At 41.1% G+C, this 142590-nt stretch overlaps 9 protein-coding genes across 14 annotated transcripts; 5 read left to right on the forward strand and 4 right to left on the reverse strand.

The window, feature by feature from the left end:
• Positions 1-4057: 4057 nt before the first annotated feature.
• Positions 4058-24608, reverse strand: LOC129706762 (UPF0764 protein C16orf89 homolog). The gene is made up of 6 exons (XM_055651226.1): positions 24436-24608; positions 16936-17086; positions 14575-14692; positions 12622-12775; positions 8442-8543; positions 4058-4802 (listed from the first exon to the last, which is right to left on the reverse strand). Exons 1-6 carry the CDS (start codon positions 24473-24475, stop codon positions 4720-4722), a joined length of 648 nt encoding a protein of 215 aa, XP_055507201.1. The 5' UTR covers positions 24476-24608; the 3' UTR covers positions 4058-4719.
• Positions 24609-27421: 2813 nt separating this feature from the next.
• Positions 27422-41885, forward strand: alg1 (ALG1 chitobiosyldiphosphodolichol beta-mannosyltransferase). Its single transcript, XM_055651228.1, has 13 exons — positions 27422-27777; positions 29677-29757; positions 32190-32293; positions 32391-32539; positions 33828-33917; positions 35648-35758; positions 35987-36108; positions 37238-37276; positions 37426-37485; positions 37704-37814; positions 38204-38318; positions 38716-38791; positions 40650-41885. The coding sequence occupies exons 1-13, from the start codon at positions 27423-27425 to the stop codon at positions 40782-40784; spliced, it is 1548 nt and encodes a 515-aa protein (XP_055507203.1). The 5' UTR covers position 27422; the 3' UTR covers positions 40785-41885.
• On the reverse strand, positions 38932-50222 carry eef2kmt (eukaryotic elongation factor 2 lysine methyltransferase). Of its 2 annotated transcripts, none has more exons than XM_055651229.1 (8): positions 49686-50222; positions 49464-49526; positions 49113-49193; positions 48490-48591; positions 45768-45916; positions 43998-44308; positions 42055-42213; positions 38932-41281 (listed from the first exon to the last, which is right to left on the reverse strand). In XM_055651229.1, the coding sequence occupies exons 1-8, from the start codon at positions 49929-49931 to the stop codon at positions 41175-41177; spliced, it is 1218 nt and encodes a 405-aa protein (XP_055507204.1). In that variant the 5' UTR covers positions 49932-50222; the 3' UTR covers positions 38932-41174. The 2 variants fall into 2 exon arrangements, with proteins under 2 accessions (XP_055507204.1, XP_055507205.1); XM_055651230.1 differs by having other exon boundaries at positions 45768-45901; positions 49686-50216.
• LOC129706765 (uncharacterized) lies at positions 49202-54352 on the forward strand. Its single transcript, XM_055651231.1, has 2 exons — positions 49202-49737; positions 51071-54352. Exons 1-2 carry the CDS (start codon positions 49714-49716, stop codon positions 51662-51664), a joined length of 618 nt encoding a protein of 205 aa, XP_055507206.1. The 5' UTR covers positions 49202-49713; the 3' UTR covers positions 51665-54352.
• Positions 54353-54412: 60 nt separating this feature from the next.
• On the reverse strand, positions 54413-70774 carry zgc:153896 (uncharacterized protein LOC569930 homolog). The gene is made up of 6 exons (XM_055651232.1): positions 70388-70774; positions 68635-68780; positions 67178-67801; positions 65457-65703; positions 64392-64518; positions 54413-57132 (listed from the first exon to the last, which is right to left on the reverse strand). The coding sequence occupies exons 1-6, from the start codon at positions 70653-70655 to the stop codon at positions 57072-57074; spliced, it is 1473 nt and encodes a 490-aa protein (XP_055507207.1). The 5' UTR covers positions 70656-70774; the 3' UTR covers positions 54413-57071.
• A 7118-nt stretch (positions 70775-77892) lies between these two features.
• On the forward strand, positions 77893-109684 carry gid4 (GID complex subunit 4 homolog). Of its 3 annotated transcripts, XR_008725101.1 has the most exons (7): positions 77906-78272; positions 91098-91157; positions 94343-94450; positions 95528-95629; positions 104246-104376; positions 107232-108974; positions 109084-109684. XR_008725101.1 is itself a non-coding variant. In XM_055651233.1 (6 exons), exons 1-6 carry the CDS (start codon positions 78117-78119, stop codon positions 107293-107295), a joined length of 621 nt encoding a protein of 206 aa, XP_055507208.1. In that variant the 5' UTR covers positions 77906-78116; the 3' UTR covers positions 107296-109684. The 3 variants fall into 3 exon arrangements, 1 of the variants encoding a protein (XP_055507208.1); XR_008725102.1 differs by lacking the exons at positions 107232-108974; positions 109084-109684 and adding an exon at positions 101773-101912 and having other exon boundaries at positions 77893-78272; positions 104246-104378; XM_055651233.1 differs by having other exon boundaries at positions 107232-109684.
• A 4534-nt stretch (positions 109685-114218) lies between these two features.
• LOC129707112 (putative nuclease HARBI1) lies at positions 114219-115271 on the forward strand. The gene has a single exon (XM_055651902.1). The coding sequence runs from the start codon at positions 114219-114221 to the stop codon at positions 115269-115271; it is 1053 nt and encodes a 350-aa protein (XP_055507877.1).
• A 519-nt stretch (positions 115272-115790) lies between these two features.
• LOC129706769 (uncharacterized) lies at positions 115791-117642 on the reverse strand. Of its 2 annotated transcripts, XM_055651234.1 has the most exons (6): positions 117238-117642; positions 117004-117159; positions 116740-116919; positions 116555-116629; positions 116397-116462; positions 115791-116197 (listed from the first exon to the last, which is right to left on the reverse strand). In XM_055651234.1, the coding sequence occupies exons 1-6, from the start codon at positions 117406-117408 to the stop codon at positions 116054-116056; spliced, it is 792 nt and encodes a 263-aa protein (XP_055507209.1). In that variant the 5' UTR covers positions 117409-117642; the 3' UTR covers positions 115791-116053. The 2 variants fall into 2 exon arrangements, with proteins under 2 accessions (XP_055507209.1, XP_055507210.1); XM_055651235.1 differs by lacking the exon at positions 116397-116462.
• Positions 117643-120557: 2915 nt separating this feature from the next.
• On the forward strand, positions 120558-139564 carry drg2 (developmentally regulated GTP binding protein 2). 2 transcript variants are annotated; one of them, XM_055651236.1, is made up of 13 exons: positions 120558-120736; positions 124543-124703; positions 126499-126588; positions 127807-127867; positions 129880-129970; positions 130507-130579; positions 130718-130808; positions 131146-131243; positions 132267-132343; positions 136189-136277; positions 136362-136420; positions 136774-136827; positions 138025-139564. In XM_055651236.1, exons 1-13 carry the CDS (start codon positions 120673-120675, stop codon positions 138109-138111), a joined length of 1095 nt encoding a protein of 364 aa, XP_055507211.1. In that variant the 5' UTR covers positions 120558-120672; the 3' UTR covers positions 138112-139564. The 2 variants fall into 2 exon arrangements, with proteins under 2 accessions (XP_055507211.1, XP_055507212.1); XM_055651237.1 differs by lacking the exon at positions 120558-120736 and adding an exon at positions 123957-124073.
• The last annotated feature ends 3026 nt before the right edge of the window (positions 139565-142590 follow it).

Genomic DNA, 142590 nt, shown 5'->3' on the forward strand with positions numbered 1-142590 from the left:
TTGTATTTAGTTTGAACAAACAATGCTGTAGGGTTTGGTATATTTGTTTTTACACATCGTTGTTTGATACTAGGGGCACAGTGTGGCAGCTGACAGAGCTGTTGCCTCACAGCACCAGAGCCCTGGATGCCTCTGGTTTTCTCCCACTTTCAAAAGACATGTATGTTTATACGTTAATTGTCCTCTATGAAATCGTTGCTAATGTGTTGGAAGTGGATAAGATATTGGGATAGTATAGAACTAGAGTGAACAGAGTGATTGATGGTTGGCATAGATTTGATGAGCTGTTTCTTTAAACTCCATCTCTAAAGTTTGTTATTGAAATCTATCATTTCCAGATTTTTTTCAACTGTTTGAATTATGTTTTTCAGGTGCAAAACCTCATAAAGATGTTTTAAATAATGATAAGATCAAAATTGTCTACTTAACAGAAGTGAAGACAGCAACAAAATGTAAGCACTGCCATATTTGTTACACTAATTATATATGTAGGTTTAAATTGCCACATGTATTGAGATACGGTGAAAAACTTTTTTAATTGCTATCCGGGTTAAACATCCATGTCATGTGTGAATACAATCAAATCATGCAGTAACAGGGTAGTGCAGCTGGTGGAGGCACTGCCTCTTAGTGCCAAAGATCCAACTTCAATCCTGACCTCAGGTACTGTCTGCGAAGTTTACACATTCTTCCTGTGACAGCATGGGTTATGCCTGGGTACTCCGGTTTCCTTCCACATCCCAAAGATGTGTGGGTTTGTAGGATTTATAGGTCTCTGTAAATTTCCCCTGGTGTAACGAGTGGCTGAGGAAGTGGGGTAACATAGAACTAGCTTTTGCTAAAAGACTGATAATTTTTCAAAAAATATTATTCTTGCGGAATTCTACTTCTAATGGACTGATAATACAGATAAATAGTGAAATCACCAAGACACAATGATCATGAAGAGGAGGCATTTTCACCTCTTTCCACTTTCAGCTGGCACACTACAGATATAGAATAACACAGATATACAATAATAGAAAATATATCACATTCTTCCACTGACATTTTACTGAGGCTAGTCAAAATGAAAATTTCGAGTCTTATTGAAAACAAAGCTATCTCCAAGGGTTACAAAACCATGAAGAGTATATTTCATTAAATAACAGAACAGGTTTGAGAGAATCAGTGGACTACTATTCCACTGAATCCAAGGGTTCAGTGATCACATCTCTGACTTTCTGACAATTGCATCTAGACTAGTATTTATATGGTTATTTGATTTATCCCCTTCCCTTAAATGCCAAAAGGAGTCTCATAATGAGATTCATCAAACGATTTGCACAATTACCAAAGCTAAGCTTATATAAATTGTTAATATTCATTAGATAATTCATAGTTTCAAGATTCAAGATTCAATTTAATTGTCACATGTACCAACTATGGTACAGTGAAATTTGAGTCACCATACAGCCATACTAAGTAAAAAGCAAAAATGTACACAGCAGATAAAATAAAGTTTAACATAAACATCCACCACAGTGGAATCAACATTCCTCACTGTGATGGAAGGCAATAAAGTTCAGTCATCTTCCTCCTTCGGTCGGGGCCTTTGAAAAGGGCCTTTGAACGGGGCCTTTGACGACGGTCCGCTGTTCAAGCCCTCTTGTCGGGATGATCGAAACTCCAGCGTCGGGACGGATCAGAACACTCTGCGGCAGGGGGCTCCCGAGTCGACCGCTTCTCAACAGAGACCACTGCTTCACGGTGTTAAAGTCCACTGGCCCCACGGTTGGAGCTGCAACACTAGCGATCCTCGGCAGTAGATCCCAAGCTCCGCGATCGTAAGTCCGTGCTGCACCCGCGGCTTGAAGCTCCTAGCCGGTCTTCAGGACAGGCCGCACCACTCCGTGGGGGGGGGGGACACAGAGATGCGACATGGAAATCTCCGTCGAGGTAAGTGACTGGAAAAAGTCTCCCCCAATCCACACCCCCCGCATAAAATGTACCGAGAGACATTAAAACTAACATTCAAGACATTCTAAATAATAAAAACAGAGAAGGGACAAGATAGACTGCTGGCGAGGCGGCAAATTGTTGTGCATTAGCTAAAACGTTGTTCATTGACTTAAAGCTGCACCAAAATTATGTCAAAAGACTCGTCTCATAAGTCTGACATGCCTTGTAAATTAGCTTCAAATGTAGCAAAGTTCATATCAGTCTTTGTGAATGGTGATTTCCCAGAGAGTTGCTGATGGAAAATGTAGAATGTAAAAACATTGAACATTATTTGAAGACAAAAGGAACTGCAAATGGTGATTCACAAAAAATTACATAACATGCCGGATTAACTCAGTGGGTCAGGCACAATCTTCACCAACCCAAGACTGCGCCTCTCCATATTTTCGAGAGATGCTGCCTGACCAGCTAAGTTACTCCAGCACTTTGTGTCCTGAACATAAAGTAAAAACTGGTGAGGCATCCTTTTGATAATAGTGGTCTCATTCAATGATTCAATGCAATGCTTCTTTATTGTCACACATGTCTCGGGACAGTGAAATTCTTTGTTTTTGCATACATTACATAATGCACACAAAGAGTCGCCACTTTTCTGGCGCCGTCAAAGTTACAAATGTACTCTTTGTTCTCGGCGGAGCCGAGTCCCTCTTTGTTATTGGCGCCACTGCCCATCTGCCTCTCCACGGTCTCTCCACAGCTCAACCATGTCTCCGCGACCTGATCGCCAGGTCGTTCTGCTCCATGGTGCATCCCGGGAGCTTCCTACACTACGGGGCTCCATCTACACTTTTATACATTTACTATGCACTGAAGTTCAACATTACTTTGAGGAATAACATCTAATTTTCCATTTGGGCATGCTACATCCCTCTTGACTTAATATTGCTTTCAGGAATTTCACTTAGCCATCTTTTCTAGTTTGTTAGAACTGGTTACTTGGGGTATAAGATATTGGAATTCTAGGCAGGTGTGGCCACATCTGTGGAGTGGGGGACGTATTTCACCTTCATGATCCTTCATAGTGGAGGTTTCTCATCCTAAGTCATCGGCTATATTTCCCCCTCCACAGATGGTACAACAGGTAGTGCAAGTAGAAAGGAAGCAGAGTGCAGAATTTAATGTTACTGCTGCAGGGAAAATGTAGATATAAAAAGTGCAAGCGCCTCAACGAGATATTACATTGGGGAATCCGTAATTACATTTGAACTTTTAAACAGTACAGATTTACAGTCATTTTTCCAGTGACAAGGGATTAGATTGTCATGAAATAACGGGAGGCGCTTGGGTGGTCCATGGAGCAGAGACTGTTAAGAGGAAAGTGATAGAGGTCCATGAATGGTTTCAATTAAGTAAATAAAAAGCAACTGCTTCTAGGAACTGAATGGTTGATAAACCAGAGAGCAGAGATTTACCATTACAGGCAACCAAACCAAAAGAGGGTTACAGGGAAATAGCTCTTTACATATTTACATTGACCAGATGGTGGGTACTGTTTCAAGAGTTACTTTCACAAGGAAGTAAATGCAGTACAGTATAGATATACAAACAATGGTCTAAATGGATCTGTTTTTGAAAGACAAGGAGTTCCCTAGACAGAATGTCCCCCTGGGATGCAAAATTCAGTAATTCTCTATAGCATTTTCTACTTCTATCATGTCCGTTTGGCTCCCAGCCCCCTTCACTTTTATGAGACAACAGTGTATTGTCCTCTTCATGTGAAACGTGAACACTGTGCAATCAACCAGATCCTCAGCATTGATTACAGTTCTACTCGAGTGATCTTCATTAGCAAATTAATTCTCTAAATATATTTATAAAGCACTTTGGAAACATCGTGCACGTTTTTCCCAATTATCTTTCCTATTTCAGTCCTCTCTTCATCGCCCCTTTTATGAACTTCATTTCCACTCTTCCTTGCATATGAACAAGCATTTTCTTTGAGATTGAAATGTTTAATTTTTGGGTCTTAGCTTTCATTATCTTTACAAAGTATAATTTATATTTTATAAATGCTCCAAATTTCACAGATCTATCTTTTACCTCTTTAGTAAGAAAACAGAACAACTAATTTGTGAATCAAACTAACTTTATTTCAAATCTAATTTATCACAGTTTTGTTCTATGAGATAACATAGACAAATGTCACTGAAATCTGCACTTCTTTAATCACCAACCAACCCTTAGAAACAACCACAAACAAGTATTTTTAATCTTTCACTGCTCTGTGTATTTTTGGAAGAACAAGTTTTAGGTCTTTGTCTCTAATGTAATATTTTTTGTAAATTTAGATATAACCTCATAATATTGACAAAGGTTTTGCACATTTCATATGTATTAAAGGGGATAATGAACTGTACATAAATATATTAAATTGCATCATTTAATCTATAGTCTAGTTGATTAATGTTCCAAAGTATGACTCCAGACTGTATTTTGGGCACGAAGGTGAAACAATGCACTTCCAATTTCTTATTTTCCGAGACCCAGAGAAAGATCTCTGATTAGTAGGAATGGTTAGTGTTTGTCATAAAATTCAGCAAGAATCTGAAAAAGATTCTAAAGAAAACTAAAGAAAAAAAAATCCCAAAATCCCAATTAGCAATTTGAATGATCAGAAATAAAATGAAACGTAAAACTGCTATTTCAAATTACATTGATGGCATTACAAGTTAAACATTATCTCGCAAGACCAAGATGTTTTGGTGATGTTACGATGGTCTAGCCATTATTAGTGGCATAGAAACGGAGAAAACCAACCAGAGCTGCTTCTCCATAGACAGTCTGATGTTTTGAGCATTTACCTGAAAGGAAGTAAAGATTTTAATTGTCATATCTCTGCAGGTAAAAATTCATATCTATTAGTTGGACTTCACAGATTTGTTAGACATGTAATAGTTTCAATTATACAAAGATGTACAAAATATTAATATTCTTATCCTTTGCATGAAATAATGGCTCAACATGTGGATGGCATATCTCAGTGTTGGAGTGAATATATTTTTACGCCAAACGCAAATTAGGAAACTTAAACCTAGCCTGTTTAACCTGCCCTTACAAACTAACCATAGAAAGCTTAAGTAAAAAATTGTTGGCATATAGCAAAAAGGTTACTGTTAAAAGTTAGTCAGCCAATGATAGTTTTATGTTTTCAGAACAGTGATAAATGTCTAACTCATAGTGAAATGATTACCAATGATAGCAAATGAGATACTAGCACCAACTCTAGTACACAACATTCTGTGTGCTTATTGTCTTAAATTAGTTAGAAAGGACTGAAGCTTCTGCTGGTGGAACCTATACCCAAATAATCAATGGTACTCTATTGTCACATGTACCAAAGTACATTAAATGTATTTTTTTGTATATGGTTCAGTAAAACTCTTACTATATATAGGCACCATTATTATCAAGTACAATAGTGTAAGGATAGTTGATTACACTGAGGCTGTACACAAGGGTCGCCACGTTGCTGGCCTCATCTTCTACCCTTCAAGCACAAAAACACAAAAAAACAAACACACAAAGACAATGTGTTCATAATCTTTAAAATAGGCTACAACTGCTTTGCACATATAGCTTTTCTTATTTCTAGGCTGCACAGTGGCGTAAGCGATAGAGCGGATGCCTCACAATGCCAGAGAACCGGGTTTGATCCTAACCTTGCGTGCTGTCTGTGCAGAATTTGTCTGTCTCCCTGTGACCATGTAGGTTTTCTCTGGGTGTTCTGGTTTCATGCAACATTCCAAAGGCATGCAGGTTTGTGGGTTAATTCGCTTCTATAAGTTCCCCTTAGTGCGTAGGATGCAAAAGTGGGATAACGTAGAACTAGTGATGCTTGATGGTTGGTGTGGACTTCGTGGGCCGAAGGGCCTGTTTCCATGCTATATTTCTAAACTAAATTAAAGCTAATTTCAGAAAAAATAGCAAGTTGCAAAGTCACGATTTTGACCCAGCAACAGACGTACAGCAATAGATTTCCAAGTAAGGATGGACAGTCACTTGCAGCAGAATTTGCACTTTCTCAAATATACCCTGCATATTTATTTCCATTTCGTAGATACCACAGTTTGATGAAGTATCATTGCAGAAACTTGGCAAGTTACAATGGTGCATTTTGAAGTTAATATGTACTGTAACTTTACTTTTTTTGTAGGATATGGGTGTTGCTGGAGGGTTATTATTTGTTGCCCATTGCTAATTATCCTGGAAATGATGGTGATGAGCCACCCTCTTGATCTGTCGCAGTTTTGACACAGGTCCTACCCCAAGTGATGTTGGATAGGGAGTTGAGTAGACTGATCAACAACGGGCGAAACAGAAAGATATTTCTAGGTCAAGATGGGTTGTAATTTGGATAAGATGGGTTGTGATGCCTCTTTGCCACAAGGTCTATCTGTGACTTCACTTCTGTTAAGGCTGAAGACCTGCCTAATTTTATGTGAAATACAAAGCATGAATTGTGGGGAAACATTCACCATTTTCAACAGAATGCATATGTGTCATTATATGTTTAAAAATATATTTCACGTTTTAATTTTAAGATGTTCGCACTTTTCTAGACTGGTGGGGTTGACTATATCCAAGAAAAATCTAAGTGAAACTGGGGGGTTATGGGTGAAAATGCCTCTACATTAACTCTGAAAACGCCTTCTCATTCTTCTGAACTCCAGTGGATTCAAGCACAACTTGAACAACCGTTTCTGATAACACCTCTGCCCATTGCAGGTATTAGTCGTGTAAACTTGGTCGAAACTGCTACCAAAACATTATGATCTTTCTTCAGGCAAGGAGTACAAAAGGATTCTTGGCACATCAGATGTGGTCTCACAAATACCTAGTGTAACTGAAATTTAGTTTCATGAAACTTTGGTATTTATTTACTCTCACAATAAACTACCTGTATAACATGTTGTTGGCATTCCCAATTACTTGCTGTACCTGCATTCTATTCGCTTACTAGGACACCAAGAACACTACATCTCACTATTTAGATAATATGCTCATTTATTTTTCCTGCCAAGATGGGTAATTTCACATTTTCCCACATTATATTCAATTTGCCACTCACTTGTTACATTTTATCAACCATATAAAAGTCCAATTGTGCCTACGCGCTGCTGGCCAGCCAGTCTTCTCCCCACACCATTATGTTAGTTCCTGCAGCACGAGATTTTATTTTCCTTTTTAACCTTTCATGTGATATTTTATCAAAGGCTTTCTGCAAATCCAAATACAGTAAGCTCTCGTTATAATGGACCATAGGGTGAGGAATTGTTTCCGTTATTACTGAGTGTCCGCTATAACCAAGTACGGTATTATCATTGTATAAGTGGCAGAAACAAACAACTGCAGTTGCTGGTTAATGTACAAAAGGACACAAAGTGCTGGACACAAAGTAACTCAGCAGGTCAGGCAGCATCTCTGTAGATCATAGATAGGTGAGGTTTCAGGTCAAGACGTCTTCAGACACTTGGTCTTGAACTGGGCCTGGAATCCATGTGAGTTGACGGCCCCCGCCTGCCAGTGGCTGGGGGAGAGGTGAAGATCGGGAGAGTCAATGGTTGCAGCCTGTGAGCGGCCGGTGTCCACGTTAGGTGTGGCAGCAAGCGGCATGTGAGGTGGTTCAAGCGGATGTGGCATAGGCAGCCAGGGCTGTAAACGGCAGGGGTGGCTGTGCGAGCCAAGGTTGGCGTGGACAGTCAGGGTGGTGTGGGCTGCTGGGACTGCAAGTGGCAGGTGAGGTGAGCGGGTGTGACGTGGGCAGCCAGGACAGCAAGAGGCATGGGAGGTGGTGCAAGCCAGAGCTGGCTTGGGCAGCCAGGGCTGTAAGCGGCAGGAGAGACGGTGTGAGCTGGGGTTGGAGTAGACAGTCAGGGTGGCGTGGGCAACTAGGACTGTAAGCAACTGATGAGGGGGTGCGAGCCGAGGTTGGCGTCAGCAGTCATCTGTTGGTCCGACCACTATGACCGAAATCAGTTATAAAGAGGTCCAAAAAAAAAAGTTTACTGTAAAATACATACACCGGTTCCCTTTCAGTACAGCATTTGTGGATTATTCAAAGGACTTCAATAATTTAGTCAAACAAATTCCTTTTAACAAAGGCACATTGACTTTGTTGAATTCCCTTGAATTTTTCTAAATAACTTGTTTGGTAACAGCTTTGAACATTTTCCCTTTGACTGATATTAAGCTAATTGTCATATAATTTATTTTCTTTCACTTTTCCTTCACGAATAAAGGAAAAAATTTAAGATCAGGCAGATCGATCACAATTCAGCCATGATCTCACTGAAAGGCAAAGGATTAAAAGGCCAGCTCCTGTTCTTCGTCCTCTACTCTCGTATGGTCAGCAAATTTAACAGGTTGGTGGAAGTTGTTTGTTTCTGGCACATGAACAGTCGTTTCCATTTTAAACGATGAATATTAATCAATCAACTCACCATTAACGTCAAAGCAACCTAATTTTTGCTGCCACGACAGAATGGTTGTATACCACCTGGGCTTGTAAAAGTCAGAATATCCCATCATCCCACAAAGCGAAACTGCATAAAATATACATTTAGTCAGAAAATTTGATCATAAACAATTAACGTTCAATCATGAATACTACATGCCATTGCTAATAGATCTCATACTCTTTGCTGTTCTCTGGAAACAAAGTTGGAGAGAAAAAAAACATTTAATAATGTAATCATTGATAATTTTATCATCAATTAAAACATCATAGCCACGGCAGTTCAGGAACAAGGCTAACAGAGCAACTAAAGAACATCAATTATCACAATCTTAACCGTGCATTATTGGAGAATAATTATAGAAACATTTGACCCAAGGCCACAGCAGGAGATCATTGCAGGGATGAGTTCCCTAATATTTAGTGGATAACTGTACTAAATCCTATTGAGCCGTGCCATTAAATCAGGCTCACCACTGTTTTGCCAGTTGGGTTCCTTTAATCAGCATTTAATTAAGTATAGAAAAAGTGGAGTATTGCAGGATAAAAATAATTGACTGGAGGAAAGCTAATGTGAATGGCTAGAAAGTGAATCTGGCCCAATTAAACTGTAGAACAGGCAACTGCTTTTCAGGTACAGTGGAAGCGCATTCCGTTGAGAAGAAAAAATAAAAACAAATTAGGGTCCCCTGGCGATGAAAGAGAGGGAGAATAAGCAATAGAACAAGATGCTTGCAACAAGTACAGGTTTGTAAATAACAGTAGGTATCAGGCTAATTGCAAACGGATCACAATAACAATTAATCTAAGAGGGGCGATGGGAACTTTTGCGAATTGTCATATAGCAAAGCGGGACAGGGAAGAAAGGAACATTGATTGAAAATTTACAAAGTTCATTAAATAACAGAACACAGGATTACAGTGATTTTATTTTCATACTGAAGGAAGATGAATAGTGATGTTTCCTTGTTATTGTTAGACCATTTTTTTAACAATGTTTTGAAAAGCTACAAAGTTGCTGTCCCACGTCATACTCCACACCTCTACCTTCCTCATTACCCTATCTACCTGCTACTTTCAAGGACCTATTGACTTGCACCTCAAGGACTCACTGTACATCAACGCACCTTAGGTCCCTACCATTTCTGCAAGAAATTCACTTGCTAACGTGTTTAAAGTCCATCTGCCACCACTTCACCCAACTTTGCAGCTGATCTATCTCCTATTGTATCCCTAGACAAACTTTCTTCATTATCACTCCACTAAACTGCAAACTAAGATGCAAGTATGTTTGATGCTAGAGTGACGAATTTGCCCAAATGATGGGATAGTCCCAGCCTCAACCACCTCCCCCGGCAGCACGCTCCACACACCCACCACCCTCTGTGTGAAAAAGCCACCCCTCAGATTCCTAGCAAACCTTTTCCCCTTCACCTTGAACCTATGTCCTCTGGTCCCCGATTCCCCTTATATACTCACATCTCCATAAAGGAAATTGACAAGTTATATTTTATTACTTAATTAATATTGACAGTTACATGGACATTTAGGCAGGTTCAGGGGCTGGACTGGTTTAGAGGGATATGGACCAAAGGCAAAGCAGGTGGGACAAGATGCTGCCTGTCCTGCTGAGTTACTCCAGGATTTTGTGTCTACCTTCGATTTAAACCAGTTTCTGCAGTTCTTTCCTACACATATCGGACCAAATGCAGGCAGGTGGAACAAGTGTAGATGGTACTTATTGGCCGGTGTGGGCAAGTTGGTCCGATGGGCCTGTTTCCACGCTGTATGCCTCTTATGACTCCACTTGTGTCACTTTCTGTGTATCAGACACACGTCAAGAAAAAGCATACATCACTATTAGCATGTAAGAAGTTATCGCATGAGCCCACACTGCCATCTGCTGCTGCACATTGTGTGTGTGTTTTTATTAAATGAGGATGTATAAACAGGATGTATTTTAAACATCCGACAATTAGGTGAAAATAAATATTAACAAATATTTTACATTTAAATCTCACATAATAGTAAACATTATTGGTGAAATGGAACACTAGGATGAGCAAAAAGGGTACTAATTTCTGAAAGTATTCAGTAAGAACACGTCCAGTGCAGCTGAATAGTGCAGCTGGTGGAGGCACTGCCACTTTGTGCCAAAGATCCAACTTCAATCCTCACCTCAGGTACTGTCTGCAAAGTTTACACATTCTTCCAGTGACAGCATGGGTCAAGTCTAGGTACTCCGGTTTCCTTCCGCATCCCAAAGACATGTGGCTTTGTAGGACATATGCTTGAGGATTTAGACCAGGCCATTGCAGAATCCTCTGTTCAGAACTCATCTCCACCGCATTTCCACAAAAAAATTGTGATTGAATGCTAATGACATTGAATGGTGGGTGTACGGAACAAGCTGCCCGAGGAGGTAGCTGAGGCTGGGTCTATCCCAATGTTTAAGAAACAGTTAGACAGGTACATGGATAGGACAAGTTTAGAGTGATATGGACCAAATGCAGGCAGGTGGGACTAGTATAGTTGGGGCATGTTGGCGAGTGTGGGCAAGTTGGGCCAAAGGGCCTGTTTCCACACTGTATCACTTTATGACTATGATAAGTAGTGTTCCACAGGAATCAGTGCTGAGACCCTTGTTATTGGTCATATACGCAAGTGATGAGTATGGGGATGAAGGCGGTATAATCAGCCAGTTCTCAGATGACACAAAGATTATTGCAGTTGACAGTGTGGAAGGGAGTCGTGGGCTACAAATGATCTTGATATGCAAGTGAAATGGGTGGAGAATTGGCAGGTGAAGTTTAATCCTGATATGAGGAGAGACTGGAGAGGTTTCTCTATTTTCCCTGGAGCGAAGAAGGTTAAGAAAGTACCTAAAATTATTAGTGGCACAGATAGAAAAGCCTTTTCCACATACCAAAGGTAAATAAACTAGAGGACATAGATTTAAGGTAAGGGATAAAATATTTAGAGGGGATTGTCACTTTACCTCCCCCCTCGAATCCATCCAAAGACCCAAGTAGTCTTTCCAGGTGAGGTAGAGGTTCACCTGCACCTCCTCCAACCTGATCTATTGCAGCCGCTGTTCTAGGTGTCAACTGCTCTACATTGGCGTAGGCGTAGGCGATCGCTTCGCCCAACAGCTCCGCTCAGTTTGCATTAACCAACCTGATCTCCCGGTGGCTCAGCACTTCAACTCCCCCTCCCATTCTGAATCCAACCCTTCTGTCCTGGGTCTCCTCCATGGCCATTCCCACCGCAAATTGGAGGAGCAGTACCTCAAATTTCGCTTGGGTAGTTTACACCCCAATGGTATGAACATTGACCTCCAATTTCAGGTAGTCCTTGCTTTCTCCCACCTTCCCCTTCCCTTCCCAGCTCTCCCACATCCTACTTTCTCCGCCTCTTCCTTTCTTTTTCCTGCCGCCCCCCCAACCCCCACCCCCACATCAGTCTGAAGAAGGGTCTCAACCCGAATCGTCACCTATTCCTTCGCTCCATAAATGCTGCCTCACCCGCTGAGTTTCTCCAGCATTTTTGTCTATCTCAAATATTTAGAGGGGATCTGGGAGAGACATTTCTCACTGAGTACTTAGAATATAATTCAAGAGAGAGTTGCAGTAGAGTGGCTGACAGCATTCAAGAAGTGTCGGGAGGGTAACTTGAATTTCCCAGGTGTAGAAGACTCTGGGCTAAGTGGTGAAAGATAAGAGAAGATGGATGGGTCCCACTGATCAGCATGGACGTGATGGGCCAAATGATCTGTTTTCAAGCAATATGACTTTATGACCATCCCCTTTGAACCCTTGCGAATAGTAATAGTCTTTCCCCCAAACTCTGGATTCTCAATAAATAATTCCAGTCTTTGCCATCCCAGTCTCCCCGAGAAATATTGCAGGTCTCCAGTGAGAACAACTCTGATGTCCCTATCCTGCCTTGGGAAACAAAATCTGGGCAGCACATTTTTCCCTTGCCTCAAGCAAGCCAAGCCTTAAGACTAAATATCTGTGCCACTGTTGCGTGATCTGTTGAACGCACTAACATTTCGAGACCCTCATGCACAAAATGATCGACTTTGCAAACATTTACAAGATCAAGCACCCATTTTCATTTTTCAATTTTATCTTAACAATTCTTCCTAAGTTTAAACCACTTACTGTTTTCTAGAAATATATTACGTTGAGCAGGTGGAAAACCATTCTTATCAATTTCCATGTTTACTTCCATCATTTTCATGCAGAGGACTTCCTTATAACTCATTTGAGCATCTGTCACTGGGTGCTGAAATCCTTGAACATTTGAGCAACACATCTACAAATTGAATTGAAAAGTAGAACATTTCAAAGGATAATTCATGCTTTTAGAAACAGACAAAAGATTGATGTTGCACTGAAGTCCTCAAATTTAACACCCAATACTTTCTCCTCCCACTGCCATTGCACTGATTGTCTAGAGTACCTGCTGATGGGTCACAGACAAGAAATTTAACAGTGCTATAATAGCCAAGACCAAAGGTCCAATCTGCACTTTATAAATCACAAGATGTTCTTCAGTGATAAAGTACTCATCCTTCCCAAATGTTCAAGCCGTTCCCACAACAACCATGAAACCAGCTCTGGGAACGGCACTGTCACTGGTTGAGGTCCAATTGTGGAAGAGGTGAACACAATGCACAGTATCCTTATCACAAATCAATAATAGATGATGCAGCATAACTTCTATTTAAAACAGAATAAATTACTGTTACTAAAATTACTATCTTCAGTAGTAACTAGACCAAGTGCAGACCCATTAGGTCTGTTACCCCAACGCAACCGGTCCCAAACCGTAGCCCCACGGGAGGTGTGATCCTCCAACTCAAACCGTTCCCGAACGTAAGATTCCAGCACTCCCCTTGCCTTCCTCAGCAGTGATCTTAAAAAAAAATTCCAATTGCACCTGTCCTGCATGTAGCAATAGCAATTCGCCCTCCCCCACTAGTCGAGCCATTGTGACGTCATCAGTTGAAGCTGTTCTGCTTGAAATTAAAGGTATATTGATGTTTTAAAACTTTAATCCATAATAAGTGGGAAATAAAGCATAAACGGATCAGTGAAAGTGATCTCTGCTTCGAGGGGAAAAATGTTAATCAGAATATGTAAAAATCTTGTGAAAGTTGCCATTTTTAAAGCTTTAATCGCGAATAACGTGTCAAATATAGGATGAAATCTTCATTGAGGCTGGTCTCTGCTAGCTGAGCCATTGTGATGTCATCATTTGAAGGTGGTTTTAATTTCAAAGTCTTTTGACGTTTTTAGACTTTTAATCAGTAATGAGTTGAGAACAGGTCGAGAAATAAAGCATGAAATGTTCAGATAAAGTGATCCCCACCTCGACGGGAAAAATGTCAATCGAAATATGTAAAAATGTAAGCGTTACCGCCTAGCGTTTTTGCGCAGATGTAAAGACAACCACATATATACACACACATATGCACATATACACACTACCAAGATCAGTCTTTTAATAACTAAATGATAAAGTATGCAGAAACGTCCTGCTGTAAAATGCTGCCGCCTTATGTCTATATTTTTGATAAATAATGGTGCCTTCGATAGAGGATATTTTAATTTGATGAGGGACGGAAGGTGATGATTAACTTTCACTTTAGTATCACAGTACATTCTGACCCAGTAACTTTCCAAGATTTCATCTGTTATACAGAAACTGAACCTCAAAGCTATTCAGTTGAGAAACACAGTACGTGGCAATAGTCAAAGACGTTTTCTGTGTGATTGGAATTGTAGGTAAAAGCATATGGACTGATTCTAGGGAATCTCAGTAGGTAATTAGCTTTGCTTTGGTCACCAAAAGCATTTCAACCCTGATTGGGCAGGAAGATGGTTGGTCCAGGTGATTTATTGCAGTGTTTGTGAAGTAAAGTGCTCAAAGACTTTTCATTCTCATTTTCATGAGTCAACCTTGGGATAGACTCGTTTTTTCTGACTGTACGTAACTAATGCCCTATAAATTGAGGCAGGCATTATATTTACTATACAAGGAATTATTACAGTAATAGATGCAACTGTTTTATCAATCAATGCTATTATTGAGTCAATGATTTTCCTTACCATCTCGGCAACAGTAAAGTACAGGAACTGTTGTAACATGGAGTGTATTGGGCAACTTAGTATTACCGACAACTTCCTGCATTTCAAAGTTTCCGTGCACTCCACATCAGCTTTCTGCCTTAATTTTTAAAGAATAAAAAATATTCACATTATTTGTTTTTGTGGATTATGGTAATAGCAGCTCATGTGAAATTATATTATTAACTTATCACCCTGTAAAAATAATTATTACTGTCTCTCATTCAAAGCCAGGTTTCCACACCCATTTATTTTCTATGCAGATTGACATAGAAATAAGAATGGTTTCTGAAGCATTGACACTTTTCTGCATTTATCTGGGGTGATAATGCTACCGTTCTGTCATCCCTGAGTGAAGCTGCCGGTGTTTGCTGTTCTCTTGGTATTGGTATATTATTGTTATGTGTACTGAGATACAGTGAAAAAGCTTTTGTTTGAGTGCTATCCAATTAAATCATGTCATACTATACACGAGTACAATCAAATCATATACAACTACAGCAGGTAGTACAAAGGGAACAATAACAGAGTGTAAAATATAGCTTTACAGCATTGTAGTGTTACCGTTATAGAGAAAAAGTCCATTGTCGCTACGAAGGATGGTTGGAAGATCGGGATTAGCTCTAAAGTGTGTGAGAACTGTTCTTAATCTGAGAACAAAGGCAAGTAAACTGTGCCCGAGTCTGAAGGTGTGTGCTTTCAAGCTTTTGTATCATTTGCCTGATAGTTTGAGGTACAATTTTACCTGACTTTATTGGATTCACATTCTTATTATAATTCCCTCCCCCAAAAGCAATTCAGTGATTTAAAATCAGGAGCTAAATGTTTAGATTAGGTACAGTTCCTCGAGTAGATTCTTCATTGTGGGCCAGCTCTTGCCCAGTTTTTCATAAAATTTGTGGTGACCACAAACAAACCTGCTATTATGGGATTCAATTGCAATAACCCTAGCAGATTAGAGAAATTGTCAAAGAAGCGGTAGGAAAAAAATGTTTAATCATAACTACAAGAACACGTGAAATAGGAATAGGAGCCATCTTTCATACATTTAAACCTGCTGTGCTATTCAGTAAGATCATGGGTGATCTGAGCTTGACCTCGTCTCCATTTTCCTGTCTGATCTCCATAACTGCACTATTGTACTTTGCCCTATTTATTGTACTTGATTGTATTAATGTGTAGTCGTAACTGATCTGATTGAATAACATGCAAATCAATCTTGCAAACAAACCAGGTATCAGCAAGGCAAATTTTGTTGCTGGCCTTCATAGGAAGAGGAATTGAGTGCAGAAACCGGGATAATTTACTGACATCTCGAGCTCAGTGTTTAATTAACTTTTTTGCCACTTGTAACAAGGTACAATGAAAAGCTTTTGTTGCGTGCTAATCGGTGTACAGTTTTGGTCTCTTTATCTGAGGAAGGATGTTCATGCTGTGGGGAGAGTGCACTGAAGAATCACCAGATCGATTCCACTGATGTTGGCATGAATAATAGCCTGGACAATTGGGCTTATATTTGCTAGAATAGATGAATGAGAGGAACCCTCGTTGAGACTTATTAAGTCCTGACTAGACTGTGCAGCTCAGGTGGACAGTGGGAAGTTCAGTTCCACGGACCACAGCCCAAGGGTACAGAGTAATTCATTCGCTTGGAGGAAAACATTCCTGACCAAAAGAATGGTACACCCGTGAAATTCTCTGCCACAGAAGGAAGCCAAAATCAATGTATTACATATATTAATGACGGAGATAGATATGGTTCAAAAGGCTAAGGAAATCAAGGGATTAGGAGTGAAGGCAGAACAGGTTACTTAATTTTCATGTTCAGCCATCATCACATAGAAATGGTATAGAAGGCTCACTGGCTTGATTGGCCATCTCCAGCATCCACTTTTTAATCTTTCTTTGATCTCACAAAAGTAACCATCTAAACTAGGAATGGTAAAATAAGAGCAGAGCTGTCAGTTTATCATGTTTAACAGATATATCAGGATGAAAACTTAAGCCTCAAACATCTCTCACAAATACATCACCAAGCTAAAATTACAATTGATGCCATATAAAATATTGATAAAATCATTAAGCTGTAATTAAATTCTTGAAAGTCTTGAACCCTGATTAATAGAACAACATATTGTTTACTTGGTTTCAGCCTAGAGAAAATTTACATTTTGTATTGAAAAGAGATATTGATATGATGTTTGAAGAATTGTTAAAGTTATGTTAAGTGTTTCATTGTCGTGGTCCGTATTAGGAGAGTTATGATACGTATTTTCCCTACTAGAGTGGACCTTTATCTGTTGTACAGTACAAACAATTTATAGAAGCAAAGACAGGACATACCAAGCAGTCATTAGATGAGTGAGGCATGGCTTCATGGAAGGATCGTCAGGACACTCTGGGCCTTTCTCTTCAACCTTAACTTGTGCTTTTTGTGTTGTTTTCCATCGACCACTTAGAGTCCAAAAATTTACATTTTGCAAATTTGAATAGACTAGGCAAAGAAATAAAATATCCCAATATCAATAATTATTAGCAAAATCAAAATGAAACTGCAAACTCTTGTGATAAAATCTCAGATTATCTTATCCAATAATATGATTCTCAGGTTTGAGTCAATCTTCCTGTGGTGCTACTTTCAATGAACCGGGTATTTTTACTACTAAATCACTATGCTATACAATACTTACCGGGAGTCTGTAATGGTCCTGTTCTCATTCTTCTTCCCAAAATGCAGAACTTCACATTTATCTGAATTAAACTTTATTTGAAATTCTTTGGCCCATTTGCCCAATTGATCAAGATTCTGGAAGTGGCGGCGCTGTTGAACAGATGCGGCTCGCCTGCAGTCTGTCTGTTTTTACTTTTTTTGTTGAGTTTTTTTGTCTTGTTTTAGTTCATTTTAATTTATTAGGTTGTGTTATGTGGGTTGGGGTGAAACATGTTTTTTTGTCTCTTCCTTTGGGGGAATGTGACTCTTTTTGTCGTATCCCCCTTCTCTGCCTCCGTCTGCTCGGGGCTGAGGCGTTCTCCACTCTCACAAAACTGCACTCAAATTGCAGCCTAAACCTTGCACTCGAGGCTCCAGAGCAGGTTAAGACAATCCGGCCTTCAGACTTGGAGATTAGAATGTCATAGATACAGTTGACATCCAGTAAAAGGGTGTTTAATAAGGATATGGAACTCTTAGTTCTCAAGGAACGTACTTAGAAATTAGAATAATTAGGGATGGTATTTGGAAACTAGAATTTTCTGCGTGATTTTTATAAAGCTTTATTGTGAAATAAAACTAGCCAACATACTTGCAGGAGGTGGATATGTGTACTTGATTGCAGACAACTACACTGCATGGGAGTTTTACCTCAAGAAGGCTTTGGTGCATGTGAGGAAATGGTTGATTTTACTCGTCCCAACCCCAGCATGACTGAAAGTTGAATTGGAAAAAGACCCACTGAACAACCTGCCAGAAGAGGTTGGAGGAAGGAAAGAAAGCCTATCCTTCAGGGTCATTCTAGCAACACATCTCCAACATACAACTTCCTGAACATCAGTAATATGAGAAAATGCTGGACACACTCAGCAGGCTTGACCAATTTTCATCTCCTTCTTGAATGAAGGACACAGTCATAGTAGGCTTCTCCTCAGCATAAGGGTCAATTGACTGAAAGGCTTAATATTAAAGGGTCCCCAAAAAACAACCTGCCCTTTAAGCAACACAGTGGCGTAACTAGTAGAGTTGCTGCCACACCGCTGCAGTAGCCTAGGTTCAATCTTTTCAGCCAATGCTGCCTGTGTGGAGTTTGCACATTCTCCATGTGACCATTTGGGATTTCTCTGGATGCTCCACAATACAAGGATTTGTGGGTAGGTAGGTTAATTGGCCATTGTAAATTGCCCCTAGTGCGTAAATTAATGGTAGATTCTCAGGCACAAAGGAAATGTGGGGAAAATAAAATGCGTTTGAGTAGGACTAGTATAAAAGTGGATGCTTGATAGATTCAATGGACCAAAGGGTATTTTTTTCAAGGCCATGACTCCCTGGCTATGACTATACTAGCACCACAAGGAGATATTGCTCCCTTAAATGTTTACGTTGTGAGCAACACAAAAACATATTTTATGTGATTCACTTGGAAAGTTTGAACGATATCATCATAGTGAACAGGCCCATAAGAAGCTTTCCAAAAAGGGGGGTGGCATGACAGGATTGCAAAAAATTTAATGTGAAATAGTGTGTGCGCTGCGCACATCATGAGCGCGAAGCATGAAGTCCCTCGATGCCAGGGTCCAAGCTCTGTAGTTTTAGATGGTCTCTGATGCATTTTGAGCCTTATTTTGGAGCATTTTTGCACCAAATTTATGACCAATATTTCAGAAATTAACAGGAATCTGAGAGGTAGCTTTTTCACACAAAGGGTGCCGGGTGTATGGAACGAGCTGCCAGAGGAGGTAGTTAAGGCTGGGACTATCCTAATGTTTAAGAGACATTTGGATACGGTACATGGATAGGACAGATATATTAGATGGATATTTGGGCCAAATGCATGTGAGTGGGACTAGTTTGGATGGGACATGTTGGGCGGTGTGGGCATGTTGGGCTGAAGGGCCTGTTTCCACACTGCATCATTCTATGACTACAAAGTTAAGAAGAAAAATGCATGTAGATAAGTAGAGCAGATTTGAAAGAGGAGTGAAATGTAAAGGCAGAGAGAGGTTTATGTGTGGAAAGGAACATAGGAAAGGAGGGGGGAGAGTGGGCTTGTAACTCAGTAGGTCAGGCAGCATCTGCGGAGAATATGAATAGGCGACGTTTCACAGAGTGCTGGAGTAACTCAGCGGGTCAGGCAGCATCTCTGGAGAACATGGATAGATGACATGTCACAGAGTGCTGGAGTAACTCAGTGTGTCAGGCAGCATATCTGGAGATTATATTTCGGGTCAAGACCGTTCTTCAGTAATATTCATGACGTGGCATGCATAGACATTCCTGAATGTTACCCAAACCATCGTGAGCTACTTTGTTCCGGTGCTTGCTCTCTCCTATAATGTCTCTGCTGCCTTGGGTGATGCAGGACAGGACACAAGCTTTGGGACATGGTGTGAAGAGGTTGCAGTCTGTCCCAACCTGGTTAAAAACCTGGATGGTGTGGATGTGGAGAGGATGTTTCCACTAGTGGGAGAGTCTAGGACCAGTGGCCACAGCCTCGGAATTAAAAAACATTCCTTTAGGAAGGAGATGAGTAGGAATTTCTTAAGTCAGAGGGTGGTGAACTGTGGAATTCATTGCCACAGACAGCTGTGGAGGTCAAGTCAATGGACATTTTTCAGGAGGAGATTGATAGATTCTTGATTGATACGGATGTCAGAGGTAATGGGGAGCAGGCAGGAGAATGTGTTTGAGAGGGAAAGATAGTTAGAGCCATAGTGTGATACAGTGTGGAAACAGGCCCTTCGGCCCAGCATGTCCCATCTGCACTAGTCCCACCTGCCCATGTTTGATCCATATCCCTCCGAACCTGTCCTATCCATGTACCGGTCTAACTGTTTCTTAAATGTTGCGATAGTCCCCGCCTCAACTACCTCCTCTGGCAGCTTGTTCCATACACCTACCACCCCTTGTGTGAAAAACATACCCCTCAGATTCCTATTAAATCTTTTGCCATTCACCTTAAATTTATGTCCTCTGCTCCCCGATTCACTTACTCTGGGCAAAAGACTCAACCATATCTATTCAAATCATGATTTTATACACCTCTATTAGATCATCCCTCATCCTCCTGTGTTCCATGAAATAGAGTCCCAGCCTACTCAACCGCTCCCTATAGCTCTGGCCCTCTAGTGCTGGCAACATCCTCGTAAATCTTCACTGTACCCTTTCCAGTTTGATGACATCTTTCCTATAACATGGTGCCCAGAACTGAATACAATACTCTGAATACGGCCTCACCACCTTCTTATGCAACTGCAACATGACCTCCCAACCTCTATACTCAGCCTGACCCGCTGTGTTACTCCAGCACTCTGTGAAACTTCACATGGCAAGATTGGCAAGTTTGCTGATGATACAGATGTGAGTGGTTTTGCATATAGTGAAGATGGTTGTGAAAGATTGCAGCAGGATCTGGATGAATTAGCCAGGTGGGCAGAGGAATGGTTGATGGTTGCATGGTTCCTTGAAGGTCGTGTCGCAGGTATATCAGGTGGTGAAAACGTATTTTGGCACTTTGGCCTTCATCAATCAGAGTATTGAGTATAGAAGTTGTGAGGTCATGTTGCAGTTGTATAAGACGTTGGTGTGACTGCATTTAGAATATTGTGTTCAGTTCTGGGCACCATGTTGTAGGAAAGATGTCAAATTGAAAAGAGTACAGAGATCCCCATCCTGGATCAGTCCAATCAGGGTTGTGTCGTCCGTAAACTTGAGAAGCTTGACAGAGGTGTCTGTGGAGGTGCAGTCATTGGTGTGGCGAGAGTAGAGGAGAGGGGAGAGTACGCATCTTGCGGTGCTCCTATGCTGAGCGTTTGCGGGTCCAAGATGTGCTTTCCCGTCTCACATGCTGCTTCCTGTCAGTCTGAAAGCTGGTGATCCACCGATTGAGGGGTTCAGGCACAGTCAACTCAGAAAGTTTGGAGCGTAGTAGCTCTCGCACAATGGTGATGAATGCAGAGCTAAAATTAAGAAACAAAATCCTCGCATAGGTCCCCTGGCGGTCTAGGTGCTGGAGGATGAAGTGTAGGCCCAGATTGACTGCATCATCCACAGATCTATTGGCCCAATATACAAAATGCAGAGGGTCCAGCAGAGGGATTGTGATATTTTTCAGCTTGGCCAGCACAAGCCTTTCAACGGTCTCCATGACTACAGAGGTCAGTGCGACAAGCCTGTAGTCATTAAGACCAGTAATCCTTACCTTTTTGGGTACAGGGGCAATAGTGGAGACTTTGAAGCAGGCAGGGTTGATGCATCTTTGCAGGTACTGGTTAAAAATGAGTAATTGGGAGTGAAGTGTTAGTTGGGATCGGAAAGGGTCCACTCTTTTCATTACTGGAGTCTTGCCAGGTGTGAGGTGGTGAATGGGAAGGAGAGGGTGCAGGGTCCATTCTTTGCAGGCTGTGTTTGGTGGCTAGGGGGTACCAGGGTTACGTTTCTGATTTTCAAACCTGCAGTAAAACTCATTCAGGTAGTTCGTCAGCTGACGATTGTCCAAAGAGCGGGGGACTTTCCTCTTATAGCTGGTGATTTCTTGTATGCCCTTCCAAACTGAAGAAGAGTCACTAGCTGAGAACCTGCTCCTCAACTTCTCAGAGTACCTTTCCTTGGCAGCTCCGATTCCTTTTCTCAGCTCTTTATCGATTAGTCTATATATTAACTATTTAACAATTAGGCTATTGGCTTGACGCATATTTGCCCCCCCTCCCCCCCCCCCCCCATATGGAGGAGACAATATAATAGCTCTAAAACCTACCTTAATTTTGCAATCTCACTAAAGATATTCCCCTTTCCCTCTTCCCTCCTCCATTTCTCTCTCCCCTCCCTTCCCCTCTCTCTCGCCCCCTCCCACGTCCCCCCCCCTCTTTCTCACCCCCGGGGGACGAAGATGAAGGTGGCGTGGGCCCAGTGGGGGTCAGCGGGGATGGTGTGGGCCCAGTGGGGGGTTAGCGGGGGGGTGGTGTGTGCCCAGTGGGGATCATCGGGGGTGGCTTAGGCCCAGTGGGGTTGGCGTGGGCCCAGCGGGGGTGGCGTGGGCCCAGCGGGGGTCAGCGGGGGTAGCGGGGGTCAGCAGGGGTCAGCGGGGGTGGCGTGGGCCCAGCGAGCGTGGCGTGGGCCCAGCGGGGGGCAGCCGGGGTGGCGTGGGGGAAGATGGCTTGGGCCCCGGCGGCAGGGGGAGGCGAGGGGAGCGGGCCCCGCCGCAGCGGCGCTGGTGTTGGGGTTACAACCACTGGGTTCAGATTCAGCCACTCCCGCCCGGCGATAGGAGGATGGAGACGCTGGACCGAGCAGGCGGGCAGACACCACACCCCCCCCTTGGGATTTTTTCTTGCTCTGTAGGGGAAAAAAGGGGGTGGGGTCGCACCCAACGCACCCCCCCCCCCCCCCATTTCGAACAGCCATGGTGAAGCAGTCAACCAAGCCTTTCGTGCTATCACAATCAAACGAATAGATGAGCTTGGAGACGAGAGAAACAGAATCATAATAACAAATTAAGCTTCTTTAGATAATCTGTGCTAAATACTGCTGTTATTTTGTGAAGAATCTCCTTTGCTTGCAGCCTAAAAGTGAGAAGAGTGTTTCCACGTCTAAAAATACCGCACAACACAATCATACGTCTGATTTTTTTTTTACCCACTCGCTCCTAATCTCCCAAGACTTGCCAAGAATTCTAGATCCCCATTGAATTGTAATCTTTAGCCTCAATACCATTCCATTTCTATTACCTACTCCATCAAGCAACCCTGAGAGATCTGTTCCCTCTCTATGGCATCCTACTCTCAGTTCAGTTTAGTTTTATTGTCACGTGTACAGTGTCATAGGTACAGTGGAAAGCTTTCTGCAGGCTAACCAGTCAGCAGAAAAACAACACATGATTACAATCGAGCCATTCACAGTGCACAGATACATGATAAGGGAATAACGTTTAGTGCAAGATAAAGTCAGTAAAGTCCAATCAAAGATAGTCTGAGGGTCACCAAGATAGTAGAACAGGACTCCTCTCTAGTTGTGGTAGGATGCTGGGGAGAAGCTGTTATCTCCAATTCTATGCCATCTCCCTGATTTTTGTTTTCCTATGGGCAGAGTTAATGCAATTTGCTAAACAATCTAATGGGTACACAGATATTGAACTTTTATTGGAGAGCAAAAAAACATTGGAAGCAGAGAAGATAGCCACAAAAATAAGAAGGAAGCTGCACAGAGAGCTTGGATTTTACTATGGAGAAAACAAAACACGTGGAACTAACAGATATTGTCGAAAAGTTGGTAGACGTGTTGGATGGACATTAGTCATGGACATTTAGGAATTGTTTGCATTCTATGACCAGCCTTGTAAACTATTCTTAGATAATCTGTCTCTATGTTGGTATCCTTTGAACACGGTCCTAGGTGTCAGTTATAATCAGTGCAATTTGGACAGCAAACACATACACAGTAATGCGTTTCTGAGAAACATGTCTAAGGAGAACATATTTCTTATTTAAATTATGAAAGTGCAATACAATCAATTAAATGCTTCTTAGTCACTGCTTTGTAGTGTAAAGGTGAAGAATTACCAGGTCCACCCCAGGTTAAGAGAGGGTTTTGTTTTAGTAATTAGAATCCTCACACAACCGAAAATGCCTACAGATCCACAGCAGCCAAGAAATCCATACTGCCAGTGTATTGGTTGTACATAAGATGAGTGTTTGTAAACCTGGGAGTGCCTGTTCCCAAAACATTAACTCCATATTGTCTTGCCAAACTGTTGCTGCCTGAACTGTTGAATGTTATCTAGTACCTTTTGTTTTAATTTAACCTTCTACGATATTAATAACTACAGACATCACTCACTGGCACCATTAGAGTCATGATCTGTCAATTATTGAAGACACACCAGGTAATGAGTGAGGCTTCACCTTGCCCATGAATGCAGAGCAGATTTGAAAATTAAACTTAGGCTTTAAGTTTAGGTTTATTATTGTCAGAGGTACAAAGGTACAGTGAAAAGCTTTATTTTGTATGCTATCCAATCAGATAATATTATACATGAATAGAATCGTCAAACTCAAGTACAACAGAGAGAACAAAGTGCAAACTTAAAAAATGGCAGAAAATTGGTATTTTATTAAATGCATAATCTTAAAGTTTACCTTTGTGATCTTCAGGCTCATTTTTACTTAGTTCGCTCATACCATTTCTTGTTGCGATGTTTACATTTGTCACAACATGCTTCAGCCTTACATGCAGTGCAACAGAACCTTCTCCTGGAATATTCCATCTACTAATGGTTCCTAGCAGTTGAGCTGCAGAATCAAAATGGCAAAATCACCTTTAAATTCAACAAGAATTATAACTGGATATAAGTTATTGTGTGCAGCTTGCACCTGAGAGTAAGCTTTGATTTCCTCTTCCGTATTAGTTTATTCCAAGTTTAGCAATTTCAAAATTAACAATTTTTTTTTTTTAATTATCTTTCTACATCCTTCTTTCTATCGGTGCAAGAAGTAATATACACAAAATATGTTTATTTTTTTTTAATGGATTAATGACATCTCATAACTGTTCAGGGTGGAAATATCTGGGCCATTCCACCCCACCATCTCTGTACTTCACTCTACATTAACAATCCTACAAGGTCTCAGTACCAGCATTAGTTTACAGCCAAGGGATAACTGACAGGGTGACAACCCTGGCCACACCATAGACAGGACCTGTCATTCGACTTACCGTTTAAAATAACAGTTCCTATTATTCCATTCAAATTAAGTTGATCTGTTGAATTTGCTAAAGAGGTAGTCGCCTTCTCCAGTGCGGAAACAAGATTTGCGATGTTCTGTTCATCTGCCAAAACTGAACTTAGTAGTGTAATTGCGATCAGAACAGATTTCATGCTTACTCGTCTCTCCCGCAGTTTGCCCATCAACTGCTTGTGGCGCTTCTTATGGAACTGTCTTTCACACGTGACTTATTCCCTGCAATCACTGCTACAAGGCTGGTTCTTCTACAGAAGTTTTATTTACATTCATGCAGAGTCATGCAGCGTGGAAACAGGCCCTTCGGCCCAACTAACTATTGCAAATGTTACTCCATTGCTCAAGCAGGGAGGGAGACAAAAGAGGGGAAACTATTGGCTAGTTAGCCTGACTTCAGTTGTAGGTAAGATTTTAGAGTCCATTATTAAGGATGAGGTTTACTTAAAAGCATTCAGCGGGTCAGGCAGCATCTCCACTGACCCCAAACGACGACTATACATGTGTACAAAGTACGCAAAAAGTTGCCACGTTTCTGGCGCCGATGAAGTTACAAAAGTACTCTTTGTTCTCAGTGGCGCCAGGTTCCTCATTCTTCTCGGCAGCCCCTCCCCCACTGTCCCTCATTGGTCAACATTTGACCATTGTGGGCTCTACCTTTCCTTGATCTCTTGTTTCCCTTTCCCCTGACAGTCTGAGGAAGAGTCTCAACCCAAAACATCAACTATTCCTTTTCTCCAGAAATGCAGCCATCTACCCTCTTTCATTTTGGCGGCCCTCACCACTGGGTCCCTCTTTGTTCTCATCGGCACACCCCCATAGCCTCCCTGCAAATCTTTCTTTACCCAACAGCAAAACTAGTTCCAATAGTTTGTACTTTAAAGTCTTTGGCATGGTCTGTTCCAAGAGCATGCCATTCACTTTGTAACTCATTTTCACCTAGCCCACAGTTAACAATGGCCTGCTTCCTTTGTCATTCATACTTTTTTTGCATATCTTTCATTAATGTTTTTTATATCTCCGTCTTTATCTCTTGTTTCCCCGTCCCCTGACTCTGTCTGAAGATGGGTCTCACCAAGAGAGTTGTGAATCTGAGTAAGGCAGTGGAGGCCAATTCAATGGATGTTTTTAAGTCAGTTAGCTGACTTGGGATATAGGGAAAAAGCAGGAACGGGGTACTGATTTTATCTGATAGGCCATGTTCATATTAAATGGCGGTGCTGGCTCAAAGGGCTGAATGGCCTACTCCTGCGCCTATTTTTCTATGACCAAAAACGTCACCTATTACTTTTCTCCAGAGATGCTGTCTGACCCGCTGAGTTACTCCAGCTTGTTCTGTCTACAGTTTAAATCAGCAGCTGCAGTTCCTTCCTACATTCACTTTGATAAGGCCATTTTCCCTTTTGCAATGAGTAACAGCAGTGTTGTTTTCTTTCAACCAAAAACCTGAACAGATTGTAAGGTATAGGACCCTAAAAACTAACGTTCAGGAACAGCCTCTTCCCTAAAGCCATTAAACTATTCAATACTACAACCTTCAATTGAGCTCTGAACTACATGGACTATAATTGTTATTATTGCACTATTTGTGCTTGTTTGTTTTTTGTGCATGTCTGTGTATATATATGTGAGTATGTGTGTGTGTGTGTGTATATATTAAATGTTATTGTGTATTGTGTGTTCTTTTTTGATTGTACTGCTGCTGACAAGTTAATTTCACTGCACTTTATTGTGTATGTGATGAATAAAAACTGATTAACCATATAACAATTACAGCACGGAAACAGGCCATCTCGGCCCTACAAGTCCGTGCCGAACAATTATTTTCCCTTAGTCCCACCTGCCTGCACTCATACCATAACCCTCCATTCCCTTCTCATCCATATGCCTATCCAATTTATTTTTAAATGATACCAACGAACCTGCCTCCACCACTTCCACTGGAAGCTCATTCCACACAGCTACCACTCTCTTGAGTAAAGAAGTCCCCCCTCATGTTACCCCTAAACTTCTGTCCCTTAATTCTGAAGTCATGTCCTCTTGTTTGAAAAAAAAATTGATATGTATATACACACACTGAACTTTTTATCTCGTTTATTATATTGTTTACAGTTCCTATATATTATGTTTGCATATTCTGTTGTGCAAGTAAGAATTTCATTGGTCTGTATGGGACATATGACAATACAACACTCTTAACCAAAGATCTTATAGCTTCGCTATAAGATCTTTGGTTAAGAGTGTTGTATTGTCATATGTCCCATGTCATATGTCCCCTTCGCTATAAGATCTTTGCTCTTAACCTTCAGCGCGCATGTTCCTGGTTCAGCAGCAGCAGCACAGAGGCTTTGCAGTGAATGCAGGAATGCAGGGTCCGGGGTTCCACTATGGGGCCCCGGCTGCGCAGACTATGCGCCCGCTCGCGGGCTTCGCACTGCAGCCACGTCGCTGCTGCTCCTCCTGCCGTTGCCGTCATGGCGGCCTTGTGGTTTCTATCCACTTTATTCCTGGCGGTTTCCCTCTGCAGTCTTTACCTCGCGGGTGCGAGCGTGGCTCTACTGCTGCTGCTGTTGTTGTTGTTGGTGCCGGTCGTGTGGAGTCGCCGGCGGCGAGGCCGAGGAGGCAGCCGTCGCTCCGTCTGTGTGCTGGTGATGGGCGACCTGGGCCGCAGCCCCCGCATGTTGTACCACACGCTGTCGCTGGCCCGGCACGGCTTCAGTGTCACTGCTGTCGGCTATCCCGGTGCGTTCAAGACCAAGGCTAAACTAGCCACCTTTTATGTCATAGTGTGATACAGCGTGTAAACAGGCCCTTCGGCCCATCTTGCCCACACCTGCCAAACATGTCCCAGCTTCACAAGTCCCACCTGCCCGCGTTTGGACCATATCCCATCCAAACCTGTCTAACTGCTTCTTAAATGTTGGGATAGTCTCTGCCTCAACTACCTTATCTGGAAAGTACACAAAAAAGCTGGAGAAACTCAGCGGGTGCAGCAGCATCTATGGAGCGAAGGAAAAAGGCAACGTTTCGGGACAAAACCCTTCTTCAGACTGAAACGTTGCCTTTTTCCTTCGCTCCATAGATGCTGCTGCACCCGCTGAGTTTCTCCAGCTTTTTTGTGTACCTTTGATTTTCCAGCATCTGCAGTTTCTTCTTAAATACCTTATCTGGAAGCTTAGAATGTACCCCTCAGATCTGGAACACGTCTGGAATATACCCCTCAAATTCCTATTAAATCTTTTCCCCTTCACCTTAAACCTATGTCCTCAATTCACCTATTCTGGGTGAGATATTCTGTGCATCTACCTGATCTATTCCTCTCATGATTTTATACACCTCTCTATAAGATCACCCCTCCTCCTGCGCTCCAAAGAGTCCCAGCCTACTTAACCTCTCCCTGTAGCTCAGACCCTCTAGTCCTGGCAACATCCTCGTAACTCTTCTCTGTACCCTTTCCAGTTTGACAACATCTTTCCTATAACATGGTGCCCAGAACTGAACACTTTTTTTGTTTTTAAATTTCAAAATAGACTTTATTCAGGTAGTAAATATATACAATACGTGAACCGTGTGAAAATTCATCTGACATTCTCGGAGGCTATACAAATTGTTCAATACTGTGTTTATACATTTCTCAGATTTCATAAATCTGTCCCCCACCCGTTCCACTCATGTGCCCCCCTGGCATGGGATACCTTCCCTGAACACAATACACTAAATGGGGCCTCACCAACATCTTAAGTGTGATGCCTTTTATAAGTGTGATGTCTCACCAAAGTGCTCCAATTAATTCTTACATATTTAACCGTATTTAAGTAAAGCCAATAACAATTAATCACAGACACAAAATACTGGAGTGACCTGGAGAAGACAGGCAACATCTCAGGTGAGAAGGAATGGGTGACGTTTCAGGCAGAGACCCTTCTTCAGACCTAATCAAGGTCTTCCTTCCTAAACAATTAATCATACAATTAAATCACATATATTTGACTAAGTGAGGGAAACGTTTTGAGCAAACCCAAGACCACTTTCTTTAATTTGAGGCACTTAATTACAAACATGATTGTAATAATGTATTTATTTTGAGTTATGATTATGCAAGGATCTAGCAGGGTTCCCCTAAGATTTCTCCAAAAATTCAGCATTTCTAACATATTTATGCTGCTGGCAGTGTATTCGAGCCAAAACCTAGACTTTTGATGCTTAAACCTCACACATATTGGATTGATTTGTTTCTCGTCTTTAGTAATTTGCACTGGATATGATATTTTGTATTTAGTTTGAACAAACAATGCTGTAGGGTTTGGTATATTTGTTTTTACACATCGTTGTTTGATACTAGGGGCACAGTGTGGCAGCTGGCAGAGCTGTTGCCTCACAGCACCAGATCCCTGGATGCTTCTGGTTTTCTCCCACATTCAAAAGACATGTATGTTTTAAGGTTAATTGTCCTCTATGAAATTGCTGCTAATGTGTTGGAAGTGGATAAGATATTGGGATAGTAAGAACTAGAATGAACAGAGTGATTGATGGTTGACATAGATTTGATGAGCTGTTTCTTTAAACTCTATCTCTAATGTTTGTTATTGAAATCTTATCATTTCCAGATTTTTTTCTAACTGTTTGAATTATGTTTTTCAGGTGCAAAACCTCATAAAGATATTTTAAATAATGATAAGATCAAAATTGTCTACTTAACAGAAGTGAAGACAGCAACAAAATGTAAGTACTGCCATATTTGTTACACTAATTATATATGTTGGTTTAAATTGCCACATGTACTGAGATACAGTGAAATCCATGTCATGTGTGAATACAATCAAACCATGCAGAGTAAAGGGTTACAGCTACAGAGAAAGAATAGAAGGGCTGCAATGAATTGGGGTAGCAGGTAGCAGGAAACTGTGGACTATTTGATATAACACTATTGTTGGAAAAATACAACAATCCATATTTTAAAAAGTAGTTGCAGGACATTTGGAAAATTGGAATACAAGTTTAGCTTATAAGAGGACCATTCAGTAGTCTGATAACAGCAGTTTGTTATCCTGAATCTGGTGATACCCGTTTTCATGCTTTTGCATCTTCTGCCCAATGGGTGAAGGGAGAAGGGGAAATGACTGGTGTACGAGTGGTCCTTGATTATGTTGGCTGCTTTCCTGAGGCTACGTGAAGTATACATAGAATCGATGGAGGAGAGGGTGATTTGCGTGATGGACTGGACAGGATCCACAACTCTACAATTTCTGCAGATGTCAAACAATGATACATCCAATTGGATGTGTTCTATAATGCAGCTGCAGAAATTTATGAGTCAATTGAGACATGGTGAATTTCCTTTGTCATATGAGGAAGTAGAGTCATTGGTGTGCTTTCTTGGCCATGATGTCAATGTGATTGTACCAGAACGTAAAGTTCATGACCATCTTCACTTTAGCACTATTGATGCAGTTTGGGGCGTGATGGTACCGAAGTAGCGATGAGGTTGTAGAGGAAGTAGAGGTTGAAAGCTTCAAGTTCCTCGGAGTAAATATCACCGGCAACATGTCCTGGACATATCAACGCAATGACCAAGAAAGCATGCGTCTACTTCCTCAGATGGCAAAGAAAATTCAGCATGTCTCAATTCTAAGACATTCAGAGCCATACAGCACTGAATCAGGCCCTTTGGTCCACCTTGTCCAGGCTGGTTGTAATGGACTAATCCCATTTGGCTCTTAGCCCTCTAAACCCTTCCTATCCATATCTTCTTCTTGCGTTTGAGGCAGCAGAAGTCTACCTGTCTTTTAAACATTAGCCAAGGTTAATTGGCCACAGCTAATTTGCCCATAATGTATCTGGGTAATGGGAGAATGAGGTGGATGATGACAGGCAAGTGAAATAAAAAAGTTTTTACGGAAAAAAGTATTGGGAAAAGATTTATGGGATCACATTGAATATGGAACAGTGCAACGCAGGCGCAGGCCCTTCGGCCCACAATGTCCATGCTTAAAATAATACGTTAAATTAATCTGTGCCTGCATGGAATCCATATCCCTACATTCCCTGCATATCCAAGAGTCAAGAGTGTTTTATCATCATATGTCCCAGAGAACAATTATGTTCTTATTTGCAGCAACACAACAGAATATGTAAACATAGTAGACTGTAAACAATATAATAAATTAGAAAAAAAGTTCAATGTGTATACATGCACACACAAACATACACATAAAAAACTAACAATAACAGTGCAATAATAATAATAGTCCTATGTAGTTCAGAGTTTATTGGAAGCTGTATTGTTTAATAGCCCAATGGCATTAGGTCATCAGGATATCCATGGATGTCCATGTGCCCACATGAAAGTCTCTCAAATGCCGTTGCATCTGGCATGTTCCAGGCACCCACCACTCTCTCTGTGTAAAAAAAAACAAACTTGCCCTGCAGATCTTCTTTAAACGTTGTCACTTTCACCTTAAAGTTATGCTCACTAGTCTTTGTCAGAGCCTCCATTGTATATCCCTTGAGGGCCACGGAGGCTTTCCTATGTCTCCAAGATTCAGATGCCCCGTGCGATTCCATCTTTGTATTCAGGCAAGGTTATTACAGATGTGTGGAGAGTCTGAATAATGTTCCAGCTCCAGCTTGATTACACCAAACAATGCTTGGGAAAATTGCATATGGAAAATATGTTTCAACTGCCATGTGGGCCAGTAATCAAGACATAAATTTAAGAGTACCTAGCCAAAAATATTGGAGGGGTGGAAATACAGAGATCACATTGTAAAATCTATGCCTGGAAGAGTGATGCAGGGAGATTCAGTTGTAACTCCCAATAGGCTTGTGAAAGAGCAAGTTTGTAGGAGTGTGGAGGAAGAGCATGGGAATGGGATTAATGAGGTACCAGTATAAAAGCCGGCACAAGAAAAATGGGCCACAAGATAAGAGTGTTTGAAATGCTTGTAGAGACATGACTGTTGTTTACAAACAAACACATTTTATTATTAATATTAAAATGTAGAAGAAAGCAATTTGAACATTCCAAATTAACCCAGTCGGCGATAAGGATTTAACTTTAGTTAAAAGCAAAAAATGCCTGTGATGCAAAGATATTTTAAAATGTTTTGTAACCACTGTTTTCAAAGGGTTGAGATTTGTTTTAAATTTTATAGTTGGACCAAAGATGTTTCAATATGGGATCAAGATCTTTGTGCAGACATTGCAAATATGTTATGTCCTCTTAAGGATTGATCCACCATCGTACATGCTGTTGCAGGTAGAAGATTTACTCTTTTTGGCTTTCTCTTCTCTGAATTATAATAAATTGATAAGATTAAATGTTCTGTGGTTTTTTTTTTGACAATTTCAAACAGAATCCTCCAGGCCTCCCTGCTATTGCAGTTGTGTGGGCAGTATGTTTGTTAAGAGGAAGTAAATTTATTATTGACTGGCATAATTATGGTTACACTATTATGGGACTGACACATGGAGATCATCACCCGATTGTGCTGATTGCCAAATGGTAAGCATAGAATGATTTTCTATATGTAGTTTTGATTTTTTTTAAACGTCTTATTATGGCTGTTCTGTACACCGTTTACTTGAAGAATCAGTAAATGTTATTGTTTTGCACAAATACAAAATTAAAGCCCTGTCCCACTGTACGAGTTCATTCAAGAGCTCTCCCGAGTTTAAATAAAAAATCAAACTCGTGGAAGCACGTAGAATGTACGTGGTGGGTACGTCGGAGCTCGGGGACGTCTCTTAGCAGCTCGTAACGCTAACGGCAGGTACTCGGGAAACGCGGTAAGCTCGGGAAGACTGGTGAAGATTTTTCAACGTGTTGAAAAATGTCCATGAGAGCCCCGAGTACCTACGAGCGGCCATTACCGTAAATCTCCGAGTTCGAATCGGGGAAACTCGGGAGAACTCTTGAATGAACTCGTACAGTGGGACAGGGCTTTTAAACAACTGATGAACTATAACATCAGAACATACAAGTAAGAATAGGCCTCTCACGCCTGCTTCATTCAGTAACATCAGGGCTGATCTTTTACCTCAGAAGCAAGGATAACTTGCTTCCACGTTCTTTTGAGGTGTCTATGATTGTAATGTGTAACTTCAGAATCCTCCACAGATGAGACAAAAGGTGACTGACAAGATAGATAGATAGATGGGTGGATGGTGTGTGCGATGGTGTGCTGGTTACGTTACCTGTGCAGGACTTCTATGTACTTTAGGGGCATAACCAAGTGAGAAATTCCCTGCAGTTAATGTGAATGTGGTATTTCTTCAAGTCTTGAGCATCTCCTTCCATCTTTTCCTCTGCCTCCCAGTAGTCCTTTCCAATGGCAGAGTTATAGATAGATTCTGTTTTGGGATCCTGTTATCAGGCACATGGCCAATATGGTCAGCTCAATGGACCCGATGAATGCAAATAGAACCTGGGAGAAGACACTGATGTTAGTTCATTTTTCTCTCCAGTGAATTTAGAGGATTTTGCAGATCCATGAACGATCAGATTCAGTTTAGTTTATTGTCACATGTACCGAGGTACAGTGAAGAGCTTTTGTTGAAGTGCATTGCAGAAAGAGGGCAGAGATTATTGCTGCCCAGTAGACCACAAGTTTAGCTTGTAGCACGTGGATGTTAGTGTACAGGGAGCACAGAAATGGGTCTCTGAACCGAAACACCTTTCATTCTCTCACTCATCGAAAATATTCTGTGTTCATATTTTTTCAACCTCAGTGGATAATATTAAATTTTGCCACATTGTAATCAATTTATGCATTGATTTTGTTTTTAAATAGGTATGAGCATTTTTTTGGAAAGCTGTCTGATTCAAATCTGTGTGTAACTGAAGCCATGAAAGAAGACTTGAACACAAACTGGAATATTAAGTGAGCATTTATACTTTAACCATTGTAGATGTAAGCTGAATTGACCAGAATTTCTTAAAAAATCATAATAGCCACACAGCACAGAAACAGGCCTTTAAGCCCCCAATCAAGATGCCCCATCTAAGCTAGTCCCATTTCCCATGTTTGGCCCATATCCTTCAACCTTTCTGATCCACGTATGTCTTCAGCATTATTCTGTTTTATAAACCCAGTTCATTATGCATTCTTTATTTGGTTGGCTTCAATTAGTGTCATTATTTATTTCCGCAATGTATAGATCGGATGTCTATTGTGTCATTGTGGGCTGCTTGTATTTTGTGGCTGAGTTTTGAAATTTGAATGTTTCCGGCTAAAAATTCGTTTTTAGGAAGGTTCCTGGTTACATCAAGTCAGGTGGTGGAGTTAAGTATGAAAAGGCAGAATTCTAAAAATTATATATTAGTCAGAAGTTGTCAGTATTCCAACCTAATTACCAAACAAACAGCCAGCTCCGATTCTAATTTTCAATTGATATTTAATTGGACCGAATGCTTCAGTTGTTCTAGCCATTTCCAAAGTAAAATATAAATAGCTCCTTAATATTAATTTTAGTTCCTAAGGAGTGCTATGAAGAAGCACTTATAATCCTAATGCCAACATTAGGTTTTGCCAAGACTGTTTCAAATATGGACCAAATTGCTTAATTCCAGAGGTGAGGTTAAATGATTGCTCTCGACATAAAGGCTGCATTTGACTGAGTCCGATATCAAGGGGCCTTGGTAAAACTGAATTTAACTGCATCAATGGTTGAAGTCGTACCTCGTACAAAAAAGATAGTTGTGGTCGTCAGAGACCGATCATTCTAGTTCCAGGACATCACTAACGCCTTTCTTTAGGGCAGTGACACACGCACAACGTCTTCATCAGTGACCATCCTTTCATTATAAGGTCAGATATGGAGCTGTTTGCTGATGATAGCAAAATGTTTAATTCCATTCAAAACTCCTGAGCAGATAAAACAGGTCGTTCGACATTCAGACCTATTCAACATTCAGGTATGGGTTAATGAGCTGAAAGTAATATTATGCATGTAACGATGATCATCTCCAACAAGAGAGCATTTAATGACCTTTTGTTAACACAGGAACATGATGGATTATTCCACCAGCCTAAATTAATGCAACTTCAACAATATACAGGACATTGAAACTTGTTTGATTGGCACTCGCTAAACATTCATTCTTCCCACCTTTTGCACAATGATTGCAGTATTTATCACCTACAAAATGCACTCAGTTACTCACCCAGGTTCCTCTTACAGCATCTCCCAAATCTGCAACCTATATCATCAAGAAGAACAATGGCAGCACATGCATGGTAACAAATTACCTGCAAGTTCTCCATCCTGACTTGGAAGTATGTCGCTGGCCCTTCATTGCTCGGTCTAAATTGTGGAACTCCCTACGCAAAAGCACCATGGGTACGGTCTCCACCAAAATGACTGCAACAGTTTAATAAGGCAGTGCGCCATTACCTTCTCACGACCATTATGGATGGGCAATAAATGCTGGCCTCATCAGCACCACCCGGATCTCAAATATGAATAATTAAAAAGAAGAGAAATCATAGTTCAGAGTTTTTAGCAGTATGCTTTTCTAGACATTCAATGACCATTTTACTTGGGTTAATTTTCTGTAGAACATTGAGTGTGCCTCTCTATTTTTCTTAAAAATGTATGATTTTTTTAACAGGGCAATCACGTTATACGATACCCCATCTCCCATTTTCAAAGAAACTCCTCTTGAAGTGCAACATAAGTTGTTTAAGAAGCTTGCTAAGGATTTTGCACCATTTAGAACAAGGTATGTTGTATATGTGTGATGAAAACGTTAAACACATTTTGTTTATTAAATACGTGGTAGCAAAGTAATCTTTTTGTATGATATTTTTATTTCAAAAATAGATGTAGAAAATAAACTTATTATATGACTATCAACTTCCAAAACCTATTTGGGCAAGTAGGTCTATTTAATGACACAATTTTACAGTTTCAGACACTGGATAACAATGTATATGTGGTGTTAAATTAGGATTGAATCTGTGCCTTCCAATTTGGAACAGACAGCCTTTACAGAACTGAATGTTAATACTGGAGATGTCTCATATGTCCAAGGAAGACCAGCATTGCTGATGAGTAGTACTAGCTGGACAGGTACGATTTTTCTTTAAAAAAATAACCAGTCCGATTGTGCTGTTTGGTGTGCATACTACTAATTGGATCATTATATGTCAAGTGAAAATGGTACAGGATGGAATGATGAGAGGGATACCAATGGATATAATCTTAGAAGGACTAGAAAGATGGAAGAATAGAAAATAGAGATGAAATATGGCATATGGGGAGAAGACAGGAAGAGGGCTTGGTTTAGTGCTGTTGGAACATAGCAAAATCTATAAGCGAGTTCGGTATTCTGAAAAATGTAAGGAATCATGGGATTTGTCAAAGGTCGGGGGGGGGGGGGAGAGAGGTGGGTGGAGGAGGAAGAGGCGGGTGGAAGAGGAAGACTGGACCAAAACCTGAGCCCAATTAACCGGTCTTGGTTCTTCGCCCCCCCCCCCCCCCCCCAATCGAGTGTCCCATCCCGGCCAGGGGACGTCCGGACCGACGGGACACCGACCCCCAGGCCCACAGCCAGCGCCAACTTCAGCCCAACCCCGCTCTGACTGCAGAGGAACCCGCTCCCCAATCGGCTGCTACAGCGACAAGTGCCAGTTCGCCCCTGCCCTCCCTCAGTTGCCACCCCAAGTACAAGACGTACTTTCCACACCACCGGCTTCTGCACCTACAGTACCCGCTGTGACTTCATTCACAACCCCAAGGAGGAGCTTGAGCTCAGCCTCCTCTGGCCCTGCGCAAGACTGTGCCGCGCTGCGGGCGGCCTTCAGCCCCGACCTGGAGTTGGAGCTGGCCCAGTCTTGGGGCTGGGCAAGGGAGAGGGAGGAGGTTGTTGCTGCCGCCAGCACCAACAACAGCAGCTCCAGCGGGCGCCCTGCAACTCAAGAGCACCCTCAGCGACGCGCCAATCCCGACCCCGGAAGAAACGCAAGCCTGCACACAATGTAGCACCACCGTTGCTGAGACTTTATTGCTTGTGACCTATGACCTGGGCATGCGCCGTCAAAATACCGAACTTGCTTATTTGCATCACCTATTTTAATATTTATCCATATTAACTTAAGATGTGCTAAAGCTTGACTTATGGGTCCGATAGATTCCTATTTGGCCCAAGAAGAAAGCTCCTTGGCTTCACCATAATGGATTATCCTTCTTTGATTTGCAGAGGATGAAGACTTCTCCATTCTATTAAAAGCTTTAGACGGTAGGTTTCTGATTATTTTTCTTTCTGTTTAAATATGAACATTATTTTTAAAGGATTTTATATGTACAAGTATTAAATGAAAAATGATGGAAGGATTGCACATTTTTGTATTACTCTAATTTAAGCATCTTTTTCTGTTTTCCTTTCAGAGTATGATGGACTGATAACCGCTGGTATGAAATTGCCATCCCTGGTTTGTGCTATTACAGGTATATTTCGGAACAGCATCCTTTCTTCCTCATTCCTCTCGGAAAACTGTTAATTACTGATTTTCTTCACTGCCCCAAACCGTACCTTCTTTCTCACTCCACCTTCTCCCATCTATCCTCTTCCTTTTCCCCACTGGCCTGGACTTGCAGTGGAGAAGTCACGCACCTTCAGCAACCAACTCCAATGTAAAAATGTTTACGTTTATTTTGTTTTTCAGGAAAAGGTCCACTAAAGGAATTCTATAAGCGTGTCATTGAAAAAATGCACTTTAAGCATGTTGATATTTGCACTCCATGGCTGGAAGCAGAGGACTACCCAGTGCTGCTAGGTACAATCGCTTTTAATATGCAAGTGTTCTATTAGGAATATTTTTTATATTTTTTAGCGTTACTTCACTATCAGACCTGATTGAGGATGATAGCATGAGAGATCTTCCAATATGTCATAATAGTTTATGTATTTTGTCATATTTCAGGGAACATAGCTGAGCGTATTGAATATTAATATTTAGTAGTAAGTTTATAAAGATGAAGAACTTTGTATCCATAGAAATATTGGTAACTTGTGATCATTCAGTGATTTAGATTCCTGAAGATGTTGAAGGAAAATATTTTTTTAGAATATTTAATGCTGAAATAGAAGTTCCATAATGCAATGGAAGTAAACATTTATTTTAATGCAATTTTCCATATCTTAAAGATTGTAATCATTTTATAGGATCCGGTGATTTAGGAGTTTGTCTACATAAATCAAGCAGTGGGCTAGATTTGCCAATGAAGGTAGTAGACATGTTTGGCTGTCGTTTGCCTGTGTGCGCTCTTGATTTCCAGTGGTATGTATAAATGAAATAATACATTTATCATTCTTCCGTTCACCTCAACAACTTTTATTTCAAGCATGCAGAGCTGGCCGCAGTTCATCTATGACTGTTGTGTGACAGTTCAATACAAACTTTCTTCACAGTATTCGACTTTATATCACATTCCCAAGAGCACCAAACTGCATCTTTGGAACAAGCATATTCTCACACATCTTTTATTCAGAATGGGTTCACCCATTCCTTCTTTCCAGGTGCTGCCTGTCACACTGAGTTACAACAGCATTTTCTGTCTATTTTCAGTATTTGTATGCTTCTTTCAACTTCTGCCTCCTAGCAGCCCTCTTATCACTAATCTCTTCATTCTGTGGTAATTGAGATAAATTGTAAAGTTCCTCCCTTTATTTTACAGTCTACCAGAACTTGTGAAACACGAAGAAAATGGTCTAATATTTAAAAATGCTCATGAACTAACTGAGCAACTAAAGGTAAAGTCTTCAGTATTTGTAATGAAAGAAAGTAGATTTTCAATGTTAAAGATTTTGACTTTTTATTCTACCACCTGTGCTGGCAACACTTTAAAACGTTGGGTTCTGCAATGTCCCATGAATAATTAGGTACAAGAGTTTGGTTAGTAACATTTAACATTTTATTCAGGTTAAAGATGTTATGCCTTTCTTACATTGATGCAGCAAACATCAAAATTAATATTCCAAATAACAATAACATACAGATTTGATATCTTAATTTACTTGCACAATCTTCTATTACAATCTCACATATAATTGTCTATAAACCTGCCCTAAACTAAATTTGTCCAGCCTTGCAGTACGCATAGACGTTGCCTCTTAAAGATTGGCTACCAGTGTGGTAATTACTAAAACATTCTATGAATTTGACTGATGTAAAATTATGTATGTTAATCCATGCCATGGATGTATTTTCTCCAGGAGAATTTTTTATTATATACATATATATGTATGCTTATCCCACATTGTTACATTTTGTCTTTTATTGCAATAATTAAGTTCAAGTTTAAGTTCAGTACCCTTTTTAATCCAATGTTCTTCTGAAGAAGGATCTCGACCCAAAACGTCACCCATTTCTTCTCTCCAGAGGTGCTGCCTGTCCTGCTGAGTTACTCCAGTATTTTGTGTCTACCTCCTTTATATATATAGCAGCTCAATGGAATACACAAAAATGGTTAAAAAGGTTAAGATTATTTTTGGTACAGAAGATTAGAAGGTGGTCCAGTGAAGATCGATAGGTCAAAATTGGTTTATTTTTGGGTGAATTAATGTGCTAAAAAAGCAAGAAGTATTTGCAGGGAGTAAAGGAAGAGTGTTAGAAATTAGAGAATTATTAGGTAAGGTACAAATCTCAGAACAAATGTTTAAGAAACTTACCATTCATGGTGTAGTGAGAAATTTATGTTGAGCTTGGATGTCAGTGTTAACAAGTATTGCGAGGGAGTAGGACGTTGTAAAACTGAAAATTCGGTGTGTGATGATGGATGCAAGGAAGGAATCTGCAGGTGTTCCACAAGAATAAAACGGTGATATATTCAACGAACCGCCATCAATAAATGTATGGAAAGAGAGGGCAGTGAAGTCACTGAAGAGGGAGCAATGGGAACTGAGGTGATGACTAAAATCAAGAATGTTACATTCATAGAATGAAGATCAACTGACAAGGCCAGTATTTATTGCCCTTCCCTAATTGCCACTTGCAAAGTGGTAATGATAATCTACCATACTGTTAGGTGGGAGAAAATAAATCATTTGGTCCTGCTACTATTTCCAAGTCAAGATATACATGACTTGTTTATTAGCCACCCATGTCTCTCTGGGTGGTGTGGTGTGCATTTACTGGAGACTGTAAATGCCTAAAATGTTGCATCTTGCTGCCAGTCAGGCTGCTTTGCCCTAAAAAGAGTGAATCTACATTTGGTCGCAAAATGACATGCCCAAGCAATTCATCATGTCCCTTGTATCAACATACAAGCACAGACTACTGTGGCTGCTATGTGTGGTTTTATTGTTATTTGTGAAAGTACTGGGCTGCGACAGTCGTAAGAGAAGAGACTGTAAGCTGAATTAAAAACAACGGGTATTACCTAAGGTTGGTATCATAGTAAAAGGCTTATTAATATCAGTTGAAATTCTTTAGGTAGGCTTTTATTGATAGCAAAAAGAGTGTTTTTATATAAATGCAAAATAGCCCCTATATTTTTAAATTTGGCAAGGACACATTTAACCTTTTTGATTTTGATTTAAAATTTGACCTATATGCGCAATTCTATCTAAACCTTTTCTATCTTTAGCTAATGACGTATGTTATTTTCAGCTTCTCTTTACAGACTTCCACAATGAAAGAAACAAACTTGGTATATTTAAAAGAAACCTGAAAGAATCCAAGATGGTTCAGTGGGATGAAAATTGGGATGATACAGTACTTCCTCTGCTGCCAGCAAGTGACTGAAATCTGTGATCACTACTGAAATTAATGATTAGGTTTGGCCATCTTGATAGTTTATTTCTGGCAGATCATAGAATACCATGGAAAAGAGTCCAGTGTGAAGATGATGCTGGAACATTTGATTTTTTTCCAATGAACATTGAATTTCTGGATTATCAATTTTAAATGACCACATTTTCAAAAAAAATGGCAGCTTGAAAATCTTGTTGTTTTGAAAGACATAGTACTTTTCAAATGGGCTGTCAAGCTACATTAAGTTAAAATTATTGTTTGTCTGACATTTCAAAAGCTACTAAGAAAAAAGTATCCACGCTCTTGCTGTTTTTCACAATGTGTGGGTCAAGATTCTTCGAACGGGAAACAATTTTATTTTGCATTCCAGCATTTTGGACATCAAGTTCCATAGCATAATTTAAGCAACTCTATTTTCGTGCACTTGTTGTATGGAAACACCTCAGTGGAAGGTCCTTTCATCTTGTGGTGTTCAATTCCAACTTTATCTGTTTTAAAAAGAACATGTGTCACACATCTTAAAATTAATTAAATCAAGAAAGGTGACGGTTGTGGGGGGAGGTGGTTAAATTTGAATATAAAGAACAATTCTAGCTTGTGAAGCCTGTGATTAATGGTATAATTTCCTTGGTGAGATGAAGGGGATTGTAGAGGTAAACATAATGAGGAAAACATTTTCTGGTCAGTGAGTTGGTTTGCCGGTGAGAGAGATGGGCAATAATGATGAAATTTAAATACAATGACGAGAACTCTTAATGGCAGGAGATTGGCAGTTATTTTTGGAGAAATATTAAGTTTGTACAGGTAAAAGAACAGTAGATCTGTCAAGAGACTATGGCTCGGCTTTGAAAGGCAAAATTACATTCAAAGATTTAAATAGTGGTCGAAAATAGTGTGACAATAAATCAGATTTTTTTAAGGGCATTGAAAAGGGAACAATTTGCAGGGATTGGAAGGAAGGGTGACTGATGAGAAATTTAATGGTACTGAAGTAGAGGGCAACTAATAGGAATATAAATGATATGGTTTTGGATGCAGAACATTTGGATGCTCTGTTCATTTTGACAAAATAATAAAATAGCTTGATTTGTATTTTGTTTCATAATTGTTGTTCTGGCCAAATCACTAAAGATTGTGATTTTGGGAAGCAAATGAGGGCACATAAAATGCAACCCCAAGCCTGTATCAGATGGGTCTCTGATGGAAATGGTTATTGGAAGAATCTGAACAATTGCCACTTGAGTAATTACCAGCCACATACCAAGCTCCATTTTGAATTGGTGATACGTCTCCGGATTACGTATGGTAGATCCCAAATATACAACAGAACTTGTTTTCCTCGTTCCATCAGTTGTAGCAACAAGTAGTTTCTTCAATACAGAAACCAAGCAGATGACCACCTCAGGATCATAAATTATATCTTTTTTAAGAGAATAAAATAGGTTAACATACACTTTAAATTGCAGTCTATTAATAATAGTGAAAGAGTGGGGGTAAATTAGGATTTCTACATTTCCAATGTAGTGTGTCTTATATTACACAGTGTCCTTTATTACCTATATGCTTACTATTTTTTGTATCATAAATGAGCAAAGTGGTTTCTCTAATTTTGAAAGAATAGCCACATTATAAATATTATAGTTTTTGGCAAAGATGACATTAAACCCGAATTCACTACATGGCACAATCAATCACATGCTACATGATCGATGCTCTAATTTTATCAGACTGAATCCTTGGCATGGAAGGCTAATGAAACCATGATAAAAATTACAGGAGAACATTCAGAATATTAAAACGGTAGGCCACTTAGCTCTTCTAAATTTGATCTACTATTTAATAAAATCATGGCTGCTCTCACGTAACTGTCCTTACTAAAAGGGCTTGTATTTGCATAGTTCACTTCAGTCTCTCAGGTCATCCCAGAACATAACTACAAATAAGGGATATTTGAGCATAGACATGACTGCAATCTAAGATGCATAGCTGCAACACAAATTAAAGGATAATTTGTGATAAACATTGGCAAAGACATCACCTCTTTGTGTCCATGGTAGTGCTTTGGGTTCTTTTACATACATCGTAGGAAGGCAAATGCAACTTTGGTTTAACCTAACATCCAAAAGACAACATTACTGCTTCAATACAGTTCTGAAGCCTTGGTCTAGATTTCACATTCCTGCCTCTGCAGCTTTCTGGCTCAATAGATGGACTGCTTCCAATTTAGGCATGACCATCATTTCATTTGTGAGATGTGGCTGGAATCACCCACCTTGCTCAACGTTTGGTCTAACCATGGCTTTTTTTGTTTTCATTTTTATCCCTTTTGTATTCAACTACTCTAGATTATGAAGGCCAACATTACAACATAAGACATGCAGAACAAGTTTTGTTTCAATCCGACTGATATCACCTCGTTCCCCTCAGAAGTCTAAAGAAGGGTCCCAACCTGAAACGTCACCTATCCTTTTTCTCCAGAGATGCCGCCTGACCCGCTGAGTTACTCCAGCTCTTCATAATGTATTGCCATAGCTTCCTGCTCTTATCCTGATTTAGAAACTTGTATCAACTTTGCTGCCAAATTTACAACCTATCATTTTTAAGGTTATCCATCTTAGATTCATCCCTTAATTTACTAGAGATAGGGTAGAATTCTTGTAAACACTGTCCTCTGTGTTACACCATTACCTTGATTACATTTCCTCTAACCCTATTGCCTGCAAGGAGCAGTTTCCATTCTCCCATTTTGTCCATCTGTCACTTCTTTACAGACAAGACAATTTTTAATTCCTGTACTTCCAATATTACTCAATTGTGGCTTCTCTGCCACACATGACTGGGGCCTCAATTCTATCTGTTCCGTTTCCTAGACCTGCCCTTACCCTTTATTTTCCTGTTAGAAAAAGGATTGGTTTCCACGTCTATTTGGGGTCTGTCATCTATGTTTTGAATAGCGTCAAGAAGCTGTGGAAATTATATGCAATTTTGAGCACCATAAAATATATAAAACCAAACTTTCATAATTGAAAGGAAATGGTTAGTTAGATTAGAACTCACTCTCATGTCCTCTGGCTTTAGATAATATTTTTTTTCTCTTTTTGTTCTTGTAATTAGCTCAGGATAGTCTGAATCTTATTCAGAATAAGTACATACAATACTTAGGCACAATGAAGAAAATTACTAACCTGTAAAAAAATTACCTACCTGTTGCCATAATAATATCCGATTGAATCTCTGAAATCAGTTCTTGTGTAATTTCTCCCCAGTCCAATCGGAAAATGGTAACTTTCGAACTCTGGATTTCTTCAGATCCACTGTTACTTTTGGTCTCTATTTCACATTCTTTTGAGTTCCAGGTGTCAGAATCTATTAGCAGATTATTTCTAATAATATTCTTCCGGAGTTGCTTAAGTACATTAGGATGACAGTCACTGAATATGTAGCGTTTCGGGTTGCAAGTCTTGCAAATGGCAATTCCAGCAAGACCAATTCCACTACCCAACTCCAAAATGGTCCTGATACAAAGTGATTAGATACATTGTGATTAGATAGATCTAAACAATTAGATACATCGTAATGAGATAGATCATTAGCCACATGTTGAAGACTGATAATTATCCAAACAATTAATTTTATTTTGAACAAGCCTCCAAGCAGTTTCTAATTCACATGTAACCTTGAATGTTATGGTACCCAGTTAAATTTGCACTGACAAAAAAACTTAGTTGAAGGACATGTAATTGGCAAGACCATATTTGGAGTACATTGTGCAGTTCTGCTCATCCAGTTATAGAAGGATGTCTTTAAAGTGGAATGGGTGCAGAGAAGATTCACAAGGATGTTACCAGGACTGGAGGTCTTGAGTTACATGGAGGGGGTGGATAAGCTGGGGCTGTTTTCACTGGAGCCTAGGGGGCTGAGGAGCAACCTTACAGAGGCATATGAAATCAGTGGGGTATAAATAAGGTGGATGTTCCCTAGGGTCAGGGAGTCTAAAACAATGGGGCAGATTCAATGCAAGAAGGAAAAGCTTTAAAAGGATATGAGGGGCAACATTTTCAATGCAGGTGGTAGTCTTTATATGAGATGAGCTGCTGGAGAAAGCTGTAGAGGCGGGTACAACATTTACATTTAACATTACAACATTTAAAATACATTTAGACAGAAACATGGATAGGAAAGGTTTCGAGGGATACGAGCCAAACACAGGCAAATGGAACTAGCTCAGAAAAATATTGTAGGAGCCATTTATGCTTAAGTCAGTATATTATAACCATGTCTAGATATTTCTAATTATTATCTGTATGTACGCTGGTAGGGGGGGATTTGATATGTAGAGGGGTGTGTGTCTACATCTGGAGAGGCTTGCGCAGACTCAGAGATTTAGTTTAGTTTGCCTCGAGGGATGGTGAGGACAAGTTTTTATCAGGATCTCAATCACGTTCATGAGACGCCACACGGAAGAAAGTTTGTAAGAACGAAAAGTTATGAATTACTTCTTTGTTTTGTACTACAATAAATACTAATTAATTAAGAGACAATGACTGGAGGATTCGTTTCTTACTATATGCAATGTGAGTGTGGCGAGTGCGTAAGCAATGTCTCCACCACATCCCAGAGAAGTAACGGCTATCGAAGTTGGACTTTGAGAAGGTATAGAAACTGCCAAATATCTTGGTCAGCTTGGACAAGTTGGCCCAAAGAGTCTGATTCATGCTGTGAGTTTACGATTACATATGAAGAATGACCTATCGTATTTGGCGAGTTCCTCAAAAATAATTGAACAAGTCGAGACCATATCCAGATACCTCCTTATAAAACATGGGGGATTGTATTGAAAACTACAATGATTTAAAAAGGGAGAATATAATTGAACCCATAAAATGTACTTAAGGACAGCGAGATATAGTCCCTTTTCACAGGAATTAAATCCATTTCCATGGAAGCCATTTTTCTAATGCCAACAATTCTGACCTGCAGTTAAATACTTCAGGGTTTTCCATCGCCCATTCTGCAAAGTACAGTGCAGCTTCCCATGTGACCAGACCCGTGGTTCCTTCAGAGATTATTGCCACATTTTCAGCAAGGGTAATGTTCTCTCCTGACAACTGAACAATGATTTTCTTTTTTAAAAAAAAAGTCAAGACACTGAAGTATTCCTTTCCCTTTGCTCATTTTTGCACAATTAAATTACAAGATAATAAGAAATTATTTCACGCATTTCAACCTAACAACCGGGATGTATGCAAGGGGAATGAAGGCTTAGCCTCATCCTAATTCTCTGATGAGATTACATCAGACACACACAAGCACACACACATGATAAACAGTAACAGTATGAATGGGCAAGCACCACTGCCAAAGTAACAAATTGAAAGTCCTACATTGGCATATTGACAAGCAATATGGGCAAGTAAAATATTCAAAAGGAGAGATGGAGTTATTTTGATTATCTTCTCATTAACTAAAGGAATATAGGCAATTCCACTGTATAATGAAATGATTTAACTGCCCATGTACCATAACCTTCAATATTCTTTGCCGCGAATTTGTTCTCCAGACTGGCAAAAGATATATGATTTTCGACATGGATCGGTTCTGGGATCCAATGTTGTTCACCAATTACACAAATGTTTTCATTCATGGGGCAGAAGATTAGTAGATGAGATACACCATTGATTGAATTTATTGAGAAATTCATGAACAAATTAAAAGACATCAACAAGTTTGCAAAATGTACCACCAGGGGGGCACTGCACGATTAGCAGCCCCGCCAACAGTCTGTTTTTTGGTCTATTGGGGGAAACCTTTTTTTTTCAGTTTCTTACCTTGCCCGAGATGCGATTGTTTTCCGGATCACATCTCTGGTTGCTCTGCGGCCTACCATAGATGGAGCTGGAGGCCTCCTTGGACTGACTTTGAGCCCCTCCGTGGGGCGTGAACTTAACATCAGAGTCGATCCCTTGCCTAGGATTGCTCCAACCGCGGCCTGCGGACTTTACCATTGAGAGTTCGCAGTCTCGGGAGAGGCCGAGTCAGGAAGCTCCAATGACGCAGAGCCTCGACCAGCCCCGACGCAGGGTCCGATCACCGGTGCGGGGGAGCTGACATCCCCCCTGATGCAGGAGCTGATTGCCCCGATGCGGTGGGCCCAAACGCCGCCAGCAACGGCAGTCAACATCGTCCCGTCAATGGAGGGCTCAAGGCCCCCGACCGTGGGAGAGTAAAGAAGGGAAGATTTTTAACTTTTTTTCGCCATCCATCACAATGAGGAATGTGGAGCAGTCACTGTGGTGGATGTTAATGTTAAAATGCATTTTGTGTGTTCTATTCCTTTTTATTTGTATGACTGACTTGGCAAATGAAATTCCTCGTAAGTTGCAAAACATACTTGGCTAATAAAGTATTATTGTGATTGTGAATGTTTAACGATGGATGGATGACAGTAGAAATAAAAGTGTTGTTTTGGTAGGCGGAATATTAATGCCACATGGTCATCGGGAAATTAAAGTCTAAATGGAGCACAAGATCAAACTGCCTCAGATGAATGGATAGAATCATTAAAAATTATGAAACAAATTACAGATCAGGAGTACTTAAAGGAGCAACCACAGTTCTGGAAAAAGGTCTTGTGGACAGATGAGACGAAGATTAACATATCAGAGTGATGGCAAGAACAAAGTATGGGGGAGAGAAGGAACTGCCCAAGATCCAAAGCATACTACCTCATCTGTGAAACACACTGGTGGGGGTGTTATGGCCTGGGCATGTATGGCTGCTGAAGGTACTGGCTCACTTATCTTCATTGATGATTCAACTGCTGATGGTAGTAGCATAATGAATTCTGAAGTGTATAGACACACCCTATCTGCTCAAGTTCAAACAAATGCCTCAAAACTCATTAGCCGGCGGTTCATTCTACAGCAAGCCAATGATCCCAAACATACTGCTAAAGCAACAAAGGAGTTTTTCAAACCTAAAAAAGTCAATTCTTGAGTGGCCAAGTCAATCACTCGATTTGAACCCAATTAAGCATGCCTTTTATATGCTGAAGAGAAAACTGAAAAGGACTAGCTCTCAAAACAAGCATAAGTTAAAGATGGCTGCAAACAGGCCTGGCAGAGCATCACCAGAGAAGACACCCAGCAACTGGTGATGTCCATGAATCGCAGACTTCAAGCAGTCATTGCATGCAAAAGATATGCAACAAAATACTGAACATGACTACTTTCATTTACATGACATTGCTGTGTCCCAAACATTACCGTGCCCTGAAATGGGGGGACGATGTATAAACACTGCTGTAATTTCTACATGGAGAAACCAAAATGTATAAAAATGCCCTTTATTCAAATCTGACAATGTGCACTTTACCCACATGTGATTTTTTTTTCTATTACAAATCTCAAATTGTGGAGTACAGTGGCAAATAAATAAATGATGGGCCTTTGTCCCAAACATTATGGAGGGCACTGTGTGCTAAATAATATGAAATGAAATGAAATGAAATGAAATGAAATGATGAAATGATTCAATTTATCATTTCATTTCATTTCATATTATTTAGCACACAGTGCCCTCCATAATATGTACTGGTTTTACAGTTTTACATTATTAATGTTACGATAACTTGAACGATTTTACTATTATTAATTGTGTCAGAAATATTTTATAATAGAATGAGTTGTACACTAACCAGAAAATAGTTCTTGTAACACATCAGTGAATCTTCTGATTTTAGCACTTCACCCAGTGCATCATACAACTCATCTAGAGGCACAGCTCTTTCCCTTTCATGCTAGATTGAGAAAAAAATCATTTTAATGGATTATAATTTTATGGGGAAAATACACTAATAGCATCCTAGAATATAGAAACAAGGAACTGCAGATGCTTGTTTACAAGAAAGACACAAAGTGCTGGAGTAACTCAACGTGTCAGCCAGCCTCTCTGGAGAAAATGGGCAGGTGATATTTCGGGTCGGGACTCTTCATCAGTCTCCAGCACTTTGTGTTATCTTCTGATAACATCGGACAACTGCACCAAGTACACTCAATGGGATTTGCCATTAACCAAATGTGTCATACATTGTAAAATTCCGTTACAGAATAACCGGCAGTGCATAAACTAGCATATTACTCATTTCAAGTAGGTTGATATTTATATTTTATGATAAAAAAAATTACTCAATTTACAGCACCCATAGGTTTCTGACTGGAAATAATAATGAATAGTCTGTTGTAAAGTTTTTATTATTAGTTCAGCATTTTTTCCCCTGCATGCTTCAAACCTTGTTTACTGTAGTTGAAAAGAACATACCTTTTTAATCAGCTCCGATAGAAAAATTCTTCTGTACTTCACCGATGGAGGATATTTTTTGCTAAGCGGATGAAGAATTGTCTAATAAAATAATTTGAAAAATAGGATGATACAAATGTTGTCTCAGTATTTTCCCCATCTCAAATCACACACCACAATACAATTTAAGAAGCAATTAGACATGGATATGACCGGTTTAGATGGGATATGAGCCAAACGCAGGCAGGTGTGACTGGTGTAGATGGGACATCGGTGTGGGCAGGTTGGGCTGAAGGGCGTGTTTCCACGCTGTATGAATCTATTATTCAATTGAAGTCCAGTCCTACTTGCTGTAGGATCTTTGCTGTATACCTGCCACAAAATCTGATGCATTAAAGCGGGGTTCCTTTTGTTCCTCAGCCTCTCCTCAAGCTCCTGAAAAATAAATTAAAACAAAAACAGAGGTCACAATTTGAGAGAGCGGGGAGATTGGCTCAAGCCGAGTGGCGCGGGGGCGCTGGAGGGGGAGGGCTGGTGGAGGCCGGGCCGAGAGAAGGGCCGAGGCCGGGCCGAGGCGATCAGCGGGTCACTCACCGCCATGGGGAAGCTGTCCGGGTGACACATGGCGAAAAACAAGCGCTGGAAAGTAAGGATGAAGCGCCCGTCCTCCTGCTGCCGCCACTCGGGGCCGTGATCATTCTCCTCCTGCAGCCGCCAAGGCCCGCAGCTCACCATCTCCCTCCCCCCCCGCCGCCAGCAACAGGGAGCGCTTCCCGCTCCTCTAGGATCTTTGCCGCTCACCGTCTGGAAGCAGCGACTTGCTGAGGTCCTCGTTGACATTGTCTATAGTCTAGAGTGTTTTATTGTCATGTCCCAATAGAACAATGATTTAATTTTTTTTAATTTGCAGCAGCACAACAGAATATGTAAACATTGTACACTAATCAATATAATAAAAGAGAAAAATATGACCACTGACATAAAGTCATAGATCAGAGAAAGATGCCCTTCGGTCTAACTTGCCTATGCTAACCAAGATGCCCCATCTAAGCTAGTCTTATTTGCTCACGTTTGGTCCATATCCCTCACTAAACCTTTCCTATCCATGTACCTGTCCAAGTGTTTTTTTAAGAAGGAACTGCAGATGCTGGAAAATCGAAGGTACACAAAAATGCTGGAGAAACTCAGCAGGTGCAGCAGAATCTATGCACCGAAGGAAATAGGCAACGTTTCGGCCAGAAACGTCGCCTATTTCCTTCGCTCCATAGATGCTGCTGCACCCACTGAGTTTCTCCAGCATTTTTGTGTACCAAGTGTTTTTTAACTTGTTTATAGAATCTGCCTCAACTACATCCTCTGGCAAACAAAAAATGCTGGAGAAACTCAGTGGCTGAGGCAGCATCTATGAAGAGAAGGAACTGGCGACGTTTCGGGTTGAGACCCTTCTTAGTCTGTAGAAGGGTCTCGACCCGAAACGTCGCCAATTCCTTCTCTCCATAGATGCTGCCTCACTCGCTGAGTTTCTCCAGCATTTTGTGTCTACCTTTGATTTTTCCAGCATCTGCAGTGCTTTCTTAAACATACCTACACTGGCAGCTTGTTCCAACTCCCCACCACTCTGCGTGGAAAAAGCTGCCCCTCAGGTTCATATTAAAATTTTCCACTCTCACCTTCAACCTCTTCCCTGTCACCTTTAACCTATCCTTTAGGTTGGAAGAAGGGTCTCGACCCAAAACCTCACCTATCCATGTTCTCCAGGTGCTGTCTGACCTGCTGAGTTCCTTCCCCCTGATATCCCTACTTTCTAAGCCACGGGCCTTGTATGTCAAGAGGAAATACCTTACAGATGAAGAGCACAGTAGTGGTGCACTCTAAGACAGCTGTTCACATCCTATGACTGCAGAGGGCAATAACATCACATCCAAACCCTACTGCTCCAGAGTGCTGAAAAAAAATTGACAGAATTTGTTCTTTTACAGGAGCTTTGTCCAAACCCACTATCACTCCCCACCAAGTTTGGTCTTGGTCTCGTACATCAAATAACAGTAGTGCTTTACTTCTTCATCGCCAATAGAATTGCAAAATGGAATAATGAAGATCACATTATGGAAAGTTATGATGCAAATGGTTTTCTCGGAACACATCGCTGGGGATGTGCACACATTCCCATTGTCCGACGTAAGGAGAGACGGGTGAACACGAGGAAAGCTGTGGGCCCAGATGGCATCTCGGGGCGAGTACTCAAGTCCTGTGCTACGCAGCTAGCTCTGGTGCTCACTACAATATTCAATCTCTCCCTGGCCAAGTCCGTGGTCCCTGCCTGCTTCAAAAGATCCATCATTGTACCTGTACCTGAAAATGCCTCCCCAGCTGGTCTGAATGACTACCGTCCGGACGCCCTCATCTCGGTAGTCATGAAATGCTTTGAGAGGCTGGTCAAGGAACACATCTGCGCCTTCCTCCCTCGCAACATGGACCCGCTACAATTCGCATACTGTCCGAACAGATCCACGGACGAAGCGGTCTCCCAGGTTCTGCACACCGCTCTCTCTCACCTTGACAGCCAGAAGTGAGGGCTATGTGAGGATGCTGTTCATAGACTTCAGTTCAGCCTTCAACAAGCCTTTAGCCATGATCATATTGAATGGCGGTGCAGGCTCGAAGGGCCGAATGGCCTACTCCTGCACCTAATTTCTGTGTTTCTATGTTTCTATGTAACACGATAGTCCCCACCAGACTTGCTGACAAGCTGCTGGAATTGGGGCTCAACACCCTCCTGTGTGCCTGGGTCCTGGACTTTCTCACCACCGGGCCCCAGGCAGTCAAGATGGGAGGATATACATCGAAGTCCCTCACCCTGAGCACAGGATCCCCCCAGGGTTGAGTCCTCAGCCCCCTACTGTACTCCCTGTACACACATGACTGTACATGTTCAGCTCCAACTCAATAATCAAGTTTGCTGATGACACTGTGGTGGTGGGCCTGATCTCAGACAACGATGAGAAGGCCTACCGGGAGGAGGTGGCTGACCTGGTACTCTGGTGTCAGGACAACATCCTCCTCTTGAATATCAAAAAAACTAAGGAGCTGATCGTGGACTTTAGGAAGGCACATCATCCGAGGACGTACACTCCATTGAAGATAAATGGGGATCCTGTGGATAGGGTGAACTGTTTTAAATATCTGGGAGTCCACATCTCAGAGGATCTGACATGGACATCACACGCCGCAGCACTCGTGAGTAAGGCAAGGCAGTGCCTTTACCACCTCAGGCAATTGAGGAAATTCAGAGTGTCTCTGAGGATCCTCCAGTGCTTCTACTCAGCGGCTGTGGAAAGCATCTTGTCCGGAAACATCACGATTTGGTTTGGGAACTGCTCTGCCAAGGACAAGAAGGCTCTTCAGAGGGTAGTGTGTTCGGCCGAACACACTATGGGAACTCCACTCGCCCCTCTGCAGGAACTATACATCAGAAGGTGCAACTCCAGAGCCAACAAGATCATGGGAGACCCCTTCCACCCCAGCAACAGACTGTTCCAGCTGCTACGGTCAGGCAAACGCCTCCGTTGCCATGCTATGAAAACGGAGAGGATGAGAAGGAGTTTCTTCCCTGAGGCCATTAGGACTGTAAACTCCTATCTCACCATGGACTAACTTTTCTGTACCAATTTATTGTTGTGTGGTGTCTTTTTAAAATTGCTGTTTTTTCTTTTTTTTTTTTCCTCCCACTAATATGTAATATGTGATTCTGTACCATTCTGTTTTGTAGTTTTTTTGCACAATCCACAAGCATTGCCACTTTTCATTTCACTGCACATCTCGTATGTGTATGACGAATAAACTTGACTTGACATGATATGGACGTTGCCTTTATATCCATACATCAACCAAAATTTTAGTACGGTGTAATTAGTGAGGAATTTTATTAACCTATTTTACTATCCATCTATATTTTTTATTTAGTCTTTCCATCTATTTTTCTTGCAATCATTTATTTCATTTTACAGCGCTTTTACATCATTAGCAGAAGTTTCCATTATTTCAACAGCATAGAGTACAAATGGTTATATTATCATTAAATGCATTAAAATAATCATTAACAACAGGATCGAGAAAACCTGTAATTAGTGTCCAAATTCAACTTGATCTAAATAAGGTATAAATTCGTGCTCTGTGAAAGTTTCTGAATTTATTAAGAAATGAATCATTTGCTGGCTCAAAGTTGACGTTACTTCTTGTTAACCTCAGATCTATGCAACCATTGGATTTTTACCTAAAAAATAATCATTAGTGGCTGGAAAATGGTGTCAGAGATTTTTTTTTCAAATCTAAATCAGTCCTATTATGTTACTGTTTTTAGGATACCCTATAAAATGGAATGCTGTTTTCTCTATTTTGTACAACTCTTGGGAATATCTGGCCCTCGGCTACTCATAGAGGAGCAGCATTCAGAATGGCATTGAAAATCTCAAATCTCATACTGCCAGAGCACAGTCACAGGTAAGCCGTCCACAGTGTACAGATACAGGATAAAGGGAATAGCATTTAGTTCAAAATAAAGTCCGATTGAAGATAGTCCATGGGTCTCTAATGAGGTAAATGGTAGGTCAGGACCCCTCTCCACCATCTACCTCATTGGAAACCCTTGAACTATCTTTAATTGGACTTTACAATCAATCATGCAATCACAATAATACTTTATTAGCCAAGTATGTTTTGCAACATACGAGGAATTTCATTTGCCAAGTCATTCATACAAATAAAAAGCAACAAAACACACAAAATATATTTTAACATAAACATCCACCACAGTGACTCCTCCACATTCCTTAACTGTGATGGGAGGCGAAAAAAAGTTCAATCTCTTCCCTTCTTTGTTCTCCCATGGTCGGGGGCCTCGAGCCCTCCGTTGACGGGACGATCTTGACTCCCAATGTTTGGGCCCTCCGCATCTGGGCGATCAGTTCCTGCATCAGGGGGATGTCAGCTCCCCCTCGCTGGACGATCGAACCCCTCGTCGGGGCTGGTCGAACCTCTGTGTCATTTGAGCTCTACCGATTAGCCTCTCCCGAGACTGCGAGCTTGCGCTGGTAAAGTTCACAGGCCGCGGTTGGAGCGATCCCAGGCAAGGGATCGACTCCGATGTTAAGTCCACGCCCCGCGGTGAGGCTCAAAGTCAGTCCAAGGAGGCCTCCAGCTCCATCGATGGTATGCCGCAGAGCGATCCAGAAAAGAATTGCATTTCCGGCAAGGTAAGAAGCTGAAAAAAAGTTCCCCCCCCCCCCCCCCCCCCCCCCCCCCCCCCCACATAAAACAAACTGGAGAACATACATACAGACTTTTAAAACACACTAAAAATTTAAAAAATATGAAAAAACAGACAGACTGTTGGCAGGGCTGTATCTTTTGTTGCTGGACTTTATCTTGCACTTAACATTATTCCATTTATCCTGTATCTGTACACTGTGGACGGCTTGATTGTAATCATGTATAGTCTTTCTGCCGCCTGCATAGCATTGAACAAAAAGCTTTTCACTGTACCTCGGTACACATGACCATAAACTAAACTAAGTTTGGGAAGGATGATCTCACAAACTGCTCGCCCTATCAACATCGCCTGCCCCATTCCAAGGAAGAGTTCAGTTCTCACTTAGGCCTCATTGGAGTCATCTCAATACCAAAGGATTGCCAAAAAAGGAGTATGTAGTAGCAACTGCTCATTGTACTTCACTTTGAAATTCAATTCCATTAGTTTTGGATGTGTGGATGTAAAAACTACATTTTACTTGTTAATATATCATATAAAATATGCCTAAATAGGGCCCAAAAGTGAGATTTTGTTTCTCTTGTTTCCTTGTAGATCAGAGAGAACAATTCTTCTGGGTACATAAGAAAAGCATTGTCCTACCTACACAAAAAACCACACAGATAAACAGATGGGTTTTTTTCTTTGGTCATATTAATTAAAGGATTAAAATTGGTCAAGATACCAGGGGGTTGTCCTTACAGTTCTTTGAACAGTGCCTTAGAATATTCCCAAAGGTCAATTAATAACTATCTTATCTGAAAGATGGTATTGAAGAAAAAGAAACGCATTCATTTTGCAATAAAATGCTCATTCAATTAATTTATGCCAATACATTGTTTTCATTTTACATAATTAAATCTCATATATTAATCAAATTTCCAAATTGGTGCTTCAGTTTTGAAGAAAAGAGAAAATTAATCATGTACCAATTACATTCTACTGAATAAATAAAGTAAATTATACAAAATGCAAATGGGAAAGGCAAATTGCACCTTATATTTTAAATTAGCATCTCCAGGAACTGAGATGATTCACCTCCATAAACCACAAACATTTTCTGATGAAAGGTCATTATAGAAACATTGAAAATAGGTACAGGAGTAGGTCATTCGGCCCTTCGAGCCAGCACCGCCATTCAACATGATCATGGCTGATCATCCAAAATCAGTACCCCTTTCCTGCTTTTTCCCCATACCCCTTGAAACCATTCGAGTTTCATTCTTTCATTTAGTTGAAAGGTTAAATGGCAAATAGTTTTTTTATTTTTTTATTTTTTATTTATTTTTATTAGAAGTACGGCAAGTTACAATAATACACAACACATATGTCTTAATACATTTTTTGTACCGCTTCATTTTTTGAACTTTAAGGAAAAGATAGTAAAGGAAGTAAGGAAAGTGCGCAAGAGTCGTGAAGGTGCAGGAGAGTGTTGAGAAAAGAAAGCCCCTTAGAAAAGAAGTTAGAGAAGGAAGTAAAGAAAGAAAGTAGACCCTAGAAAAGAAGGAAAAAGAAAGTAGAAACAATCGCTCTATTATAATATTAAACTCCGCAGAAAGGGGGCTACCAATCAAGTCTATTTTTGTTGTTTTACCCCCCGTTGCCAGATCCTGATACCATTTATTTATTTATTTATTTATTTATTTTTTAAATCACTATTGCACCTCATGCTTGTAATAGTTCCAAAAACGTAGACCACGTCTTTTGGAATCGGTCTGCTTTACCTGCTAAGAGGAATCTCATCTCTTCCAGATGTCGTGTTTCAAACATATTTGATATCCACATTTTTATTGTTGGTGTGGGCGCATTTTTCCAGAATTTAAGTATGAGCTTTTTTCCCATTATTAGCCCGTAATTGAGTAAAAAATGGCAAATAGTTAAAATATATTTCCAATATTGTTTCTATTTCAGTTTTCCAAGTATTGACACTATTTTACTTTGGTAAAGTTCTTCAATTATGCTGGGGGGTCTGAGAAATGGATAACCGCAAGTTAGCCGCAAACTTACATTAATGTACAATATATGTTTCATGGAAGTTACAAAAGTCCACAACTGGCAACTTTAATGGACCCACTCAGACCCCACAGCTAAAGAATAACAATGTATGCCACACCTTAATATCTAGACTTCTGTCTCTTTAAATCTAAAGGCTTTGTATGTAATGTCCATTGAAAATCCTGTGACTGATGCTTTGAATGTCTCCAAAACATGAACTCCTGCCCTGGCTTAAATGTAATAGCAGCATGAGGGTTAGGTTAGGTTTTGCCTGGCTTTCATCTTTTTAATGAACTGAAATAACATTTTTTAATACATTTCACTTTCCATCCGCCTCATTGGAGACCTTTGAATTTTCTTTAATCAGAATTCAGTGTTATATCTTTGCACTAAATGTTGTACCCTTTATCCTTTCGCTTTGCACTGTGGATGCTTGATTGTGTTCATATATAGTCTTTTTTTTTGACAGGATATCAGACAAAAGATTTTCACTGTATCTCGGTACACATGACAATAATAAGCTAAATTAAATTGAACATTGTTAGGAATGGATAAAACTATACTAAAGGGAAGGGCCACCACCTACAGTTTCACAAGGAAGATAATTCTCACATATTTCCAGTTTGCATTAACAGTTTGAATTTGGTGAGGCTAATAAACCGATTGCTCCGATAAGCCATTTAGAACTTAAACTCCTTTATTGGAATGTGGGAATCACTGCAAGGGTTTTCACGCTTGGATCTGGGAAAATAAAGCACAACTTAAACATTATATAACTGGTCATTCCTAAAATTAAAAAAAGTGAAGCAAAGCTACTTACATGCTAACATTTTAATCTACTTACAATAATTGTTACATACCAATCTAACATGGCTTAGACAGGGGAAGTTTGACCAAATTAGTTTCCATTATTGATTCCAACAAATATTGAAGATTATAGAATTTCACATGCATTCCTTTCCTAATCTATTTTTGTGTTTATAATTTAATGAAAACAAATAATATAATCTCACTTGTAAACTACTTTTCAGATCAGCAGATGCGAAGGTTCCACTTTCCCGAGTTATTCACGAATTATCCTGAGTTATTATTCATTAATTCTCCCGAGTTTTCCAGCCGTAGGTACTCAGGGCATCAGGTAGGTCAGGACGTTTTTTCCAGCCTGATGAAAAATGTCCACGACTAAAAAATAGCCCCGAGTACCTACGCTGGTATAACGAGCCGCTACGATATATCCACGGACTCTTACGGCCTCCTACGGACTCGTTACGAACATTCTGCGAGTTTGAAAACTCGGGAGAATTTGTGGATAAATCAGGAGAATTTGTGAATAACTCGGGAAAGTGGGACAGGCCCTTTAGCAAGAGGGTGTTAGCGAGGGTTGTTACCTAGGAGTGCTAGCAAGGGGATGTAGGCAGATTAAACAAGTGAGCATGAAGTTAGGACATGGAATAAAATGTGGGAAAAATTAGAGAATATCCACTTTGGAAGAAACAATGAAAAAGCAAATTATTACTGCAATCATACATGGGACGCAAAGGGCTGACATGCAGGTACTATGTGTAATTAAAAAGGCAAATTGGCATTGATTTTACTTCGGAGTCACGTGAGGGACTCCATGAAAGAAACCCGCTACGACGCATGCGTGTCATATCGCATACACGCATTGAACGAGTCAGAAGTGGGAGACGACGTCTCCCTAGAGAGAAAGGCAAAGAAGCAGGTAAGAGACTGCAAAAAATTTTTCCACTTACCTTGCAGGTAGGAAATACAAGAAGCTGCAGGAGCTGGAGGGAGACTGCAGAAATATTGCAGCCAGACCAGCAGCAGCAGCCGTTAGCGCGAACCCTCCGGAGAGGATTCCCAAACGGCTATTTTTAGCACAGAACAGCTGTGCCCGACGTCGCTCCCCGCACCGGCAAGAGACTGCTGCCGGGCGGGAAACAAAGCTACACGGCCCGGGGAGTTTCTAGACCAAGTCGGGTCTATTTTTAGATGCAGTTGTTCGGCGCTCCGCAGCTGATTGAAGCAGCTGCACCACCGGAGAGAGAGAGAGCCGACATGGGGACAGCAGCCCATGGACCTGCACTACGGGGTCCGTGGGGCTGCGGGAGGAAGGACGTTCCTCCGAAAACGGCAGGCTGAAAACCAGTACAGGTAAGAACAAATTTCCCTTACCTTTTTTGGTGCTTTTTCCAGAGTGCTTGCTGTATTCTGAAGAGACTGGTGTGTTGCTGAACAGCAGGGAGCCAGCTAAGGACGTCAGGGCACAGCCACAGGTCGTTACTGGTGTGATGCTGAACAGCAGGGAGCCAGCGACTGATGTCAGTATAGAGCTGAAGGGCTGTTGTTTAATGACCAGCAGCAGCCAGCAATAAATGTCGGCACCAGCATCTCCCAGATGGGAGCGAGTGCCAAACTTCACCCTAAATGGGTAGAGGTGCCCGTGAGTACCAGGACCATGGGGAACGGTCCAGTGCCCGTAGGCATGGGGACGGGCAGTGGGATATACCGCGTGCGACTAGTGCCCGAGAGCACCAAGGTCGGCAGGAGCGGTCCCATATATTAAGCACCCGCGACAACTAGTGCCCGAGAGCATGTAAGTCGGCTGGAGCGGTTTGCTGGAGTAAAATTCTCCATATTGGCAGGCTCCGGGATTGGAGGTAGCCACAGTGGGCAAATAATAATATAAGTCCCACAGCAGTTTCCCATATGGGCTGCATGAAATGTCGGACGCCTCTGAGGAGGGTATGGAAGGTCTGACGGGGTAAAGCCTGAGCAGGTGATGGAGCCATTGTCCCCTATTGAAGGGGGGGAAAACAACCTGCCGAACATGATGAGCAGTACTGCCAGCAGAACTCACAGAGAATGATTGCGAGAGGATGGCTGTGAGTATTGAAGGACTGTGAGTCCACCCATCAACTTCAAGCTAATATTTTTGCTGAAGTGTTGGCAAGGCTTCTATACCCCGGAATATTGTGGTGCTCTTAATGTAGCCATTGTTACAGGTGCATTTGCAGACATGTTGGGAAGGCCGTTAGGAGTTGGGAAAATCCGTAATACTCTGAAAGGTCTCATGGCGGGCATAACAGCTTTGGCCCGCATGTTAAATAAGGTGTACAAAATTAGTGACCACAAGGATGCCATTAGCACTATTTTTTTGCAATGTGCAGTTTGAAGGGCCATTAAGCCAGCTCTAGACCCTAGTTCGCTATACTATGTAAGCAAAGGGCTATAGACCCCGTTATTTGGGGGGGAGACCTGTCTAAACAGGTAAAGAATTGGCGAGGAGGCTTGACTTTGGGGCTGATTAAAGCATCCAAAGGTTATCTGGGGAAGACATTAACCTCATGTGCATCCTAAGAGAGGTAGTGTTTTTGTAATTATACTACAAAGAATTGGGCAGAGGTACCCAGCAGCAGCGTCCTGTTTAGGGTTTGGGCCGGGACGACCACTGTGGAAGATGCAAAAGTAACATTAACCTTTAGGCTCTCCACAACCGCATATGAAACCAAGAAAAATAACTTGGTTACCACCAATACCATGGAGTTAGGTGAATTTGGGGCTCCAGCATTAATAGGGAGCACGGAAGTTGGAGGGACATTGCAACTTCATGTTGAAGCGTGGTGTAATATATCTATGGACAGATATATCCTTAGCAGTTTTAAGGGATATCTGATAGAGTTTCTACACAAACAAAACCCTCCAGTACAACATATACCGGACAGATATACATGCTGGTAATGGAATAAACCAAACCTGAACAACAGGATTTGTCTCAAATATCTTTATTAGAAATAAGAAAGATGGGGGGAAAAATTTTAAACCAGCGTTGGGACTGCTGCAACACCAAAATCATAGAGTAATGGTATAGTTGGATGATATCCTTAGCGTTGGGTGGGAATAACTTATGAATCTTATTGTGGGAATGTTAGGCATGTGGTTGCCACTAAACAATTGTTTGAACAGCTGGGATTCATTATCCATCCACTTAAGTCAAAATTGACACCATTAACACATTTAATATGTTAATGACTTTACTAATATGGAAAGCCACAGAGTTTAATGGGCGCATATATTATAGAGGTCATTTATTTTGGCCAATGGAAAAATGATAGAAGCTATAAAAGAATTACAATGTTGGGAACACAATGTTAAGTATTGCTCCAAACCCAATAGTTATTCACAACCCGTCTGTGCTATTACAAACAGATGCCAGTGCAATTGGTTACGGTACAACTGATACCATCTCGAGCTATGGGGGAGATGGAATATATAAGAAGCTAACCTACATAACACTAAGGGTTAGAAATGTTAAGTGCATTTCATGGGCTAAAATCTTATTGCTCAGGAATGAAACTGCAGCATGTTAGATGGTAGATAGATAATACCTCGGTGATGGCATATACAAGTCATATGGGTGGAAAGATATCACCAGCTTGTGATGAATTGGCAAATTAAATTTGGCAATGGTGTGTCCAAAGGAATATTTGGTTATGGGCTACGTATCTACCAGGGATACTAATTCAGTGGCAGACACCAGGTCACGAAAATTTATTGAAAGTACTGAATGGATGTTGGATAGAACGGTATTTGCTAAAATCAGTAAAGTATGTAAGGCCGGATATTAGGATCGCATCCAGGGTTAAATCACCAGTTACCGAGGTATGTATCATTGGTACCAGATCCTGAGGCAGAAGCTACAGATGCTGTTTCACTGCACTAGGGGAGGGTTTTCATTTATGTATTACCTCCTTTTCTACTTTATAAATTTGGGGTACTAAGGGACATTCAACAGGAATCGGCATCGGGGATGTCTTAGTACCTGATTGGCTTACCCAACTATGGTTTTCCGGGGTACAGGACATGGTGCTGGAACCATGTATAACGGTAGACATAGTCCTAAGTTGCTGGTGCATCCAGTAACTGAGGATAGCTATCCATGTCATAGAAAATATTGATTTAGTAGGTTGTAGACTCTAAAACACCGCTACGGGACATGGGGCTATCAAAAGAACTGTGGACATGATCACAGCAGCACGAAGAAGGTCTACACAATAACAGTATTTAGGTCATATTAAAATGGACTAATTACTGCCATAATAACTTTCTGGACCACAGAAATAAGGATGTTCCGGCGGTGCTACAGTTGCTCACCAGCCTGCAATATGGATGACTGAGTTTCAGCACTGTGAATAGTGCCAAAAGTGCATTGTCAAGTTATTGGTGGCAAGGAACAGTAAGACAGTCTGTGGGATCACATCCTCTGGCAGTTAATAATTTTAGAGGATATGTTAACACCAAGCCACCAAAAAATAAGATACAACCATATCTGGAATGTAAGTGTGGCTTTGATCTTGCTAAGGAATGGGTCGCCGGCTACAGCATTAAATCTGGATAACTAACTAGAAATGGTAATGCTGATAGCGCTAGTCACAGCGCATAAGCTCCAGTTATTGCTAAAAGTAAGACTGGATGGCTTCACTATTGCGGCACGAAGTTTGGGGTTTTGTGATCCAGGACCGTATTATTAAACAAAATAGGCCAGGATCAGCGGGGCAGGTCATAGAATTGATGGCCTACTCGGAGGACAATGCCTCTGTATAGTAAAGTACGGTTTTGTTATACAGTAAAGGGAAAAAGGCTATCAGAGGCAAGGAATTGGTGTTTAATCAGCTATAAGATACTGTACCATAGATTGTAACTCAGACCATTTCACGGTGGCTGAAATATGGGATATGATAGGCGGGAGTGGACAATAACATATTTAATTCTCACCCCACCAGGGCTGCAGCTACATCTGCAGCAAAACGCCTTGATGTATCCATGGACCAAATCCTCAGGATTGCAGGATGGTTGTTGGAGAATATGTTTCAGAAATTTTAACAAACCAGTTAGCAGTATGGGAACGTTTTTTCGGGGAACAATTTTAAGTTCTGTATGATAATTGATCCCTGAAGAATACAGGGTTATGATTTGAATTAATTCGATATTATTTATCATTTCCATTAAAGAATTGGTATGAATGCTTTGAATATAATTAACAAATTTCTCTCTAACTACCAAGGCAGTTGTGAAGCATGGACTCGTTTTCCACGGCATGAGGTCACAGAGCTTTGAAATCTTTCATGGAGTCCCTCACGTGACTCCGAAGTAAAATAGTAAGATTAAACGAGAACTTACCAGTTTGAAGTTTGATCTGTATTTTATGAGGAGGAACGTTGAGGGAATACATGCCCTCCGCTCCCACCCTCATAGGGTCAAATCTTAAGCTGGTATCTCTTTGATAATCTTGCTATTTTAGGTCAATATAGGGTATCTGTGACCTCACACCGCTGCTTTGAAGGATGACACGCATGCGTCGTAGCGGGTTTCTTTCATGTATTCCCTCAACGTTCCTCCTCATAAAATACAGATCAAACTTCAAACTGGTAAGTTCTCGTTTAATCTTACTATTATAAAGGATATGTAGTATAAAAGTGGGGAAGTTTTGATTCAATTTCCTGGTGAGACTGTACCTGGGCAATTCTGAACAGTTTTGATCCCTATCTTTTAAAAAGGATATGCAGACAGTGGAGACGGCAATGAAGATTCAGCAGGGTGGAAGATCATGAAGAAAGGTTGAGCAGGTTGGGCCTATTCCGTTGGAATTTCGAAGAATAAGAGATGATCTTATTGAAACGTTAAAAGCAACTCTCACCCCCTGGCTATTGTAAATTTTATGTGGTAATTTACTGGCTGAATAAGAACCCATAATATTCAACAGAAACTTTGTGAAGTTGAGCTTTTGCATTGGCAAACACCACACAATAATTACAAGTATACACCATAAGATCAGAATAATAGTTTGAAAAATTGTAATTGTTTGCCAAAATAAAAAAATAAATCGTACTACAATCAGTAATGAAAAAACATTTGATTTCCATTGCCAGTAATGGTAGTGAAGGCAGATCCAACCATCACCTACAAGGGGAACTTGGATCCAAACATGCATAAACCTTTGCAGAAACACAGGGAAACAGCAGTGGGTTGGGACTGGCTGCATTGCTCTTGCGCTGAGCATGCGGTTGCAACAAGGAGACCGATGCTCGCACCAAGGAAGATGATAAACCTAAACCAGTGCCCTGTTCACTTAAATCCTAAGTAAAGGCAGAGCTAAATAAGTGGAACAACATGAAGAAATCCCTATCTTTTAATGAAGTCTACCCAAGACTGCGAGCTCCTCGATGTTCAAATCCGCAGGAGGGCCGATCCCAGGCAAGGGATCGCAGACTCCGATGGTAAGTCCACGGACCAGCAGTGGGGTTCAAAGTCAGTCTCGAGCAAGGCCACCAGCTCCATGATGTTAGGGCAATGTCAGAGTGACCGGAGATACGATCCGGAAAACAATCACATCTCCAGCATGATAAGAATTTGAAAAAGTTTCCCCCGACCCCCACCCCCACTCCCCACATAAAACAAACCAGAGAACATTAACACATGCTTTTTAAAACACACAAAAAATGACAAAAAAAGACGAAAAGACAGACAGACTGTTGGCGAGGCTGCCGTCGCTGACGGTGCCACACAGCTTAAGGTGATGCAGCAAGACAAAGCCTTGTCTGCCAACACAAAATAATCACATGGGCCTTAAATTTGGGTCTGAGATCTTGCCAAGAGTGATGGACCCAATGCTAGTGAAATCAATACAATATTTAATAGTCCCAGTAACTGAGGAAGAGCAGTTGAGGGAGAGAGCGTTTCTGGCGACACTATGTCAAATTAAAGTGGAGCAAGAATGCTTTCCTGAGAAAGTGGACTGTTTCCTCTTGGAAAGAAGGTGGCAGAAGTTCTAAATGTCACAGATCAGAAAACATCAGAAAGTAGACCCTTCCTTGACTAGTTGTGTTGAGTCTTGTTAGTTTATTAGATTAACGTCAACTTTCAGCTGCAATTTACAGTCATTTGGGAATATTGACAAGGAAGCAACATCACAGTTGGTTGCTTCAACATTTCCTTACCTTTTGTTTCTTTGAATGGCACTCCATACAACAATAATTACAAATACTATGGCCAGAAACGCAAGGACAGCACCTAACCCTATGACTGCAGAGGAACGAACTGATCTGGTCTGATCCTCCTGAGGTCCTAAAAGAGAATGAGATGAATTTAACTTAGCGTTTTTTCTGGAGTTCTTTATTGCGTTTACTTTTTAACTTACAGTATGTATACAATTTTGCCAAAATAAAAGGACCCATCACTGCAGTAGTCTCAGGTGTGGGTTAGGAATTGTTGCACTGATGTGAAAAATAAGAAAAAACTTTCAAAAGACTCTTTAGATTAGTTTATTTTTAATTTAGTTTAAGGATGCAGTGTAGAAACAGGTCCTTTGGCACACCGAGTCCACGCTGACCAATGATCACCACATGTACTATCCTACACACTAGGGAGAACTTACAGAAGCCAAACAACAGTGTGATTTCTGAGGAGATTGGTCCCCAGACCTTGAACTCAGTTTGAAAGAGTGAGTATATGGGTTGAATGCAGATTTTGTTATGGTTTGACAGTTCTGTCTAGTTTAGAATCAGAGCCGAATGGGTTGTCAAAGAATTTGACATTTTATGGATGCATCTTGTTCTGGCAGCCCCAGAAAGTCAGAGGTAAGTTCAAATTCCCCAAATTCTCCTTCCCCCCAATCTCATCTCAACAACTCACCTCACCCAAGGTCATGGCGAGCAGACAGAGCTGACCACAAAAGTGTTCAAAAGCCTGCTATTATGACAGTTTCCTGGTTGTTAAGTTTTAGCCTTAGAGATACAGCGCGGAAACAGGCCCTTTGGCTGATCTGGTCCATGCCGACCAGTGATCCCTGCATATTAACACTATCCAACACACACTGGGGACAATCTTTACATTTACCAAGCCAATTATAAAGTTCCATAATAGCTGATCAATTATGTTTTCTGCTTACATTTTGACATGTATTCGTTTGCAGGCAACTATAAGTGAATAATATATTTTCCATTTTAAAATTACATGTATGTCGTAAAATGCATCGATGCATGGAGAAGGAACTCTTTCAATACCTGGGTAATCTGGTATTTTGTCAGGTGAACCTACTAGCATCCCACGAGTGAATGCCAATGAGCCATTGTTCGGTTCTGGTGTCACTCCCAATAACTTGCACATCAAGGGATAAGTGTGAATACTGTCAAAGGGCTCTGCCAGGTAAGAATGCTGGAAATCTGGGCCAAATGCTCGGAAAATCATCTTCATGTCCATTTCTCCATTGTCAAATCCATGATCTCCTTTGTTGAAGTAAATGATGATTCTCTGAAATAATAAATGGTCAGTCTTCCCTCCAGCATTTGCAACTAGCTCAGACAATGAGGATTTCTGCGATTATGTTTTTTATTCAGAAATTTCCAAATGTTGTCATAATTTAATCATTTTACTTGTTTATGTCACATAAGCCCTTGAATGTTCAGTAAAAATAATGGTGAGGCTAATAATAACAGTGTCCACATTTTTTTATATATGTGGGAATCAGTCAACAATTTAAGACAAATGCAGAGATGGATTCAATTGGGAAGCTGGAAGCCAGCGCGGAGAATGTGTTATGAAAATGCAGCTGTGTATAGGAAGGAATAGCAGAAACGAAGTGGTAGTAACTGGTTCAATAATTCGTGACCAGGTTGTTAAATTGGACATGTGTTAAAGTATAAGGCAGCAGAATTTGGACGTGCCTTTCTGCAAATATACTCCCAATATCAGTGAGCTCCTTTCGAGAATGGTAAAGCAAACATTAAGACATGCTCAATGTTGCTATTAAATGCACCTTACAGTAATGACAGTTCTGGTCTGGGAATGTTGTGCAGCACATCTTTCTTGACAAGGAAAACAGTAAATAAAAGAAGGGGTATATAATTAAAGAGAAAGAAGGGTAGAACAATGGTGCAGTGAACCAGGTTCCGTCCTGACTTCTGCGGTTGACTGTGTGGGATTTGCATGTTCTCCTTGTTTCCCCCTGCTGTTCTGGTTTCCTCCCACAGTCCACAGATGTGCAGGTTTGTAAGTTAAATGGCCATTGCAAATTGCTCCTGGTGTGTAGAATGGGAAATTTGAGAGAATACAATGTGATTAATGTAGGATTAATGTAAATAGGTACTTGATGGTTAGCACACCTTGATGGGCTGAAGGGCGTGTTTCCCTGCTATATCACACCATGACTACCCTATGACTATGGCAAGGGAGCCACTGCTTTGCTGCTTGGATATTTTGTGCTGCCTGAAAATATGAATAAAAAGGATAGAAAAGAACAGAAAGAATTGTTGATGGAATCAGCACCCACAGTAATCATTTTTAGTATATTGTTGACAACGCACTAAAAGAAATAAACATGTTCTAAAAGAAGATACATTTACATTAGTTAGCCATTCATAGTTTCACTTAATTCCTTATGGAACATATAAAGAATATGTAGATTCATAAGATATACACAAAATACTGGAGTAACTCAGTGGGTCAGGCAGCATCTCTAGAGAAAATGGACCGGCATTCTTCGGTCTGAAGAAGGGTCCCAAACCGAAACATCACTTATCCATTTTCTCCAGAGATACTGCCTGACCCACTGAGTTGCTCCAACATTTTGCGTCTATATTTGGTATAAACCAGCAACTGCAGTTTCTTTTAATTACTGTGTAGATTCATAAGGTTTGTTTATATTTCATTTCTCTCAGCTGCCATACAAATAACTCTCCTTTTTATACCTCAAAATTAAATTGAAACAAAAGCACTTGCCACTTACCCCATTAACAGAATACCCATTGTCTCCATAAACAAAGATGGGCAAAAGACGATCATTTTTGCTGTAATGAAAATGTTCAGGCATTTCTTCCTTTTTATATACTTTTAAATGTGGATGTGCATTTTTCAGTGCCTGGTAAACTTCTTCAGTTTTTCCTTGTTTGGGCAAAAGCATCCCAAATCCTCCATAGTCTAATAATTCGAACTTGACATTTTTAAAACTGATGTAGTTTGAGAGTTTGATTTCATTAATTTCAGGCTTTTTCTTTACTGTTGTCATCCCATGGTCTGAGGTTATGATAACGTTTAGCCGGTCTTTCAGATTGTGCCTATCAATGCTGGATATTAAGTAGCCAATGGTTCTGTCAATCTGTCGGATTATATCACGTCTCTGTGGTGTTTCTGGTCCCACTTTGTGTCCAACGCCATCAGGCTCTCCATAGTAAAGCGTTACAAAATCAAAGTCTTCCTTTTCAAACCAATCCAAGACCATATCGATATTTATTCTCCATTCTGTCTCATTAGCATCAGGGTGAATCAGTGATTCCCCCAGAGATCTGTAGATTGCTTGTCCGCCATAGGTCACATTTCCTCCTGGATAGTGGAATGATGCTACTTTTTTTCCCTGTGTGCAGAAGTCGAAATATGTCCTTATTTTTTTCATTTTATCGATGACAATTAACTCCCAGAAGAAAATGGGAGTGGCTCTTCTAATGTTTCATTGGAAAAATACGTACTCAATGTGTAACATTTGGGAACTAGGTGGGATAGGTGCCTTGATCAGCCTGAAGAGTTAGCCAGCCTCAGCCAGAGTGACAATAAGGTTGTTACAATAGTGCTCAGCACAGCTGGTGTAAGAAATCAATGTAAAATCCTACTTTTAGTTGCTCTATGTTCTTGAAAAGGCTAAGCTCAAGATGAAGATCAGCCTCAGAATTATGGCTGAGAGTGAGGGGATGTGCTTTAACTTTAACATTGAAGTAAAGGTCAACCCAACAAATGTAGCAATAGGAAATTAGAAGAAGCTCATTTAATGACATCATCTAAAAGGAAGCACAAGCAATGGCTGACTCTTACCAGGTCCTAAAAGTATGTATAATAATTCACACTCTGAACCTGAACCAACACTGATCAAGTTAACTTGTGTGACCCATGACCTGTTCTAATCTTAGTTATGTGAAGAAATGATGCAGCCATTAGTTTAATATTATAGTGGAGAGAATGCAAACAAGCACTTCAATGCAACATCACTATTGACCAGGTTAGTAAAAGAGGAACAGGTACATGGATAAGAAAGGTGTAGAGGTATAATGAGCCAATCTACTGGGATTAGCATTACGGTCGGCATAGGTGAGGTGCACCGAAGTGCCCACTTCAGTCTAAGGTTCTATTTAATTTGGTTTAATAGATGATTTGCTACAAATGTAACAATTACACAACTCAAAGTATGAAAAATACCTGGTTTTGAGCTGTGATCCACAAAGGAAGTACTCCATTATCCCACCATGATGTCTTCCCTAATGTAATTTTATGAGGTAGTTTAAGCATAGTTTTTGTGTTGTAAAACATATTGTGAACAACTCCATGATCTTCAATCCACCGCCCTGTGAAAGGAAACAAATATTACTTCATGGACGGAGAGCGGGAAACACAAAGAATGTTTGCAACTGCAGTTGAATTATTTGTAGAGTTCCTGGAATTTTAGAATAGATCTTCAGGTTTACAGATACATTTGTGAAACTTACAATAAAAAGTTGTTATTCTCATTTGGGTTTCAATGAAATAATGGTAATCTGCCAGCTATGTACTTGTTGTACCTCGACTAGAAACTTAAAAAAAGTTCCTTATGCCCAGGAGACCTGGACGGAAATCTCTGGAGACTTTGCGCCCCAGCCAAGGTTTCCGTGCGGTTCCCGGAGGTTGCAGGTGGTTGCAGGTAGTAGAAGCAGGGAGGGAGACTGACAAAAACCTCCGGGAACCTTGGGTGGGGCGCAAAGTCTCCAAAGGTTTCCGTTCAGGTTTCCTAAGTGGGACAGGGGCATAAATCAGACTAAACAAAGTGAATTTGATTAAGGGGAACAATGAGCAAAAATCAGGTCAATTATTCTATAACAAAATCTTCTTTATTTTAAGGAATCCATTCCTGTGTTTCACAACCATAGTAATAAAGGAAAGTGCTGACAGACCATTTGGCTTGCTCTGAAGGGCACTTGATAAAATATACCCTTTAATCCCATTTTACTGCCTGGAGATCAGAGATTAAAAGCATGATACTTGTTCACCTAACTTGAGCTGTTAAAAAAAAAGATGATTAGACCATTTTATATTTTGGTAGGAGGGTATTATCTCTGGAGAAAAGGAATAGGTGACGTTTCGGATCTAGGCCCTTCTTCAGAACAAGGGGTCACAGTTTAAGAATAAGGGGGAAATCCTTTAGGGCCGAGATGAGGAAAACATTTTTCACACAGAGTGGTGAATCTCTGGAATTCCTTGCCACAGAAGGTAGTTGAGGCCAGTTCATTGGCTATATTTAAGAGGGAGTTAGATGTGGCCCTTGTGGCTAAAGGGATCAGGGGGTATGGAGAGAAGGCAGGTACAGGATACTGAGTTGGATGATCAGCCATGATCATATTGAATGGCGGTGTAGGCTCGAAGGGCCGAATGGCCTACTCCTGCACCTATTTTCTATGTTTCTATGTTCAGACTCTCGACCCGAAACGTCACTTGTTCCTTTTCACCAGAGATGCTGCCTGACCAGTTGAGTTACTCCAGCTTTTTGTGTCTATCTTTGAGTTTATTGCCATATGCACAAGTATGCTGAGGCACAGGTACATTGAAAATCTTGCTCGCAGCAGCATTGCAGGCATATGGACAAATGCAACGCACAAAAAGATAAACTCTGCAAGATTGTAAAAAGACAGCAAAATCAAGCCATTAGTGCAAAACAAAATTAGAAATCAAGTACATGCTAAACCAAGTGATGGACCATAGTGTTCCATTGCCGAGTAGGAATAGGTTGTGCATTTTGGTTCAAGAAGCTGAGTTGTAGGAAAGTAGCTGTTCTTGCATTCTGATACATAACTGCTACCAATTAATCTCATTGTAATATATTTCATTCTAAATTGTGTCCACATTCCGTCATGAATAAAACAGTAAATTAGCCACATTGAACAAATTCATTTAACATTGTAACTTTACTCTGAAATCCCACCTGTGATGGTTGTAAAATGAGATGGCGATGTCATGGTTACAAAAGGTGGGTTAATATATTTTGCCTTTACTCCCGTTGTTACCAAATAGTCCAGGTGTGGTGTCTCGACGTCCTGATCGTAATCCCAGCGAAATCCATCAAAAGAAATCAACAAGAGTTTATTTGGCTTCTTGCTGCTGTGGGTCTGTTGGATTGGCACACATATCACCACTGCTACCAAAACCGATGTCGCTGCTATGAAAATTAGAATCTTCATATCACTTCCCATGTTGAGTTAATCCAGATGAAGTTGTTCAGCGACGAAAGGGAACGACAAAATGAAAGGTGGCAACTTTAATCAGCACTTTTCTGAGTGTTGATTGCTTGCGTGTATCTTTTATCTTGATCTAAAAAGACAAAGGTCGTTTGGTTTTATATTCTGAGTCAACACATTTCTCTGATAATTACCCAGACAAATTGTACTCTATTAAAACATTTCCCGACTTTTGACACACAGTACTAAGTAGTTAAACCTGTATTAAAGGGAAATTATAAACCAGAGTTGCAAGGGGTGTAAAGGGTTTTCTCTTGGTAATTTCCATACAGTTGTTGAACAGATCAGTGAGAAATTGTTCCCACAGCCTATTAATTTAAGGCAATTCATAACCTATTAATTCTCAAAAAAATAGTAGCTATGATCGCTGCAACTAAATATATACGCTATGATTCCGATAGCTGCAACTAAAGCCATTTGATAAATGGATTGCAATCATGGACCATGCAGTAAATTATGACACCAACGCTAATCTAATTTCACAGTGCCATTTTGAAATTCTGCATTCTAACCTGGTGCTTGCTTAATCTCTCGGAGCAAGACATGACAATAATGCCTGAAGGATTTTTCTGCTGGAGCTATGCAATGTGATAAAAAAAAAATTACAAGTTAGCTTCAGGCTGCCTCCCAATGTTGTCAATGTTAGTTGCTGTGGTTCTCTGTGATCAGTGGGCTATTGAAAGACATTTGCTGATACAAAACATTGTTATTTTGGCTTCTAGTTATCCCTCAGGTTGGATAGGCTGATGGAGCTTCCTTTAGCATTTTCTGTGACTGCAAAATGATGGGAGTTGCTGTAGAAAAGGGAGGAGAAAACATGAGTGAAGAGCTCTCAGAAGTCTAACATGCTTTAAGGAATATTTATCTCACTTCAACAGGAACTGCGGTTCATGGTCTTTGCTTTACAAATGACTGAAAAACAGTGGCCACAACTGCAACATCAGAGCAGGGCAAGGATCATAATGTTTTTGGGTTTCAAGCTCCGAGCTCCACTTAAGGACTGGGCTAGTACTGGCTTTGACGCTCTTTTTAAACTGTTTTTCCCTCTGATTCGCCTTCTTTCCCACGAGCATTCGGGTGTAGGTACCATCGAGAGACTTGGAGAGTCCATGCCTCACACCCATACACAACAGCATTGTGTAAATAGGGTTCAGGCTAGCTTGGTGACTCAAGGTGTCAGTTGAACCTCTTATTTACAGGTAATGACTACCTCATTTGGCAATTGGATGGTTCACAAGGAGCAATAAGAGAAGCTCTCCAAAGCCCCCAAAAAGGAGTATTGTAGGAGTATTATAAAGAAGAAGCTTAGAAAACAACATGTAATTATGGCAGCGACCAAAGGGACCTAATTATAGATACAAAATGCTGGAGTTACTCAGCGGGAAAGGCAGCATCTCTGGAGAGAAGGAATGGGTGACGTTTTGGGTCGAGACCCTTCCTCTGACCTGAAGAGATGCTGCCTGTCCCGCCGGGTATTTTGTGTCTATCTTTGGAGTAAATCCATTCCTCCTTACACATGAGGACCTTCCAGTTAATTTCAGCTAAATAGTTGAAAAATCAAGAAGTTTATATCCTTCCCTACTGCACATTAAGCATAATAGCCTAGTGGGCCACATTGCAAGATATGAGACACATTGAGAAAGAGCTAGGCTGTAAATGTGGGCCTTAGACATGGGGTGGAGATTGCGAGTATGGTTCTTAGGTAAGCCATCAATTATTTCCAACAAAAGAAGAACCATTTTTTGTGCAACACTGATACATTGGAGCTATAAGAGAGGTTGGGCAAACAACAGATACAAGTAGCCACAATGAACGTAGCTTAATCTGGGCCGAGTGCCAATGTGATTTCATCATCTATAACCCCGAAGGGGGATCCTTTCGGAAATTGATGTTAATCTGAGTTGCATGAATGATATTTATAATAGCAGCCATTGGAATACTGCCAAATGACGCGAGGAGTTTGTCTATTTGGCATCCAACGAATGATAGGAAGCTGCCAAAAATACATCAGATCTAATTTTAATCATTTTCTTACTTGATTGTGTTATCTGATCCATCCACATGGTCCAATCGTTAAGCAGAACATTTTTAATTAAAATGATAAAATGATACTGCTTCAATTTTGATTGAGAGAGTATTCCCTATATTATAGGAATGTACTATAGTTTTTGGAATTCTAGGAACAAACACAAGAGTATTCTAAACATGCCACTCAATGTAAACACCTAGTTTACAGCTAGATCAGTGAAATTACTCTATTTCCGTGTTCAGCCCATGATGAAATGAGTTGCCCATCTTGCCATTCTTGTACCTATTGCAATGTCTATAAAAAATAAAGTCTTGCTTTGTTGCTTGTTTGTATTTTTGTTCCTGCTTCAATAAGTTACACAAATAAGTTATTTTGGAGAACCCTTTAGCTGTATTATTGACCAACATGTGCTTTGTGTGTTTTGCTAATCTTTCATTAATGTAATCCATGAATTGTAGCCTGCACCACCTACCAGATCGTCATTTGTGTGATGACTAGTCAATGCTGATCAACAGTCCCAAATCTGGACCTGTGCAATGTGATCAACAGCCCAATACATAATATCCTGGATGCATGAACATTTGATTATTCATTTATTGCCCAAAAACATAGACTCCATCAGATATCACTGACTCCCCCCTCTTTTTCTCCCCCTCCTCCCTCAAACACCGTCCCTCCCCTAAACCCCCCTCCCCTCCACACACCCCTACCACCTTCCCTCCCCCTCCCTGCTCCCCACCTCTCCCCCCCGCCCCTTATCTCACCCCCCTCTCAGCACTCCCTCTCTCCTCCCCCCCCCCCCCCTTTTGCTGCATGCCGCCTCCCCCCCCCCCCCCACAACCGCACGTTGGGGGAACAGACCCAACGGGTCTGCACTTGGTCTAGAATATATATATATATATATATATAGTGGCTTGCAAAAGTATTCATACCCCTTGAACTTTTCCACATTTTGTCACGTTACCACCACAAACGTAAATGTATTTTATTGGGATTTTATGTGATAGACCAACACAAAGTGGTGCATAATTGTGAAGTGGAAGGAAAATGATACATGGTTTTCAAATTTTTTTACAAATGAAAAACTGAAAAGTGTGGCGTGCAAATGTATTCAGCCCCACTGAGTCAATACTTTGTAGAACCACCTTTCGCTGCAATTACAGCTGCAAGTCTTTTGGGGTATGTCTCTACCAGCTTTGCACATCTAGAGACTGACATTTTTGCCCATTCTTCTTTGCAAAATAGCTCAAGCTCAGTCAGATTGGATGGAGAGCATCTGTGAACAGCAATTTACAAGTCTTGCCAGAGATTCTCAATTGGATTTAGGTCTGGACTTTGACTGGGCCATTCTAACACATGAATATGCTTTGATCTAAACCATTCCATTGTAGCTCTGGCTGTATATTTAGGGTCGTTGTCCTGCTGGAAGGTGAACCTCCGCCCCAGTCTCAAGTCTTTTGCAGACTCTAACAGGTTTTCTTCCAAGATTGCCCTGTATTTGGCTCCATCCATCTTCCCATCAACTCTGACCAGCTTCCCTGTCCCTGCTGAAGAAAAGCATCCCCACAGCATGATGCTGCCACCACCATGTTTCATAGTGGGGATGGTGTGTTCAGGGTGATGTGCAGTGTTAGTTTTCCGCCACACATAGCGTTTTGCATTTAGGCCAAAAACTTCAATTTTGGTCTCATCTGACCTGAGCACCTTCCTCCACATGTTTGCTGTGTCCCCCACATGGCTTGTGGCAAACTGCAAACGGGACTTCTTATGGCTTTTTTTCAACAATGGCTTTCTTCTTGCCACTCTTCCATAAAGGCCCGATTTGTGGAGTGCACGACTAATAGTTGTCCTGTGGACAGATTCTCCCACCTGAGCTGTGGATCTCTGCAGCTCTTCCAGAGTTACCATGGGCTTCTTGGCTGCTTCTCTGATCAATGCTCTCCTTGCCCAGCCTGTCAGTTTAGGTGGACGACCATGTCTTGGATGTTTGCAGTTGTGCCATACTCTTTCCATTTTCGGATGATGAACAGTGCTCCGTGAGATGTTCAAAGCTTGGGATATTTTTTTATAACCTAACCCTGCTTTAAACTTCTCCACAACTTTATCCCTGACCTGTCTGGTGTGTTCCTTGGGCTTCATGATGCTGTTTGTTCACTAATGTTCTCTAACAAACCTCTGAGACCTTCACAGAACAGCTGTATTTATACTGAGATTACATTACACACAAGTGGACTCTATTTACTAATTAGGTGACTTCTGAAGGCAATTGGTTGCACTGGATTTTATTTAGGGGTATCAGAGTAAAGGGGGCTGAATACTTTTGCATGCCACACTTTTCAGTTTTTTATTTCTAAAAAAATTTGAAAACCATGTATCATTTTCCTTCCACTTCACAATTATGCGCCACTTTGTGTTGGTCTATCACATAACATCCCAATAAAATACATTTACGTTTGTAGTTGTAACGTGACAAAATGTGGAAAAGTTCAAGGGGTATGAATACTTTTGCAAGCCACTGTATATACACACATGTTACGTATATATGATAAAGCTATCATTTAGGTGCAGGACCTGGTCATTATTTCATACAAGTACACATTTTCACCCATTTAGCCACTAATTGATAACAGAGCTCTGGATTTTCCAGTCAACCTCAGTAAATGGGAGAGGACAGGAAGGGTAAGCCAGCAGGAGAGGGAGCATGTTCTTGCCTTACTGATTCTGAGCTCAACATACAACAGCATGTCCTCCATACGAAGAGGTTCCAGGCGAATCTCCTGAGACAAAATGCCAAAAACCATTTGGTGGATTGTCTAGTCTGCCTGATAGAATGAGAGGAAAAGGTGCATGGGGAAATCCATCTCTTTCCACTTGCTGGACCTACTATTTAGTTTAGTTTCGAGATACAGCATAGAAACAGGTCCTTTGACCCACCGAATCCCAGGCCACTCCATTCAGAGCTCTGATTGTTATTATGTGAGAGTAGACTGATGTTATTCAAAATCAGAGGGATGGCAAACAAGCAATAGATGTTACTAAGATGTCTGCGTCATCCTAGACTAGAGGTGGACCTCGAGCAGAAAGCTTGCATCTGGATCAGAGACCTAATAACCAGGAGTATTCTATTGCCATCAATGGGCTGATGCTACCATGCAGGAGTTGAACATTTATGTTGGTATGAATCTTGAAGCATTGAGGACAGCTATTTGATCCCAGTCACGGTAGAAGCACACTCCATTATTTGTGCAGTTCCAAGAGAGTTCTACCAGGATTGTGCAGTTTAAAAGTGCATTCATCGCTCAGGATATTGGCTTTCCTCTTTCCAACACTGCCATTACACAGGTGTCCCATTGCTAAATGCCCCAGACCTCAGCCCCTATCACTGCAGGAAAACACATAGGTGAACCATTCATGTCATCGTGTAGTCATCAGATTTCTTTTGTTATAATGCACTGACATTTATGTCTATTAAAATCTTTTGTTCAAAATGTTCCATCCATAGCAATTCAATGAAATGTGCAGATGGCAGGATGATGGAGGCTTTGGAAAGGTGGAACATTGCATGATGCTCAGTCTGTTATGCAACCCTTTTGTTTGTTTATTGATTGACTGTTTTTGAAAGCAAACACCTCATCTGCGGTTTAATTTGCTGTAAATGCCAAAGTCATTGCACCTTTTCCCTTTAATGAGGAGATAAATCTTCTGTCGTTAAGTCTAATTTATTGACAGATATATATAAACTAATCAGTGTCAGGATGCTTTATAGTTGTCATTTATTTATTTTATCTTACACTCAGTCAATGTATTTTTTCCAGACCCTTACATTTTCAAGAACTTGAACCTTTTGCAGCACTAGGAGGAAGTACATGAACTGATGTCTTTAATCAGACCTGACCCATTAGTGAGTCTGGTCCACCCACGAGCACAGAAAGGGACAACGGTTCTCTAGCCGATGCGAGGATCCGGACCAAGGCAACGTGTGGAAGCCCTGCAGGAGCATGGGGGCTCGACTGGATCAGGTGCTACTCCAACAGACCGAGGGCACGGGCCGGACACGGTCTGCAATTACACAGAGCGGTGGACAATGCCTACAATTTGGCTTGGGCTGGCTGACCCTGCTGCAACGCCAAGACAATGGGCCTTTATGGCCAGCTGCACTAATGCAACTTGGACTTTAAAAATGGCGCCAAAACCTGGTGGCTCTTGTATATTGTCCTGTGGACTCTTTCCATACACGTTGTACTTAATCTAGGGTTATGCTTATGTATAGTAGTACTCTGCTGAACTATATGCAAAACAAGAATTTCATTGCACCTCATTACATGTGACAATAAAGAACACATTGAACCTTGAAGATAGACACAAAACGCCGGAGTAACTCAGCGGGACAGGCAGCATCTCTGCAGAGAAAGAATGGGTGACGTTTCGGGAAATTCCTTCGTGCACACATTGAACTTGGCTATTCGGACAGATGTCCCAATCTGCCATCTCTACCAACATGAAGGAGAAGGGCACAAAGTAGATTAGGAAGACAACCATTTGCAGTTTCAAACTCCCAGTCAAACACCATCCTGCTTTGGAAACATGGCACTGATATATCATGATCTTTCAATTTAAATCCTGGAATTTCCTCCTCATCCGCACTGTGGGTGTACCAGAAGAACTACAGTAGTTTAAGAAGGGAGCTCACCTCCACCATCTCAAGGGGAAATATATGGGCAATAATTAGTAGTCTTGCAAGTGACACTCAGATCCAGAAATATGATTCAAATAAATGCTTGGAGTTTTGAAAAATATGAATAATTGTGTAGATAAGTAGATTTTTTAAATAACATTAACAATTAGTTGAAATAAATTGCGAACATGTGAAGTACTTTTGGAGTCACAGTCCATTGAACCTTTGTTGCCCCTTTCTCGGCGGTTCTATTCGTTGTTCCGCAGGAAGTCAGCCGGTCAAACCAGCGAATGACTACAACTCCCAGAATGCGCCTGGCCCACGGCGCAAGCGCAGCAGTCGAATGTCCCCTCTGCCAACGGTGACCTTTGCACCTCGTCTCTCAGCCAATGAAAATGCGCAACTATTGCAGGTCCATAGTGACGGTAAAGTGGTGAGCCAATGGGAAATGGCGATGCTGCCACCCCCCTGCGGTGAGTCAGAAGCTGGTTGCGGCCATCTCGCGTTGTCAGGGGCTGTGAAGGAGAAGTGGCGCTGGCCGCGGTGACCGGGTGATTGCGACTCTCAGCCGAACCGGCGCCCCCCCCTCCTCCTCCTCCCTGTCTTTCTCCTCCTCCTCCTTCTTCTTCTTCTACCCCCTCCCTCCCTCTTTCTCCCCTTCTCGCTTCGCTCTCAAGGCGTGGGCTGGGCTTTGCTGGGCGGACAACGAGAGATGCCGGTCCGCACCGAGGCGGCCTCGCTCATCCCGCCGCCTCCGATCAACACTCAGCAGCCCGGAGTCGCCACCACACTCCTGTACAGCGGCTCCAAGTTCAGGGGACACCAAAAAAGCAAAGGCAACTCCTACGACGTGGAAGTGGTATTGCAGGTAAAGTTGCACATGCTTCTAAGTCTTGCATGCTCGCACCTCGGAATGCACATCATTGACCAAACCTGTGTTATCGATGCCATGAATATAGGCACAAAATGCTGGGAGTAACTCAGCGGGGCAGGCAGCACGTCCGGAGGGAAGGAATGGGTGACGTTTCGGGTCGAGACCCTTCTTCAGACCAGTTTCTGCATTTCCTTCCTACACTCATCGCTGTCATGAACCCAAAAAAAAGGGATTGCGGAAACTATCCATTTCACGCCTATTTGCCGATCCGATAAATGTCATTTCTCCCCGCACGTTGAAAGACCAAATTTAAGGGAAAGCCGGTTGGTGCATCAGGCAGTAGCAGTTGCGGAGAGATAAACTGTTAACGATTCGTGTCGTTTCTGCCCAGTCCCTCTTCGTTATCATCTTGATACAGGGTCATGACCCGACATTTAGTCGATCCTTCCACAAATGCTGCTTGACCAGCTGAGTTCCACCAACAGTTTGTTTTTACTTTCTGATTCTATTGATGGCTATTATATATCACTGAATACATTTCTAGGTGAAACAGCAATTCGCATTTGCTTCCAATCCAATGTAGTGCATTTGATGCACCTAAAATTATTTGTTCTTATTTCTGGAGAAATCGAATGCAGAAGGAACTTCCAGGTGCTTGTCTCTTTAATTTTCACCCCACTCCCTGTCCTGTCCTTGGCATCTTGCACTGATCTGACAAAACCCAACATATTCCAACCAGGCACGTTTACAGCCCGTAAAGCAAAATAGAATTCAACAATTTTGGATAGCACTGTCGTTTCAGTCAGTATCAGAAGCTAAAACATTTAGATCATAAATGATAGGTGCACTGGGATTTGAAACAAATTGGTTGAGAATTGCATTCATGAATATCTGAAATTGTCCTATAATAAGAGCAGAGGGTGATTAACAGTTATTCTTAAGATTGGAAACCTGTGTTAACAGTGTACCACTGTGTAGGAAAGAACTGCAGATGCTGGTTTAAATCGAAGGTAGACAAAAAAAAAACGCTGGAGTAACTCAGCGGGTCAAGCGGCATCTCTGGAGAGAAGGAATGGGTGATGTTTTGGGTCATGAGCTTTTTCAGACTGTACTACAGGTCAGTGCTGGGACCCTTGCAGTTTGCTCGATGCATTCGCAGTCTAGATGTGAATATAGGAGATATGATCAGTAACTTTGCAAATCGGTAAGTGAGCAAAGTGATATGTAGAGAGTGGTGGTGTTGTGGATAGTGAAGAGGGTAGACATTAGATACAGAATGATGTTGATGCATTAGTAAGGTAGGTAGAGCAATGGCAGATGGAATTTAATCCTGAAGGACTGTAAGGTGATGCATTTTGGAAGGATTAAAAAAGCTAGATTGTACGCAATTAAGTATTGATGTATTAAGGCATCTTGGTGTACATGTCTGAGGGATGCCTAAATGCTGCAGCACTGGTAAATTGGTTGAAAATTGCCTTAATAGATATAGGAGCAGGGAGACTGGTGCAACTATATGTAAAATTGGTTAGACTGCAGTACTGGTCACCATACTACATTACATGGTGATTGCATTGAAGTATATGCAGGGGAGGTTTGTCAGGTTGTTGCCTGCGATAGAATATTTCAGTGGTGAGGAGTGACATGTTAGAATGAGTGTTTTTCTTGGAGGAGCTAAGACTGAAGGGGGACCTGTTTGAGATGTATAACATTATGAGCAGTGTAGAGAGAATGGAAGATCGAATAGTACAGCACTGGACCAGGCCCTTCGGCCCACAATGTCTGCACCAAACATGATGCCAAAATAACCTAATCTCATCAGCCAGAAGAGGACTCATTTAGATGAATAAGATTATGATAGGCTGTGGGCCGAGATGCTTTTTCGTTTAAGTTCATGACCCAAATCGTGTAACTACCTGAATTTTTAACACATTGTGTAAAGATATTATAGAAATCATACCTGAAACTTGTCGAGAACAAAACGTGCACATATTTTTAAAATATCAGAAAAACTTGCAATTTCCCGAGTAGTAATTGTCCAATCAATGCACGTTTGCCATTGGTCAATTGGCATCCGACGCAAACACGCACTTTGTTTCATGGTAGCTAGGCAGCGAGCACTCTGGGATCATGGCTGCCTCCTAATTACATCAAACCAATAGCAAGGTTTCGAAGGAATAAAGGTATTGGTAACCTTGCTGATAATTTTGTTTGACAATTGATTTATCTTTGTAAAGTTATGATGTGAACTGTTAAATAAAAATGATAAATAACAAATGTAGAGCTAGGGTTAGGATTCGTGTCAGTCAGAAGTCGGTCATAAGTCAGTCAGTCTGTCGGTCGGACTGTTGGTAGGCTGGTGGATGCTGTGAGGGATCGGTCGGGCTGTCGGTAGGCCGGTGGATGTTGCGAAGGGTCGATCGGGCTGCCGGGCCACCGGTGAGTGCTGCGAGGGGTCGGTCAGGCTGTCGGGCCAGCGGTGGGTGCTGCGAGTGGTTGATCGGGCTGTCGGACGACCGGTGTTGCAGCGAGCGAGCGAGTTAACTGATGGAGCTGGCGCTATGGGGGGTGCTGAAGGCACCCACCATCATCACCACGATGATCCAGAAGGGCATGCTGGCCGAGGTGGACGCGCTGATCGGCCACACGTACGGAGCCCGCAGCCGGTCCCAAAGTGGCTCGAGCTTCAGCAGTGGGCAGCTCTGGAAGGGGGGTGGGTTAGGGTTAGGCATTTTCCTCTCAGTGGAAGATGCCTTGGCCTTCCCCCAGCCTGGCACTGCCCCAGTCCCACTATGCTCGTGACCCCCACTCTGCACACTGGCAGTCAGTGGGGTTCAGTAAACGGGGGAACCCACAGGAACTGCCCTCACCTATTAGGCGGGTTCAGGAGCTGGATCTCTGCGGCAGTCTCATTCAAAACACAATTATATTAATTATATTATTTTTATATAATATAATTATATATAATTACAGTCATATTCACATCACACACACATACATGCATACATACATATACATACATACAGGGGTGGAAATCCCGGGGGGGGGGGGGGGCGCCTCGGTTTTGAGAGGTGGGGGACGATCCCCCCCATTTTTTGTAATCCGGACTTTAAAACCCGGTGAAATCTCCGCTTTCCGCGAGACAGTGGGGGTGGGACTGCTGATCTAGGGCGCCGATTGGACGAGAGAGATGTCGGTCAGCAGGCAATGGGGGCGGGACATGATGATTCAGCGTGATGATTGGAGGCGGGAGTTGTCGGTCAGAGGCGTAAGTAGTGGGGGTGGGACTGAGGGTAGAGCGCGGTGATTGGAGGAGGGAGACGTGGCACAGACCTGCGCCTCATCCGCAGCCAGGATCTATCCCGGTTCTCCGGCGCTGTCCCGTCCCCACCCAAGTGCCCCCCCCCCCCCACGCCGGGGGTGGCCAGAGACGTCGGGAGTCAGATGGGGACCTGTACCTCCAGGCCCACAGCCAGTGCAGAGAAGCAGCGCTGAACCCAGCTCAACTCTGCCTGTCCCGCCAGGTTAACCTACAGCTCTACCTGGACTTAAGGGAAATATGGCCCAGGCTTACAGCCAGCGCGGAGAAGCAGCGCTGGTGTTCCGTCAGTCCAGGCAGGGCTGTAGGTTAACCCAGCGAGACAGGCAGAGTTGAGCTGCATTTAGCGCTGGATTGAGCCTCCGAAGCCTCGCGTGTGTGAGTGTGCGCGGCCGCCAAGATATTGTGCTGTCCCCCGGTCCCCTCCATATTTTGATACGATTTCCGTGTATATATATATATATATATATTTGTATATGTGTATGTGTATGTGTATGTGTATATGTATGTGTGTGTATGTGTATATATGAGCATTGAACACTAGACGGTGCTTACTTTTTCGATCTTATTTTCTAATTAGCTTAATTAATGTTCATCTTTGGGCACTGACAAGTTATGACTTCCTTCTCAATTATATTTTATCTAAATCTGCAAAATTTCAAGTAGACATGGGTCACGAAAATTAAATTCTAGACACATTTTTGATGCTCGGCCCACACCCTATGAGCAGTGTAGATAGAATAGAACATTCAATCTACACTGCCAGGAATAAAGGCGTAGACTATTTTCTAAATGGGGCGAGAATCCAGAAATCGGAGGTGCAAAGTCTAGCATTTATTTCAAGAGAGCTTGTTTACAAAAACAGGGATGTAATGTTGAGGCTCTATAAGGCGCTGGTAAGGCCGCATTTGGAATATTGCGAGCAATTTTGGGCACCATATCTGAGGAAGGATGTGCTGGCACTGGAGAGGGTCCAGAGGAGGTTTACAAGAATGATGCCAGGAATGAGTAGGTTAACCTATGATGAGCGTTTGTTGGCACTGGGCCTGTACTTGCTGGTGTTTAGAAGATTGAGGGGGATCCTCATTGTAACATACAGAATAATGAAAGGCTTAGATAGAGTAGATGTGGAGTGGATGTTTCCACCAGCGGGGGTGTCTAGAACTAGAGATCATAGCCTCAGAATTAAAGGATGTTCTTTTAGGAAGAAGATGTGGAGAAATGTCTTTAGTCAGAGGGTGGTGAGTCTATGGAATTCTTTGCCACAGAAGGCTGTGGAGGCCAAATCAGTGGATATTTTTAAGGCAGAGATGGATAGATTCTTGATTTGTACAGGTCGGAGATTATGGATAGAAGGCAGAGAAATTGGTTTAGGAGGTGTAGATAGATCAGCCATGATTGAATGGAGGAGTAGACTTGATGGGCCGAATGGCATTCTACTATTCCTTATGACCTTATGATAGAATAGTTAAGCATAGGAACAGTCCCATCTACAGTGCCCTCCATAATGTTTGGGACAACGAGCCATCATTTATTCATTTGCCTCTGTACTCCACAATTTGAGATACGTAATAGAAAAAAATCACGTGGTTAAAGTACACATTGTCAGATTTTATTAAAGGCCATTTCAATTTCAATTTGTGGCGCACTGAGGCAAATAAATAAATGATGGGTCATTATGGGTCATAATAAACATTATGGAGGGCACTGTATAACCATGATCCATATTCCTCAATTTTCTGCATACCAATGTACTTGTCTAAAAGCCTTGTATTCCATTATCGTATCCCCATCCACCATTACTCATGACAGTGTGTTCCACGCACCCACCATTCCCAATGTTTTTAAAAAAAAAACTTGCTCTGCACTTCTCCTTTATACTTTGGCCATCTTACCTTAAGCTAATGCTCTCTAGTCTTTGATATTTCTACCCTGCAAGAAAAGTTCTGACATTCTACCCTATCTATGCCTCTCATAACCTTATATACTTCTATTGGGTTTCCCCTCAACCTTCAGCACTCCAGAGAAAACAATGCAAATCAGTCCAACTTCTCCTTGTAGCCCTCCAATCCAGGCACATTATAGCTAATCTTTTCTGCAGCCTCTCCAAAGCCTCCACATCCTTTCTAGGAACCAGAACAACATGCAGTGCTCCAAATTGTGCCTAACCTATGTATTATAGAGTCGCAACACAACTTCCTGACTCTTATACTCAGTGCTCCAACCAATGAAGAAGCTCAAACATGCCTTCTTTAACCACTCCATCAACTCGTATTGCAACTCTGTGGGAACTAAAGTCATTTGTCCCAAGAAGCCATGTATATCAAATACTTTCACCTTTCATTCGACCTCCCAAAGAGCAACACCTGTTCACATTTGCTCAATTTAAACTCCATAGGTAGGATAGAGTAGTTAATGTGAAAATATTCCCCTTAATAGAGATTTAAGATGGGGGACAAGAGTTGTAAAGGGAATTTGAAGAATTCTGCCACCGTCTGGGTGAAAAAAAGATGTCTGGAATATACTTCCTCAGGAGGTGGTAGTCGCAGGTACTCTTGCAAAAGGGTTAAAGATTACAGTGAACAGACTAGAATGTTGAGTTGATGTTACAGTCAAACCACCCATGAACTTGTGAGTGTGGAGCAGGTTTGATGACCTACTCTTGTTCCTGATTTGCATGCCTGTATGTTATTGACTCATCATCCACGGCCTTTTGTATAAAAAATATTTTCCTAGTTCCTGGTTTCCTTTTGAATGGCTCCTTATGGAAATCATGTGAAAGAGGAAATGTTTTTTTGTCTATCAACCTTTTAATTCATTTTTGAAATCTTCTTGTCAACCTTTGAGATTTAAGAACATGTGAAATTGTTTATGTAACCTGCTATGCTATTTAACTCTTGAGGCCTGTACTGCACTCTTAAAAACAAAACTATCTTGGGGAGATTCCCAGAACTGGAAGCACTATTTCATTTGCAGCACAATGTTCCCAACTGTAGAATGCAATCAAAAATTACAATCCCTCTCCTATGCACTTAGTTTCCTTGATATAAAGAACAATATTCCAATTTTAATTAGTAATCTTTTTATGCATTATACTGCCTTTGATTTGCATGTGAAGTGAAATCTCAACTCTTTTCAATAGAATTCACCTGCCTGAATCCAAAATGAACTTCATTTATGGCAATTTAGCCTGGTGCGTGATCCATGTTCTCTGCAACTTCCTGCCCCATCTACAAATTTACTGAGCCTCCTTGCTTAGTGTTCATGTATACTCTACATGTCTGTATACATGGACTACAAATTGATTTGTTCAGTTTATTGTTGCAGATAGTGAAGAATGAGTACAGATATCAAACAATCTGGCATCACTGATATTTCTCCATCTGGAATATGTTCCCTCTGCATCCCATCTTCCAGCATATTACATAGGATTACATTCAATGCAAACCAGCTACTTAACGCAACAAGTCCATGGCAGCATTTAGGTTGTACTTGAGTTTCCTTAAAATCCCCCATTCTCTTTTTCACATTTGTCCAGCCTGTCCTTAAATACATCAAAGCTATTCAATGTAAACGTCTTAGACGATTGCCTGCTATTCCACATTCTGTACAGGAATCAATAGCAAGGATGAACAAATATTAAAAGTTCGCCATTTAAGCAACATTCTTGTCAACTATTTTTCTGATCCCAAATGCAACTGGATTCGTTCTGGATTACCCTTCCATGGTGACTTTCTCTGGTGACCGCTTGCATGGGCCACGGAACCGGGGGGGCTGCAGACCCTCCACGTTTTTTGCCGACATATTGCTTCATAACCCGAAATTATCCGGCCTACAAACGTATTTTTCTCTTCTTCTGAGGACCTCCAACATCCAGAATCTCAGAACAATCGCACAGTGAGCAAGGCAAAACCATGATCAGCCGTGGCAGAAACCGACTGCCCCCCTCCCCACAAAACCCTCCCTCAGAACTGCTGTAGATTTGGGAGCAACAGCAGGAGGAGATTAGCAAGAGATCAGACTGATTGGCTCTAGCCCGAGTGGGAGGATAGAAGTGAGTTGGTGCCGGGAAAACAGTTGAAAACTGAGGATTTGGTTTGTAAATTGGTAAATTGGGCACTATCAGTCAATTTAAGCAAGACTGCTCTTAGGGAGCGGCAGTGAGTGAGCGGCATAGTGAGGGAGGTGCCCTGTGAGTAAACTGTGAGTCTTTGGCTCGAGAGTCATCAGAGAGGAGACCACGCAATACGCTTGAGAGTTAGAGACGAAAGAAGGAGATGTCAGGCAAGCTGATTCAGTGCGATGCTTGCAGTATGTGGGAGGTCAAGGACAACGCTGGTGCCTCTGGCTGCTACAAATGCGAGAAGTGCATCCAGGTAGAGCTCCTGAAGGACCGTGTTGGGGAACTGGAGAAGCAAGTGGATGACCTCCGGTTCGTCCGAGAAACAGAGTCGTTCCTCGACAAGTCCTACAGTAAGATTGTTACACCTAAGGTACTGGAAGAGAGAAGGTGGGAGACAGTGAGAAAGGGAGGGAAGCATGGAATGCCAACGTCCCCGGGTGTTGTACCTCTTGTGAACAGGTTCACCCACTTAGAAGCTGTCGGGACAGAAGACGTGTTTACACTGAGCGGCGGACTGGCTTGCGATGCGAATAGGGCTGTTGAGCCAAAACCAAAAAGGCCTAAGGCAGGCAAGGCCATTGTAGTGGGAGACTCCATTGTGAGAGGTACGGACAGGGGTTTCTGCGTCAACAGACGGGATGCGAGGATGATGTGCTGCCTTCCTGGTGCCAGGATCCAGGATGTCACGGGACAGAGTGCAGAAAATCCTCAAGGGCGAAGGTGAACATTCGGAAGTGGTAGTGCATGTCGGCACAAACGATGTCGGAAAGAAGGGGATGAATATTCTGCAGCTTGACTTTAGAGAGCTCGGAAAAATGCTGAAAAGCAGGACCTCCAGGGTTGTTATCTCCGGTTTGCTTCCAGTTCCTCGTGCTGGCGAGAGCAGGAACAGGGAGATACGGGACTTGAACGTGTGGCTGAGGAACTGGTGCACGGGGCAGGGATTTAGATTCTTAGATCACTGGGATCTGTTTTGGGGTAAGGGGGACCTGTACAAAAGGGACGGATTGCATCTTAACAGGTGTGGGACCAGCATTCTGGCAGGCAGGTTTGCCACTGCTACACGCGTGGTTTTAAACTGAATAAGGGGGGGTGGGGTGTCGAATGGGATAGTGGTGGATGGAGTTAAAGGGAAAGGGTTTCTTAAATGTGTGAGCGTAGAGACAGAGGGGTGTGGAATGAGGGTAGAAGCAATAGGTAGCAAGGTGAAAAGTAAAAGTGTCAGGCCGGCAAATCCAGGGCAAAAATCAAAAAGGGCCACTTTTCAGCATAATAGTATAAGGGGTAAGAGTGTTGTAAAAACAAGCCTGAAGGCTTTGTGTCTCAATGCAAGGAGCATTCGTAATAAGGTGGATGAGTTGAATGTGCAGATAGCTATTAATGACTATGATATAGTTGGGATCACGGAAACATGGCTCCAGGGTGACCAAGGCTGGGAGCTGAACATCCAGGGATATTCAATATTCAGGAGGGATATACGGAAAGGGAAAGGAGGTGGGGTAGCGTTGCTGGTTAGAGAGCAGATTAACGCAATAGAAAGGAAGGACATTAGCTTTATGGGTAGAGCTGCGAAACACTAAGGGGCAGAAAACGCTAGTGGGAGTTGTGTATAGGCCACCTAACAGTAGTAGTGGAGTTGGGGATGGCATCAAACAGGAAATTAGAAATGCGTGCAACAAAGGTAAAACAGTTATAATGGGTGATTTCAATCTACATATAGATTGGGTGAATCAAATTGGCAAGGGTGCTGAGGAAGAGGATTTCTTGGAATGTATGCGGGATAGTTTTCTAAACCAACATGTAGAGGAACCAACGAGAGAGCAGGCTATTCTAGACTGGGTATCGAGTAATGAGGAAGGGTTAGTTAGCAGTCTTGTTGTGCGAGGCCCCTTGGGCAAGAGTGACCATAATATGGTTGAGTTCTTCATTAGGATGGAGAGTTACATCGTTAATTCAGAAACAAGGGTCCTGAACTTAAAGAAAGGTAACTTTGAGGGTATGAGACGTGAATTGGCCAAGATAGACTGGCGATTGATTCTTAATGGGTTGACGGTGGATATGCAATGGAAGGCATTTAAAGACTGCATGGATGACCTACAACAATTGTTCATCCCAGTTTGGCAAAAAAATAAATCAAGGAAGGTAGTGCATCCGTGGATAACAAGGGAAATCAGGGATAGTATCAAAACAAAAGATGAAGTGTACAAATTAGCCAGAAAAAGCTGCCTACCAGAGGACTGGGAGAAATTCAGAGACCAGCAGAGGAGGACAAAGGGCTTAGGAAAGGGAAGGGCTAATTAGGAAAGGGAAAATAGATTATGAAAGAAAACTGGCAGGGAACATAAAAACTGACTGCAAAAGCTTTTATAGATATGTGAAGAGAAAAAGATTAGTTAAAACAAATGTAGGTCCCTTGCAGTCAGAAACGGGTGAATTGATCATGGGGAACAAGGACATGGCAGACCAATTGAATAACTACTTTGGTTCTGTCTTCACTAAGGAAGGCATAAATAATCTGCCGGAAATAGCAGGGGACCGGGGGTCAAATGAGATGGGGGAACTGAGTGAAATCCAGGTTAGCCGGGAAGTGGTGTTAGGTAAATTTAATGGATTAAAGGCCGATAAATCCCCAGGGCCAGATAGGCTGCATCCCAGAGTACTTATGGAAGTACCCCCGGAAATAGTGGATGCATTAGTGATAATTTTTCAAAACACTTTAGATTCTGGAGTAGTTCCTGAGGATTGGAGGGTAGCTAATGTAAACCCCACTTTTTAAAAAGGGAGGGAGAGAGAAAACAGGGAATTACAGACCAGTTAGTCTAACGTCGGTAGTGGGGAAACTGCTAGAATCAGTTATTAAAGATGGGATAGCAGCACATTTGGCAAGTGGTGAAATCATTGGACAAAGTCAGCATGGATTTATGAAAGGTAAATCATGTCTGACGAATCATATAGAATTTTTCGAGGATGTAACTAGTAGAGTGGAAAAGGGAGAACCAGTGGATGTGTTATATCTGGACTTTCAGAAGGCTTTCGACAAGGTCCCACATAAGAGATTAGTATACAAACTTAAAGCACACGGTATTGGGGGTTCAGTGTTGATGTGGATAGAGAACTGGTTGGCAGACAGGAAGCAAAGAGTAGGAGTGAACGGGTCCTTTTCACAATGGCAGGCAGTGACTAGTGGGGTACTGCAAGGCTCAGTTCTGGGACCCCAGCTATTTACGATATATATTAATGATTTGGACGAGGGAATTGAAGGCAACATCTCCAAGTTTGCGGATGACACGAAGCTGGGGGGCAGTGTTAGCTGTGAGGAGGATGCTAGGAGGCTGCAAGGTGACTTGGATAGGCTGGGAGAGTGGGCAAATGCATGGCAGATGCAGTATAATGTGGATAAATGTGAGGTTATCCACTTTGGTGGCAAAAACAGGAAAGTAGATTATTATCTGAATGGTGGCCGATTAGGAAAGGGGGAGATGCAACGAGACCTGGGTGTCATGGTACACCAGTCATTAAAAGTAGGCATGCAGGTGCAGCAGGCAGTGAAGAAGGCGAATGGTATGTTAGCATTCATAGCAAAAGGATTTGAGTATAGGAGCAGGGAGGTTCTACTGCAGTTGTACAGGGTCTTGGTGAGACCACACCTGGAGTATTGCGTACAGTTTTGGTCTCCTAATCTGAGGAAAGACATTCTTGCCATAGAGGGAGTACAGAGAAGGTTCACCAGACTGATTCCTGGGATGTCAGGACTTTCATATGAAGAAAGACTGGATAGACTCGGTTTGTACTCGCTAGAATTTAGAAGATTGAGGGGGGATCTTATAGAAACTTACAAAATTCTTAAGGGGTTGGACAGGCTAGATGCAGGAAGATTGTTCCCGATGTTGGGGATGTCCAGAACAAGGGGTCATAGTTTAAGGATAAGGGGGAAATCTTTTAGGACCGAGATGAGGAAAACTTTTTTTCACACACAGAGTGGTGAATCTCTGGAATTCTCTGCCGCAGAAGGTAGTTGAGGCCAGTTCATTGGCTATATTTAAGAGGGAGTTAGATGTGGCCCTTGTGGCTAAAGGGATCAGGGGGTATGGAGAGAAGGCAGGAACAGGATACCGAGTTGGATGATCAGCCATGATCATATTGAATGGCGGTGCAGGCTCGAAGGGCCGAATGGCCTACTCCTGCACCTATTTTCTATGTTTCTCCCCTCCGCTCAATGGCCAATGACAGCGCGGTTCACAGCGCGGCTCAATGGCCAATGACAGCGCAGTCGAGATACGAGAGAGAGAGAGAGTTTTTTGTTGTTACTCGACCTCCAAAAACTGGGGGGATAATATATCCCCCCCACTTTGAGTTGGCGGATGGAATATATCTCCCATTTTCCCCTCTCTCTATCTCTCGGGGCCGACTCTCCCTCTCTCCGGGGGTCTAAGCTGCCCAAATGAAATATGAGGTGCTGTTCCTCCAATATGTGCTGGCCTCCGTCTGACAGTGGAGGAGGCTCAGGACAGAAAAGTCAACATGGGGGGGGGGAGTTAGTGTTTAGCAACTGGAAGATCAGGTGGGTTTAGACAGACTGAGCGGAGGTGTTCAGCGAAACTATCGCTGAGCCTGCACTTCATCTCACCGATGTAAAGGAGCCCACACCTGGAACAGCGGATATGGTAAATGAGGTTGGAGGAAGTGCAAGTGAACCTCTGCCCCAAAAAGATTGTTGGGGTCCTAGGACTGAGTCGAGGGAGGAGGTTTAGGGACAGGTGTTGCATCTCCTACGGTTGCAGGGGAAAGTACCTGGGACGGGTTGGTTTGGGTGGGAAGGGGTCAGTTAACCAGGGAGTTGTGGTGGGAATAGTCTCGTGGAAAGGGGTGGAGATTGGAAGATGTGGCTAGTGGTGAGATTCCATTGGAGGCGGAGGTTCACATACAATTTTCCAGTTTTTGGGTGCTACCCTTGAATCTATATTTTTGGAAGGTTGTAGCCATAGTCTGTATTGTTCCTTCCATTCCAACATGAGCCTAGAATGCATCCTATCTCAACTGGGTGATGGGTCCTTTTTAAATACAGCTAGCCCATGTAGTACCTCTTTTTATTCATTTTCAGTTGCATCTTCCTTGACAGGAGGTTTTACATTTCCTTGGTGAATATTGATGTGAAGTACAAAGCATGTCTTGTGTCTCCATAAGCAAATTTATTTTGGTTTATTTTGGCCCCCTCTCTTCTGTTGCAACCCCTTTGTTATGCATATGTCTGGAATATTTTTGCTTTTTATGTGGAAATAAATTTATTCTGATCTCTTGAGCCATCTGAATATTTTGTTTACCTCTAATTACATTTGGTAATTGTATACAAAGCAATAACACATTTTATTTATTTCTGTAGCACGTTGACGTCGAAAACTCTTTTCTCTGTGGATACCTAAAGATCAAAGGGCTCACAGAGGTAAGTAAAAGAGGTTCTTAGCTGATGGATAATAATGAATTATATTCATTTTGGATGATGTTCAAGTGACAAAAACAAATTGAAATCCAGAGCAAAGCTGTGTTTGTAGCTGTCTAAATTAATACTACTGATTGTTAATATGAGGTTCTAATTCTCACTGCCGTTTTGAAAATTAGACCATGAATACATCTGCCTAAGCAAGAACCATCTTGTGTGTAATTTTTGTGAGGTCCTTTTAAAATAGCTTCCTATCCTACCCAGTACTTGCCCATATAGACAGGTTGATCAGCTCCCAGGCAGTAAATCCATCAACCAAGGGACATATTTGGATGTTCTTATATGTTCTTCGGCAAATGGAAGATGGGGAATAATAGGCTGTGACTTGGGGTGGGGGAAATTAGGGTCAACAGGAAGTCCTTATTCGGGGCCAGATTCGTTTTGAAATGGAACTATAGCAGAAGAAAATTGGGTAAGAAATTTAGGGACTTGAATAGCTCTGGGGTCCTCTGTGTTGTCATGGGAAAATGTGATCATGAGCAATGTGAGAAATAGTACATTCCTTCTTGAAAATTCAATAATTGCACTACTTTCTACCCTTCCTTAAGCTGCAGACATTTGTTATGGTATGATTCTAGAGATAGAGAATTTCTTTATTGTTGCAGAATAGCCAATATAACTGGAGTGAAGCATAATGGGGCCTTCTTCTTCACTTGAGGTTTACATTTGGCTCCAGTGAGATTTAATGGATAGCATTCAGGAATGGAACTTGTGGCTGATTTGGTCTTCCTGGTATAGGCAATTACCTATTTGACAAAAGTTTCTTGACGTTTAAACAGTTTCACAGAACTCTGAGGTGTACGGTCTCTACCCAAAACGTCACCCATTCCTTCTCTCCAGAGATGTTGCCTGTCATGCTGATTTACTCCAGCTTTTTGTGTCATTCTTCAAAAAACTGAATCTCTTTGTAAACACAGAATTTTGTATAAAGGGAGCTTTTGGGATAAAGCATTTAATTCTTAGCATTCTTTGTCAGTGCTAAGCTTTGTTGTGATGGTGTGGCCAATTGCCGTGTACAACTCCCTTTATTCCTCCACAGTGACATATGTCTAAAGCCATAATTTTAAAAGATCACTTCCTACTACACCAGCATGAAGTTCCATCCCACTCACTCTCTCTTTTCCACAGTCATTGCACTTCAGGTAAGAATTATTCTAGTCACTGTGCAACAGCATGGTTAGATTCCCCTCTTATTCTGGAGTGATCCTGTCATCTGCTTCATTTAATTATTCTATTGTGCACACTTATGAGAGCATTATTTCCGTTACATTTTGTTTTTTCATTTCTGTTCGATTTTAACACTTTTTTTCACCTACTTTCTACAGCAGTATTAATAATTTTCTTGAATTGTTGATATTAGTTTTTTAACTTCATCCCACCAAGAACTTTTGGCTTTGCATTTCCTTGTCTTAGGCTTATTTTCTATTTTGTCCCATGTTTTATTTGAACAATTCTGTCTTTGACTGGTTTCATGACTGCAGATGCTTGAAATAGTCAGCATGTTTAAGAAAGAACTGCAGATCCTGGAAAAATCGAAGGTAGACAAAAATGCTGGAGAATCTCAACGGGTGAGGCAGCATCTCCGAAGATAGAAATAGATTTAATATTTCAAGTTGATGATCCTTCATATGCTGGAAGTTCATCAATTTGATATCTAGACCTTTTTTCCTCAAGGATGCTTCCTGACCTGCGAGTAGCTCCAATATTTTCTCCCTTTTTAGTTACTAATTGTAAATGCCCTGGGACTCACTAAATGTCAGAGGAGGACTCTTTGCAATGATAACTTCATCCATCAAAAATTACTCTTCAATATCATTGTGAAAGTGGAATTCTTGGAGATAAAGCCACTTTTTGTTTTGTGTGGGAAGGTACTGCAGATGCTGGTTTAAACCGAAGATGGACACAAAAAGTTGGAGTAACTCAGCGCGTCAGACAGCTTCTCTGGTGAAAAGGAGAAGGTGACTGTTCGGGTCGAGCCCCTTCTTCAGACTGAGCAGTCTAAAGAAGGGCCTCAACCTGAAATGTCACCTATTTATTTTTTCCAGCCTGTGGAGTTACTCTAGCTTTTTGTGTCTATCTCCACTATTTGTTCTGCAGTCTGAATCATAAAGGAGTAAAATACCCATGCCGTACCCATTTCATTAAGAAATGTCAGTGGTTTCAGAACAGAAATCTTGGGAACATCTATGAACACAATACTGCCATTTTCTGCTTCTGTTGAATTAGAAAGAAAAAAGCTATTCTTGGCTTATTAGTTAATCCTTGTGAGATCAAATTAACTTCCAAAATTCTATAGGGTGGATATCAAAGCTGAAGTGTTAGGGCTGAGGTCATCCGAGTAACCCAAGACTCCAGCAACTGATGTATTAAAAAAATATATATATCAGCAAGGATGACAATTAAATTCCTTTAAGAATGTAATATTGGTTTTCCTGGAATCACTGTTTGAGTCCTGGTCATGTTTGGGATGCTGTAACATGCAACTTGCAGTATTTCCTGTTTACTATTCATTATGGTTATGATCCTTTAATCTGGTTGTTTAATGGTTGCTTGTTGATGCCTAGAAGATTTTGTGGTTAACTAGCAAGGCCAGCATTTATTTTGCAATCCAGGTTGCCTTAAGCCATTGCAGTTCCTACGAGGAAGGTAGCCTTGTAAGAACTCTTTAGAGATTAGAGGATTTTGGTCGCGCAGAATGGGTTGGGAGCATTGAAGGAATATCATCGTCTGAAGGACAGCAATGATTTATAATTGTGGCTTATCGTCAACATCTCAGAGACAATTATGTATAGGTAATTAAGTATAGGTGACAAGTACTTGACCCTTAAACAAGGACCTCACATTCAAATCTTTTTGCAATGAGATAGGGACTATGAAATTTAACCGCTTGTATTTATTTTGTATGTAACATTTTAGATCGTGAAGAGTTTTATACGTTTTATTCTTTTCTCAACTGTTGGTACATGTACCTGATTGAACCATTCTGCTAGATTATATCAGTGTTGTTGATCTAACAGTCACGTAAAATAATTACTTTTGATGTCCAATAATAGAGGGCAGAATATTATACGGAGGCATCATAATAAAATGGTGTTGATTTAGACTTTGTTCATTTTTATACCTTTCAGGAATATCCCACTCTTACCACTTTTTTTGAAGGAGAAATTATCAGTAAAAAACATCCATTTTTAACAAGAAAATGGGATGCAGATGAAGATGTAGATCGAAAACATTGGGTAAGTTTTACTCCATTTTTCGATAATAGTTGTCAGGATATTCAAGTCAAGAGAAAGATGTAGAGCAATATCAGAGGGGAAAATAAAGTTTCAGTACAGAAATTTCCCCACATGCTGCACAGTTTATCTCCACAGTGTCATCTTTTATGTCCTGATTATCAACCCAGAAGACAATCTGAGCTCCCATTCACACTGTGAGGATTTAAGAAAAGGTCTAGGAATAAGAAGGTCAAATCCTGGTTGTTTATTTGCTTGGGTAAGGTTGCTGAGCTAGGAAGTTTGGCAGTACTGAGGAACGCTTCTGGAAGTGCTCTATTCCTGGAAGTTCGGATTGTAAAGAACCAGTGTATGACAGATACACGCTGTGGAGATAAAAGTGCACAGCATGTGGAGAAACTGGAACTTTGTGGTCCACAAGCAAAGCTATAAAAGCGTGTCCTCTCCCTGATACCCTCTTATCCCTTCTTCAGCTGTCGGGTTTCTCAAGGTTTGGTTAACACGACGGGCCACTAAAAAATCTGCAAAGTTAGAGGCTGCTTGACTTATTGTGAAAATCAGGTTAATCATCAGTCCATTGACTGGCTTTCATCAACCCCACAGTTGGTGAATTAGGAATAGGTTTCAGATTATTACAAATCTAACATTTAACCCAAACTTGCACTGCATTTTATGAAATAATTAATCAATGTAGTCATTGCATTAGCTAAGGCTGTTTCTTGAAAAGAACTTGCCTCCTCCTGTATTGGATAGATTGGAGGTTTCATAAAGTCCAGGAATTAACCATATGGGCATAGTTCAGTAATTAGATCTTCGGAAGTAAATTTTCAAATGATTATTTTTTAATGTGGTGGAATAGAGAACAGAACCCATTAAAATTATTTTGTAATAGTTTTTTTCATACTGAGTTTACATTAGGCCCTTTCATTCTCAATCCTAACCTTTTTGGATAGTTTCCGAATATCGTGCACTTTCACATCCATTTGTTTCCTGGGGTGCTATAGATTAGAGTGCTATTGTTTCAGTAATTTAGTTTTTTCCTGTAGTTTTGCATTTTTGTGTTTTTTTTTTGTTTTCCAGGGGAAATTCTTGGCATTTTACCAATATGCAAAAACTTTTAACTCTGATGAGTTTGACTATGAAGAGCTAAAGATCAGTGATTTTGTCTTCATGAGGTGGAAGGTAATGAGGATAATATAATTATGTGTGTTGAAGCCTGCTTTATCTTTACAGTTCAGTGACCAAGATTTATCACTGTAATTTTGCTTTGTTTGTTGAATGTGACAACAATAATTGATTGGTAGTAACATAATTGAGAAACATTTCCACTTCTCTGCTACAGGCAGTCTCTGGGCTATGACAGTGTTCCATTCCTGAGTGCTGCTCATGTCAGAAATAAACAAAAATAGTGTATGGGACCGGATCACAGAAATGGCTGTGAGGGGAGAGCAAACAAGCACGGGAAGAATGACTTCCAGCCAGGCTTGCTACTCTGAGCGAGTGAGTCTGCTTGCCTCAATACCCCCGCCTCCCAGTGTCATGGATCATTGACAAGATGGGGTGATGGTGGTGAGGCGAGAAAGCACTGGGAAATGCCCTGTTTCTGAAGATGCCTGCAGCAGCCAGCAAATCCTTACTGCTGGTCTCTTAAACGTTCATTCACATGTACGGGGTGTCCGTAGGTTGGACGTCCATGCCCAGGGATGGATCTATACTGTGAACTCAGTAGGTCCAATTAAGATATATAAAAAGGATAATTTGTCGAAATTATGCCAGTCAATTGTAAAAAGCTCTGAGGTATTCTATATGTTGCTATTTTCCTGAAAATGTGACTTTCAAATAGATTTGTTCTTCCCTTTTTAATAGGGAGGGGTTGACCCAGCAGAATATTAATCTGAAGAGCACTTGCATAGATGTTTACAGTGAGGAATAAATATTTTCAAGATATTTATGTTTGATCCAATTTCTTGATGCACAATAGATGAAGTTGCTGTGCTTATACAATTTTGTGGAGTAAATGGGGAAATTTTAGTGGGGAGAAAAGCCAGAGGTTGTGTTTATTCCAGGAAAAACCATTCTGCCGTGTATCTCCTCCAATAAGCTAGTTCGGTATCTCGATAAACGCAAAGAATCATGGGATTTGTCGAAGGTCATTCGGGGGGGAAAAAGGCAAATGCTGCGCTGTATAAACTGTGTATAAATTGTTAATTATTCTACCAAGGAATTAATTTAGAATTCTGTCAACTCAATAGCTTCCTTTCTTGTTCTGCTGCTCACACACTACTTACAGTCCTAACTCGAGTTCAGTTAATTAATCTGCAATTATGAGATATTCAAAAAGTTAAAGAATTGATTATTTTCATTTAATCCTTAATGTGTTTGCTACTGGAATAAGAAAATATTACTTGCTTGAAACATTTTCATATATTTTTACACACAAATTATGAATGAAGATATTTAATCTGAGGCAGGCAGCGACTATGTCAGTGTGATGTGGGCTGATGCTATACCTATAGGTGGTGTGAATGTACCATTAAGGCAAAGATTAATCTCCAAGGAAAACTGAGTGCAGGGTTGGCCCTGTGAAGGAGCCGATACAAGACATTTGGCTGCGAAATGCCTGCTGTTTAGTATTGGGTAGATTGAGTGGAGGGTCTGTGCTGTTCCAAGTTAGCGGTGGTTGCGGAGCGTTTCCCCCAGCCATCACGCACGTTGACCACCACTGTTCACCAGTCATCACCACTGTTCACCAGTCATTGTTATCAGAGGCTCTTTGTGCAGGGGTTCCCCGAAGATTTTGTGGAGGTTCTGCGTTCGGATCGGGCACGCAGCGAGCTAGTGAGAGGGCTGTCAGATCAGATCAGGTTGCCGAGTGACCGAAGGGCGGATTTTAATGGGTCGTTATTAAATTGTCCCGTCTGTGCGGCATCGCCAGCTCTCCAATATCACCCACCCCAGCTGTCGACAAAGTCTGACTGAGAAAATGCTCCCACTATGGGTTGGCCCCACGTTTGAACACTTGCAGGGGCGGCAGCGCCTCCTTCAAAGAGAGCGAGAACAGGTCTCGTCAGCTGGGGAGCTGCGACCCACTCCTGAGTGAAGCCTCTAGTTTGGCTGCGGTTCAAAAGGCTGCAAATTCTCATAATTATCACTGCCCGGTCATTCGGACCTTGCTCCCAACTGTGGCCTAACAGACTGGAACCAACTCCAGAGGTTAAAGCGACAGCATCTTTATTTAAGCCAACACACCTCGAAAGTTTAACCAGCTTGTTCGAATCTAATCTGAACTTTCCAGCACATTCTTCTCGTTTCCTTCAATCCAGGAAGGTTGTTTAGATAGGAATGCAAGGACTGTCTCAAATTGGTTGACCAGACAACTTGTAATTTGTGTAAATCAATATTGAATTTGAATGGCTGTGACTAAGGCTAATGCCAGGGATTTGATAATTGACAGGTTCATTCCAGGCATTCTAGCATTTTCGAGACTGGTGCTGTATTGAGTCAATAATTTAAATAGATACATTTGTGTATTTGTGCAGCTTGCAGTACTCTGTCGCCTACTGCTGACATTTTTGATGGATACATTTATTTATAAATTTAATTGAAATGAATACGCAGGTCCTTACACATACAGTAGCTCAGCTGGCGAGAGTGTTTATCCTGAATGACCCATGACCTGGGCATGCGGAGTTGTAATACCGAACTCGCTTATTTGAAGGGGAATCTACATAGTTCTTGGCCAAGTATCTACGATTGCTACTTTGAGATGCTGCCTTGCACTTTGTTGCAGGGGAGTCAGCAACCATATTGCATTAAATTGGTGATGGCAGGGAATCACTGGGCCAAAGGGTGGCCTTTTATTTCCAAGCAATACTATTCCTGGTTGTTTTTCTTTGTCTTCACTATCATTTAACATTATTTTTAACTGTCCAGCAGCCCAACAGAATACCCCATCTAAGGTTGGGATCCTTTAGCCTGAGGATAAAGTCAGATTGTCCCACCTTGTCTATGTATTCATGCTAAAGCATATGAAAATAATTCTGTTTTTGGAAAAGCAGTAGCTCCTGGTCAGTAACATGCTCATTAATGTATCACAGTGCATCTTGTGTTTATATTCCTTTATTCCATCCTCTCCATTTTATATTCCTCTCCATTGCCAAGAAACGATAACATTTATTTAATAGCAAGTGGAAATTATCAATATTAAACTGTTTTGAAATCTGTGCTCGCATGTTTCTTGACCAAGAACTCTTCAGTGTTCTCTCAGACCTCGTATCAAAAGTCAATTCCTGGATTACATGAGATTGTGGTTTCAGTTGAGTGTCAGAACTTAATTCTGTACATTCTGAGTTGTCAGGATTTCCCAATGCAAATCTAAATATATTCCCATTTCATCTTGACTTTTTCCAGTTTTATCTATGTATATTTAATTGCAGAAGACAGAGGTAAACCCTGGGAAAATTGATTTAGGTTAATGTACCCTTCGAATCTTTTGCTGCAGACTATTGTTGCTTCAATATATTCTAATGGTCATGCTTACCCTTAAAGGGCTTGTGTTTTATGGCCTTCATGCTGAAGCTGACAGGTCAGTTTGAATTGGATCCATTCCTTTTTCATTTCATTTTGATCTCTAGCAAAACAAAGGAAAAGGAATAAGTGAAAGGGACCAGAAAAATATCAGAATCAGATTTTATTCACCAAGTATGTTTTGCAACATACGAGGAATTACTAAAGTATTTGCCCAACTTTACTGTTTTTGCTATTTTGTTCTCTGCTGTGGCCAAGTTCCTGCATTAATTGTCAATAATATGTCACATCCTAATGTAATCTTGAGAATGCCCCTTGAGGAAGTTATTCACTTAGATAAAAGGGCTTCAGTGCCAAATTACACTGTCACAAACTGATGGAGTTGCTGTACAAATTTGGGGGGGGGGGGGGTTAAAGTTGTAACTTTACTGATAAATAACTTTGATATTTCATTTTAAAGTGTATACACAATAAGAGACCCAGTTTAAATATTACCATTTTTAAAAGCTTGAGGTAACATTTCTATTAATTTCCATATGAAAATATTTAAAACTTTGTGATATTTGTCTTCAATTGGGAGCAGTATTTCAGTTATAATTTTAGACAGGAGATGTTTAACGAATCTAAATAAATCAGTAGTATATGAATTTTAGAGGCTGGCCTCCAGATTCTGCAGTTCCTTCGTACACGTCCTTGTTCTGTTGTTTGAACTGGGGAACGTTGCTACTCAATGAGCATAATGAAGAGCTGTCTTGTGCAGCCCTATGTACGGTGCAGGAAAGGATGATTTTTTTCCCCCCAGTACTTTTTAGATTGCTCATTGAAATGTCAAACTTTCTACTAAACCCAGAAGCCAAACCCAGATTATTTCTGTAAAGAAGCAAGAATTGTGATGATTGTGCTAATCAAAAACGGAATTGTTTTATATTGAAAATACTCTTGCTGTTTCCAATACCTTGGGAACAATTGTTCTGTGCTGTGATGTTAGATTCCTGTTCTACAATGATGAGAAACTGATCAAATGCTTTGCTGTCAGACTGATATTTCTTTTCTGGGTTTTGTATTAAGTTGTAGTGTAATATGAATTAAAAACCTGCATTATAAAACATTGAGAGATTTTCAGTGAATCTTCCCATATGGAAAACTTTCAGAATAACCATTATCATTGGTTGATTTGTGATATTTAGGCTTTATATTGTACTTTAACTAACGATTGCTTGGTTATATACTTGGCAGATGTTATAACCTATTCACATATAACGGTATAATATTCAATATAAATCAAGATTTGGAGGAACGGGGATTTCCGTTTTCCAAACGGGAATCCCTGCATTTTTAAATTCAAGCTTCATGGGATTCATCTTTTCTTTTACACTCTGAATTACTCGAAGTCTATTTGGTTGATGTTTTGTCAAGTCGCAGCAGATCAACAAGAAACTAATAATTTGTAGCAATCTCTCAAATATTTCATTTTGTAAAGTAACTGCAAGGCTATCCGTATTCAAAGAACTGTAGTGGAAATGAAATCCTTTTGCATAATGACCTTGCAATATAAATGAAAACAGCTTGTTTTGAAACGTGCTTGGGGAGAGGTCTAAGCCTCAAAGCAATCAAATTTCTATCTGTTAAGACTTCTGTCGGACAGAAGTTTATCCAGGATCACATCAAAAATAAAATATATAATTTCTAAACGCTGGCAAAGTAAGAAATATTTGCATCCAAATAACACTTTTTGCATCCACTGCATATCCCAAAGCACTTATCAGCATGTGTAGTTAAATATGGCAGGCAACTTGCACACAGTGAGGTGCTTGCAATAAGAGAGAAATTAATGTATGATTTAGTGATGGTGGATTTTGACTCTAACACCAAAGGAGAGGTGGTAGACCTTCAAGTGGCTCGAAATGTTTCATCTGAAAGATGGTGCCTCACAGTATAATATTAAGCCTTTAATATTCTGCTGCAGCAGAAGTTTAGATTTTGTGCTTCAGTCCAGATAAAAGGGAGTATTGGAATCCTTGGACAGTTCTTGGTGGTTATTTTGTAAATTAAAGGGCATAGACTTGGGGGCCAATCTTTAACATGTTACATGTGAACGGAAACGGGATATTGTGGGGGGGGGGAATTAAGATACTCATCAGTTCCATATCTTTTCCATTTGCGTTTGATGGCACACCCCGAGATCAACTTTTTAAAATAGATTTTGCAAGAAAAAGCATACCTTAACTATCACAGTAACTTTTTGATGACCATTTTAATGGTTCATGAAAACCTTTGAACATTAAGTTTAGCAAGGAATCATCTGTCAAAGAGGTCAAAGTTTGCTTTTAGTCACTGTGCTGAGGTTGTTTGCTTTCAGGGTGTGATGCTATATTAAGATGAGACCAAACTTTTAAATTTACATTAAATTTTATATGAATCCCACCATTTCCATTTGGGCCACAATTAGTATTTGGACTATGGGGAGGAAGGAGGAGGGGAGTGGAAAGAGAGTGGAACAAGCTGGCATCCAGAGGCAAGGCATTTCTCAATTGGGAAGGAGGCATAGTCCTCCAAAACCATTCTTCTGGGACACACCTATCCCACTATTGCCACATGCACCAAGGGAAAAAAACGTTGATGCAGAAACACATTGATTTTCTTTTTTCATCGCAACATAAACAGATAATTTTCTACAAATTGCCTAAAACTGACAAGGATTTCCAGGATACTGAACTCATTAATGTTTTGACTTCATCCTACTGCAACTGCTCCATAAAGGTCCTCCAACTCAAATAAATCTCAACACCTCTTTTTAGTCCCGCCTACATCTGCTCCACGACGTGGATGCCATGCCTGCCTGCCTCTACCAACTGATGCACAGCAGCTTCCCTCCATGATTGCGATCCCGAAACACAGGACCTCAAAGTATCCTCCGTGCGCGAGGGCTGCCAGCACAGTAAGTGTATAAATTAAAAGTCTGTACTTGTTGCCTTATAAACACAAGTCACACGAAGAGGAGAAATTATTTTATTTATAGTAGTTTCTGCAATATGTCCAAATAAAAGTATAACATTTATACCAGGACAGTGGACACATGAAACAAACTCCTGAAGAAAGAAATTCAGGATGGCTTTTGAAGAATGATATTTATTGAGAAGGAGATGGAGATTTAAGACTAAGAGAAATACTTTTTTTTTTTTTTTAGAAACTAAAAACTTTAGAAAATATACGTGTACCACTCTAGGTTGACTGATTAACGGGTGGTAGTGGAAATCGATCATGGAACTAGTATGATAAAGTGAATAAGATATATAGTGAATAATTCAGATTTTGTCCATGCTAAAGCCAGTCTTTTTGATAGCTTAATGTAGATTCCCCCCACTTTAGATCGGTTTCCTGACAGAACGGTCATACTCATTAGGTGGGGTCGTCTTCATATTGGATCTCCTGTGTAATATTTTCACAGTTCAAATAGTTACAAAATAAACAGACCATTTTGTAATGCAGGTGACTTCTATCTGACATTTCAATTCACTTACAGCTGGGAAGACTATTTTGTTCCTCATAAGTTAGCTAGGCATGATAATGAAAAGAATATTATTTGAAAATGACCATGCTTGCCACCTTAACTGATCATAAAAATGCGTAACTAGTTTGAAATGTGGTCCTGTTGTGAAAACTATTCTAGGTTATCTTGGCAAGTTATCAGTGTGGTTTCAAATAAAGGGGCCTGAAATGTGACGCTTCTTTAAGGCTCTCAAAAATACATTAATTTCACTCCTCCCAATGAATTTAAAGTTACACCTTTAACATAGGGATTCTCTACTAATATGAATTCAACAATGTAAAAAGCATTGGAAAATGAATTTAATGCAAAGATTAATTTTAATATTTGAATTGGGCAACGTGTGCTTGCACAGATAACCTCTTAGTGCTTCATAGATCTGAGCAGAAACATGAGGAAAATTAACTAACAGGATTGTCAAAAAAATAGAATTTGCAAAAGCTTGTAAAAGTGAAAAAGATGCAAAATTGGTGGGAAGAGCTTCAGAAGATGACGGGGCAGCTCTGCCACCAATGTGGGGTTGGGGTGGAAGAGGTGTGGCTATAGTTTGCAAAAATAACAAATAAAAGCTATAAACTAAATTTTGTGTAAAGTGTGCAGCTGCAGGATAAACCAAGATTTGTATAAGCTAGAATTTGTACCGTGCTTTTCACAATCTCAAGGTTATTCTGAAAATAGAAGTGTCTTTTGAAATATAGTTGCTGTTGCAACATTGGGAAATATGGATATCTATTTGTGCAGAGCAAGTCCTACAGAACGCTATGTGAAAGGATGCTGATTGAAGGAAAACTGTTCCTCCGCATACTCCACAATGTATTCCAACTAATTAGTCTACACCAATCTATAAGCACTTGTGCTGTTTCTGGAATGAGCGTGAGCTCACAGCCACTTTGCTTTGCAGCACAATCGCTATAGTAGATTCAAAGTTAACAACTTATAAAGGATCTGCAACATGAAATGTTTACATAAAAGATGGGATTTGAAAAGTATTCTTTGTGCAAAGTGCTTTGGGATATCCTGAAGATGTGTTGGGGTGCAAACAATTGAACACATTGAACGCTTCTGGAATTTTAGCACGCCCTCCACTTTTTTTCCACCTTTATAAAAAAATTGTTAAATTGCGAACATTTTAAGAAAGTTGGTTATTTCTTCTTCATGCCTGCAGTCACGGGCTAATATATAATTGCGGGAATTAAACCATGATGCAAAGTGTGCTGCTATACATCCATTTATTATTCAGAGTTTATTTTAGTTATGTAGGATGTAATTGTGTGCTTATACACTCATATCCAAGCATTTTGTCCTCTTGTATCTGAACAGTTTCTAATGAATTTATCAAAATATCTAGTTTCTTATGGGCCTTTTATCTTTTTCTTTAATTTCAAATGGGAAATGTTATGTAATGTCGTAACAGTTGGAAATCACGTTGATTTGTGTGTGGATATTCTGTGTTAGTTACTTTTCCTCATGGCATACCTAATTACACCATACAATCTATGCAAGTGGCTCCTCAATATTTAGTTTTGCATCGTATACAAAATATACTGTGCCTCTTTTATAAACAAGCCTTTTTAGTTGATTCGACTTTTTGATTCATTTAAGTTGACTGGAATTATAATATTTCCTAATAGGTTTCATGTATTTGGGAATAAATTAGAAAATGTTTTGAAAGGTTACTCTATAAATGTATTGTACCGAGGTTTTTCTTTCTTTTCCATCAACAGGAACAATTTCTAGTCCCTGATCACACAATCAAAGATATCAGCGGTGCTTCCTTCGCAGGCTTTTATTACATTTGCTTCCAAAAATCCACGGCTTCAATAGAGGGCTATTACTACCACAGGAGTTCAGAATGGTGAGAGAAACCTGTAAACATTGTGATATAAATGATTTTAATATTTTCCGCACAGATTGCAGAAATTATTGGTTTATGTTATGCATTAATGTATAATGCGTATCAATTAGATGTCAACCAAGCCTTTCGGCTCTTTAGGCCAGCATCATTACTTATTTTCCCTCGTGTATGATCTTATCCAATTTTATTTACTCATCCTTTTTTCTATATCCTTTGTGGAGAAAATTAAACTTGTATTAAAATGACTTTATGGATTTCACTCTGGATTGTAAAAATATTTAAAAAATAATGTAAAGTATTTTTAAAAAGATTTTCCTCAGTTATTCTGTCAAGATCCTTTTTCATTTAAAACATTTCAAGTAGATTACCCTTCTAATACTAACAGTATATTTATTTCAAATATATCCCAGTCTCTTCAAATACTTTATGTACTTGTATACTAGTACTTAAAGAATTCTTACCTAGCTTCTTAAATCGGTTTGGTCCTCAGCAGCGCATATTAGTATCAAAGTAAAACCTGGTTTCTCTTTTTGAATCCAGAACGGATGACTGTTACTTTTGAATTCCATCTGTCATAGAATTGTACAGAAGGAGATTATTCAGCCCATCATGTTTGTATTGAGAAGGTATTCATCCACCATCCTCTCAGGATTATACTGGTGGTAAATGCAGAGTGTAACACTTGCATAATGAATGCTCTGTTGTTGCCTCCTAGGTTATTCGAACAGCACCGATGACTACCACGGTCAAGGATATCAGATAATTTATTAAACATTGTGTCTAAATCTAGGAACATCACAGCACTAACTTTTGTGGGAGGGCCTTCACCAGAAGAACTGAGCAGTTCAAAATGCACCCCACTGCCATTTTCTCAATAAATGTAGGAGATGCATTCACATGCCAAAAATTAATACAAACAGCAGCTTTTGGGAAGGGTGACTCAATTAACCTTGGCTAATCCACCAGATAGTGAGGATGGTTGTGAAACATTACAGCAGGGTCTTAATCAATTGGCCAGGTGCGATGAGGAATAGTTGATGGAATTTAATACAGAGAAATGTGAGGTGTTTGCATTTTGGGAAGTCTAACCTGGGCAGGGCCTACACAGTGAATGGCAGGGCTCTGGGGAGCATTGTAGAGCAGAGGGATCTAGGAGTGCAGGAATGGCAGGGCTCTGGGGAGCATTGTAGAGCAGAGGGATCTAGGAGTGCAGGAATGGTAGGGCTCTGGGGAGCATTGTAGAGCAGAGGGATCTAGGAGTGCAGGTGCATGATTCCGTGAAAGTGGTGTCACAGGTAGATAAGGTGGTCAAGAAAGCTTTTGGCACATTTGCCTTCAACAGGCAGAGTATTGAGTATAGAAGTTGGGAGGTCATGTTGCAGTTCAGATTGTATAAGATGTTGGTGAGACAGCATTTAGTGTATTGTGTTCAGTTCTAGGCACCATGTTATAGGAAAGATGTTGACACGCTGGAAAGGGTACAGAGAAGATTTACAAGAATGTTGCCGGGACTAGAGGGGCTGAGCTATAGGGAGAGGTTAAGTAGGCTGGGACTCTTTTCCTTGGAGCACAGGAGGATCAGGGGTGATCTCATAGAGGTGTATAAAATCATGAGAGAAATAGATTGGGTAGATGCAGTCTCTTGCCCAGAGCAGGTGAACTGAGGACCAGAGGACATGGGTTTAATGTGAAGGGGAAAAGATTTAATAGGAATTTGAGGGGTATCTTTTTCACACAAAGGGTGATGAGTGTATGGTACAAGCTGCCAGAGGAGGTAGTTGAGGCAGGGACTATCCCAACATTTAAGAAACAGTTAAACAGGTACATGGATAGGACAGGTTTGGAGGGATATGAACCGAACACGGGCAGGTGGGACTAATGTAGCTGGGACATGTTGGCCGGTGTGGGCAAGTTGGTCCGAAGGGCCTGTTTCTACACTGTATGACTGATCCATCCTACTATGCTAGGTGTCACTTAGAAAGTGCTCTTTCTTTTGGATATTTTAGTATGGGATGAAAAGCTGAAGACCCAGGGCTGACAACTATATAACATCAATTGTCAACTTCCTGTAATATGAGAAAGGTCACTTTACCCTAACTAAACTAGGCTAATAGCTGAAAGGTATTTGCTAAACAATGTTCCAAAACCCATGATTCTTACTTTTTAACTCGGTCCTCGTGCTTTTTGTGAATCTTTTACACATTTAGCTAGATTTGGCTTTTGTAATGGTTTTGCCTCTCTTTTCTTGGCTGCCCTTTGAGTTTTAAAATCCTCCCAACACTTGATTAAGGAGCATGGCTTCATTATTCATATACTCCAATGTTTCTTATTTATTGCAGTGGAATATTTTTTCCCATGTTATTCACAAAAAGAAAATTATGAATGATTTATTGTTATTTGCAGATGGATCGTATCTGGATTAACAATGTAGTTTGTCTTTATCTGTTCCTTATAGCTGTGGTTTTGTCGTGATTTTAAATCTTAATTTCTGAATTATTCTTAAACAATAAATACTTCACCATTGTAAAATATCATTATATAGTTGTACATATTTAAACATGCCACAAACTGTTTCACTTAAAATTAATTGGTAAAAATAAAATGTTAAATGTGAACTAATGTTATATTAGTTGTTTGAAGTACTTTACTGTCAAAATACAAGTAATCGCCTGAAAAGTTTGAGGTTGAACATATTTGAGTGCACTACTTTTCAATCTGCTGTCACTTACAAGATGATAAGCAAGCCCTCTAGCAGATAGTTTCCCCCTGTGTATTCCTGCACTCTAAAAATAATTATTTTCATTGTATGTGTGTAGATTTGATAGAGTTTTCTGATTATTGCTTTTATTTTCTAGGTATCAGTCTTTAAATCTGACACATGTACCTGAACACAGCACTCCGATCTATGAGTTCCGGTGACGTTCATCAATGCGGCCTCCAACAGTTGGGGGAAGAGTCGATAAATAGTGGAACTGTTGAAGAGGTAGAGAGAGAAATGTGTTCTGTAACAATGAGAACAATTATGTTTCTCCGCTGCTGACAGACCGACCACAACGTGATGAGGAGCTCGAGCATCAATAAACCAATCCAAGTGCATGACTGTTGGAGCTTGTGATCACCGAGCAAAAGAAAACTCCATTTTAATCTCATTTGTAATGCTAATGGCACTTACAGATTTTCAAATTTGGTCTTTGATTTATAAAGTTCTTCTTGTACTTCGAACTTGTTGTACACGAACTGGCAACGAGCCAATAGTATGAGAGCTGTGTGCTATTGTTGTTTTTGTTTCTTTCCCCCTTTTTTTTTTTGCTGTTGCTATTTTTATACATTGCTAATCAAGCTTGAACTCTTTAGATGGCAGTGGTCCTTTTTATCTATGCTGCTGGTGCTGTTGCACATGTTCTGTACTAGGGTTTTTATGGGAGAACAGAAGTGGCCTTATCCTAACAGAGCAATTGTTTAGATACCACAAAACAGTATTGGAGGGAGAGGTGAAGTTTAAATACAATACTCGATGAATGAATAAAAAATCTTGACCTTTGTAAGACTCGGGTTGTATGGAACATTTCTGAAATGGCATGCCTGGCAGTGTGTTAGTAAGGCCTATGACCTAACTGGGAAGCTATAGGGAATAAATCAAACCTTTTGGAAAATAGTTGCCAGGCTATAGCTTTGTAATTTTCTGTTAACACATGCTGTGTGTGGCGTTTTGAGTTATTTTTTGTGTATGTCACAGGTGTGTGCGTGTGTGTTGTTGGTGCTATCTCAGCTTTCACAGAAGGATACTGTGTGCCTTTAATGATGTAAATCCATAAGGAATTACAGAAATATTCAATTTACATTGCATTAGTAGGAAATTCCATGCACAGTATATTGCTCATTGGAGGTTATGGGTGGCAGCCCCCCGCAACCCCTTCAAGGAAAGCCTTTGTGCTAAGCCTGTGCAAAGTATTGGATCATATTCCGTGTGCTAGAGAGAAACAAAACAAATCTACCTTGGATCTAGCCAGGGGTCGAACCAGCTAGTGGATGGTGGATGTTGCACTTAAATAGTGGATGATGGAGAGAAATGGTTTCCAAATTGGACAGCCTATTAATATAATTTTTAAAATATAGATGTTTTAATAAAATTGGTGCAAAGATAATTCTTCTTGAGCTGTTGATGACAAGATGCAAGGGATTAACATTCTCATAATAATTGTCACTTTCAAAAATTTAATTGCGCAATAACATTCTAATAGAATACCATGTTATAACTAAATCTAATGGCTATGATGGGATTTAATTGAACAAAATTGTTATGTTTGCAATTTTGTAGCTAGTATTTCATGTAATTTTGAACATTTTAACATTCACAATAACACTTGGGGTGGCATCTTGTGTAAAGTTAGAAAAAAAAAATGCATCTCTAATAATCCAGTGACAGACAGAGAAATATAGTGCCATTTTTACAAAATTATATTGCACCAGCTTTTTATGTCCAGTCTTTAAATTGTTGAATCCTGATAAATGCTTTACTGATTTGCCAAGGGAGATGATAATGCCTGTGTGTGGAACAAGGAACTGCAGATGTTGGTTTACAGAAAAAAAACCTCAAAGTGGCACAGCCAGTCAGGCGGCATCCCTGGAGAACGTGAATAGATAATGTTTTGGGTTGGGTCTGAAGAAAGGACATGTCCTGAAACATAATTTATCCACGTTCTCCAGGGATGCTGCCTGACCTGCTGAATAAATGCAACACTTTGTGTCTTTTTTTATATAACGCCTCTTGGCATGTTTATGTGTACGTTTGAGTGTAAATGGGAAGAGGAAGTTTATCTATGGATCAAGATTACGCTTGGATAAAGGAGCCTCTCTTAAAATATTTGAATAAACTCTAATTTTTGAACCCCACGTCAAAAAGTGAGGGCAGCGTTTTGCTTTATACTACCCCAGTGTTTTTTTTTTTGGAAAATAGGAATTTTTAATTTCACATAGTTCAAGACTTCTGAATTTTGCATATTTTTGGAATTCCAATAAATAAGCTGAAAATGTGTTTTTTTTTTATTTAAAACATGAAGAGGTGTGTAAGTGCGAGGAAAGATTGCTGAATAGGGTGAGACAGCCCATGTACATTGAGTCTGACCTGTTGATACTTGAGAGAGTGACTAATTGGATTGAAAGTGAGTTGATTTTATTGTATAAATCAGAGCACGGGAATGAGTGTTTTATTACTTTACACTGTTCATGAGACTTCAGGAGCTTTAAGTTGCAGATCTGTGGTGACATTAACGAGGATATTGCATCCAATAAAGGTCCTGTGAAAGACTTTCTGAAGTTTGTACTTTTCTGTTTGTTAGATGAAATTCGGCACTATTCCACTGTTGTTTCCTCTGCATTCATGTAACAATGTTGGTACAACAATACAAATAATTGACCAACAATGGTGAATTAAATATTCTGAAGAGGTGGATAAAATTGAAATAGAGCTGGGACAGCCGTGGTTTTAAGGAATGGGATAAAGGCAGTACAGAAACTTAGCTGAGTAAATTGTGGGATCGGTGTGGGTGGAGCGAGGTACAGAAAATATTGCTGAGAGTTGTATATCAGACAAATAACAGTCAAGGATGTAGGGCATAGTATCATTTGGGAAACTACAGACGCATGCAACAAGGGTAATGAAATCATTATGAGGGACTTTCATTTTCGTATGGCCCAGGCAAACTGAATTTTCAATAAAACTGATGGATGATTTTTAAGAGTTGGCTTTCTACATCTGTTGAGGAACCAATGGGTTATTTTAAGTGTGCAAATGAGAAGGTTTTAATAGCGTCATTATGAGACCTTGCGGTAACAGTGAGGGTATTATGACAGAATTTTATATAGCAGTGATTTGGTCCAATCTGAAGCCAGTCTTAATGCTAAATAAAGCAAGCTGCAAAGATATGACGCGTCAATTGGCTTTGATAAACTGGGGAAACTACAGTAACGGGTATCGCAGTTAATTAGAGAAACGAGGAACAACAGATGTTGGAATCTCGAACAAAACAAGGTCCTTGAGTAACTCAGTGTGTCAGGCAGCATCTGTGGAGGGAATGGACAGGTAACAGTTTGATTCGGGACTGTTCGTCAGACTGATTACAGGCTGGATGTGGCAGCTTCGGAGAGGGTGCAGAATAGGCTTAGCGGGATGCTGCCTGGATGAAGAAGGGCCTGACCCAAACATCACCTATCCATTACCTTCCCAGATGCTGCCTTTCTCAATAATGTGGGATAGATCCCATCAGGTCCAGGGGATTTATCCACCTGAATGCTCTAGAAAAGACCCAACACCACCTTCATAATTTCAAAATGTCTTGGCATATTAATATACCTCCACACTGATCTCACTATCCTCTCTTCGTCTTGGTGAATACTGAGGGAATGTACCCTTCCTACAATCTCCAAGCATAAATCCCTCTGCTATCTTTGAATGACCCTATCCTCTCCCTAGTTACCCGTTTCTTCCTAATTTATGTATAAAAAGCAATGTGATTCTTTATAATTGTATTTGTGAATGACATTTCATGGCCCCTTCTGATCGACCAATTACTGTGCTTGAGTTCTTTACTGCTCTCTTTGTCTTCCTCAAAATCCTTGTCTGATTTAATTTCCAAATTCTTATGTATGCTTCCTTTTCCTTTTTGACCAAATTTGCATTATCTTCTTATCAAAGGTTCCCTCATTTTGCCATACTTGCCTCTCCTGGAACATATCAGCTCTGAACTCTGATAAGTTGGTCGTTAAATGACACCTGCATGTCAGTTGTGTATTTACCTAATAAAGCTGCTCCCAAAAGGCCTACCGGGAGGAGGTGGCTGATCTGGCACTCTGGTGTAAGGCCAACAGCCTCCTCTTGAACATCAAAAAAACTAAGGAGCTGGTCATGGACTTTAGGAGGGCAGATAATCCGAGGACGTACACACCATTGAGGATAAATGGGGATACTGTGGATAGGGTGAGCTGTTTTAAATACCTGGGAGTCCACATCTCTGAGGATATGACATGGACATCACACGCTGCAGCACTCGTGAGTAAGGCAAGACAGCGCCTTTACCACCTCAGGCAATTGAGGAAATTCAGAGTGTCTCTGAGGATCCTCCAGTGCTTCTACTCAGCGGCTGTGGAAAGCATCTTGTCCGGAAATATCACGATTTGGTTTGGGAATTGCTCTGCCCAGGACAAGAAGGCTCTGCAGAGAGTAGTGCGTTCGGCCGAACGCACTATGGGAACTTCACTCGCCCCTCTGCAGGAACTATACATCAGGAGGTGCAACTCCAGAGCCAATAAGATCATGGGAAACCCCTTCCACCCCTGCAACGGACTGTCCCAGCTGCTCCGGTCAGGCAAATGCCTCCGTTGCCATGCTGTGAGAACGGAGAGGTTGAGAAGGAGTTTCTTCCCAGAGGCCTTTAGGACTGTAAACTCCTACCTCACCAGGGACTAACTTTACTGTACCACTCTGCTGTGTTTTTTTTTAATTGATGTCTTTTTTTCCTTTTTCCTTCCTCCCACAATATGTAATATGTAAAAGAATATGTAATCTTGTTCCATTCTGTTTGTAATTTGTTTGTTTTTTGCACAAAGTCCACCAGCATTGCCACTTTTCATTTCACTGCACATCTCGTATGTGTATGTGACGAATAAACTTGACTTGACTTGACAATGAATGCTGTAAATGTAATTTGCCCCATCCCAAGATTCATAATTAACATAAGGAGTTGTGATCACTGTTCCCAAAATGCTCTCCCACTCGTTTCCCAGTCTGCTCACTCCACAAGTTGGAGTAACTGCTTAATGTTTCTAGAAATCCTTTTGGATACACTGAACCAATTCTGCTCTCTTTGCCTTTTGCAGTAAGGCCACCCCAGTCAACACTAGGGAAGTTAGTCATCTAGATCCGCAACAATCATGTTACTTTTATTTCTTTCCATAATCTGTCTGCCTATCCGTTCCCTTATTTCCTGCTGGCTATTGGAAGACCTGGAGTACAATCCCAATCAGAGTGATTTCAGCTCTTTTATTTTTGAGTTCTACCCATACTTCCTAATTTGATGAACCTTCCAGTATGTCCTCTGAATAAACTGTGATAGTCTCCTCCCCCCCCCCCCCCCCCCCCCCCCCCCCCCCCCCCCCCCCCCCCCCCCCCCAAGAGCTGTTATTTCTGTCTCACACTCAAATCTCTTTAATGATCACGATATAATTGTTCCATGCACTGACCTGGGCTCTGGGTAGATCTGCTTTACGATAAAACTTTGTTCATCTCCGGAGGGAAATTGGTCTGCCAACAGTCACAACACGCAAGGTACACAAAAACTTTAACAAAAAATTAAAAGTGCAAACTGTTGGCTGGCTGTCATGTGCACAATGCCTGAACTGGAACGAACAACAAACAAACACAGACTTATCCCCTGGGCAGAGGATTCTAAAACTAAAGCCCCCCTCTCCACCCTACACCCGGTCCCCATTGTTCTTCATGGCAGCCCCCCCCCCCCCCCCCACCCCCCAGCCTCACATGGCATGCGTGGTAATTCCGAAATTATAGCCTAGATGTCTGGTTTTATGACCTACTGTTGAACTGCCTAAATTCTCTGCAGGACCTTATCTCCCTTCCTACCAACGTCATTGGTACTAATATGGACCATGAGTGAAAACATCTTGACATCTACTTTGTCATGCCTCCTTCAAATCCTATAGGTTTCAATGAGATATTCCCTCACTCTTCCACATTATATAGTCCCAACCTGTTGACTTGTTAGGTGCAGCTCGGAATGCAATTACACGTACAGGGCTGCCAACTCTCACGCTTTGAGCGTGCGACTCACGCCCTCAAGCAAACTCTCACGCCCTCACGCTCATCAGAAATTACTCACGCTCAGTGGTGAGAAATTTTGTGATCAACGAAAATTTCAAAACTCGGATAAACTGCCTGGTTCGCGGGTGTTGGAGAGCCGGGGCTGCGGGAGGGATGGGAGCAGAGCCAGCAGCGGGAACGGATGCGGGGAGCCGGGACTGTCGAGTGTTTACCGGGACCGGCGTGTCGCTCGCTGCAGCTCTGGTCAAGGAGCACTCCGGACAGTGTATGTCCCGGGCGTCGGAGTCGTCGGAAGCATTGTGCCGCTGCTGCGGGAGTCTCTGTGCGGAAGGGACAGACTCTCAAAGGGAGGTGGAGAGAGAGAGGGAGAGGGCAAGGAGACAGGGGGGGGGAGAGAGAGGGGAGAGACAGAGGTGGAGTGAATTGGAGAGGGAGAGGGGGGGAGAGAGGTAGGGGAGAGTGAGGTGGGAGAGGGGGGGAAGTGAGAGGGAAGAAAGGGGAGAGAGAGGGGGTGGAGAGGGAGGAGAGGGTAGGAGAGAAGGGGAAGAGGGCTCCCGAGCTTTCCCGTTAAATCTTGAATGAACATTGTGGACCAAAGATCCTATAGCAAAGCTTTGCTATAGGACCTTTGTTGTGGACTGTGAAGTGTTCATCACGTGGCACAAATGATGTCACTTTTTTTCGCACACTATAAATATCCTCCCTTGGTTGAATTGGCTCATTTGGAGACATGCCTATACTAAGTCGTTTCGAGTACAGGATGGTGGTTTTTTTCATTGACGCGCTGTATGCAGCAGCCCACTATGTGCATCAAGGACGCTTGCGTGAAGGCAGAAGGGTGAGATTAATTAAAAAGAGAATTAAGAGGAAGTCTCACTGGGTGAAGCCCATCTTTCAACGGAGACCTCAATTTGGACAATATGATCAACTGCTTAATGTGCTGTGCGAAGAGGATAAAAGTGCATTCACAAACTTTGTCAGAATTTCACCCGAACTCTTTAATGAGCTGATGGATAATTTGGGACCTCTGCTGAAGAAGACTGACACTGTAATGAGAAAGGCACTGGAACCAGGGTTGCGCATAGCAATCACCCTCCGCTACTTGGCCTCAGGCGATTCTTATAAAAGCCTATCTTACAACTTTCTTGTAGCCACCAGCACCATCTGTGGTATTGTCCAAGAAACCTGTGAGGCGATCATCCAATTTTATTCAGCTGAAGTGATGGAATGCCCCACTACACCAGAGGCGTGGAAGAGAGTGGCGCTTGGGTTTGAAAACAGGTGGAACTTTGTTCACACATGTGGGGCTTTGGATGGCAAGCATGTGGCAATTCGTAAACCACCCGGAGGTGGCTCAAATTATTTAAATTACAAGAAATTCCACTCAATTGTACTCTTGGCGGTGGTTGATCATAACTACAACTTCCTGTATGTGGATGTGGGCACACCTGGAAGTGTTGGTGATGGCCGGATTTGGAAAGAAACCTGGCTGGGAAAGAAAATGGAAGGTGGAACAGCAGGCATGCCTGATCCTGAACCTCTGCCAGGAGAAGACAGCCCGGACGTCCCATATGCGATGGTCGCTGACGAAGCCTTTGCACTACGGCCCTGGATTATGAAGCCATATCCACAGAGGAATCTAACTAGGGAACAGAGGATCTTCAATTACAGGATGTCAAGGGCCAGGAGGGTTGTAGAAAATTCTTTTGGCATCTTGGCAAACAGATTTAGATGCTTGCTCAAGAAAATGCAGCAGAAGCCCAAGAATGTGGAGAGTATAGTATATGCAGCATGTGTTCTGCACAACCTGATCCGAATGAGAGGTGCAGCTGCAGGATCAGCAACATCCAACCAGGATGGTGACCTAGTGGACAGTGACACAGGGGGAATAACACTAGGCACATGGAGAAGTGGTGCGACCAAGTCGGAAATGGTCCCACTGCAGCGTTTCCAAGGTAACTGGGGCACATACAGTGTGGAAGAGCAAAGAGGCCATCTCTGCGCTTACTACAATTCACAATTGGGGAGTGTGCCGTGGCAGGACAGCTATATTGATGGGTAGCCGACCACAGGAACACTACTGCATGTTAGCAGAAACGCATAGCAAATAAGCTGCCATTTAGCATATTGCATTGTCCCTTTTAATGCCTGAGTTTAGGCTTGTTGCGGCGATTAATGAATATAATGTGTTTAAAATAATCTAGCGTGCCTCATTTGTTGATTTTCGTGTTTGCGAGGCCCTTTTATAGACAAATGTTTGGTGTGATGCACCTTCTCTCAATATGTGCAAGAAGTCGTCTTTTTATATTGTCAAATAGGAATAAAGACTTTGTCTCACATTTACCGTGCTGATTGGCTTATTTTATTTTCTACCGAGAGGTGAAACTTTCAAACGTTTAAATAGCTCAACAATTGATGGACCTGAACACTCAAAATTGAAAATAAATGAAAATGTGATTATATCACCTCCCTTCAACTATTTTGTGTTTCAGCATGAGAGGGATTATAACATTAGAGACATTCATCTTGTAGTGATGTGTTAATGAAGAATTGCAGACATTAAGTTGACAGTAAAAAATATATTTATTTAACAATGAGGTAAACAAGCACTGACAAATCAAACTGCTGAGATAAAAGCTTTATCACACTTCAGGCTATAATCAAATGTGGAGCCTCCAACAGAAACAAAGTAATGCCCAAGAGGAAAAGACACACATATTAACATACAGACATTTATAAAGGACTCTAGATGTCACACCAAATGTTGAGTGGCCAACAACTAAAATAAACTAAAACTCAAATGGTTATTTAAACACCACATAAATAATTATCAACGTCCGAGGGTTAACTTGAGTCATTGACGTCAGCGAAACCATCTGCCCCTTCTTGAAATGGCGTTTGTGCACGGCCCTCTCCATAAACAAAAGGCAAAGGTGGATTTCTAGCAGGCTGCTGCTCTGTAAACATCAGTGGTGATGGTGAGTGTCTCTAGAAGGAAATTAAGAAGTACATGTGAAAATTTCCTCACGGACCATAAAATTGCGGGACCTTTCATTATAAAGTCCCTTTTAAAGATTAGAGTTCTTTTCTTGAATCTCATTAACATAACTCATGAATAAGTTGTTGTCCATATGCGGATGCAAATCTTTATTTTTTAAATTCAATCCCACAAAACACAATTGTTTACCTGTTCAGCACGGAATGTTGGATGTGCTCCCATTGCACGTGGCAATCCATATGTCCTATCTGTATACTTTCGGATCACAGAGTGATGTATTAGTCAATGCATAAAAAGAAGACAGATTATGAATTAAGTTTGGGAAGCGCACATATATTTGTTAATACCTGGTCATAGAAGTGAGGCGGGCGAGGCTGAGGAACCAGTGGACGCTGCGCCTCAGGTGCACGTGCTTCCATTAACTGCACAGACAACACCAGACATTAAAACTATGTTGCTTTATGATGTGAGAAATAAAGAGTTTTAACAGAAATGCTGAATGAAGGGAAGAAGATTAAGAATAGATCTATACCTTTTTATTTCGCATAGTGATTGCCCCATTGATCATATTCCATACAAAATCCCATTGTCGTTCATTTATTTCTTCTTCCATAATAGCTTGACAGAAGTCTACTGCCCTCTGCGTAAAGCTGTTCGGTCTCAGGCGTCCTTCCTCCAACAATTTAATACCGTCTCGAACAGTATTAATGAGCTGAAAATTCACAGCGCAAATATAAAAAACAGCAAAATGCTGGGTGGGTGCATTGTCCAATAAGCATCAAGTTTATATACTCACACTTTTAATGCTGTTTCCATCTGTCCCTTCTTCAGCGGGTGTGGTGAGGTCGATGCTGGAAATGTGCCTACTGCGGTGCTGTTGGCTGGTGGATGGGCTCGGCATGGAAGTCCCTTCCTGAGGATCATCGAACGCATGGTCAATGATGTGTTGTTCCTGTAGGAATCACATAAAACCATTTAGACATAGTGTCCAGAGCCTCATGACCTCAAACATTTGTTGTGATAAAAGTACCTTGGGTGCGCTAGTCCTGGTCACTACACGCACAATATGCCCTGATAGGAACCGCCACTTCTCCTCGATCCACCTATTCCTCTCTGTCAGTGTGCTGCCAGCTGACCCTGTTTTGGTCCCAAATGCGGTGACCTTTCCATAGATGGTCCTCTGATTAGTGAACCATTGCATGAGTTGGTCATTTGCATTACAGTAGAGTGGTGGAATTAAATAGAACTTCAAGCATTGGATGTATTCCGTTATATTAAAAGTTCTGGACAGTAAACAGAGGCCTGTTTAAGAGCCTGCCCTCCGCATGTAATGTGCTATGTCTTGTGCTTCTTGGCTACCTGAGCACATGTTTATAAATACAGATGGCCTTTTTTAAGACAAGCATTACAAGTGAGAATTGCCTGCCCTCATGCATAATTTATTTTATGGCTCTTGGAGGTATGATTCCAACTTCAAACACAGAGAGTGTAAAAGCTGTCTGCGACTTTTTTACTTTGCAGCTGCAGGGCACAGACACACTTATAAGAGAAGTTTAAGTTAACTGCAAAAACAGCATTTTTACATCTATAGCATTGTATGTTTTTAAATCTTGGATAACATTAAATGGTTCTCCTGTTGATGAAGTAATATATCGTTATATATACTCACATGAGCACCCGAGATAATCCGCAGCCTTCGTCTCCAGCAGGCTCCGTTTTCTCTCCCTGTTTCTATAATCCTCTCTGGATTTATCGTAGAGAATCTCGTTAAATTGGTACCATTTCTACAAGTTCCCCCTCTTGTTCCCTGGTGAAGTTATATGGCCTTACCTTCTGCCATCTTCCCTTTACATAAGCGTCTGTAGAGGCTATTCCTACAACGGCTACTGGGGAGGCAATCTGAAATCCACCTTGCTCACTCTCTCCCTGCTCCAAGGAGCCCACAGGCAGTGTTATCTGTGGCATCTCCTGTTGCCTCTCCACCTGTCTCTCTTGCTGTGTCTCCTCCTCATTCTCCTGCATGGCAAAAACCTTTCTGACATGCTTTACCCCCTTTCTTTGAGCTTTTCTGGGAGCCATCTCTGCAAGTGTTCCTGTTAAAAAGATTCTCCAACAATGACAATTAGGTGGGACGTCCTCGATGGACACATGTTCCATTGGCGATATTGAGAACACCTTTTTTACTCACCTTCTGTCCCCTCTGTCCAGCTTCCGGGTTCACCGTTCGCAGGAGAGTTATTACGGATATCGCATGGATATCGCACTGGCCACTACGTTCATATAATGTTGCAATGCTCAACCACAAGTGTACAAGTCACTCTTGGAGAAATTCAAGCTTGCTTGAATTTTCTCCCGAGTCACCAAGTTACACGATTACCTGCCATTAGCGCCACGGTGGTCCACGGTGGTCCACGAATGCCGTACTGTTATCGCACGAGGTTCCCACGATGTTAAACTCTAGTTAACTCTTGCGTCAAGTCGCCCCGTGAGAAAGGCCTATTACTGTAACGGCAGGAAAAATGTTCCCCGATGTTGGGGGCGTTCAGAACCATGTGTCACAGTTTAAGAATAAAGGGGGGGGGAGCAGTTAGGACTGAGATGAGGACAAACTTTCTTCACGTAGAAAGTTGTGAATCTGTGGAATTCTCTGCCACAGAAGGCAGTGCAGGCCAATTCACTGGATGTTTTCAAGAGAGAGTTACATTTAGTTCTTGGGGCTAACGACATCAAGGGATATGGGGAAAAAACAGGAAAGAGGTACTGATTTTAGATGAATAGCCATGATCATATTGAATGATAGTGCTGGCTCGAAGGGCCGAATGGCCTATTCCTGCACCTATTTTCTATGTTTCTATGCTTGAGTATATGGCAATAAAACTCGATCACTTGATTTTGAAGCATTCATGCATGGTGGAGGTATAATGTAGTCATAGAGTGATACAGTGTGAAAACAGGCCCTTCGGTGCAACTTGCCCACACCCGCCAACATGTCCCAGCTACGCTACCTGCTTTTGGTCCATACCTCCAAACCTGTCCTATCCATGTATCAGTCTAACTTTTTCTTAAATGTTGGGATGGTCCCTGCCTCAACTACCTCCTCTGGCAGCTTGTTCCATACACCCATCACCCTTTGTGTTGATAACGTTACCCCTTAAAAAGTTACCTCTTAAAAATACTTCATACAAAAAACATTGAAATCATACTTCTACAGTGCACTAAAACATGATTTTAATACATCAAATTTCAAAAAGTTCCTACCCTTCTTCCACACCGTCTCCCCACTCAGTTGCTCCACTCCCTCACCGGGTACCCCCAAGGCCAGTGATCAGTGATCGCACAGCCTCCACCCTTTCAAAAACGCTCCAATCCAATTAAAGCATATATATTGCATTCAAGTGTAAGTTATAAGACTCGCTACAGTATGCACCATATTGCACAATTTCAAGCTGAAAAATGCAAATGTTCCGTACCAATGGGAGGGGGCACCCTCCTCCCTCGGGCTTGGTCTCTCGCAAATTTCTCACTCCCAACTCTCACCCAATGTTGGCAGCTCTGCATTTAAGATAAAACATCCAATTTGATCTTTCAATGCTGTTTGTCTCTCTGACTTGCCACTGGAAAAGAAAAGGAGGCAGGGAATGAAAATAACTTTCAGACCCAGATATAAATAAACTACTCCAAAGAAATCTGAAGAGTTCTGACCTGAAACATCAGGCGTCCATTTCCTCCTTAGATGCTGCCACTGAGTTACTCCATTATTTACTATTCCACTATTTTGTTTATGATCAAGATCCAACATCTCTATTTCCTTGTGCCCCATTTACCTGTATATCTACAGGACACTTCTTCCTGCCTGCAGGCTGCCAATTAGGTATTTACACCACCAACAATACTAGTCCATTTGAAATGATAGATTATCCAAACCCTATATAACTGAATTCAGCCAATTCATTGCAGAGATACAAATATATAATGCTAGAACTATCCTGCATTCTTGCTCTCAGTTATTTTAAATGGCATTTATGGGAAATATTTGGAAACCATTTGTCTTTGCTTTTTAACTCGTGTTCCCTCGTGATCTATGCCACAAATACAACAATTTCCCCATGTTTCCAGAAAAAATAAAAGTTTTTTATCTATTCCATAAAAATGTCAATACAAAATAAAATAAAGAGAACCAATTAAAGGGGCAGAGAAATTTGACAAGAAACATTTAAGTAAAGAAAATATAATGTAAACATAAAGGTGACAAGGAGATTAAACAATGTGAAATGGATGAAAGGATAAGAATAATTCGACAATGCAGCAGCAGCAGATGAGGAACGGAACTAACGACGACACCGAAGGGAAGCCGGACTCTTATTCCTCTGGTGCAATTCCGCTGGATTCCGGATCCGGTGTGGGAACTTTCCAGAATTTGCGACAACTTTTTTGCGAATTTTCTCCTGGATTCAAAGGCGAAACCATGGGGATCCTGGAGAAAATCTCCGAGATCGAGAAAGAAATCGCACGGACCCAGAAAAACAAAGGTTGGCGCCTGGGAAATAACCTAAAGCTTATCCTCGTTCATTGGTTCCCTCGATTCATGTCAATGGTGCCCGTTGATTCCTCTCCCCCCCGTGCCCTGCACGATTCCTGTCCAATGTGTCTATCTTGCCCACCCCCCCGGCGTGCCTCTGCACCATGTCCCCATTGAAGCCCCTGTGCCCAACACAATGCGCACATTGCATCCTCTGTATCCCCAATAATGTGTCAATTGAACCGTCATGTGCCTGCCCTGCACACTCTACCCATTGAACCTCACCCTGTACCTGCACAATTTCCCCATTGAAACCCCGTGCTCTGCACCATGTCCCCCATTGAACTCCCTGTGCCCTACATAATTTGCCCATTGAACCCTGGGCATTGTTTTTGAGCCCAGAACAATGTGCACTTTAAATCCTCTGTACCTAGCCCCATGTGCCCATTAAATCCCACTGTATCTTGCTCCATGTGCACATTGAACCCCCCCCCCCCCCCCCCCCCCCCACTGTAACCTGCACAATTTGCCCCTTGAACCTCACCCTGTACCCTGCACAATGTGCCCATTGAACCCCCGTGCCCTGCACCATGTGCCCATCAATCCCCCCTCCCCCCCCCCACACAATGCCAATTGCCCCTTGCCCCATGATGGTCCTCCCATTGCCCAAGTGCCCATTTGAGTATAGAAGTTGGGATGTAATGTTAAAATTGTACAAGGCATTGGTGAGGCCAATTCTGGAGTATGGTGTACAATTTTGGTCGCCTAATTATAGGATGGATGTCAACAAACTATGAGTACAGAGGAGATTTACTAGAATGTTGCCTGGGTTTCAGCAACTAAGTTACAGAGAAAGGTTGAACAAGTTAGGGCTTTATTCTTTGGAGCGCAGAAGGTTAAGGGGGGGACTTGATAGAGGTTTTTAAAATGATGAGAGGGATAGACAGAGTTGACGTGGGAAAGCTTTTCCCACTGAGAGTAGGGAAGATTCAAACAAGGGGGGCATGACATGAGAATTAAGGGACTGAAGTTTAGGGGTAACATGAGGGGGAACTTCTTTACTCAGAGAGTGGTAGCTGTGGAATGAGCTTCCAGTGAAGGTGGTGGAGGCAGGTTCGTTTTTATCATTTAAAAATAAATTGGATAGTTATATGGATGGTAAGGGAATGGAGGGTTATGGTCTGAGCGCAGGTATATGGGACTAGGGGAGATTATGTGTTCGGCACGGACTAGAAGGGTCGAGATGGCCTGTTTCCGTGCTGTAATTGTTATATGGTTATGGACCTCTCCCCCATGCCTGTCCGCTCCCCATGCCATTAGAATATGCAGCTGAACAATGTGCCCACCGATCCCAGTCCCTGTCATGTTAACCCCCTCTCCTATGCCGTAGAAAAGGTGCCCATTGACCCTGTGTTCTATACATAGTGCCATTGACCATTGATAAACCACCCACTATGGGACGCACATTTACTTTGTCCCCTCCCCATATTGATTTACCTAACACTTTAATTCAGTGGATTGTCTTCATTAACCCAAGTTGCGCACCACACATTGTGTCCACGAACTCACCCTGCACCTCTCCACCCAATGCTTTTAGATGGTGTTTATTAAAGTCTTGTATAAATCGAGCTCATTAATATCTGCTAAATTTAACTAATTTTGTTTATTTAATATCCTCCCTGCATCCTCTAGATTGTTCAGTAACCTTGCATGCTATTTCTTGTACATTGACAATATCTGCCATGAACTTTCTATAAATATCATTCTCTTACCCTTGCCCCCATAGATCGTTTTAATTACCTCTACATTATACCAAACGTTCTTTATTAATCTTCAGACCCGAAACGTCACCCATTCCTTCTCTCCAGAGATGTGCTGCCTGTCCCGCTGAGTTACTCCAGCATGTTCTGTCTACCTTCGATTTAAACCAACATCTACAGTTCTTTCCGACACATTCTTTACTAATATTCCCTGTAGATGGTTATTCCGTCCTGTGTTTATTAGAACAGCTCTGCATCTTTTAGATTCCACAGCAAAATTCTCTATGCAGGTTGTATGTTCAATACCCCACCACTCTATTCACAATCTATTTTCATCCTATATACTCATTAGCACTCATAAGTCCAGATGCTGTGTTCAGTAACCCATCGGTCCACAAATAGTTTTTGTTCATTGTCCTTCCTCCTCTGGCACCACATTCAGTAACCCGCCACCATATCCTACAATTTATATTCCTCCCCCACTGCATCCATAAAATTGTATTCAGTTAACTTTCACCTCATAGATTATTCATAAATGTACCTGTTCCACACCTCCTTGAGATCAATAGCCTGTCCCCTGTGATGGTGACAGAGATCAATAAAGGGGAGAGTGTCCAATAAAGGGGAGATAGTCCAATAGAATTTGAGGGCAGGGTGGAAGTTAGTGGCAAAGTTAATTAAATCAACAATTTCTGTACAGATGCAGATGGCACCCCCGATGCAGTCAGAGATGCAGCAGAGAAAGAGTTGGGGGGTGGTGCCAGTGTACATTTGGAACAAGAACTGTTTGATGTAACTAACAAAAAGGCAGGCATAGCAGGGGGCCATGTGAATGCCCATGACTATATCTTTAACTTACGGGAAGTGAGAGGAGTCAAAGAAAATTTGATGAGGGTGAGATCAAGATGTACCAGGCAGAGGAGAGTGTTAGTAGAGGGAAATTGATTGGTTCTCCGTTCAAGGCAGCACCAGAGAGTCTTGAGACCTTCCTAGTGGGGGATGGAGGTGTAAAACGATTGGACGTCCATGGTAAACATAGAAACATAGAAAATAGGTGCAGGAATAGGCCATTCGGCCCTTCGAGCCAGCACTACCATTCAATATGATCATGGCTGAACATCCCAAATCAGTACCCCATTCTTGCTTTCTCCCCATAATCCCTTGATTCTGTTAGCCCTAAGGGCTAGATCTAACTCTCTCTTGAAAACATCCAGTGAATTGGCTCTCTGGGTGAAAAAGTTTTTCCTCATCTCTGTCCTAAATGGCCTTCCCCGTATTCTTAAACTATGACCCCTGGTCTGGACTCCCCCAACACGGGAACATTTTAACTGCATCTAGCCTGTCCAATCCCTTAAGAATTTTATATGTTTCAATAAGATACCCTCTCATCCTTCGAAATTCCATGAATATAAGCCCAGTCGATCCATTCTTTCCATGTCAGTCTCGCCATCCCGGGAATTAACCTGGTGAACTTATGCTGCACTCTATAGCAGGAATGTCCTTGAAACATTCAAGTGCTGTGGCCGCACACACCAGCCGACTTCGCCAGTGCAGCTGGAGTCTTGGGTGGACCTTACAGGTTCACAGGTAATGATGCAGTGTCTACATATATATACTATGACAAATACAAGACCATAGATGTATCTATTTAATGGAAACCACATATTACTGTGTATCCAGCATTATTATCATGCCTAGTCCTTGATTTCTACCGAGATGATCATATAATCTATGGTTTTCTTAATTGTAAACGTGCTGGATCTGGAGGGAATTTTTTCAGCTGCATAATGTTGGGGTGATGGATAGCATTTACAGATTCACCACTGGGAGTGGTAGTTAGAACAATTTGAGTGGAAGCTGTAAGTGTATTTTACATGAAATGCCCTTAAGTGATTTGTTCTCCATTGCAAGTAATGTATTAGGCTGTATTTTATGGTTTTATGCCTTTTATGGCCAATGTTCCCCAATAATCTCAGAGAATGATTGATCAGTATGATAAGTAAGCCAGAAGACAGCACACTGGGAGACTAATGTTTGTGTGATTGTTATTTTACAGCCACTGAGTATCATTTAGGCTTGTTAAAAGCAAAACTTGCAAAGTACAGAGCACAATTGTTGGAACCCCCAAAATCTGCTGGATCCAAAGGAGAGGGCTTTGATGTGATGAAATCAGGAGATGCCCGGGTAGCATTGATTGGATTCCCTTCTGTGGGTAAGGTAAGAACAGATCCTTTTCTTTCAACACTTTCAACAGTTCTTTGCCTTTCAACACTTTTTCACACAAAGAGTTGTGAGTCTGTGGAATTCTCTGCCTCAGAGGGCGGCGGAGGCCGGTTCTCTGGATACTTTCAAGAGAGAGCTAGATAGTGCACTTAAAGATAGCGGAGTCAGGAGATATGGGGAGAAGGCAGGTACGGGGTACTGATTGGGGATGATCAGCCATGATCACATTGAATGGCGGTGCTGGCTCGAAGGGCCGAATGGCTTACTCCTGCACTTATTGTCTATTGTCCATTTCTCTTTAATGACAATGCTATTTCTGTGGACTAACATAGTAATACAGAATTGGTGAGAAAATAGAATAATGTTTTTGAGCATTAGCATTCATTAAATGGTTTACAAATTTAAGATGTTAACTGAACTACCACTCATGTAAAAATGGTGAAAATGGTTAATAGTTCAGTTAACATCTTAAATGTGCAAACCATTCGATGAATGCTCATACCCAAAATCTTTGAACAGAAGCATTTTCACTTTAATTCTCCTTTTAAATTGCTCTGCCACTCAGATGTAGATTTATTTTCCCGATTACAATTTCACCTGCCTCCAGAGTATCAGAACATAAAGGCTTTGCTATAATTCTTGGTCACATTAAATGCTGTACACACATCTCAAATTGTTATATTAGACAATGCTCGTTTTTTGTGGGTCAGAAGTTGTGATTCTCATGCCGGGTTCTTAATTATCAGAGCATCAAAAGTGCTAAATTAAATTCTTTCCAGCCCTTTCTTATAGTTCAGATGGATTTTAAATATTTTCAAAATAGCTCCTTATGTATGAACCTTAAAATATTTGCCAGGGTAATAAGATGCAATAGAAATGGAGGTTGTCTGATAAACAGGACCCAAGGTTCCTTTTGCTTGTTTGGGGAAATCAACTCAAGACCCATGAGATACTTGAGTGTAAGAAAGAAAAACTAAATTTTTAATTCATAAGAATTCTATGTTGTTCTGAAAAATAACTTCTCCAATTTCAGGTAGTCCTTGCTTTCTCTCTCCTTCTCCTCCCCATCCCATCTCTCCCACACGCCTACTGTCTCAGCCTCTTTCTTTCTTTTTCCTGCCTCCCCCCGACATCAGTCTGAAGAACGGTCTCGACCTGAAACGTTGCCTATTCCTTCGCTCCATAGATGCTGCCTCACCCATTGAGTTTCTCCAGCATTTTTGTCTACCTTTGGTTTTTCCAGCATCTGCAGTTCTTTCTTAAACACTAAGGTGTTCTTTAGTCAGTTTCTCATTTGTACCTTATTTTGGACTTGGATTTGAGAATTTGGGACGCAGCCTGTACCATCACACAAACTAACCCCCCTTCTATTGACTCCATTTACACCTCTCGCTGCCTTGGCAAGGCCACCAGCATAATCAAGGACGAGTCGCACCCTGGCCACTCCCTCTTCCCCCACTCCCATCAGGCAAGAGGTATAGAAATGTAAAAACGCACATCTCCAGATTCAGGGACAGGTTCTTTCCAGCTGTTATCAGGCAATTGAACCATCCTACCAATAACTAGAGCAGTCCTGAGCTACTCTCTGCCTCATTGAAGACCCTCGAACTATCTTTAATTGGACTTTACCTTACACTGGACGTGTTTCCCGTTATCATGTATCTGCACACTGTGACTGGCTTGATTGTAGTCATGTATTTTCTTTTTGTTGACTGGTTAGCACGCAATAAAAGTTTTTCATGACAATAAATTAAACTAAACTAAGTTGTGCCTCATGTTTGTCTTTCAGTCTACGTTTTTGAGTTTGATGACTTCCACTGCAAGTGAAGCAGCTTCATATGAATTTACGACCCTTACCTGTATTCCAGGTGTCATAGAGGTAAGGCATTTTTTGCTTTAATAAACAAAAAGCATTGCAGATGCAGGGAATATGACTAATGTGCAAAATTGTAGGATTGACATGAGAGCTTAGGAAGAATCTGTTGAAAGAAAACCATTAACATTTCAGTTAATTTGATCTTTCATCAAGATGTTTTCTTCAGAGAGACTAGCTGACATGTTGAGTAGTTCCAGAGGTCAACTCGTGTTGTTATTTTAGAACTCTTTATCTGTGGTGAATTATTCTGATGTAAGATTAATCAACGATATATCATCATGTATGTGTTGTGATTAGGATGCATAGTTGATTGAATGTGTTGCTGTCACTTGACTTTGTATATCCTTGACTCAAGAATGCATACCACACAATGCAATTGATTTCCAACCAATTGAGGGTACTTTTAAGGTTCAAACCTCATTTGTCCATAGAGCTCATCTGCTGAGATTAAATCACGCTTCCTTTTTAAAATGACCAAACTGCCATTATCGGCTCATAATATTCCCCTTCAGGTATTGAGTAGTTATTTATCCCTTCTCTCGCTGTTTCCCCTATCTGCTGTTATTTAAAAAAAACTGACACGTAATTTGCACCTAATTGTCGATCTTTGAAATGAAAAGTAGTTCTTTCCATTTTTCACCAACCTTTCCCCTCTATATCTTTTGAACAGAGTGTTTATAGCTCCATGATTTATTTAGAAGACTAAAAATTGTATCTGAAGCAGGGCTCTCACTTTTTTTCACTGTTTCCAGCCGGGCAACCTAGGCAGCTTTTTAGGTTGCCAAATGACAGATTAGGTGGTCATTTAAGACGGCTTGCATGAAGCGTGCGATAATGTGCTCGGACGAAGTGCGTAGTTACCAGTCGGAATGATGCTCAATGAAGCATTTACATATTATTTCTGCTTCAAATAAAGTCACAAACTAAACATATTCACCAATCAAGCCATGATATATACCACAATGACATGCAGCAAAATTATAATACAGCATCTCAACTCTTTTAACACATTGCAATGAATGCAATTTCTATTATTTCTTTCCACTTCCAAACAAAAATGTGGTTGGATTATTCGGCGTATGATCAACCTCGGTGAGACCAAGCGCAGGCTTAGCGATCACTTCGCACAACACCAACACAATGAAACTATTGTAAGCAGATTTTTAGTTGCTTAAAAACCTGGGACAAAATAACTGAACATGTTTTCCTTTTGTAATCCAGTATAAAGGTGCTAACATTCAGCTTCTGGATCTGCCTGGTATCATTGAAGGAGCGTCACAAGGTTTGTACATGTCATTGTTGAATTGAAATATTTGTTATCACTCATTCAGAAAATTGTGACTGTTGGACTGCTGTCATAAAACCATTGTTCAATGTTCTATTCACAACTTTGCACTGTATTTTGGTATTGGAGGAAAGAGAGTTGAACTGTGTAACAAGGAACTGCAGATGCTGGATTAAACCGAAGATAGACACAAAAAGCTGGAGTAACTCGGCGGGACAGGCAGCATCTCTGGAGAGAAGGAATGGGTGACGTTTCGGGTCGAGACCCTTCTTCAGACTGATAGATTCCATTCAATATATACTGCTGAAATCAGGTGGTCCAGAACTCGCTGTGCAACTAGCCAGGGTGGCCCAGTACAGTTATGACCCTGACATCCATCTGACAATGGGAATAATTGTCTAGATATGTACTATTCACAGAAAGAGGAACAAATCCAACCCAGCTTATACTGCCTAGTCATTCTACTGTAAATCGTCAGCAAGCAGGTGGAAGGTGCTCTCGACAGTGCTATCCAGCAACACTTTCACACCAGTAACTTGCGCATCAGTTAGGTTTTTGCTCTGACCCCTTGGCTTCTTGCCTTCTCAGACTGAACTCCAAAAGTTAGGTGAAGATGAATGCTATTAATATCAAGGCAGCATTTTATTGAGTGTGGCTTCATGAAGCCCTGGTAAAACTGGTCACCAGGCATTAAGTGGAAAATACTGCAGTCTGAAGTCCGAAGGGGTCCCGACCCGAAACATCAATTGTCTATTCCTTCCCAGAGGCAGCCTGACCCGCTGAATTCCTCCAGTACTTAGTATTTTGTTCGGGTACTCTGGTAGTTAGAACCAAACTTTGCATCAAGGAAGATTACGTGGTTGTGGCAATTAATTATTTCAGCCCCAGACATTGTTACATGAGTTCCTCAGGGCATTGTCCTGGGCTCAATCTTCCTCAGCTGCTTTGCCAGATTCCCAGGGATCTCGTGTAGGAAAGAACTGCAGATGCTGGTTTAAATCAAAGGTAGAACATTGACCTCTAACTTCAAGTAGCCCTTGCTTTACCTCTCTCTCCAATTCTCCTACCAGTTTTACTGTCTCCGATTCCCCGCGGGGGGCTTTGACTTTGACTTCGGGAGAGGAATGGAGAGCAGGGGAGAGACAAGACTTTGCCTTCCATCACAGTGAGGTGGAGATTCACTGTGATGGATGCTTGTGTAAATTGTGTTGGTGTGTGTCTTGGTTCATTCCTAGTATGACTGCAGAAACCAAATTTTGTTTGAACTTCATGTGAGGTTCAAATGACAAATAAACGGTATTGTATTGTATTTTATCTCTGTACTGCCCACCCCCCTGACATGAGTCTGAAGAAGGGTCTCGACCCGAAACGTCACCCATTCCTTCTCTTCAGAGATGCTGCCTGTCCTGTTGAGTTACTCCAGCTTTTTTTGTCTACCCCAGGGATATCAGTCTCTTTCAAAAATGTTTCTACCTCTATTAAATACTTCAAGGCAATCAGCATCCAACAAAAGAGACAAACCACCTGCCCTTGATATTCAGTGGTACGTGGTTACATTCCCTCCATCTCCATTAAAACTCATCTGCGATCTAGATGTAGATGTGATGCAGCTCCAACAACTCACTAAACCTGACAAAACAGCATATTTGATTGATAGTCCATTAACCACCCAAAACATCCATACCCTCCACTGTCCGAATAGTAGTTATGGATTATACTATCCACAAAACACACTGTAGTTACTCACCTAGGCCAGCAGCATTTCTTAAGCCCATAGTGGTCAACACCAAGAAAGATAAGGACACCCACAGACATGCAACCTACAGGTGCTCCTTCAGGTTGTCATTAGCTCTGCATCGTTGCTCGGACTAAATGCTGGAACTTCAGTCACTCATTCAAAGACACCCACATTTGTCTACAAATAAAATAATTAATGAAATTCGTAATTCACTTTTTCTCAGCAGTTTATATGTGGAATTTTTGCTAAAACGTTTTGATAATCTTTGCAGGTAAAGGGCGTGGACGCCAGGTGATTGCAGTAGCTAGGACATCAGATGTTGTAATAATGATGCTGGATGCAACAAAGGGTGATGTCCAAAGGTGTGTAGCATGGAAGCATTCAAGATATTATCAGTTCTTCCAAAATTAAAATAAATGTTGGAAATAATAGTATGTTGTTTGAAAAGATAGATTAATGGTTAAGATATTCATTCCAGTGAAGTATCTTAATTGTTACTTTAATTGAGTTTGGATATTTGGTTTTTGGGAACTTTATTTAACCTCCATGGTGTAATACAACACTAAATGTTTCCTCTGGCAGTGACTGGTTTAACTATAAATTCTAACATCTCTATTTTCATTGATGTTCAATGACATAGCCTTTGTTTTTTTTTACATTAACTGTATAAAACTCCGTTCTTAAGGTGCATCCGCTATATGAGCTATATTTATATGAAATCTGTATTGAATTTGACAATTGAGTTGAACAGAAATTATAACTGTTGGAGGCTGTTTCCTCGCAATAGTAACTACATTTCAAGATATACTTGGTGAGGAGGAGAGGAGGGAGGGGGCTCCAATTGTGAAAGGTGTGAGTAAAAATAATAATCTTAAACTACTTCCTATTTTTATGTCAGGAATTTACTGGAGAAGGAGTTGGAGTCTGTAGGAATTCGATTAAACAAGCCCAAACCCAACATTTATTACAAGGTGAGGCATGCGGATTTGGTCAAGATCAGAGCAGTTGCCATAGCCGGTCAAATTGTATTGTGCACTTCAACGGTTTTAATTATTTGCAGTAATGTTATATGTCTAAGCTTTTACAATTTGGCTGTATTTGTTTTTCAGCCCAAGAAAGGTGGTGGAATCTCATTCAACTCGACAGTTATGTTGACTCAATGTTCTGAAAAGTTAGTACAGCTCATCTTGCACGAATACAGTATCCTTTGTTATGCTGGAAACATTTGTATACATTGGGTAAGCAAGCAAAGAATTTCACTGTGCCTAGTCACACGTGACAATAAAGCATTCCATTACAACGTTCTGTTTGTTCTTTGGAAATTCCAGATTTCCTTCGCTGTCCCTCCCCCCAAATATTGTGAATAGGTGATTTGCAAGGACTCTCCATTTGTTCCAACTGGTGTGGGACTCCAATTTGCACGTTAGTAGGCTTCAGTCAAATATTTGCAGGGTCATTGACTCATTGTACTTATTGGCTTCAACTGTTTCATCGAAAATGACAAGGTTTATTTGGTCCTTAATATTTTCCATCCCAGAAATCTTCAATGCAGAAGTTCTTTTCAGGGAAGACGCAACTCCTGATGAATTTATAGATGTAATAGTTGGAAACAGAGTTCACATGCCATGTCTTTATGTAAGTTAAACTCCAGCACTCTTTATTTGGCAGTATTTAAGCAGAATGTTCTTTTATATATATTTAACCACTGGACAAAGAAGGTGATGTGAAAATTAAAAAAAACGTGATTGAAGAATGACAATGTTCCAATGCATCCGGTGTACAATATGTGCCTTTGCGTGTCTGTAAAATATGAGAATGGGTGAAATACAGTAAAGAACATTAGATGTAATTAAAATGAACTGCAGATTCTGGTTTATACCACATAGACACAAAATGGTAACTCAGTGGCTTAGGTAGCATCTCTGAAGAAAAGGTACAGGTGATGGTTTTGGGTCGGATCCCTTCTTCAGACTTTGATTTAAAGTTTCAGACTTAAAGGTTTTCAGTCTGAAGCAGGGCCCCAACTCGATACAACACCTATCCATTTTCTCCTGACCTGCTGAGTTACTCAGGCATTTTGTGCTGAGTTACTCAGGCATTTTGTGACTATCTGTAGAACATAAGAAATAGGAGATAGACACAAAAAGCTGGAATAACTCAGCGGGACAGGCAGCATCTCTGGAGACAAGGAACAGATGACGTTTCGGGTTGAGACCCTTCTTCAGACTGTTGTCTGCTTCTTCACTGCATTGACTTTGCTTGCCTTCTTGCTGCTGCTGTCATGAAAGGAACAGCATAACTTACTTTGGGGAAAAGGTTATTATAGTTTTGAGGGGCTGTTGTTAGATGCTCAGTTTAGTTATGTATCTTTATTCAAAATATTTTTTCAAGAATAGTTTATCTAAAACCCAAAACCCAATCAGTGCTCGCCCTGTTGTGTCATAGAATCTCTGCACATAGACAAACTAATCCAAAATATATAATAATTAAGATTTCTCTACAGTTACATGGGAAATAATCTGTTTTCTGTTTAAAAAAAAAAGGCAAAGTACTCACTTGAGATAATATAATTATTTACCTGTAATTTAAAAATATATTTCCATGTTTTTGATAATAATGTTCAGAACGTTACTTTTTTTTCCATGGCTTGTTAAACAGGTATACAATAAAGTTGATCAGATCCCCTTGGAGGAGGTAGACCGTTTGGCCCGGCAACCACACAGTGTTGTCATTAGGTAAGCCTTATCTGCACTATTAAATGTTTATCTGCCTTCATTTCAACTGTGTAGTTAGTGTGCTGATTACAGAAATAAAACATGTTTACTAACCTGCTGACTGGACTGCTGCACTGAGTATGACAATGAAAATGGAAGTGCTGGGAATACAGAGTTGAGAGACCATGTGCCGACTTTCATTGATGGGTCAGCGGTGGAGAGAATTGCAGCTTCAAATTCCTAGCCATTAACATTTTAGATGTAGATAGTAACCTGATGAGTTGCATCATGGTTTGGTACAGCGATTCCAATGCCCAGGAACGCAAGATGCTGTAGAGAGTGTTATATCTCAGATCCACTGTGGGCACAGCCCTCCCAACCATTGAAAAATCTACACGAGGAAGGTTACATCCACCATCAGGGATCCCTACCGCCTGGGCCGCGTCCTCTACTCACTGTTATCATCGGACAAGAGGTACAAAGGCCTAAAGTCGCACACTACCAGGTTCAGGAACTGTTAATTTCCTGTAGCTATTGGGTTTCTGAACCAACCTGCTCAACCCTTATCCAACCACAGCAACGGAACACTACACACCTCTTGCACTGCCGTGGACTTGTATTCTAATTGTGTTTTGCACTAGTGTCTTGTTTTTGCATTTTCTTTTCACTCTCTTGCGGAATTTATGTATCAATGTTTATGTATGTTGTCTGCGTCTACGTGCCTAAGATGCTACTGTAAGCAAGATTTACATCGTACCTATATCTCACCACGCCTCGGACAATAAACTCAACTTGACTTGAGCTCTGTGGAAATGCTCCCATTTTCAACTGATATACAGACCTGAATATTTCCAGCATTCTCTACGTTTATAATAAGACACACACCCAGGTCTGATCAACCTGCGGTGGGCCTGCTTCGACTGGGGGTGGCTTGTGATAAAAGGCCGAAACACCCAGTGACGTTGAGGTACACAACTGAAGATGTGTCTGATTGTTAGCAAATTCACCTAGTGGTCATACCCAAGAATGTCAATTGTAGTGAATACAGGGATTGTAACATCCAGTCCTACTAATCAATTCAAGAATTGTGTCAGCTACGCACCCAGCTTCTGTTTAATTAACTTTAATTTGCAGTGCATCTCTAAATTACCCCAAAGAAATAAATTAAGTGAAATTCCTGTTCAACATCATGGAGTGTACATGTGCTAAATGTGACTGTTGTAGAAAGAACTCTCATGAATGCATCTGAGCAGAATTGTAGGTTTTCCTGAATGGTTTAAACATGGCAGTGTTTGGTTGAAACCCAAAGCAGTATCCGTGATGTAAGTATTTCGCAGATACATGTGAATTGTGAATTGGAAAACATCAGGACAGTAGATTTACCACAAAATTTCACATTCCCTTATTTTTTTTAAATTATGTAGCCATTTTGAACAGGAAGGATGAGGGATACAATTGCTGCTTTTCTCTCTTCCACTGCTCATTGTGCACTTGATCAGCGTGATTGAGAAATATTTGGATATGTAGAAAAAAGACACAAAGTGCCGGAGTAACTCAGTGGGTCAGGCAGCAACCCTGGAGTGCATGGGTGGGTAACTTTTCGGATCGGGACCCCATGCCTTTTACTGGTTAGGTCTCACTGAGTCATGCACACTGTACCTTGCGAATAAGTATTGGGTCAAATTGTTTAAACTGCTGGCAGTTAGCTATTCCCATGCAGGTAAGTCCTGGACATTTTAGAAGTTTTATGAGTTGCTAGTCGACAAATGCTGTGGCATCTCGCACTCAGCTTCCTGTGGTAGACTTCAGTTTTGGTGTGATTTTGCTGGGAATCTGATCCCAAGCCAAGGCAGGATGTGGTTATAGATCAGAGACCCCAAAAATCTCAATGGGGATTGTTGGCTTGGAAAATTATGCATTTCTAAATTATTTTATTTCAATGTTATTCTTGGTTTGTAAATATATTAATTTTTAAAATAAAATTTATGTTATTAATTGTTCAATATTTATTTAGATCATTTACGTTACTTTGGTAATTTTTAGTTTTTGTCCTTTATCGAAGACATGAAAAAAAAATTATATTATTAATAAAAAACATACCTTGCCTATCTTGACAGAACAGCAGCCGCCTTTGTCTTCTATGAAAGGTTGTCAGGGCAATCAAGGGGTAGGAACTGACTAGTGTGCTGCTGAGATCCCAATAAAATTGAACTTACTCTGCTGAGTTATTCTAGTAATTTGTGTCTTTTTTCTATAAACCAGCATCAGCAGTTCCATGTGTCTATCATTGAGGTATCATCGTCCGATGTTTGGACATGGAGGACCAGTGAGACTGTAGTGGGGGGATGGATCAAAGGCAGAAATGCCAGGTAGTGAGATGGGTCTTCGGAAAGGTTATTAGTTTAAGCAAAAAATTCATCAGAATGATAAAGGAGGTGAAATTATAGGTACAAGTTGGTCACACCAGGCTTGTATTCCAGTGAATACGGAAATTGTGAATATCAATGAGGTATTGTAAGGTTATAAATATAGTTGACAGAGTGGAAACAATATGATTGTACAGAGAAGGTTCACCAGACTGATTCCTGGAATGTCAGGACTTTCATATGAAGAAAGACTGGATAGACTCGGCTTGTACTCACTAGAATTTAGAAGATTGAGGGGGAATCTTATAGAAACGTACAAAATTCTTAAGGGGTTGGACAGGCTAGATGCAGGAAGATTGTTCCCGATGTTGGGGAAGTCCGGGACAAGGGGTCACAGTTTAAGGATAAAGGGGAAATCCTTTAGGACCGAGATGAGAAAAACATTTTTCACCCAGAGAGTGGTGAATCTCTGGAACTCTCTGCCACAGAAGGTAGTTGAGGCCAGTTCATTGGCTATATTTAAGAGGGAGTTAGATGTGGCCCTTGTGGCTAAAGGGATCAGAGGGTATGGAGAGAAGGCAGGTACAGGATACTGAGTTGGATGATCAGCCATGATCATATTGAATGGCGGTGCAGGTTCGAAGGGCCGAATGGCCTACTCCTGCACCTATTTTCTATGTTTCTATGATTGGGGTATTCTAAGGTTATAAAAGTAGTTGATCGATGAATTACTTCCTCTGATGAGGAATCCAAAACCGATAAATATTAATTGTTTGGCAGATCATGCAGGGATTTATATTCATTTCATCACCGCCTTCCCTTCAAATTAATCTGGAAATCAGTTAAAAGCATCCACACTGAGATTGAGAGATTTTTATCTGGTAAGAATATTAAAGATCAGGGAACCAATGGTGATGAAGTTAAGGTAGGGATTAGTCGTGATGTCATTAATTGGTGGAACAAGCTTAAGGATACTAAACGGTTGTCTCTGTTCTCTGTTCTCAAATCTTTGGGAAACATTTTATAGCCTCTGATTAAATAACAATTCAGACATATATGACTGTTCCCAATTATATTTTATCTCTGTTTGCTTTGTTGTCATCTTCTCCTCGCTAACAATGATCTATTCTACATTCTCCTTGACCGTTATCTCTTTTGGTGTGTTGTTTTCGCACCTTACCCCTCCTTATTTCTGTGTCTCGCTCTCCCCTGACTCAGTTTGAAAAAGGGTCTCGACCGAAAACGTCACCCATTCCTTCTATCCAGAGATGCTGCCTGTCCCGCTGAGTTACACCAGCATTTTGTGTCCATCTTTGGGACATTGTTTTGCTTCATCTCTCCATGTGAAGCCATCAGGTTATGCCACTTTACTATTTATTTCAGCACTTTGGCCTTCTGCAGATGAGAAATAAAATCTAGTCAGGAAGTCCTATCTAGCTTTTTTTTTTATTCTTGTGTTTGCCTGGGTGTTTATAATTATATCTAATTTGTCTTTTCTAGCTGTGAGTTGAAGCTTAATTTGGATTATCTGCTTGAAATGTTATGGGAATACCTTGCATTAATCTGCATCTACACAAAGAAGAGAGGAGGTAGAAGAATATTCAGTACTGATTCATTGCTTGTGATTTAAATTTGTGTGCATATATTTATAATGCAGAGTTTTATTTTGACAGAAAGACCAGATTTTTTCGGTGCTATTATTATGAGAAGATCGGCCTCAGTTGAACATGTGGTAAGAACAAGCTGTTTTTTTCTGCTTCCAGGGAGTTTACATTTCAAAAATATCTCACAATTTCTGAAATACTAGCATATAAACTTATGTGGTGAACGGAATACCATTCGATTTCATATCTGGGAAGCAAAAATTGAGACTTTAGTAAAATAAGCTTTATTAATAATGATAATTTCAGTTTTTCTTTTTATCCACTAGTTGTAGACTGGAGCAGAGGTTTAATGTTTTGGTTTGTAACTTGCATGATTTTTAACTTGGGAAGGTACAAAAAGAAATGGACACAAAGCAATCTGTGTGGTAAGCATAACAATATGTGCGATACTAAATGTTTAATCCTCGTTTCCCAACTGCAGTGCCATCGAATTCACAGAACCTTAGCAAACCAGTTCAAGTACGCTCTAGTCTGGGTACGTATATTGGCATTTTACTTTGCATTGATAATGAAGAATTGCTTAGATCTGAAATAGTTCACCATAAGGCAGCAGAATCACAGATTACAATTACACCATCCAGTTCCTGCCACGACTTTATTCTCCCAGTTTCTCCATCTTTGCTGGATCTATCCTGACGACAACTTCCAACCCAGTGTCTGTGAAATCTCTTTCTTTTCTTAACCGAGTATTCCATCTAGTTAGTAAGTTTGACTTAATTATTCCTTCCTCTTTTTATGCCGCCTGATTGCTTTTATTTTTAATTGGCCCAGTGTCAGAAGCAAGTTGTAATGGTTAATGGTTGCTTTGTAACTAGAAGGCTGTTTCCATAGAAACATAGAAAATAGGTGGAGAAGGAGGCCATTCGGCCCTTCAAACCAGCACCGCCATTCATTGTGATCATGGCTGATGATCCCTTCCAGAAGGGCTCCGAAGGATTCAATAATACTTTATTTTTACGTCTTAGAATGACTTGAGAGTGACAAAGAAGTTTGTAGATGAAACAAAAAATAGACATATACACTAACTGAGCTTCAGACTGTGGGAAGACAATGATCTGCACAGAAATGTGTTAATGGAATTTAATTCAGAGAATTGTTAGGCAATGCTTGTAGGGAGTTGCAGCAGGGGAATAAAAACAAAGTGATGATATTGAGAGATGTAGAGAAACAGAGCCTTGAGAAGTATTTCTGCAGATTCTTTAATATAATAGGACAGTCAATACAGTGCTTAGAAAATAATACAAGATGCTTTCCATTATTTGCTGAGGCTTGTAATATAAGAGCAGTGCATGCCATTATTTTACAACTGTGTATAGTGCTAGTTAAAGCTCTTTTGCAATCACACGCACAGAGCGCATGTGATTGCACAAGAGAGGGTGTAAGGAAGATTTACAACGGTATTTTCAGGATATAAAATTCTAATTATGAAGAAAGATTGAATGGCCTTGAGTTGTTTTCGTTGAAACAAGGGAGAACCCCATTACTGGAAATGATTAGGATGAATACATGAAGAACTTTGATCTTCACTGCTCTGGGTCAAGGGCTGAAAGGTGGGACCACTCTGTAGTTTTTTAATTGACCTGTAGGCAATAAGCTAAAATAGTCTTCCGTGACTCACAGACTTTATACATTCTCTATAAATCTATGATTCCTGTTTTGTCTTTGATTCCAGGGTACAAGTACGAAGTACAGTCCTCAAAGAGTGGGACTGACTCACATAATGGAGCATGAGGACGTCATCCAAATCGTCAAGAAATAAATAATGACAAACGTTTCCCAAGTAACTACAGTGTATCACCTGCCCTCATCTTCGCTGGCACAACAGGCAATGTGAAAATGGACTGTTCTGAAATTATGATGAAAGAAATTACTGCATTGAGATGGCTTGCTATGACAGGGCCTTAATTACAAATTCATATATTATTCTGGTATCTTACAGTATACTGAATGTTAAAATGGGCCAATTATTTAGGCCATTATTGCGTTTTGTGGCTCCTGCTTAAACAATTGCACATCTTAATTTGCAGTACATTTTAGAACCAAGATGATTCCCTACAAAGAACTGTAGGCCAGTCATTTGCTTATTCATTTGATGAACATACATTCTTTGCTCATTCTCAGTACACAAATTTGATTCTTCATGAAACTCAAAAGATGTTGAACGTAGGATTTGCTATCATTATAGTTATTCAAAATAATATATGTCTGAATTGAGATGAAATCTCATTGAAATGGCAGGAATGGATTGAGTGCTTTAATCACTTTATATAAAAATTATAAAGTAAAGTCTACATGATGAAACTGCTAATACACAGAAAAACATTTGTTCCATGGGCTCCTTTTTATTTTGTTTTGTTGTCCTCTCCAATCCTGCAGTAGCTTCTTCAAAAAAAGTTACAATTTTCTTCTTGACCCTGTCAGTCGAACACCTAGATGTTTCATCCATTCTTCATGCGTGAGTCTTACTAGGATATTAGAACCTGGAGGATTCCACTGCTGGATTCTAATGTATCCACCCAAAACATCAAAATATGCTTTCACTTTCCAGGAAGTTACTGAATGGCATTGGAGAAAAGGCTATGGTCTTCTACCTGTCCATTGCTACCCAGTCTCTCTTCCCAATCATATTGTATCCAGAAATTAAATCTGCATGACTCGTGCTACTCAGACCTTCAATGAAGCTTTATAGTAATATAAATGCAACTAAATGATATTGAGTAAATGCAACCCCTCTGTGGATTTGGGCCGACTCGCACAAGGACGATTTTTAGGACAAGAATTTGCTGCCTAAGGTGTAATCCCGAGAGTTGATTTCAACTTTTTGTGAGCTCTTTATTTTGAATATCTACTTTGGATGTTTTGGGCCATTAGTTAATTTATGAAAATTTGTTTTGAATAAGAATGGTAAATTGATTCTGAAAGACAAAATTTCTATACCACTTCCCAACGTTATACTTAAATTGTGGTGCATGTGGGTGAGGTAGTGGATGAGTTACTCAGGTGCATTTTTGTTAGGGCATTAATTTATTGGAATGCGATGGTGTACCATGGTGATACCCATGTCTTCAATGGATCTTACTCGTGGCTTTTAAGCTCAAGTGTGGATTTACTGTACACGTGTGAAAAGTCAAGAAACAGCCTTTTGAAATTGCGGCTTATGCATGATACCATTCATTTGATGGATGGAAATCAAATTAAACCTGAAATAAGCAGAGAGCCTTGCTCATGGATTGTGTACCTCCCTCCACGTTGCTTTGCAGTTGCATGGCTTCACTATAAACAGCCAGGAAATATGATGAAGCATGTAATTATTGTCTTCTGGAAGGTGGGGTTTGGCAGTGAGAACTGACTTGTAGAAATATCTTCAGGAAGAAAAGTTAGTTCTTTGCAAGCAAAACCACCAGATGCTATGAACCTGAAATTTTGAAAATGCATGAGCTGTATGGATGCAACAGTCAATTGATGTGGTGGACCAAGGAGCCATTTTCTGTGCTCTATGGCTGATATCTGTAGAAGGGTTTCAGAAGGTAGATACAAAATGCAGGAGTAACTCAGCGGGTTAGGCGGCGTCTCTGGAGAGAAAGAATGGACGACTTTTCGGGTCAAGACTTCTTCAGACTGATATCGGGAGGGGGCAGGACAAAGATAGAATGTAGTCGGAGACAGTAAGACTAGTGGGAGAACTGGGAAGGGGGAGGGGATGGAGAGAGAGAAAGCAAGGGCTATCCGAAATTAGAGAAGTCAATATTCATACCTCTGGGGTATAAACTACCCAAGCGAAATATGAGGCGCTGTTCCTCCAAGTTGCGCTGGGCCCCACTCTGACAGTGGAGGCGGCCCAGGACAGAAAGGTCAGATTGGGAATGGGAGGGGGAGTTGAAGTGCTGAGCAACCGGGAGATCAGGTGAAAACTGTCTGAGCGGAGGTGTTCAGCGAAACGATCGCCGAGCTTGCGCTTGGTCTCGCAGATGTAGAGAAGTTGACACCTGGAACAGTGTTACAGAAGGGTTACAAATTCAGGTCAGTGATATTGAAGAGTCACCAATCTGAAACATCTGAAATAGTAATTATATTTTTCTCTTACTAAAGATGCTGCCTGAGTATTTCCAACATTTCCAGTTCATATTTTAAATCATATATTTACAACACTTTTTTAATCTTGATACTGCTCCTCAGTCAATGAAGTGCTTTTGATATTTAGTTACACTTGTGTTAAATGGATAAATAGATAATTATTTCAATGAAGTTAGTTGAGAAGTAATTATAGGTTAGAACACCATGTTTGTTTTTTATAGTTTAATTTGTGACCACTGGAGAGAGCAAACAACTGGTGCCAGGTCTCAACTGAAACAATTCCAACAATACAATGGATTCTCAGCACTGTGTGCCAGCCTAGATTAAATCCTCAGTATTTTAAATGGCCCTTGGACTGCTCCCTCTGATTAAGAATACATTCACTGAGTCAAAATTAATACTTCAACTGCCTTTAGTGATTACTGAAGTTTCAGTCCTGATTTATATTCAACATTGAGAAGCGGAGACATTGAGTTAGAATTAATGTTCATTTTAATTGCATTTTGTCATATTATTTGCACTCTTAATATTCTTCAGAAGTTTGTTGGATTTGGAAAATTGTTTTAATTAATGGTTCATCACTACACTTTGTAGTTAAGGGAGTTGTTAAGTAATTCATATGTCATACTTTGCTTGTCTCCCCACAATTTGTTAAGCGGCATGACAAGACTTGCCAGACATTTAATCCTGTCAAGATTATTTAACCGTGCTTCAAATCCCAGAAATGATGGGGCCCTGGCCTCTGCCCTGATGATTTCAAAGAAGCTCAATATTTGATAAAGCCAATGTTTTACTGCCCATTGACCAGTTCCATGGAACAACTTATTTAGCCATAGATTGGAGATACAGTGGCTTGCAAAAGTTTTCATACCCCTCGAACTTTTCCACATTTTGTCACGTTACAACCACAAACGTAAATGTATTTTATTGGGATTTTATGTGATAGACCAACACAAAGTGGTGCATAATTGTGAAGTGGAAGGAAAATGATACATGGGTTTCAAATTTGTTTACAGATAAAAAACTGAAAAATGTGGCGTGCAAAAGTATTCAGCCCCCCTGAGTCAATACTTTGTAGAACCACCTTTCGCTGCAATTACAGCTGCAAGTCTTTTGGGGTATGTCTCTACCAGCTTTGCACATCTAGAGACTGAAATTTCTGCCTATTCTTCTTTGCAAAATAGCTCAAGCTCAGTCAGATTGAATGGCGAGCGTCTGTGAACAGCAATTTTCAAGTCTTGCCAGAGATTCTCAATTGGATTTAGGTCTGGACTTTGACTGGGCCATTCTAACACATGAATATGCTTTGATCTAAACCATTCCATTGTAGCTCTGGCTGTATCTTTAGGGTCGTTGTCCTGCTGGAAGGTGAACCTCCGCCCCAGTCTCAAGTCTTTTGCAGAATCTAACAGGTTTTCTTCCAAGATTGCCCTGTATTTGGCTCCATCCATCTTCCCATCAACTCTGACTAGCTTCCCTGTCCCTGCTGAAGAAAAGCATCCCCACAGCATGATGCTGCCACCACCATATTTCACAGTGGGGATGGTGTGTTCAGGGTGATGTGCAGTGTTAGTTTTCCGCCACACATAGCGTTTTGCATTTAGGCCAAAAACTTCAATTTTGGTCTCATCTGACCAGAGCACCTTCCTCCACATGTTTGCTGTGTCCCCCTCATGGCTTGTGGCTAACTGCAAACGGGACTTTTTATGGCTTTTTTTCCAACAATGGCTTTCTTCTTGCCACTCTTCCATAAAGGCCCGATTTGTGGAGTGCACGACTAATAGTTGTCCTGTGGACAGATTCTCCCACCTGAGCTGTGGATCTCTGCAGCTCCTCCAGAGTTACCATGGGCCTCTTGGCTGCTTCTCTGATCAATGCTCTTCCTGCCCGGCCTGTCAGTTTAGGTGGACGGCCATGTCTTGGTAGGTTTGCAGTTGCGCCATACTATTTCCGTTTTCGGATGATGGATTGAACACTGAGATTAGATTGCACACAAGTGGACTCTATTTACTAATTAGGTGACTTCTGAAGGCAATTGGTTGCACTGGATTTTATTTAGGGGTATCAGAGTAAAGGGGGGCTGAATACTTTTGCACGCCACACCTTTCAGTTTTTTATTTGTAAAAAAATTTGAAAACCATGTATCATTTTCCTTCCACTTCAC

This window comes from Leucoraja erinacea, chromosome 20 (genome assembly GCF_028641065.1).
Source record: "Leucoraja erinacea ecotype New England chromosome 20, Leri_hhj_1, whole genome shotgun sequence".
Taxonomy (NCBI): domain Eukaryota; kingdom Metazoa; phylum Chordata; class Chondrichthyes; order Rajiformes; family Rajidae; genus Leucoraja; species Leucoraja erinaceus.

What these genes read in the sequence shown, in the direction of transcription:
- LOC129706762 (XM_055651226.1), bottom strand. Translation starts at nt 24,475, where the DNA reads ATGAGCGAACTAAGTAAAAATGAGCCTGAAGATCACAAAG. An exon ending in TGAGCCTGAAGATCACAAAG is followed by an intron (nt 17,087 to 24,435) that starts GTAAACTTTAAG and finishes TTCTTTGCCTAG; the next exon opens with TCTATTCAAATTTGCAAAAT. An exon ending in ACTTTACTGTTGCCGAGATG is followed by an intron (nt 12,776 to 14,574) that starts GTAAGGAAAATC and finishes TTCAATTTGTAG; the next exon opens with ATGTGTTGCTCAAATGTTCA.
- alg1 (XM_055651228.1), top strand. Translation starts at nt 27,423, where the DNA reads ATGGGGCCCCGGCTGCGCAGACTATGCGCCCGCTCGCGGGCTTCGCAC. An exon ending in CACTGCTGTCGGCTATCCCG is followed by an intron (nt 27,778 to 29,676) that starts GTGCGTTCAAGA and finishes TATGTTTTTCAG; the next exon opens with GTGCAAAACCTCATAAAGAT. An exon ending in AACACAAACTGGAATATTAA is followed by an intron (nt 33,918 to 35,647) that starts GTGAGCATTTAT and finishes TTTTTTTAACAG; the next exon opens with GGCAATCACGTTATACGATA.
- LOC129706765 (XM_055651231.1), top strand. Translation starts at nt 49,714, where the DNA reads ATGGCGAAAAACAAGCGCTGGAAA. An exon ending in CGAAAAACAAGCGCTGGAAA is followed by an intron (nt 49,738 to 51,070) that starts GTAAGGATGAAG and finishes GTTCTTTTACAG; the next exon opens with GAGCTTTGTCCAAACCCACT.
- eef2kmt (XM_055651229.1), bottom strand. Translation starts at nt 49,931, where the DNA reads ATGTCAACGAGGACCTCAGCAAGTCGCTGCTTCCAGACGGTGAGCGGC. An exon ending in TGCATCAGATTTTGTGGCAG is followed by an intron (nt 49,194 to 49,463) that starts GTATACAGCAAA and finishes TTATTTTATTAG; the next exon opens with ACAATTCTTCATCCGCTTAG. An exon ending in TATCGGAGCTGATTAAAAAG is followed by an intron (nt 48,592 to 49,112) that starts GTATGTTCTTTT and finishes TTCTCAATCTAG; the next exon opens with CATGAAAGGGAAAGAGCTGT.
- zgc:153896 (XM_055651232.1), bottom strand. Translation starts at nt 70,655, where the DNA reads ATGGGAAGTGATATGAAGATTCTAATTTTCATAGCAGCGACATCGGTT. An exon ending in TCATTTTACAACCATCACAG is followed by an intron (nt 68,781 to 70,387) that starts GTGGGATTTCAG and finishes TTCCTTTCACAG; the next exon opens with GGCGGTGGATTGAAGATCAT. An exon ending in GGATCACAGCTCAAAACCAG is followed by an intron (nt 67,802 to 68,634) that starts GTATTTTTCATA and finishes TTCTGCACACAG; the next exon opens with GGAAAAAAAGTAGCATCATT.
- gid4 (XM_055651233.1), top strand. Translation starts at nt 78,117, where the DNA reads ATGCCGGTCCGCACCGAGGCGGCCTCGCTCATCCCGCCGCCTCCGATC. An exon ending in AGATCAAAGGGCTCACAGAG is followed by an intron (nt 91,158 to 94,342) that starts GTAAGTAAAAGA and finishes TATACCTTTCAG; the next exon opens with GAATATCCCACTCTTACCAC. An exon ending in ATGTAGATCGAAAACATTGG is followed by an intron (nt 94,451 to 95,527) that starts GTAAGTTTTACT and finishes TTTGTTTTCCAG; the next exon opens with GGGAAATTCTTGGCATTTTA.
- LOC129707112 (XM_055651902.1), top strand. Translation starts at nt 114,219, where the DNA reads ATGGATAATTTGGGACCTCTGCTGAAGAAGACTGACACTGTAATGAGA.
- LOC129706769 (XM_055651234.1), bottom strand. Translation starts at nt 117,408, where the DNA reads ATGCAATGGTTCACTAATCAGAGGACCATCTATGGAAAGGTCACCGCA. An exon ending in TCACTATGCGAAATAAAAAG is followed by an intron (nt 116,630 to 116,739) that starts GTATAGATCTAT and finishes TTGTCTGTGCAG; the next exon opens with TTAATGGAAGCACGTGCACC. An exon ending in CGCCTCACTTCTATGACCAG is followed by an intron (nt 116,463 to 116,554) that starts GTATTAACAAAT and finishes GTGATCCGAAAG; the next exon opens with TATACAGATAGGACATATGG.
- drg2 (XM_055651236.1), top strand. Translation starts at nt 120,673, where the DNA reads ATGGGGATCCTGGAGAAAATCTCCGAGATCGAGAAAGAAATCGCACGG. An exon ending in AACCCAACATTTATTACAAG is followed by an intron (nt 130,580 to 130,717) that starts GTGAGGCATGCG and finishes TTTGTTTTTCAG; the next exon opens with CCCAAGAAAGGTGGTGGAAT. An exon ending in CTACACAAAGAAGAGAGGAG is followed by an intron (nt 136,278 to 136,361) that starts GTAGAAGAATAT and finishes TTATTTTGACAG; the next exon opens with AAAGACCAGATTTTTTCGGT.